General features: G+C 36.8%; 2 protein-coding genes across 2 annotated transcripts; one reads left to right on the top strand and one right to left on the bottom strand.

Annotated features, from left to right (window-relative positions):
- Positions 1-69,236: 69,236 nt before the first annotated feature.
- LOC129422459 (polycomb group RING finger protein 3) lies at positions 69,237-124,914 on the bottom strand. The gene is made up of 10 exons (XM_055178394.2): positions 124,770-124,914; positions 105,633-105,736; positions 99,346-99,463; positions 96,618-96,714; positions 92,239-92,294; positions 91,791-91,901; positions 85,431-85,519; positions 77,402-77,539; positions 76,088-76,168; positions 69,237-74,473 (listed from the first exon to the last, which is right to left on the bottom strand). Exons 2-10 carry the CDS (start codon positions 105,645-105,647, stop codon positions 74,426-74,428), a joined length of 753 nt encoding a protein of 250 aa, XP_055034369.1. The 5' UTR covers positions 105,648-105,736; positions 124,770-124,914; the 3' UTR covers positions 69,237-74,425.
- Positions 124,915-125,809: 895 nt separating this feature from the next.
- slc49a3 (solute carrier family 49 member 3) lies at positions 125,810-142,069 on the top strand. Its single transcript, XM_055177237.2, has 10 exons — positions 125,810-126,248; positions 130,681-130,839; positions 135,098-135,314; positions 135,393-135,469; positions 135,554-135,691; positions 135,835-135,951; positions 136,314-136,466; positions 138,843-139,000; positions 139,085-139,197; positions 139,730-142,069. The coding sequence occupies exons 1-10, from the start codon at positions 126,090-126,092 to the stop codon at positions 139,894-139,896; spliced, it is 1,458 nt and encodes a 485-aa protein (XP_055033212.2). The 5' UTR covers positions 125,810-126,089; the 3' UTR covers positions 139,897-142,069.
- Positions 142,070-144,179: the final 2,110 nt, after the last annotated feature.

Genomic DNA, 144,179 nt, shown 5'->3' with positions numbered 1-144,179 from the left:
TATTGCTTTTATAAAACAGTTACTTCATATGCATAGCAGGATTTCTTAAAATAAAACACAAATAAGTTGTAATTATACTAGTACAAATATCACTCTTCCGCCAAACAAAGTAGTTCCTCAGAATCAAGTGTGGCTGCAACAGAGCGCAGCAAAGAGACACAATGAAAAACTGTGTTATTTTCATAAATCAACATTCATCTAATTTATACATTAACATTAATATCGTGCAACTGTTGAAGTGATGATCAAATATGCTTGGAAGCATGCTTAACTCCTTATCTGTCAGCGTTTTTTTTTAAGTTGCCACCCAGTTTTAGTTTAATGCCTTACCGAAAAATGATCTTCGGAACAGACCCTCCGCTTTCAAAAAATAAAACTACCTTCATTTGTTCCCTTATCACACCTCAAATTTTCAGCTAAACGCTGATATAATTCCATTTTTGTGAAGAACTTTTCTAAGAGATTGGATTCAGAGCCACGATCAAACTTACATTGTGTTTTTAGTGTTGAGTGAATGCGTCAGTGTTTAAGTTGGGTAAGATCGCCACCCAGTGGATAGCGAAAATCTGAATTTGAGGTAGAAACTCCTCATGGACCGTTTTATTGATGAGATGACTCAACAATATTTATTGACATTTATCTGGATATCACCATTAATTGTGCAATTGTAGACAAATTAAAAGACCGTGGTGTTTATTTTCATAAATCAGTACGCAGCAACAGTGGCACAGTGATACTTATGTAATGCGGTCTGAACCGTGGGGATACCAGGGTATTTTATCACGGCTTACAACGCGTTTCAACCAATCAGAAGGAAAGAACCAGAACGGGCCGTTTTATAATATTCATTTTTACAAGATGTAAGTCTCTAGTGTAAGTCTCAGGTGTGCCCAAAATGTGTCTGAAAAGGTTCAGCTCAACATACCCCAGAGATCATTTTTATAGCATGTCTAAATTTGGGTGTGAGCAAAAGTGCACTATTTTTGTGTCTGTACCTTTAAATGCAAATGAGCTACTGCTTCTCACTCTCTTGCCTGTGCTTTCAGTGAAAATAGATCTGATTCCTGTGAATACACATTAAAGGCGGAGTCCACGATGTTTGAAAAACGGTTTGGAAAAGGACACGGGCCGACTACCAAAACACACTTATAGCCAATCAAATCAAATCAAATGCCGGGTTGCGTATGTGTGGGGCGGGTCTATCAACAGAAGGTCCAGATTCTATTGGGGTAGGGGCGTGTTTGTTTAGGTGATTTCAAATATCAACATTGGCTTTCAAACGTCATGGACTCCGCCTTTAAGGATATAGCTGACAGCATACAACTCACTGAGGGTGGAAACTATGGTAGTGCAGAACTGTTAGTCAGGGGCAGTGGGTGGGGCTTTATCAGTGTGACATCACATTAACAAGAGAATTGCTTTTTATTCTAGGGTTACAACACCATGTAATAGTAGATTTTGCAGAATAGGTGCCCAATGAATAAAATATTTATTTTATTTATTATGGGATGAAATTTGAGCTGGACACGCCTTTGACAATTTCCTGACATTTACCTAAAGATACATCTACCTCATTCAACATTGCTCTTGAATCTATCAGTGGTTAATGTGAAAATAATGAAGCTTTTTGAAGAACAGAACATCCCTAATTACAGTCCTGTCAGGTCATATTTTAAGATTAACGATATGGATAGCATCCAGGCTTGTCGCATGACATCCCGAAAACATCATAAATCTTCCTTTAAATGCAGAACTCAAGCTGCGAATGAATCACAAGCTCTCTGGACGACCAACGTCAACCACCGAAACCCACTAACTCAATCATTCGATATCCACTTCTTCCATGATCTGGCTGTCTGTTCTTAGTTTGACATCGCCTGACACTGTGTGGGCTGATGTTCTTATCGTTTGCAGTCAGCATTGACCCGTCGGCCACATCCTCTGTCTACGGCCTTTGAATATTAGACATCTGTCAACCATTTATTTCACTTAAAACCTCAGCGGAAGCTCATATCTCCAGCCCTTTGAGCGACAGGTCTCTGGTATAGTCACGAATTCCCCACATCAGTGCCGATCTCGATGAAAGCACTTTTCTGCAGTTTCCGTACAAAAATAGCAACGGGCGTGCAGCTGCTGAATAGCGGGAGGCGGAATTGTTTTGGCGGCAATGAAACGTGAGACTCGGCTGGGTGTGTTCCTCAGGGAGTCGCAGCCATATGTTTACTGAGGGGACTCAACCAATTAGGGTGTCACATAAGATTGTTCATCTAGACTGTCAAGGTTCTGAGATGGTCTTTCTTAAGAAAGGGTCCAACCACCTGCTGCGATCGTTAAGAGGAATAATGCACCATGAACGCGGTGGCGGTCGGTGAACATCAAGGTTTTCTGACGTTTTACCCTGGTTGGGTGTTAAAGCATTCAGGGAGCAGATCATGAAACAGCTGGTAATAGAAAAAGACGCTAATTGAATTGAAAGCTTATTTTTATCTGAAAACTTTTATCACAGAAATGATGTCAGCGTTACTATAATAAAAATTCCATCTTTATAAAATATTAATAAATTAAAGGCACAATGTGTAATATTCACAGCTAAAAGTCATACAAAAACAAAATAGCATTGAGCATGGAATGATGGGAGTTGTAGTCTACCTCCATAAAATGTAGTGCAAGACAAAACAAGATGGCCGACAATCAGGTAGACAACACTTTGATCATTTTTGATTAACACAAATGTTGTTAATATTAAAGTATGTGAACACATTTACATAGGCTATTTTATACAATTTTCAGCTATATTTAACAGTAAAAAAGTGTGAAATGACATCATGTTTTGCTCACAGAAAATGCCATAGATGTTATTTTGGCCAGCATAATTGCAACCTGACTTCCCATTAAAAGTGCACCTGTAAAAATCCATCTAGATAGATTTTGAGATACAGCCTCTATGTGCAGTGAATGTTGACATTTGAAATGGATCATCAGAGGTGGGTAGAGTACCGAAAATCTGTACTCAAGTAAAAGTACAAGTACTTATACAAAAATTTACTCAAGTAAAAGTAAAAGTAACAATCTAATTATTTACTTGAGTAAGAGTAAAAAAGTATTAGATGAAAAAACTACTCAAGTATTTAGTTACTCGTTACTTCCAATCTGATTGAAAAGAAGCATAAAATCCCTGAATTTCAGACTACTTGGAGGGCTTTCACAAACCTCTCCTTAAAAGTCTCATTGTTCTGCTTATATACTACTACCTAGGTTAAAGTAAAGCAGTCTATCTCAGTCCTCCAACACCACATAACGTGTCATTAAAAAAAATCTTAAACAAACACTGACTGTTTTCTGACAGTTAACTGTGTCTTTATTTTCACGTTCACAACAAAATTTGGCTGGATCTGCCTTTAGACAAGCTTACAGTAAGCAAAAAAGAATGTCTGTGCTGTTTGTTATCATGTTTTTATATGAATAGGTTATTTTCATTGTCATTAATGTGCAATTAATGAACATAAGGAGCTTGATAAAATGCTTATTTTAGAATTTCAAATGGAACTTTTCTGTTTTTGCAAATCAACTCTACATTTATTATAATATATAAAACATGTTTCTTTAAAAACATACTTTATTCTTTTATTTTTATTTTATTAATCCAGTTTTTATTCGTATGTATCTTCTACATTTAAGTAAGGTGTCCGGTTGTGTAGGGGAGAAATTTTTAATGATTTTTTTTTAAGTTTTTAAAATTTTTAAAGATAATGTTTCAGACAGAGATATATTTTTGCTGTGGTCAGTAACTCACAAGTATGGTCTATCAATACCAGGTGGAATTTGAACAAATGTAAAATGACTAGTATAATTTCACTTTGAACATAAGTGGTGAATTGTTACTTTTTTTAACACAACAAAACAATGTAGATTTTCGTGTTACACTTGTTTTTATTAACTATACATGACTATCACCTCTTTAATATGTAACTGCAAACATATTTTGTAATTTATCTTTGTAAAAAATAATGAAATTATATTTTCATTTTAAATTTCAGTTTTATCAAACGTTTCAAAAGCAACCAACAGTACAAACTTAAATTCAACAGTTTGAACACTATGAAAATTAAATTAAATAAAATTAGAATAATATAAATGGTACATAAGTAAGTGTTACTTTCGTCCTGACAGGATCTCCTCACATTTAAACCAGATTTACTTTTATTTTGAAAAACTCTTGAGAAGTCAAACTTCAGGATGTGTTTGTTAGTTAGAGCACTAAATAACCTGTAGATTGATGAAACGAGAAACATAACGCTTTATAAGAAAACAATGACCGCTTTTGGAATTTACTTATGGTTGAAAACACCTTTCTGGATCTACACCCGGAAAATGGTGAGTAAATAACGCGATATTTGTCAGCTCTGTCAAGGGTTGCAAAGATGCTGTCATGGTTTGGGATGCAAATGTTATCAGTCCTCTGAGAAAATCGCTTTGTTACTTTCGTCCAGTGTTACTTTTGCCCCGGTTCTCACGTATTATATTAATGCAAGACTTAACACTATGCTTTTCAATTTGTTTAGTTTTATGAGGAAATGATATGGAAATGTGCAGATGTGAACGTTTGTTGTTTGTAAGGTTAGAGTGATTTTCATTGCTTGCACAAGAGCGCATATGACAAAAACAGTGCATGAAATTATATTATAATAAGGCACTGCACAAAGTGACACGTACCGCCGTGTTGTTTCAGGTTGGAGCTTGAATTCCTGTACGCTGAGATGTCAGTTCGTTTTGGTGCACAAAGCATACATCGCATTATGAAACTATTCTTTTTGACCTTTTGTAGTGTAAACATAGACCAAACTTGAGCCCACGCGTGATCTGCCTCCGATAGCTTGCATAGGTCATCCTCCGCTTCAGTCATCTCCTTTCATCTATGTTTCATCTACGCGCGCGGCGCGCTAAAGGGTGATACGTAGCCACCCCTCGCAACGCACGCAGCCTCTCTAACGTCTCGCGAGACTTTCGAGCAAGCCATATAAACTAAAAAATAAAATATATTCATTAATTATTACCATTTGAAAGTAGCGTAGTAACGCCACCGAATGTAGCGAAGTAAAAGTACAGTTTTTTCATTAGAAATGTACTTGAGTAAGAGTAAAAAGTACCCATCCTTAAATTTACTCTAAAAGTACTAGTTACCCAAAAAATGTACTCAAGTAAATGTAACGAAGTAAATGTAACTCGTTACTACCCACCTCTGTGGATCATGGACTTATATTCTGACTTGCCTTCTTGCAGCAGACACCAATGGCATTTGGACTTCCCCTTCTCTCGTGGGAACCGGCCTGTCAGCCATTTACAGAACTGGAGAAGAATCCATCTATGGAATAAATCTCTCTTCCCTGTGAACAATATGAAGTTATCAGATGATACATATCTGTCTGGAAATATTAGGCACTAGAGACTCCAGGCATGTCTGCTGTTGTCTTTCTGTCAGTGCTGCCAAAGGGTTGTGTATCCTGCATTATATCAGCTGCTGGATTGGATTTATATCCCTGACAATATCCTGGACTTGGACAGAATCCACACAGATTATAGCTATATCACATTGGTTTCATTGTGCAGACCCCATTCAACCAAAACTATTCATCAGAGATGGGTTTAAAGATGAAGGCTTTAAGGCAACATTGTTACAGAGATAGATGCACATTAAAAGTGGATTTCGCTAATTCCAGCATGACTAGTATCACATATTATAATATTTGGCATTGGGTTAGCAGCACTAAAACCTGTGGGTTCAATTCCACAGGAACACCAGCCTGGTCTTACGAGAACCCATACATATTTTACGAGTTGGCTTATTCGTATCAGTTCATGGAAAATCGTACAATTCTAATTAAAAACAACAATAACACTGAACCACTAACCCCGCCCCTAACCCCGCACTTAACGGTATATTCACATGGGGTGTAAGCATTAACGCTTCCCATTCACTTTTAATGGGTGACGTCATGCTGGGTCACTGCCATTGCTCGCGGCAGTGAACATTTCTCAACTTTTCAACGCGTGCATCAGCCAATCAGATCGCCTTATGCAAATAACATAGGCAGAGCCAGCCAATTACATTATGGAAGACCAGAGCATGTGTAGCGGCCACTGTGATTGGCCACGCTTCAGACAAGCCGTCTGTCAAGCGTTAACGCTTTTGTCCCAAGTAAATGTACCATAACCCCAACATCACAGGAGTCAAGGCAAATCGTACCAAAACTTATGTATGTGATCGTATGAATTGATACAAATTAGCCAACTCTTAAAATATGTACGAATTCTCGTGAGATAGCGTTGGAAACACGCATACTAATAAAAAATGTATACCTTGAACGCATTGTAAGTTGCTTTGGTTTAAGTGTCTGCCAAATGCAGAAATGCAAAAATTAGAAACTTATATTTAACCAATTATAATCTTGTACTTAACCAATTAAAAAACTTGCATTTAACTAATCATAGACATGCAGGACAAAAATAGGACAAAGCCAGCCGCTGGGTTAAATTAACCCAGAAAATGTTAATTTTTGATTCAACAATAGGTTAAAACTTTTTCGGCGTGCGCCCCCCTTTGTGTAAGGTGCATCGCTTTGTTGCCCCCCCCAAAGAAAATGTATGGCATAAAACATTCTAAAACTTAAAACGTTAATAAAACAAAACATATTAAATCATAGAATTTGTAAAATGTCATTATAAAATGGTATAAAATGTCATTAAACTGGGCTCCCTTGGCACCATCTTGGGGCCCCAGTTTGAAAACCACTGGGTTAAAACATAGCATAGGTTAAATTACAACCCAATAGGTTGGGCTCTTTCCTTTTGGACCCAGCGATGGGTTGAAAATAACCCAGCATTTTTTTGAACCACACAAAAATGCTGTGTTTGTTTTTAACCCAAGGGTAAATTTCGGACAAAACACGTGTTGTGTTATAAACAATCCTGGGTTGTTGTTAGCCAACCACAGCCATGGGTTAAAACAAACCAGCATATGTTACTTATAACTGCTTGAACCTGATTTTTTCCCAACTGGTTCGTTCCGAACAGAAACAGTATTTAACGTTTCCGGTTTTCGATTCAACCCTAATATTGACATTCCTGAACCGGTTAGAACAAAAAAATTAAGTTCCCGAACCGGTTAATAACGTTCCATGTCAGCTGTGGGACATACAAATAAGTAGGCTGATCATAAGGACATTAAACTTAAATTATTAGTCTACATAATTTCCCTTAAGTCTCTATCTTGTCATCAAACATTAAAAAAGGCTACATGTAAGTGGCAACTGTAATTCTACCATGCCTACATTTGTCAGCATTATACATGAATTAAAACAAGGACAATATCTGCCACGTTGTTTATTGGCAAACAACTTAAACAAATATTTTTTATTAGAAAAAGAATACTGTGGTATTTCGAGATCATTTTGTTTGTATGTTTAACAGAAAGATTGTTTGCTTGCTTTTTGAAACGGGTCTCTCCGTGTATGCACTTTTGAGTGCACTTAAACACATACACACACACAGACGGAGGACGAATTTCAAACGGTGCTTTGGGAAGAAGATGCTGCATAAACAGTCGCTCCACATAAAGTGAAAATTACGAATTGGAACGGACACATTCAACTGCATGTGCAGTTCTCACTTTAGCCCTTTTTGTTTAAAAATTACTTAAAGGAACAGTATGTAAGAAATTTATATCAATTAATCATAAAATGGCCCTGATATGTCACTAGACATTAAGAAATCATTTTCATTTTAAATACTTATATCACTGACAGTGGTCTGGCCAGGATATTTTCATTTAAAAAGTGGAGTTGCAGCCCTCAACTGATGTTTATGTTGTCATTTTGTGTATTGGCCACCAGTTGTGTGATTGCAGTACCAGTTTTAGCCACAAGTTTTATGATTGCAATACCAGTTTTGGCCACAATCCTACATACTGTTCCTTTAAGTGTTAACATTTGCAAGCCTTTGAAACACGTGCAAATGATCAACTTTCACCCTATTTAATTTTGCGTATTAATCCGTGAATCGCATGCATGCCGAACCGTGGGTCGTGTTCTGTACGGATCACAGATCAACTGCGATCCGTTACACCACTAATAAGTAAAAAAAAAATTGAAATACTTGGTAGCCTACAATATTTACCTCTTATGATTAAGATTTAGAGACTTGGGCTTGAGTAGGCTCCTTGCTGGTGGCAAGCTCCTCATTTCTTCAATGAGTCAACGACTACTGGAAGTGAACTTCACCGAGTCATATTGCACAGAAATCTTGTCAAAGAATGAAAAAATAAGGTATTAACCGGTTACCATTATTGAAAGTTTCTGGTTTCGTTTCTGTTCCTTGCAAAACATCAAAAGTTTCTGCTTATCATTCCGTGAAACGGTTCAAAACCTTGCTTATAACCCAATATATATGTTCTGTCCAATATATACCCAGCCTTGGGTTAAAAACAACCCAGCATTTGAATTAATAAACCATATAAAGCTTTCATAATTCCAAAGTGTCAATTTTTCACCAAGCTAAAGTGAGATAAACAGCTTTATGGAGAAATTTCACATCTCCTTCAAGTAAACAAGTATTTGGGTAGTTTTTGTTCCCTGCCCTCCAGCAAAGTTAATATCCAACTTCAGTCGAATGACTTATATCTAACGAATAAAAGGATTTAAGATGCCGCATATATCACACCATCTTTCGTCTCAAATTAATTTGGTTTTTTATACTTCCAAAAACTAAAGGAAAGTTGGACATTGTGCCTGCTTAGGTGGTCAAGCTCTGTTTTGGTAAAGGTACAACAAACATCTTTATTTGTGTGGATGTAGGAGTAAGGAAACGTGTAAACATGTCGTAAATTGATGGTGATCACCGCTGGATGCTGGGGTTGGTCGCTGATTGCTTTCCTTCTTAAACTCCTGAATCAAAATGTCAGCCAGCGTGATCAGGGCGACCATGCTGTGTGTAATGATAATTAGGACAGCTCTGCTCTTTCTATCTCTCGCTCTCTCTAAACAAACACAAGCACACAACCTTGTCATGAACCAGAAGGTTTATGCCATGAGGTTAATAATACCACTGTCAAGAAGAGTATGGCGAGCAATGTTTTCCTAAATAAATAAATAAGTGTATTGTTATGTCTATAACACATCCCAAAGCAAAATGTATTCAGTTGAAGTGTGCAGAACCAGTGAGTGCCTTAATATTATAAAAATGTCAAAATAATATTTTCACAACAGTGAAAAATACAAGAAAAGGTATATATATATATATACTGTATATATGTGCACAAGCAGAAAACAATCTTTCCTGCACAGATTATCCTGGATGACAAAAACATGACATCATGTCAGGTATAAACATAAAAAGGTTTTCTCCAACAGCACTGATCTGTCCCAAAACCTGCAGGAAACCTTCAGGTGTGGAGCGACTTTATTTACACAGAGAGGGTGATGCATGCACATGGTCAACAAATAGGATCATCTGACATCTATGTGGTCTTCACAGCAGGGAATCACGCACGGTCAAAGACCGCATTTCTTAACTCAGCATCAGTGACTAAGAAGAAACCTGTAAGAAATCCAAAGCAGAACAAATCCGAAGTCTGACCGATGTGTCCAATGGCTTCTTATCTACTGTGATCTCCAGAATGTGGAAGCATCATACTGTATACCAGATAAAACTGCAGTATACAAAGTAAAGCTTCGGCTGACTGTGTGCCAATCATTTATCATCCATTCAACCATCACATGCAACATTTATCAGTTCAGATTGTGTCCCCTACACTTTACAAGGTCACAGCAGGGATCTTAGCAAGAATAAAGCAGGAGTTACATTTTTTCAGCAGTGGCCATCTTGAATGTCTTACTTTTAATGTTTTGCTGAGGGGGCTTGGCATTAGAGATGCATAACAGTAATCGCAATTAATATATTGCAGAATAAACGTTTTTGTTTACATCATATACCTTAAGGATTATTAGGGAGACGTGTTCAATTTCTCATTAATGCAATTATCTAATCCAACCAAATGGCAGTTGATTCAATGCATTTAGGGGTGTGGTCCTGGTCAAGACAATCTCCTGAACTCCAATCTGAATGTCAGAATCGGAAAGAAAGGTGATTTAAGCAATTTTGAGCGTGGCATGGTTGTTGGTACCAGACGGGCCGGTCTGAGTATTTCACAATCTGCTCAGTTACTGGGATTTTCATGCACAACCATTTCTAGGGTTTACAAAGAATGGTGTGAAAAGGAAAAAAACATCCAGTTTGTGGCAGTCCTGTGGGCGAAAATGCCTTGTTGATGCTAGAGGTCAGAGGAGAATGGTCTGACTGATTCAAGCTGATAGAAGAACAACTTTGACTGAAATAACCACTTGTTACAACCGAGGTATGCAGCAAAGCATTTGTGAAGCCACAACACGCACAACCTTGAGGTGGATGGGCTACAACAGCAGAAGACCCCACCGGGTACAACTCATCTCCACTACAAATAGAAAAAAAAGGCTACAATTTGCTCACCAAAATTGGACAGTTAAAGATTGAAAAAATGTTGCCTGGTCTGATGAGTCTCAATTTCTGTTGAGACATTCAGATGGTAGAGTCAGAATTTGGCGTAAACAGAATGAGAACATGGATCCATCATGCCTTGTTACCGCTGTGCAGGCTGGTGGTGTAATGGTGTGTGGGATGTTTTCTTGGCACACTTTAGGCCCCTTAGTGCCAATTGGGCGTCGTATAAATGCCACGGCCTACCTGAGAATTGTTTCTGACCATGTCCATCCCTTTATGACCACTATGTATCCTCTGATGGCTACTCCCAGCAGGATAATGCACCATGTCACAAAGCTCGAAATCATTTCAAATTGGTTTCTTGAACATGACAATAAGTTCACTGTACTAAAATGTCCCCCACAGTCACCAGATCTCAACCCAATAGAGCGTCTTTGGGATGTGGTGGAATGGGAGCTTCGTGCCCTGGATGTGCATCCCACAAATCTCCATCAACTGCAAGATGCTATCCTGTCAATATGGGCCAACATTTTTAAAGAATGCTTTCAGCACCTTGTTGAATCAATGCCATGTAGAATTAAGGCAGTTCTGAAGGTGAATAGGGGTCAAACACAGTATTCGTATGGTGTTCCTATAATCATTTAGGTGAGTGTACACATGTAAACATTTCTTAAATATATACATGCATGGGTTATATTATATTATATAAAGTTATATTACACACAGTTTACATACATATATGATGTAAACAAAAACTTTTATTCTGCAAAAGATTAATCGTGATTAATCGTTATGCATCCCAACTTGGCATCACATAATTTATTAAGTATCAAGACGATGAAAGATCAATATAAATTATTTCTGCATAACCTAATTTTTATTCATGATGTTTCCTGAAATCACTAATGTCAAAAACACCACCTCTCCAGGAACACACAAACTAACACTGATTAAATTGTATATGTAAGTCATTTTAGATATGATGCATACATGTTAATATTATAACACAGCATTGTAATCTTTTCAAAACATCACATACTTCCACCATACTGTAGGTTATTTTGCTACCAAACGTTGGATTGCTGAATGAATTCAGGCTCCTCCCCACTGTTCCTTTAAATGCACCTCACAGTTATCAGCTGCTGGAAGGCGAGCAAATGAAGCCCTAATTCAAACCCTCCGTTCAGAGGAGCGCTCACTATCTCTGACCGCATAAAAGGCATCAGGGCCATTAGAGCAGAATGGGACATACTGATGGGCTGTGATTGTACGTCTGCACTTGATACTGCTTAAGGTCAAGCTTAATAATGTTTTTGTGCAGAATTTTGAAATAGATTCTCCCAGGCAAAAAGAAAGAATGATTTACCATAGATTAAATTGACCTCTTTCTGAAACATCTCATAAAAATGAAAGTAGCACAGACAGTGCAAACCTAAGACACATCACGTTTTCATCAAAAAGGCATGGAAATGTATATTCATAAATAAATCACACATTTAGAAAGATGCATGTAAGTACAGAATGGTACAAAATGCACTCATGCTGCAGGTTTGCAATAACCCGCTATATGGAAAAATGCATTTTCAACTGCTAGTGTTCAAAAGGAAACAGTGCAGAACAGTTGCTCGTGTCTCAGTCACCAATGTAAAACCTGCGGGCAAACATTTTCACACAGAAATTGTGATTCATCAATTACGCACTTACACCTTTTAAATTAGAATACAATTTATAACCGCCTCAAACTGCATGTGTGCAAAAATGAGCGCTGGTGGCCTCAGAAAGATGTACTATTTAAAGGGGACATTTCACAAGACTTTTTTAAGATGCCAAATAAATCTTTGGTGTCTCCGGAGTACGTATGTGAAGTTTTAGCTCAAAATACCATATGAAGAGTTTTGTTGCAAAATGAGATAACTCCGTTTTTAACATTTTTGTTAAAACATGTTTATTATTATGTTATCATGTTATTATTTTGTTTTATGGTGCTACTTAGCTATATTTTTTAAGTTATGAAGGTTTAAATCAAAACAAACCAACTGTAGTTGAACTGTAATTAATTGGAATCAGGGGCGTAGCCATGAGGGGGCCTGGATGGGCCTTGGCCCCCTCATTTACATGTCCGCCCCCTCAGATTTCCAATTGCTTAAAATAAAATAAGAAAACATTGATTTCTTAGTCTGATTGACAGCTGTTTTTAAACTTGATTGGATTAGCTCATGTCACGTGTTGCTGTGCGTAACTTATGCTGTCATCTTTGCATGAGAGTTCATTAATATTTGGTGACAATGGCAGCTGGCGCGCAAAGTACAATATTACACTTTTTCAAAAAAGGTGTACAGTTGTATACAATAAATTCTAGCTAAGCCTCTGATTGAAATGCACAACCAAAAAACGAGATTTCTGGAAAAAAAAACGGAGTTATCTCATTTTGCAATGAAACTCTTCATAAAGATTTATTATAACATGCTAAAATTGCCACTTTGTAGGTGTGAGCAAAAATCTGCCGTTTAAGGGGGTGTCCTTTAAATGCAAATGAGCTGGATATGCAGATTAAGGGGTGGTATAATTCCTTTCTGACATCACAAGGGGAGCCAAATTTCAATGACCTATTTTTTCACATGCTTGCAGAGAATGGTTTACCAAAACTAAGTTACTGAGTTGATCTTTTTCACATTTTCCAGGTTGATAGAAGTACTGGGGACTCAATTATAGCACTTAAACATGGAAAAAAGTCAGATTTTCATGATATGTCCCCTTAATAAAAATAATTGACATTTTTTCCAACACAGTCTCATGGAGTTGGGTATAAATGGCACGAAGTGTGAAAATCGTGCAATACATACGCCAAATTCCCATTTAGTGTGCGTATGATACGCCAGTCCTTCCCATTAACTTAAATGGCACATCTTTTTTGTCGTTTTATTTATTGGTTTCTAAAAACAATTCTGTTTTTTTTTTAAATTTTCGCTTGAGTTTAGGCTAAGATTTGAGATTTGCTTAAGGAGGTGATTTAATATACAGGTTTTCGATGTTTTTGTCAATTTTTAAGCTATGGTCGCTTGAAGTTGGGGTTAGAATTGGGGTTTGGGTGTAATTTTTATGTAACAAAAAGTTGTCCTAACCCTAAACCCAAGCGACAAAGATTAAAAAATAGCAAAAAATTTGAGAAACCAATAAAAAAACGACAAAAAAAGATGCGCCATTTAAGTCAATGCTAAGGACTGGCGTAACATATGCATGCCAAATGGGAATTGATTTTCACACTTGTGCCATTTATACGCAACTCTGTGAGACTGGGCTCAATTTTTCAGCTTATACTACATATACCAAACTGTAACAGATGGTTGAGGTGTTTTATCTTAAGACATGTGGCAGGTTTTTTTTCCTAAATTGCTATTGTGAGTAGCTTCTCATCTAAAGCCTCTTTTGCTAATTTCAAAAGTCATTTTACAGCTTGGACTATAAATAAAATTACAGTATATATTAATTATTAATTTACTTTATTTTTTAAATATTTTATTTTTCATTTTGATTATTTCTTTCACTACTACACATTTATTTATGTTTTATTTGTTCAAATTAAATTCATCTGTTATTTCAGTTCAACTTAAGCAACGGTAATGCGGTCAACAGAACTGGAACTATTCCCATGAGTGCATTTACTGAAAAATAATGTACATACCTAAAACCAATCAATTATTAAGTGACCATTAAATTTTCTTAAATATTCTTCAAGCCTGACCTGGGAAGGATAATGTTAAGACTACTAGTAATAATAATAAAAAATCAACCAACCTAATCACATATATTCTAATGACATACAATAAAAGGCTTTACTCAAAGGTCTTGAGAAAGAGCAAAAACACTTTGTGTAGGAAATGGAATAGAGACAGAGCGCAGTTATGCAAATTTGAAAACCACGCCCACCGGGGGGGAAAGCGATCCAACAGTCTCCATTGACTTTGTATTGCGAGAAGCCGCCTCCTTGTCATTTCTGGCTTATAACAAAAAACTGAATAATGCCTAAAAGCTGCTGTGTGACAATATGTACAGCTAACAAGCCAAAGTACCCAGAAATAAGTTTTTATAAGCTGTCGAGCCGTAAAACCCAGTCTTTAAGGAGAATAAAGTGGATCGCCGACTACGTTTCCCCCTATTGGACGCAGTTCTACTAATAGTATTACTATGAAAAGTTGCCTGTGTCCATTTTTGTGTCTTTGAACGCTCGTTTTTTGGGGTCGACAGCTTATAAAAACTTATTTACAGATTAAACTTAAAAACAGATTAATACCTAAAAGCTGCTGTGTGACAAGGTGTACATCTAACAACCCAAAAAAACCAAATACGTTTTTATAAGCTTTCAACTTCAAAAGAACGGGCGTTTGGAGACACAGAAGTGGAGGCAGGCAACTTTTCATAGTGCTCCTGTTGGTAGGGCTGCGTCCAGTAGGGGGAGGCGTAGTCGGCGGTCCACTTTATTCTCCTTAAAAGCTGGGTTTTACGGCTCGACAGCTTATAAAAACTTATTTCTGGGTTCTTTGGCTTGTTAGCTGTACATATTGTCACACAGCAGCTTTTAGGCATTATTCAGTTTTTTGTTATAAGCCAGAAATGACAAGGAGGCGGCTTCTCGCAATACAATGTCAATGGAGACGGTTGGATTGCTTTCCCCCCCGGTGGGCGTGGTTTTCAGGTTATGACGCGCTGCGCTCTGTCTCTATGTGTCGAATGCCCATATATGGGTATGTACTGTACTTCCTCCATAATCCATTTATCAACAAAATGCATTCAAAAGAAACTTTCGTGTGCGTACAGGAGAACAGTAAGCACACAATTATTGATGAATGAGACTCATTATGTTATTACATTATGATTGATATACTGATCAACTAAACCTTGACATGATCGTTTTTATACTTGCAAATGATGTAAAGATCATAAAAAATGCCCAATTATCTTTTCGGGTAAAAACAAAACTTTAAGATTTTTATGTTAAGAGATCAACATAGCACCATCTGCACCATTAAACACAGTTTCACAGTAAGTCTCCTGACGGCTGAAACTGAATCATAAAGCAAACAGCAATTTCACAAGCCGCCTGCGACTTGGAACACAAGAAGCCGTTTGCATGCACGTCTGTCTTATATACTCTATATTTTTAGAGCTTCTTTTCATTGGTTTCCCAGACCCGTTTGGATAAGAGTGAAAGCCTGCCAATGCACATCTCGAAAAGAAACCGGATTACCAACACGCCTCTGCCATCTGTAACCCACGCAAACACATTCGATAGTTGGGGTGAAGGTTAATAAATGGAAAGCTCTCGTGCAAAATAACAAGCATGTGCATTAATCATTCGTTCTGAATTTAATAGCTTTTTTTAAACGCAATGTGCATGGCATTGGCATTTTGCCGATAACCTTAAGAGATGATAAACACATTGTGGATTGAATGTATTACCATTGTTCCCATTCAACGGCAAATCAGAAAGATTTGCACTAAAAGAGCACAGATGTGTGCTCTAATGTGGGATGAGCAATGAGGCGTCTGTAGGTTCAGATGCACCTGAGGTTTGGCCCTTATAGTTTCTGGATTGGAAGTAACTAAAGATAGAGAAGATGTGGCCCCTAAAAAATTATCTAGATACTTAAAAATGTATCAGCTGCATTAAATAACTAAATATGTATTAAGTGAGTTCCATGAAGTTCAGACAGATGTTATGGCAATCACGGGATCTTCACATGTCATCATGTTCAGACCCTGCATTCATTGGAATGGACATTATGCTTTGCTATTTAACATATTGTTTAGGTTTATATATTGCTATTATTTGCTATAACCAGTGCTTTAAGTGGGCCGGAACGCCCCGGTACTCAGTACCGCCACTTCTAAAAATAGCTCTTGAGCGTACCACCACCTCTCCGTGCGCCCAGAACGTGCTTTTAGCGTACCGGAACGCTCATTTGCACATCTGTTTAAAAATCAGAGGTTTAATTTAATCATTTGGTTGCGCTGCTGCTTTTCAGAGCGCCCTTAATGTACGCTTCCTAATTCGTCCCACTGAGAGCAGAGACTACATTACCCATACACCCTTGCGTTTACAAGTTAAAAGCGCATGCGTCCATCAGTCAGTGTCAACGTGCTCTGGAGAGGTGTGTGTTTGTGTGTGACGCGCAACCATAGCTGCTCGGTTAAAATGAAAATACAATGAACACGTAATATGCCCTCCTTGTTTTAGACTCTGAGTAGTAAAAGAACGCCGTCAGAATCAGAGGACTCGCTGACATCCCACCAAGCCAGAATGATAGCTGCAGGTCAGACGCAAGCCTTGTAGGTACGTTATAATCTCCGCTGTCGCGGCTGTCAGTTTGGTTCCCCTCGACGCAACTTCGGATTTCCTCAGGCGATGTGCAGAAAACATTCTTGAAATTATAATATACATTTAGTTTAATTGCTAAACTACAAGTAAACGAAATTTCAATGAATTTGAACGACGTGCACATTAGTTTTACCATCCGCAAAATGTAAAACAATGGGACAAAATAAATGACTTTAGAGTTTCAAATGGCCAGTATTTTGTTATTATTGACCCCATAGACATGGTTTTGGTGTCATTTTAAATTTTTTTTTTTCAAGCTCTTTCTATCTGAACAACTAGTTTTAGCATTTAACCATGCTGAAAATTTTACTCACATATCTACCTTTTGCACATTTTATTTATGTTCAAAAGCTCTTTCTACAGTAGCTCTTTCTAATGGTATTTTTTCAAAATCCTTTTGCACATTTTATTTATGTTCAGTAGCTATTTCTAGCTCAAGCAAATACACAAATTTAAAAAAGGATTTATTATTTTTTACATGGTCGTCTGTTGACTGCTGAATATAAAACCCCTTCAATATAGGAGTCGAGTCAGCAAAAAAAAAAATAAAAAAAAATAGAGTACCGGCACCTCTTTTGGGCCACTTAAAGCACTGGCTATAACTCTATAATTTGTTTGGCATGTATGGATAATATACATTGTTATGCTTCAGTTGTACTGGAAGTGAGAAAAAAGTTTGAACAAAAATTTGAAACAATCTTGGTATTACATTCGTTTCTATAGACGGTTTTATCGGATGCAGGTGCGGTGACGCAATTACACGTCTGAGCGGTCACTGTTTATTTAATGGTCTGACTAGTTGCTAAACTGAACTCTTGAACAAATACCTCGTTGAAAATAACAAATGTTTTGGTTTCCTAAAGACGAGGGAAGATGGCGATCATGGATTACCACTATTCAATGGGAGGTTTGGCATCAATCTTTAGTTAAGATTGTATACATTATATAGTACACATTTTACGTAACGTTAGCTACGTGTCGTTTTTGATACGCTTTAGCTATTATTTAAACTAAGGTAAGGTAACTGTTATCAAAAATAAACTACTCAAAGGACTTTGTTGTTATTGATTCTTTGCGAAGTTTACCGGAAAGTTATGTTAGTTCCACGAAAGCGGTTTGTTTATGTTGTTACTGCTGAAACCATTTATATTGGAAGAATTCATATAAACTGGGTAAATGTTTTCAAAAAATAATAAAAAAATTCAGTGGAACGCATGCGAATTAATATATTAATTTAACGTGTTAATTCTAATTTGTATGAATTCGTACATAGTAAATCATAGTAAAATGTATGATTATCTTAAAAAACAAAACAATAATGAAACCCAACCCCCAACGTCACGGGGCAAAAGCAAATTGCACAAAAACGTACGAATGTGGTCATACAAATAAATACGAATTAGCCAAGTTGCAAAATACTGTACATACAAATTCACATGAGATTGCATTGAAAAAAAATTGTATGTTAAAATACACAATTTTTATAGTCGCAATGAAATTGAAATGATAATTGTAATTTGTTTTGAATTATTGTGCTATTATTTTTTTTATAAATGACTTGTCTGTGAGCTTCATTATTTTTTAAAAATGAATGTGCAATGCAAATGTCCTCCCCTTCGCGAAACGATCTCTCTTTACTTCCGATCATACAGTTCAATTAAATTCAATTTCAATTCTTTGGCAGTATGGCAGGTGGATGGGGTCCGGGAAAAGATCGTATAATATAGCAACATGACCCAACTTCAAACAATCCAGTGAGTTCTCTATAGACAAATTTAAGTCCAGCCCCACATTTTTTTCATGTCAGAAGCCGTTTCACTCGAATATACATCACCACAGGGAAAAAAGATAATCGCTACTTTCATGGCGACTTTTAGGTGTCTTACATTTTTGTATGTGAAATAATTGAAAAAGTAAATGCATGAATACATAACACTTTAAATACATTCACTTAGTTTGATGTAGAGTATTGCGTTAACAGTGCAAAATATAATGGGTTCAAATCCAGAGAACACGCATACTTGTATACAATGTATACCTTGTAAGTGGCTTTGGATAAAAGCATCTCATGAATGTAAATGTATAACGCAAAGACATAAAAAAAATGTAATTAAATTGTTTAAAAATGTGTCTTCGTGTCTAAATATCTTGTTGTGGGCCACAAATTCACCTAAAAATCATCTCTCTGCTCTCATTATTTCTCCATGGCCACACTGAATCCACGCCAGATCTTATAAACAGAAATCTGGCCATCTGGAAAGGATGTGCATCGGTAATTCAGATGCTGGGTGTGAAAATTAACGTAGTCGAAAATCACAGCAGGATGCTGGACGGTAGCTGTGATAAACTCAAGTGTTGCAAAATCATACTTTGGGATGCAACTCCTTTGAGATGCAACTTTCTGCAGACAGGAAACCTGTGAGATTCTTTAATAACATCATATGGAACACCCACAGCCGTACCACTGACCTCAGGTCAGCCTCTGCAGTGGAATCTGCTGTCAGGTAATGATTCTAGCGTCCATTCTTGTGTTGTTAAGCAACGGTAACATCTCATTATGCTCATCAGTGAGCACTCCTGACAGAACATACAGAAGACAGCATATACATAATTAAGCATAAAGCACACAGATGAGCACTTAGTGTTCATGTCATGCATTCAAGTGCAGAAAAACATGCAGGTGCACAACTGTAATTATTGCATCTAATATTATAACACAAAACGTACAATTATCACAGAACATTATGGTAGAATAAGTCGTTGCATTCAGTTTGGATCTAAAAGTTTGCTTGTAAACTTTAATTTAGATGAATTTCTTATACGTACTTTGACTGGTCATTAATCCTCATTTCTGAACATCCTTATTTTTCTTAAACACAAAATTCAAGAAATGTTCAAGTAAAATTGGCTTAACCCATTGGCAGATTTTTTTGCTTGTTTATGCACAAAATAACTTAAATTTAATATTTTTGGTCTAAAACCCCAACTTTTTTCTTGTGTCGTTTTGCTCATCAAGAAAAACATCTTAATTTAAGAATTTTTAGATAATTTTTTACTGAAAATAAGACAAAAATACTAAGAATTTTTTTCTTGAAAATAATTTTTTGCATTGTAAAAACAGACTTGGGTTTTCACAAGCAGGATCACATCAGATTTCAATTATTATTATTATTATTATTATTTTAAAGGCATAATTACTTGTCTATTTTTCACATTTCACGTTTTGTGCTGTATGAGAAAGAGCTACACTGCAAAAAATGATTTTCAAGAAAAAAAATCTAAATATTTTTGTCTTGTTTTAAGTAAAAATATCAACAAAATCTTAAATTAAGATGCTTTTTTTGATGAGCAAAACGACCAAAGAAAATAAGTCTAGTCTTGTTTTATGCACAAAATCACTAAAATTTGATAGTTTGGGCCTAAAAACGCAACTTTTTTCTTGGGTCGTTTTGCTCATCAAGAAAAACATCTTAATTTAAGAATTTTTAGATAATTTTTTACTGAAAATAAGACAAAAATACTAAGAATTTTTTTCTTGAAAATAATTTTTTGCATTGTAAAAACAGACTTGGGTTTTCACAAGCAGGATCACATCAGATTTCAATTATTATTATTATTATTATTATTATTTTAAAGGCATAATTACTTGTCTATTTTTCACATTTCACGTTTTGTGCTGTATGAGAAAGAGCTACACTGCAAAAAATGATTTTCAAGAAAAAAAATCTAAATATTTTTGTCTTGTTTTAAGTAAAAATATCAAAAAATCTTAAATTAAGATGCTTTTTCTTGATGAGCAAAACGACCAAAGAAAATAAGTCTAGTCTTGTTTTATGCACAAAATCACTACAATTTGATAGTTTTGGCCTAAAAACGCAACTTTTTTCTTGGGTCGTTTTGCTCATCAAGAAAAACATCTTAATTTAAGAATTTTTAGATAATTTTTTACTGAAAATAAGACAAAAATACTAAGAATTTTTTTCTTGAAAATCATTTTTTGCATTTAAAAACAGACTTGGGTTTTCACAAGCAGGATCACATCAGATTTCAATTATTATTATTATTATTATTATTATTATTATTATTATTTTAAAGGCATAATTACTTGTCTATTTTTCACATTTCACGTTTTGTGCTGTACGAGAAAGAGCTACACTGCAAAAAATGATTTTCAAGAAAAAAATCTAAATATTTTTGTCTTGTTTTAAGTAAAAATATCAAAAAATTCTTAAATTAAGATGCTTTTTCTTGATGAGCAAAGCGACCAAAGAAAATAAGTCTAGTTTTTAGACCAAAAATATCAAATGTAAGTGATTTTGTGCATAAAACAAGCAAAAAAATCTGCTAATGCGGTAAGCAATTTTTTTTTATTTTTCTTGAATTTAGTGTTTAAATGGTAAATGTTCAAGATTTTTTTGCTTACTCCATTGGCTTGTTTTATGCACAAAATCACTTAAATTTGATCATTTGTTTTGGTCTAAAAACTAGACTTATTTTCTTGGGTCTTCATTTAAAAAAAATTTAGATATTTTTTCTTGAAAATTATTTTTGCATTGCACAACAGTAATAGAAATAATACATAAACAGTGATTTTATTCATAGTAATTCATATATTTTATATATTTTTATATATTTTAAATATTGCTCATTTTAATCACATTCTGGTTTCTAGGTGGGTTTTGAGCTTTAAGGGAAGATTTTTCTTGTTTATCTGCACTATCCACTGGCCTTTCTGCACAAAAGATGTTTTAGGGGGGTTGAACGTTCCCAAGAGATCTGCCCTTCAACACTTTCTGAACCTCTACTGAATCAGTATTCAAGCTGCGTACAGAAGAGACTCCACAACAAATGTCTGAGATTTCACCATTGTGGAAACTCTCCGCATGTGGCTTTCCAATGTGATTCAGCAGCAATTATACTTAAACAAAACAAAAATTAAAACCTCAAGACAAAAAGTCTGAATGAGAAGGAAAGAGCATCACAATCAGTCCTTATTGTTTTTGCCCAGTCAACACTTGACAGAAAACATGATTATAATAATAAAAAGACATCAGGAGTCTCGGGAGAAGGGGCAATTTGGCAGGTGGATAACATAAAAAAAAATACAAATAATTTATTTTATTTGAGTGGCATAAGTGATGTCAACAGTTACCTCCATCAGTGCTTTGCCAGTTAAAACAGTGGGTATTTACAGTGCACATGAAAATCTCTCTAGTCCTTTTTAAGTTACAAGGCGACCGAACTGTTAAAGTAACACGGGTGGGATCATTATTTGGTTTTTGCTTAAAAGGACCAGTGTTTTCCAACATGTAATGGCTCACAGGGTTGATCGGGACTATTTACTGAGAGTACCAATGTAATGCATGACTGCTGCTTTATTGAAGACATTAAACCTCAGTAGGTGATATAATGAGCATTGCTTGATGTCCTATTCTCATAAACATCACACTGGAATCAAACACACATTACTGCCAAAAAGAAGTCGAAGAAAATGAGAGCATTTGTTAATTATACAAATGTATTACAATCTAAAAATGGATCTGTAGTATTTTAAATGTTGATCAGCAGATTCCACGCAATTTATTTCTTATATTTAGTGAGAAACGTCACTATAGCAATCGTTATAATGTAAAAGATTAGCTTTACCTTGTGCAATACTATACTATTGTACACTATAGAGGGTATGCACGTGACGTCACCTTCGGTGAAAGTGACTGCGGTTATGCCCACACTGAGTGGCAAAAGACAGAGCTGCAGAATTTGTGTGCAGTGTGAAATCAGCGAAAACACGAGGAAAATGCGTCTAAATGGGAAAAAGCTGTTGTACGAAAGATTTAACAAGAATTCTGAGCTATCGTTTTACAGCCTGCCAAAAACCCTGAAAGAAGAAGTAAATTGATCATCCATGCCAATGTCCGCTGACCACAGGTGGGTTGACAAGTTGCTAGGGTCACTATCAAGTCCAACTAAATGTAATTTTTGCTGATAATTGTCAGTTATACTAACATTTTCGCGGCCGCAACTAGAACAGCCAGCCATTTTGGCTGAGCGACAGCATTAGCATAGCGTGAAAATGCATCTAAAATTTCCAGACTGCAAAAAACACTCAAAGGAGAAGTAAATCAGTAGCAGTAGCCATATTTCAGATATGTAAAAATTTTAGATAAAAAATCCTATAAAAATACACCAATGAATACTCTTATTCTGTGTAATTGCAAAGTTTTGTCAGTGAGGCTTCATTAAAAAAACATCCATTATGATGAGCCTTGTGTTCTACAAAGCTGCGATTGTTTAATAGTGTTAGGCAAGACTTATCAATTTAAGCTGATAATAGTCAGTTTTACTGGCATTTTCGCAGCAGTCGCTATGAAAACCAGCCATTTTGTAGAATGTTTGCCACTCAACAGGGCGTGCTCCGGCGTGGTCACGTGAAAAAGTGATGTCAATGCATACCCTCTATGCTATGCTATACAATGCTATACTACACTTACCTAAAGGATTATTAGGAACACCTGTTCAATTTCTCATTAATGCAATTATCTAACCAACCAATCATATCTCAGTTACTTTTATGCATTTACGGGTCTGGTCCTGGTCAAGACTGGTCATTTCCTGAACTCCAAACTGGGTGAAAATGCCTTGTTGATGCTAGAGTCAGAGGAGAATGGGCCGACTGATTCAAGCTAATAGAAGAGCAACTTTGACTGAAATAACCACTCGTTACAACCGAGGTATGCAGCAAAGCATTTGTGAAGCCACAACACGCACAACCTTGAGGCAGATGAGATACAACATCAGAAGACCCCACATGGTACCACTCATCTCCACTACAAATAGGAAAAAGAGGCTACAATTTGCACAAGCTCACCAAAATTGGACAGTTAAAGACTGAAAAAATGTTGCCTGGTATGATGAGTCTTGATTTCTTTTGAGACATTCAGATGGTAGAGTCCGAATTTGTCGTAAACAGAATGAGAACATGGATCCTTCATGCCTTGTTACCACTGTGCAGGCTGGTGGTGGTGGTGTAATGGTGTGGGGGATGTTTTCTTGGCACACTTTAGGCCCCTTAGTGCCAATTGGGCATCGTTTAAATGCCACGGCCTACCTGAGCATTGTTTCTGACCATGTCCATCCCTTTATGACCACCATGTACCCATCCTCTGATGGCTACTTCCAGCAGGATAATGCACCATGTCACAAACCTCAAATCATTTCAAATTGATTTCTTGAACATGACAATGAGTTCACTGTACTAAAATGGCCCCCACAGTCACCAGATCTCAACCCAATAGAGCATCTTTGGGATGTGGTGGAACGGGAGCTATGTGCCCTGAATGTGCATCCCACAAATGTGTAGAACCATATTGTGCTATATACAGTAAAACCATATATGGTGCTATAGCAGTGCTATATCACCCCCGTATGGTTCTTCATAAACGCTTTATAGGTGCTATATAGCACTAAAAATGGTTCCCCTATGAATACTATGATTTTAAATTTTTTTAGAGTGTACACCACACTATGATATGCCATGCCATGCATGCCATACTATTGTTTCCATACTAAATCAATAGTGGGGGTACTAGGACCTTTTCCCTATGTGACCAGGTTCAACTCTGCTAAGCTTTAGTAGGAAACCATCATCAAATTCTATTTAAAAAACATCACATACTTGACTATAAGCTGTTGTTCAAAGCAAATGCTGATTTTCTAAAGCACACACATACACATAGACATACTTAAACACTGGTCCTCTGGGATTTCCTGATTCAGCCTAATTCAGCTCCAGCACCAAAGTCTCTCATTAAAGCTAATCATATTCTCTAAGCAGCAGCAACACATCTTGCTGTTTTATGTTGTAACTCTTGATTTATTTGCTGCTTTGCGTTGTGCTCTTGTGGACCTTATTAATAAAGGCAACAGTGGGACCCAAAACAGATTTCTTAATCTCGGGGTATTTGGATTCAGTGGACTCTTGAAAATACTTTTTTGCTCCAGGGTTAGTAAACCCAGGCATCTTCTCTTACTCTATATACAGGAAAAAAAACATTAGACCTACACTTAAAAAACTAATGCCACAGAATGTAAATGACTGTATAGAAAACAAACAGTACCGTAAAAAAATAAATAGATGCATTAAAAACAAAATGATTTGCTCTTTTCGCAGAAGCCACGTAAAATCAGCAAACCAGATCATTGATTACTTATTCAAGTCTTTTGCATGTTATGCATCAGGTGTTACAGACTGTTCAACGTCTTTTTTTATAACAATCTGAGGCTTAGACTAAAGGTCACATAACAATACACTGATATCAGCCATTATGCCAAAACAACAATATGCGCTCTTGTTTGTGTTTGCATGAACAGACTTAGTGGCATCATGCCGAGTCAGTTACCTTCCATTAAGTGCTTGTAAACAAAGAGTACAAGGGTTTTCCCCACTTCAAAAGAAAAAGTGTTTAATTTCACACAGCGCACTTGATTAGATTCTGAGAATTTATAATAACTGGTGATAGAGTTTTAATGAGAACTATAAACATGGTTGTCTCCAGCTCATTTATTGTGACTTTGCAGTGCACGCTTGCATCATATGGGCCAAACCTCTCCTAAAAAGATGTTTACAAGGAAGAATAGTTTCTTCAAAACTATGTTAAAAAACAAACAAGAAATCTCTTTGTACATCACAACCAGTGTTGCGTAGCGCATTCCAATAAAATAAAGAGATCTAGTAATAACCATATTATATTAATAGATAGACAGAACTATGTATTGTATAACTGATGCACTGACAATGAAACAATCCAACTGAAATCAATCCTAAGTGGTGACTAAAATGTCTTCTTGTGTCACAGTTTTACTTAAGGCATTCCCCAGGGCTTAGTCCTCGGCCCATTACTTTTTTCACCCTATATGGCCACTTGGTGACATCATACGCAACTATGAACTGATATGCTAATAATATTCTGAAATGCCATATTTGCCTGACTCATTTACTGCATGCATTGCTTAAATCAAACAATGGATGTCCCTAAACTATCTAAAATTAAGTAGTATTAAAACTGAAATTGGTTCACACACACACAAATGGTTTATTTTTAAACATACTGCAGATGGGTCTCTCCTTAAACCTGCAATCTGGATGTTTTGATTGATACATTGCTTTCCTTTGGTTCTTTATGCTATATAATATGCTATATAAAATAAACTTACTACTTCCTGTTCAACCACTACTGAAATAGTAAGAAAAACTGCAATGCCAACAGTAACAGGACTCGACCTCTATACATACAATACACTGTAGGACTACAGATGATATATTATGTACTATGAACAACACTCATCTGAGAGGGTACATGACAGTACAGTAAAAGTAATAAGACATGATGAAAATAGCACCGCCTCAGGTGGAAGCTCTACGGGTCTTTTCATAAGTCTTACTGTAAATTAATACACATAAATGTGTCCTGCTGTTTATAATGGGAACGCCAGAGATGTGGAGTTTATTTGTAAGCACAAACCTTACTAGACAAATATCACTACTAATAATTGCAAAAAAACATATATCTTTCCATATACAGTCATTAAAAAATAGCAACAGCTAGATTTTTAGAGAATTTGTTTTTTGTACATTTTCTAGTTCCCAAACTCTTAGCACTGTATTTTTATAAAGCATTATTACGCCCGCAGTGTGAGAAACGTCACATCATCCCCCTTAAAAACAGAAATCAATAAGGTGTTTGGGTTCAGCACAGAGGTCAGCAGGTTGTGTGCAGGCTTCGTTAGCTGAACCAATCTCGGGTAATGAAAGCTTGATGTAAACAGTAATGGAAGAGAAAACAAACCATTAGCTAATGTTTATTGCATGCTCCTTAACTAGCATCCCGGGTCTTTCTGAAGGTCGGCAAGTCTGGTCTTGAATTGGAACCTTCATGGCTTTAACCCCGTACCTCACTACCCAATAATCCATCCACCGGTGGGATTAATTAGCGGTCAGTGTAAATTAGAGAGGGGTTGAGTCTTCATCAGCAATAGTCTGACGGATGGGCTTGATAAGGTTATTAACTGAAGTCACGGCTCATTATGCAGGCTGTAACACCCACAGACACACCGGGGCCTTTGGGTAATATGTGCATGGATTAATTTGATCTGTCTCATTGTGTATGTATTCCCTGGAGTGTGAGAGTAACCACATATAGAGATTATCATGAGTGTATAGATGTTAGTGAATTCTGAATGGCATAAATTACCAACGTTTCCGACATTAGCAATTGTGACTGAGTCTATTTGTAAAATGGTGTTTATTTCCTTTTTCAAAATTAAATGAACCGATACCATCTACCATAAAGGTTATTTATGCTTGATGTATTTATAAAATGCATAGGAAAATGTATACACGACTTCTTTATCTTAAAGTGCACCTGTTTCATTGCTAAAAAACAGTGTTATTTTGTGTATTTGGTAAAATGCAGTGTGTTTGCATGGTTAATGGTAGGGATGGGCAATATAAGCGATACAAAATTGGCATACGATAGAGATTTTAAATCTATTGCACTATCGCAATAATGCGTGTTGATGGCGCAATCTACCCGCGAACTTTAGAGCCACGAGCTGCAGCCGAATAAACATGGATGAAAGCGTCAGCGAAACAGAGGAGCTCTTGAAAAATCTATTATTTGGATTTAAGCCATCCAACAAGCAGCAGGAAAATATACTCTGTAGAGCAAGGGTGTCCAATACGGCAATGCTGGTAGATCGCACATAAGTTAACTGCTGCTCCACGTGCGAAATTGGCATTATGGTCTAGTAATTGTGAAACATGCAGTATATATATATATATAAAGGCCTATGCAGTATAGTCCTCACAAGCATTTAAAGTAGTGTTATAAAAATAATTAACTGTGTTTTTAGCAGATCTTGTCGGCTTTATCATTTTAAAAGTAGATCACTACACAAAAAAGTCTGGACACCCCTGCTGTAGAGTGTGTCAGGCAAAAGTTCCAGCTAAGAGAAGTAACAAGACTAATCTGGCCATAACGGTTTTCTTTTACTTACTTTTTTTAGCAGTTTGGCTTTTCTAAGGGTCTATGTAACCTGTTCTGAAATGAGTCTATTTAAATTATTATATCGCAATACATATCGCTATCGCAAGAGGCTGCAATGTATAACGCAATATGGATTTTAGGCCATATCGCCCATCCCTAGTTAATGGTTAAAGAAAAAAACATTATTTTCCACACACCGTACATTTTTGTAGCTTCAGATTTCACTCTCTTTCTAAAACGCACGGATTTGAAAAGCTCGGTGTCCCTAATCTCTACATTGTGATTGGCCTGAATACCATGTTTGAAAGATTCAGTCACAATGCAATGCTAACAGGAGTTAACGTACAGGCGGTGAGTCATAGCGGGAGGAATTATGATAATGTCGTCTTGTCTACATCACCAATCCCAGGAAGTGTTGCCTACAATCCATGTGTTTATTGTAGTCCAAGAAAAGAGATTTACATTTGAGACGACAACTCGCATCATTGTTTACTTTCGGGTATGTATCTTTTGCATAGTTAAAGGAACAGTATGTAGGATTGTGGCTAAAACTGGTACTGCAATCACCCAACTGTGGCCAATACACAAAATGACAACTCCACTTTTTAAATGACAATATCCTGGCCAGACCACTGTTGTCAGTGTTATAAGTATTTGAAATGAAAATGATTTCTTAATGTCTAGTGACATATCAGGGCCATTTTATGAATCATTTCTTACATACTGTTCCTTTAACATGTACTAATACACACTTACACACCAAAGGAAATGTAAAAACGTGAATCGGACAATAGGTGCTCTTTAATAAAAACAGCTGATGGGCTTTATCAGTCATTTAAAATTGATTATGAGAAATAAAGCTATTTTACAGTATAGGGCAAATGTAATGCTGTTGTATGCACACTGCAAAAAATGATTTAAGAAAAAAAATCTTATTTTTCAGTAAAAAATTCTTAAATTAAGATGCTTTTTCTTGATGAGCAAAATGACACAACAAAAACATTTTTCTTAAACACTAAATTCAAGAAAAATTCAAGAAAAAATTGCTTACCCCATTAGAATTGGATCTGTCTGGAACTTTAAAAATGTTGAAAGATTTTTCGAGGGGGGAACATGTTGGAGTAACATGACTGAGTAAGCACAGCACGATGAAAATTATGAAAAATACTTACAGCAAAGATGAGATATGGAGCTACACAAAAATGCTAAACAAATAAAAGATATCTGAAGCATGGCCGTAGCTACCATTGAGGACACCGAGGTCATGTCCTCGGTAGTTTTTTTTGAAGTTTCGTTTCATTTTGATGTGAAAATAGCCGACGAGACAATCCTTGCATCTACGGATCATCACGTGCAGTGATGGAAATAACGGCGTTATATATAAACGTCGTTTCCTTACAGCGTTACTGACATTAAAATGCTGCGCATTAGTATAATTAATCTCACTGAAGCGAGTAAACTCTCATCATTAGACAGGCAATGTTTTTCTCTTGCGTGTGTTGAGGGGTGGGAAACACATAACTGATTGGCCTGTGTATGTTAGAGGGGGTGGGACAACCACATAATCAATGATGATTGGCTGAATTTCCATCGTTAGCCAACCAGAAGCAGGATTAGCTCATACACTATATACATGCACAGTCCGAGCAGTGTCGTGTTGCCAACTTGTTGATGACTTTGTCGCTAGATTTAGCAACTTATAAAAAGCGAAAAAGGACAAATCTAGCGATCTTTTCTGTCGTGGTTGGAGACGGACGCGAGAGCATGTATCATTCTCTACACTCAACGAGCAGCAGGTGCTGCTAGACAATCACAAGCAGCCCGGTCCTCACGTGCAGTCCGCCCGAGTCCCACACACCCGCAACGACACAGCGATGGAAGTACAACAAGCTCAAAGGTAGCGGTCGCAAACACAAATAATAAGCACTGCTTCTATACAAGAATAGTATGCAAGAAAGGCAAGAATGTTTGTGTAACATGCAACGTAAAAAAGAGTCTCTCCACGTCTGTAATTCTAATCTAATAAAGCAAATGAAAATGAAAAGGCTGTAACAAACTTAACTATCATTTGGAAAGCCAGCAAAAGATGAGCAGAGAAGAAGGGAAGATGAGAAAGTTAAAGGTTATGCAGCAAATAGCCTACAATATGGGATGCAATACGGCTACCAATGAGATTAAAACCTACACTACTGCTCAAAAGTTTAAGGTCACTTAACTAAAATGTTAACTATGGTCTTAAAATCATTAAATCTGAAGGCTTATGGTTAAATGCTTGAAATTACTTTTGTAGACAAAATATAGCTGTGCCAAAAAGATTAATTTTTGTTATTAGAAACCAAAAAATATATTTTTTGAAATAGATGACTTACACTGAATATTGAAGAAAAAGCAGCCACTAAGAGCCCTTATTATATATAAACTCCTTTTATACTCTTAAAAATTCATCCTAAATTGAAAATTTAAGAAGCTTCTTGAAAAAATGACACAGTTTTGCAGTTTCTAGGCAAAGGGTGACTTGCACTTCAAATGATGAAATGTAACCATTGATTTATTTTGGATGCTTTTAGTCACCAACAAAATTCTCACAGACACAGTTACATTTGTGCTATGTCGTAGTTTGGACATGTTTATTATTATTCTGTAATATGGAAAAAATGTAAATAATAAAAAAAATGTCCTCGGTATTTGAAAAATCCTGGCTACGGCCTTGATCTGAAGGATCGTATGTTTAAGTAGGCTATAAGTATAGAGTTTTTATTGATGTTTTAAATGTTCTTTAAGAATAATGTCCAGGACATTTTGCTTAGTAATAAAATGTATTTTATTTCTTGCATTTTTATACATACAGTGTTTTGATGAAAGAAAAATCACCAATTTGGTGGAATGGCCCTCTATTTAAAATCTGAAACATCTGCTGCAATCTTCTTTTGAAGCTTATAACTCACAATCACATTTTTAATGTTGTGTGTGTGAGAAAAGAAACAAAACAAACCAAATTCCTATTAGCAATTTGCCTGAACATCTGTTCGGCTGTTTCTAGAATTTCAATATCCAACATTTTTTAATAAGTTGGGTTGATAAGCGTTTGATGTCATATTTATTTAATCTAATGAAAAATTGTTTACTGACAGATTTTTTAACTGCTTATGATGTTAAGTGATGCAGCAGATGTACTGGAAGCTGGAAAACACCTTTTAAGGTTCATTTAAAGCCACAATAATTCACGTTTGTTGTTTAATGATAATCAGCTAGTTTTTTCAGATGCGATTACGACGCTTAATTTTCAGATTATAAAGGTTCAAGCTGAACGAATGTGATGCTCTTGAAACTCGTTCTCCAGCATAAGTAGGTTATTTTTTCTTATTTATTTGAATGAGACTCACCACTGTCTCATTTAGTCTACGATGTTTCCTCTCTGATCAACACAACAGCTGCGTAAAGCAGGCACGGACTGTTCTGAGAGAATATGCAATGACATATTTGCATATTCCTGAACATCTTCAAAAATGAACTCTGGTGGAGGTTGTGAAAACATATCAAATAATCTGCATGCATTTTTCATCACACCCACAATGGTTTTGTGTAAAGGTGTTTACGGGCTGTTTTTGCTTGAACGTGCTCTCGTTCACTGATTTCTTGCGGCATGTTGTGCTTTTCGCAGGTGTGAATTTTTTATGAATATCTTTGCATATTTAACTGTGCATATTCAATTGTGACATCTTCAATGCTTTGAATATTTTGGTCTCCTTAAAGGGATAGTTCGCCCAAAAGTGATTTACTCACTCTCAAGCCATTCAAGATACGACTATCATCTTTCAGATGAACACAATCGAAATTATATCAAAAAATGTCCTGGTTCTTCTAAGCTTTATAATGGTGGTTAAAGTGCTACTGATTTTGAAGCCTAAAAGTCCATCCACAGATTCAAAGGGTTAATAAAGGCCTTTTAAGAGCAATTTTGTTATAAAAATATCGATATCCGTTTAAAACTTCATTGTAATATACACTCTTAGAAACCTTTAGAGTGTCTATTACAATTATAAGTACTGTATATTATTTGCAAAATATCTATGACCATTAAAAATGCATAAACACTTGAGGGAAAACTGGCATGTACGGTGCAAAAAATTCTGTTTTTAACCTTTGTGCATTGTTTAAATTCACTACCCTTTTGGGTTGTTAGTGGCCAAAAAAGGCCACAAAAATTAAACGTCTGTAAAAAAATTTATCAGATGAACACGCGCGCACACACAATATGCCGTTATACTCCATATAACTCAATGTACAAGCCAGAAATAAAGCTCTGTTTTTTTGCACAGGCCTACTAAAGGGTTAATTGTGCCACATGGTGATCAACAGTGAAAATGACCAATTTTACCTATTTGCAAAAGGAAAAACCACCAACAATCAAGAATCCTTGACTCTGCTAAGGCTGTCACAATTGTGAAATTTGGCTGACGGTTAATTGCCTAATAAATTGTGGCGGTTTTATTGCCTGTTTTATGGCTTTGGCTATTATGATGATTATTTGACTATTTTATTGCTTTGACATTTAATCTCATACATTTTTTCTTTGTTTATAAAAACATTTTCACATATTGTTGTGATTATTTAAATGACATCTTTTGCAAGGTTTACCTGGCAGTAAATATTAATACACATAACACATATTTAACTCTTTCACCGCCATTGATGAGATATCTCGTCAATTAAGAGAAAACGCTTTCCCGCCAATGACGAGATTTTCCGTCTTTCCGCAATACCGCTATTATTCCACAACTTTTTAAACCCGGAAGTATTGCCCTATGGCAAGCGGCTGCATGTCCGTGTCTGTTTTAAAGATCGCTCTGAATGAGATCTCTATGAAAAGTCAAAAATGGAATTATCTCTGCTTTTTGCTCAAAATGTGGTGTTTTTGCAGAAACCTACCCATATTCAAAAGCTGATTACAAAAGAACCACTTAGGATGAAACGTTTTTTTTTTTGTTTGAAAGCAGAGGGTCTGTTGTTTCATTTGGTATATTGTATGTTTATATATTTAAAGAAGAACATTTTCTGGAAGGCATTCAACTTTGGTGAAAATCATGAAAAACGCTGGCGCTGGCTGGCAACTTTTTTTAAAAACGCTGGCGGTGAAAGAGTTAAAAGCAATCTGATACGGTGCTGCAGCTCCCCTTTGTGTTTTTAGAGAGATGTGCAATCATTGTGGTGATCTGAAATCATCACGATGAGGTCAAACAATCGCGATGAGACGATTATTTAATCATTGTGACAGCCCTAGACTCTGCAATCAAAAAAATCTTGTTATAATGTAAGTCAATGGGGTAAAAATGGCCACAAACCATAAATGAGGGAGACAAAAATAAAATCTGATGCTGCACAAAAAATAAATATGCATCAAAACCCAATGTTTTTACTAATCTGTTACATGCCCAATAGGTAAAAAAAATCCAGTCCACACTTTTTATATTGAAAATCTGGCATTTTGTGTGTTTTTTCCCAAATCAGTGACACCACATATAATCTTGCAATTAAAGAGTTAAAATCGTGAGTTTTTTTTAAACATTTGGTAGTTTTGATCAGTACTAATGTTGATTAGCAGATTTATGCAAAAAATTGAAAAAGATATTCATCTGATACATTTTTACAGCAGTTTAATTTAACAACACAAGGCAGTACATTTGTCCGAGGTATATTGTTGAGTTTTTGAAAAATGTCAACGCATTTTCTTAAAATATGTGTAAATATAAGATTTGTTACCAAAAATCATTCTATTTGCTGAAACACAGAGAAAGTTGTGGCCAAATTAAGACTAAAAAAAATAATGGCCCCAACAACGCATAAGGGTTAATTACCTGCAGCACAAAATCGCTTTGCAAAACATTCACCCATTTGGTTCCTCTCTAGTGGATTGAGCTGCCAGACTTCACCTGAATTGCTGGGACCACCACAGTCATTAAAAAAAGCTGAACATGCATAAACACTCATACATAAACATAACCACTCACTATATCTCATCTATCTGCTTCTGGTCTACCTTGTCTGTTCATCTTTCTCATACTCTAAACTCAGCATTCTGTACTACCTTTATTGTAGTCTCTTATGACAAATTGCTAGAAATATTTCCTCATTTGTAAGGTGCTCGGGATAAAAAAGCATCCACCGCATGTAAAGCATGATAAACATATATACTGATATATGAGCACCTGTCCCGTCCCAACTCCCTCACACTGCGCACATTATGCAAATTTTCTATACAACCTACTTTGTTTTTGTCAAAATGTGCACTCTTTTTAGAAGATATTTAGTGCACAATATGCAGTAAGCACTTGGGTGGTATTCAATTCTGAATGATGTCTGTGCGTCTTGTTTACAGTTGCATCACATTCACGCATGAGATGTTTATCTCAGCCATACAAAATGAGCTTAAAATGTGTCTGAATGAAATAACATTTGTTTATGTCGCTCAGATCAACCACACAGGGGGTCAACATCAAAAACCTAATACATCACCACAGATCATTTTCATCACAAAATGTTTTTCTCGTTCATTTAATGACCAAATCTTTAGCTGTGCTTTATAGCAGCTCTGTTTGTTTCTCTTTTTTTCTCTGTTTGTTTAAAAAAAAAAAAAATACAGTAAATGCTGAAACAACTGCAATATTTTGTTTCTCATACATTACTGCATTAATGTGAGCTCAATATTCCCACAATAACAAATGTTATATCAATTATATTCCCTGATATGGATCTAGGCACTGGTCTTTAGCATGAACTGCAGTGATAATGCTTGATTCATGCATATTCCTTGAAAGACCAAAAAAATTGGTTTTTAAATATAATGAACAATCTTTCTTTTCCTAACTACTAATTCCATGCAAAACCATGCAGTGATCAAATTTTTATCCCATTTCAGATACATCACATTACGGTAAAGTCGTCAATTGTTCTTTTATGTTGACTTTACCATGTTTACCATTAAAGTCAGAGGAAAGGGCTCAGAGTTGTCTGAGTGCTTTTGATGTCCACTACATCATGCGCATCAACCCTCGTGCCTCCTCATGCACACGCAGCCTTTGATCTACACGAGCACCATAGATGAAAAATCAAGGAGGTATTAGAAAAGACACGGGGAACTGAATAGAGACAAACACATTAATATGTAGTTGAGAAAAAAGAACAGCTGAAGGAGCCATCTGCCCTACAAGTGGCTAAGAGTCCCAGAGAGCGAGAAAGTGGAAAGCTGGGAGAAAAAATGAAAGCTGTATGAAATTGGAGTAATTTCTCTGTGAGTTCTGGTGCAGCAATCCATGCGTCACAGTACTCGAATACAAACAGCTTTACCTGTATGTTCATCTTAAAGGCGGGGTGCATGATTTTGAAAAACACTTTGGAAAAGGGAGTCGGCCGAGTTCCAAAACACACTTGTAGCCAATCAGCAGTGTCTACTTAACGACATCGTTGCCTGGGTTGTGTATGTGTGGGGCGGGTCAATCAAAAAAGGTCCAGATTCTATTGGGGTAGGGGCGTGTTTGTTTTTCAAAAGGTGATTTCAAATGCCAACATTTGGCTTTCAGAGATCATGCACCCCGCCTTTAAATGTTGTTGGTATATTAAAGGAATAGGCTTTATGCCCAGCTGCACTACTTCCTGAACTTCAGCCAGCTCCTTGTTTCCTGTCTGCCATTATTGGACAAACTGATAAATCCAGGTGTGCCTGACCTCAGTAGTCACAACAACAATAATCAGACACACCTGGATTAATTTTTTTTGTAATCAGCTTTTGAACATGGGTAGGTTTCTGCAAAAACACCACATTTTGAGCAAAAAGCAGAGATAATTCCATTTTTGTGATAGACTTTTCATAGAGATCCCATTCAGAGTGATCTTTAAAACAGACACGGACATGCAGGTGCTTGCCATAGGGCAATACTTCCGGGTTTAAAAAGTTGCGGAAGGGCGCCACCTGGTGGATAATAACGGTATTGCGGAAATACGGAAATACTCGTCTTTGGCGGGGAAGCGTTTTCTCTTGATTGACGAGATATCTCGTCAATGGCGGGGAAAGAGTTAAAAAGTACTTAATTTTTATTTTGTTTTCGAAACTGATGATTTTTTTGCTAGATAAGACCCTTATGCCTTGTTTGGGATCATTTAGAGCCCTTTTAACCCTTATAAGCCCCGCTTTTCTTGTATACATTATAGTTCTTCCGGGGTAAAAATGACCCCAGAAATTAAAAGAGTTATTACAAAAAATATATAAATTTTTAATGATACAAATAATATATAATTTTTTTGTTTACTTCCCATCTATACATTAATGCTGTGGGAGATATGAAGTACTTTTGTAAATTCCTCAACTACATGTAAAATATCAAATGTTTATGAAAAATTGACATAAATTATTAACTACATTTGATGTAAATTGTTTTTAGATATTGATCTAGATCTTATGTGTTGAATTCGGCCATCAGACGTTTAGAAAAAAACATAAAAGAAATAAATCATTTTGACCAGCAGAGGCCCATAGAGACCCATTCATTTCACTGGATGTGGTCAACTGCTAACATCACTACTTTAGTGATACATTTTGTGAATTATGTTTATATAAAGAAAGGACATTAAAAATAAATATTATTTCAAATAGTAGAATAATTTGTTGCTTTTGGTGCATTTTGAAATGTTAGTTTTTACAAAATGCGCATCACAGGACCGGAGATAGAAGAGAAGTTGTTGTTTAAAAGTGTATTTTTTTTTCTTGTTAAAATGACAATAGTTTCGCTATATAAGACCCTTATGCCTTATTTGAGATCGTTTAGAGTCCTTTGAAACTGCAATTTTAAACTGCATTAAAACTGTTAAGTGTTGGGGCACATTAAAGTCCATTAAAATGAGAAAAATTCTAGAATGTTTTCCTCAAAAAACATTATTTCTTCTTGACTGAACAAAGAAAGACATCAACATTTTGGATGACATGGTGGTGAGCAAGTTATCTGGATTTTTTTTTTTTTAAGAAAATGGTCTAATCCTTTAACTAAAGAAACGTGGCTTGGGGGTAAGATTGACCCCAAGGGTCTTACTAGGGTTAAACTGCACTGAAACTGTAAATTCTTGAGGTCCACTAAAGTCCACTAGAGAAAAGTCCAGGAATATTTTCCTAAAAAAACGTAATTTCTTCTCGACTGAAGAAAGACATAAACATCTTGAATGACTTGGGGGTGAGTAAATTATCAGGATTTTTTATAAAAGTGGAATATTCCTTTAACCCAATTAATATTACAACCTTTCAAAGCACGTCTCTTGAAACTTTGACCAATTTCTGGAGAACTCTTGAGAGACTTCACTGAACACAAACATGAAGGGGACTTTATGAGACCAGCTTTAAAGGAACAAGTTCATCAAATATTTAGGCTGTAGATTGTAGAGGCTTGTGAAAAGCCAAAGCTGAGTTTTATGGTATTAAATGCACTGTGCTGGATTTCTTCAAGGCTGCCCTATTGAAAAGAATCCTTTAGTTGACCTCTGGGTAAACTTTAAGCTTGACACCAACACGGCTGAAGAAACCCCAGAAGGAAAAGCAATAAAAAATATATCAACGTTTTAAAAGATCTCATATTGCCTTGAACTTTTGTGGCTGATAGAAATTTCACGTAGTTGCTTTTGTGAGATTAAAACAGCCTGAAATGACGTTGCATAAAAGCGTGGTCTTTTTATGTGGTCCAGAGATTTAAAAACATTATCAAAATAAAATGTAGCCTTCAACCATCTAAGCTTTGTCACTTCACAAAAATTGTACCGAATAAAAGATTCACTTTTCTACATTTATTAATAATAATTTCTTGAACCTCTTGAGATATTGTGTTTGCACTCAGAAAAAAAACTAAGATAAAGGTGTGTCGGAGGGTTCTTGGAGGCAGAAAAAATTGAGCTTCAGGATCCAAACCCCCTACATAAAAAGAAAGTTTAATTACGAAGCTTCAATTTCAGATCAATAGACGCAGCCACCAATAAGGACATATGTATTCTCTGAGCTTAGATGTGCGGGGGAGAAGGGAATCTGCTTCCAGATTTCGGACATACCGTTTAATCCAGCTAAAAATTGTAGCCATGTTATTTCTAAGCGAGCATCTTTCTTAAGCATCTCTCCTCTCTTGATCCCCTGAAATGAGAGATTCATGCAGTACAAAACTGTTGCTGCTGTTTTAGCCGCTGTAATATCCCCACACCATTGTTTCTCAGTGAGAAGGGTCTAAACCAAATCCTCTCCGAGGTCATATAGATTCAGTTCAGCCAGCAAGTTATTTGAACTCAAAGCTATCACATCATGCATGGCATCTTATAAAGCTGGATTCATATAGACAGCTGTAATGGTGCTATTATGATAGTTCTCATTATTTTTAGACCTTGACAGCCTTCATTCTCATTCACTGACATTACATTGAAGTGATCTACTAAACCTCTCTTGTGTTGCAGAGAGAAAAGAGTCATGCAGGTTTGGGAAAAAAAGAAATATTCATTTTTATGTAAACCAGCACTCTACGGCTGGAAATACACTGCAAATCCTGATGCCCCATTCCGATTTGTTGCCTGTATGTGACCCGCTTACTGTACATCATCTTTTAAAGCGACTCGTATCCGATATCTGCATTTACACTTGGCAAAGGAAAAGCTTAAACCACAGAGGAATTAAATTGTCGCGATATGCAATGAACAAAGACAAAATGATTTAACAAGATTGAAAAATCCAGCTAAGACCAGCATAAGCTGGTGAGCTGGTTTAAGCTTGTCTCCAGCTTGGTTTTAGCTGGTTTTGCTGGTGTAGCAAGCTGGTCTAGCTGTGTTTTGGTCACATTTTAAGCTGGTCTAGCTGGACTTAGCTGGTCAGGCTGGAATTCCAGCTGGCCCACCAGCATGACCAGCTTTGTCAGGCTGGAAGGACCAGCGTAAACCACCTTAAACCAGCTAAAACCAGCTACCAGCTTATGCTGGTTTTAGCTGGATTTTTCAGTAGAGTATAGAGCTTCCCTGCTGAAAAAACAGCATCAAACCAGCATGGACCAGGATTGGAATTATGCTGGTCTATGCTGGTTTAGCTGGTGGTCACCAGCATACCAGCACCAAAACACAACATATGCTGGTATGACCAGCATGAGATGCTGGTGCTAATGCTGGTTTAGCTGGTGCTAATGCTGGTTTGATGCTGGTTTAGCTGGTGCTAATGCTGGTTTGATGCTGGTTTAGCTGGTGTTCACTAGCAAACCAGCACCAAAACACAACATATGCTGGTCTTGCTGTTTTTTTCATGAGGGTTTATTTCTGTAACAAGACATAAAACTTCATCATTACTCCACTAAGTGTGATTGCGGGTGGTGTCCACCTGGGTTAACGTCATTTGCCAGCATCGCATTTTTAATGATGCACAGCACATCTTGACATGGCATTATCAGATCTGTCCGCTTACATTGCGGACGTGAATTCATGTATCTGATTCATATTTGATTTATTTTCACATGAATGAGGCAGGGCCGGAGTGGGACTCATTTTCAGCCCTGGAGTTTTATGCCTTAGACGGGCCCATTTAGATTATTACTTACTAAAATAAAAATAATTAAATCTACAGTATATATAAGTCTGCAATAGTGCACTATTCTCTGCAGCCTCACAAGTCATTTTATTTTTCAAATTTCCAATTTAATGCAAATACATATTTCTATTTTTTTTTAAATGGTGGGTCTTGAGATTACCTTTTGTGTTAAAAAGGTTTGGAAATTCCATATATTTACAATACACAAGCAAGATGTATAAAGTATGTAGGGGAAACAGATGAAAAAAATCCTTATCTTAATTTTTTTAGCAGCCTACTTCGATCATATATACTGCCAAATAACCTAAGGTAGGCCTACCTTGTGTCAAAAAAGAACAAATATATAATGGACATTCAACATTTTGTTTTACTTGAGAACACGTCATATTCATAAAATTATTTTTTCCAATAATCTGATGAGTTTTGCATCAAATAAATTTGTGTTACTCTTGCAATAGATGATGAATAATGACTATTAGACGATTTATTGTTACATCTATGACCTAGATTTAAAATAAAAACTGTTTGTTCACCCTTTTTTTCTTTTAGAGGCCATTTCTATCAAGTCGCGCTCAAGTTTATTTTAAATAGACGGCACCCAAATATAACGCCTCTACAAAACTCGTGTTCACAGACGAGCACTTTGAAAAGCAGAAGAAAACAGCGTGTCCTGCATTTTCATGTGTTTTAGATGCGTTAATGGACCCTAATGCAACAATTATTCCAATAAGTATTTGGGACTCATGATTCAGGCGGACATCTCCCATCCACAAAAATTACGCGAGTGGGACTGCTGTATGTGCTGGTAGCCTATGGACAGCAACCTTCAACCCGTGGCATGATAACACCGGGCCTCCTGGCCAAAAAAACAGACCGGCCCACCGGGACTTTTCCCGGTCCTCCCTATTGCCAATCCGGGCCTGGAATGAGGCCTGAAACACGTTCATGCACTAAAAAAATGTATTAATTCAATTGATTTTGTTTAAGGTAAGTGGTTGCAATCAATTTATTTAAGCTACTTTTAAACAAAAGTTTATTTTTTCTAATTTTTTTGTCTAAATGTAGCTTAAATAAAATGATTGCAACCACTTACCTTAAAAAAATTGAGTAAATTGAAGGAATAATTTTTTCAGTGTGAGTTATTTCCGATCCGTGCAAATTGAAAAAGAAAAATCGGAATCGAGTCATTTTAAACAGGCAGTGCAAATGCGGCCTAGAAATGGACAGACCCAACAATTGGGTTATAAATAAACCTATGCTGGGTTATTTTAAACCAAATGCTGGGTTGTTTCAACCCATGCACTGAAAAAAATGATTCATTGAATTTAATAAATTTTTTAAGGGAAGTGGTCGCAATCAATTTATTTAAGCTACATAAGCTAAAACAAGTTTTATATTTTATTTTACGTTACTATTTTTTTTTGTTTAAATGTAGCTTAAATAAATTGATTGCAACCACTTACCTTAAAAAAAATTATTAAATTCAATGAATCATTTTTTTCAGTGTGGTAGGGTAATAACCCAACATGGGTTATTTATAACCCAACTGTTGAGTTTGTATTTGATTTAACAATGAGTTTTTTTACCCTCTAAAAATACTTGGGTTGAAATTTAATCTATACTGGGTTGTTTCAGCCCAAAATTCTGGGTTGTTTTAACCCATTATTGGGTCAAATATACTGTATTCATATTGTGGGTTAATTCAACCCAACAGCTGGGTTAATCGCTTTTTGACCCGACACTAGGTAAAACAGCATTTTTTTAGAAAGGAGTGAGCTGGTTCACCAAAAAAACTGGGTTATTTTCAATACAGCATTGGGTCAACTCATTGAGATTTAACCTATACTGAGTTGTTTTAACCCATTGTTGGGTCAAATATAAACATTTACTGGGTTCATTTAACCCAATGACTGGGTTGGTCCCTTTTTTGACCCAACACTGGATTAAAAATAACCAAGCATTTTTTTTAATGGTGGGGTGGGGTCCAAAATATATTAAAGCTCCAAATGCACAAACATCCATCATGAATATTCATTAATAGTCATGAATACCTAATGAACTATTATTAATAATAACTTTTATTCATTAACTATTATTAGTGAACTATTCCTTTAAACGAACAGCTAACTAAAATTTACTAAACAAACTATTAACAAATGCATTTACTTAAATTAGTCAGTTTTAATCCACAAGGCTGCAGATTATGTGTTTGGGGGCACTGCTATTTAGGATTTCAGTCTGTGTTTATTTGAATCCAGTACATCAAAGGAGTAAAGTATCACAGCATGACACAAAATCTCATCGCCTGCATACAAAACCTCCAGGGTGTGCCCTCAAAGAGCAGGCCAAAGGCAGATGGTTTTTTAATATGTGTGCAACATAGGCCCGGTCCCAAATGGCACACTCCGGACTTGTGGACTTCCTCAGAGTCCACACTTTGATGACATTATGTAGTGCAGACCTTAGGGACCCTTGACGCGAGTCCACGAGGGTGCACCGGACTCGTATTTTGGGACAGACTCGAGAGTCACACCGGAAATAGGAAGAGAAGTTGCCCATCAGCGTGAACTCCTACCATCTGTCATTTGATTGCTCTTTCGCAAGGACTTCTGGGTTAAGTGCGCCAAGCCTGCTACAGTGCGGGCTTTGCCGAAAACCGCATCAAGGGTGCAAAGAGGGCGCTGATGAGCACACTTCAGAGCGTAAAAATAACAGATGGGACACCCTACGGACTTGTAGACTAAGCAAGCACGCACAATGTAAGGCCATGAGGCCGAAAGTACACATGAGGTGCACCATTTGGGACAGGGCCATAAACTGCTAAGGCTATATTTACATTAATGCGTTTATCCTTTAAAACCCGTTACTTTTGCTACGTTTACGCCTTCCATTTACACTACACCACCGTTTTCGACCCTCATAAACGGATTCGTTCGCAAACGCTGCAGACCCTGTTTTAGTTTGAGAACTCAATGTAAATTAACGTGGACGGAGTCTTATGTAAACAAACGGCTGATGTGTCAACGTGACAGCGCATCATTTTCAAAGTTAAAATTTTTATTCAGGTAAATGGAGGTTTGCAACGGAGGTTTTGCCAAAAATAGTAAACATTTACCAACCAGCTATTATAAACGCTATATCAGATTGTTTTAACATGTGTCCTTATAGATAATGTCTGTTTTATATTTATGTTTGAGTATTGTTGGGTTTGAATATTGTTGTAATGTCGTTTATGTTTTGTTTAAATTTAGTTAGCTTATTACGAAAGATAGACTGTAATTTTAAACACCATATGGGGCGTTGTAAAGGCCTATATGAAGGGAGAATTGTAATGGGTCAGACGTTATTTTCGAGTTTAATTTAAGTTTTGTTTGCTACTTTAAAACGAATTTCGTTTCATATAATTTGTCTCTTAATTTTAATCGATGTTTTGTTGCTAAGTTGTGTGAATATAAATTAATAAAAACAATAAAATCAACGTCATATTAATATTTTATGCTCGTTTAGCCCGATTGCGCTTTTTGCTATTTCTCTGTTGCTAGCTGAGGACGTGCGGACCTCGCATACTTTAAAAAATTAACGTCATATTTATTTGTATTCAACCCAATATCACGCAAATACGTGACTATTTCACGTATGGACCAACGTGAAAATGTCACGTTTTGCCGCGTTTGAACGTGAGCATGTCACGTTTTCTGTTTGTGTCACTGTCACGTATTGGTTACTCAACTTTTTTGTCATAATTTCTTACCATTGTCGCTTCGGTTTAGGGCCAGATTTACATAAAATGACATCCTTACCTAAACAAACTCTAACCCCAACGTCAGGCGACAATTGGTTAAAGTTTAGAAAATATAAAAGAATAAGGCTTGTATCTTTTTTTTATAAACCAATACTTAGTGACAAATATTTAAAGTGACATATAACGCAAGCACCAAATCTAACCCTAAACCAAAGCGACAATGGTTTGAAAATAGGACAAAAAAGTTGAGCAACCAACACGCGACAGCGACACAAACAGAAAACGTGACATGCTCATGTTCAAACGCGGCAAAACGTGACATTTTCACGTTGGTCCAAACGTGAAATAGTCACGTATTTGCGTGATATAGGGTTGTTGTATTAAGTAATTGCACACTGAACAGCAAGTTATTTTGTGTTTACCTCTTATTATGTTTGATTAAAGTTTGCATTTGCTGAAATTTATTTTTGCTTCAAGTTCGCTACTGTTTAGTACTGTTCACTTGAATGCTTCCTTTTTAAATCATTTCTGTTTTGTTTATAACATCAACATTAACCTATTAATTATATTAATATGTTTAGGGGCAAATGCTCTAATGTAAACAGGGCCTAAGATGTTTCCAAAGCTTCCTATAGGAAAGTCCAATGTTTCAAGAGTCAGTCACCTTATTGGCAAGGACTAACATCATTAATCTGAAATGTGCATGTGCGTGTAAACTTTGCAGTTTAGGAGCACTGTTTCAACTTACTGTAGACTTAAATTACTGGCAACTATTTTTAAATGAACATTAAAGATTAACAAGACTTTATATTTACAGGAAAAAAATATAAAATAAAAGCACCATTCAAAGCATTTCTGGGAACCAAAAAAAGAAAAAAGGTTGATGAGGATTTCTGGTTTCCAGAATGCTTTGCATGAAGACAAAGACTTGTTAATGATAATGTTTATTTTTCTTTGAACAACTTGTTGCAAATAAATTAGATAAATATAAATCTACAGTAGATTACTGGCAAACTGCTGCATACAGCACATTTTTTTACAGTTAGATTTCAGCAGATAGAAACTCTATGTGCATGACTGGAAAAAACTAACAAGGGGCTTTACCTAAATGGCCCAACTGCATTGTTTACGTATGGTAATGTTTCATCCTTGCAGATTAATCAAAATGTCCATAAGGGGCTTTAAGGTTTTCTTAGACAATAATTTAATTTTCAATCAAAGCACAGCTTCACCTTGCCTGGATTTATTTCGCCGTAAACCCTCTGTGCCTCTGCGTATGGGTTTAATAAACATTCATTCATGGAGAAGCGAGCACGCCTGCTTTTAATGAAATGTGTGTAAACAGCACAACAAACAGAAAAGCCTTAAACCGCCCAAGTGACTTATTCTAGTTATGTGTTGGGTCATGTAAAGACACAATGGAAATCTTTCTGTAAAAATAAGGACAATTTGTTCAAATTAGACTGCAGGACAGTTAATGTGCCGTCTGGGCGATGTCAACTGCTGTACAGTTTGCTGTGCTTGCAATTTTATTCAATGTGATTTGTGTTTTGCTGACTGCTGCTATTTTACAAACAGCAATCCTATAAAGATCCTATTTTAAACCAATTTGAGCTTAATATCTTGCTATTAATCGCTAGTTACATTTCTCATACTTTTATTAATAACTTATTCCACACTGTTTGTGCAACAGACATAAATGATATTTTACATTGACATTAGCACCTAAAATTTTCCATTCATGACATTTCTTTATTACTCCCTTAAAATCTTTGAGCTTAAATCAAAGTCTAAAGCTCACTATAATAAAAATTTAAATATTGTCATTATTTATTCACCTTATTATTTTAACGGAAAGTAAATATGGGCTGCGAGCTGTCAAGCACCTAACAAAATATAAAGAAAATAGCAAGAATTTCAAAACAGCTGAAGATGCACTACAAACAAAAATGTACCTTTCTGTTAAGCTCTCTGTCAGCTGTCTCCTCATGGTACAAACTGTGCAGTATGCAGATTTTAAAATACGAGTTCTGGATAGCACTGAATATCTCCAAAAACAATTTAATTCTAAATTTGTACATATCTCTATTAGACATTTCCTACAGTGCAATGCATTTATTTATAAACCTTTTAAGTTTTTAAAAGATGTGGCGATTTTTGGCACACAGCTCAGACTTTGCTTACAGTGCTTACAAATCAGATGTTTGCAAATGTGTTTACTGTCTTATGGAAAAAGAAAAAATCTGTTTGATTAAATGCACTCTGTGTATTTTATTTAAAAGTAGTATCATGTCAGTGTTTCAGACACTCCATATGTTTTACTAATATACTTCATTAAACAGTGCCACTGTGATTTATAATCTCTTTGAATCATGTGATATCATAATTACAGTTCCATCAGTTAAGTATGGCGTGCATCTAATGAGACATGAGCTGCATGTCAGGTCGAGTCTGTGATCACTACAAAGTAGTGGGAAACTGCAAGGTAACTGTGCAAACCAGGGCATACTGGTCTTTGTAGCAAATATTTGTCAAGTATATGTGAAGAGCTCAGATGCAAAAGCCACATTAAGCTCTTAGCACGTATTATACATTTACCAAATACTTTCATTTCAAATCGGCTTAATCCTGGCCTCAGGCCATTCAGAAATAGCGGTTTGTTGGCAGAATCCATTAAACACCATGTTGATTTTTCAGCAAAGTATTTAAAGTGCACGGAAGATCAATGTGAAACCACCGGATCACATTCAAACTCGAGTCCCTTGTGAGTACTTGGACGTAAATACAACCTGAATGTGGCTGCCCAATGCATCACAGCGTCCCCTAATGTGTGCTTCAGTTTCTTTATTTTTCACATTCTGACTTTCATCATTTGCAATGTTTCTAGTTGCATCTTTAGTGGTTTTGCAAAGGTTTTTGCCAAAAAATTGCTTGAAAAACTGTGTTAAAGGAACAGTATGTAAGAAATTTATATCAATAATCATAAATGGCCCTGATATGTCACTAGACATTAAAGAGTAACTAAACCCTAAACTAACTTTTTTTAGTTAATGATCTGTAAGAATGATGCTTTATTAGTGCTGTTCATTGATTTTAGTAACTTTTTTGACATTTGGATATAAAGTGTTTTAATACTACAATATATGGTGTAAAAACGTCTTAGTGCTGCCCTCTTCAGGTTGAACGGTGGCTACTGCAGTTGAATTTTCCTATTGGATGTTGGGTCCAAAAAATAACTCGTGACGTAAGCAGGTTCAAGCTCACCACGTCCTTGTTACGATCTAACCACGCACTTTGTACAAGCTTAGTTCGTCCCCTCTAACTCCGTTGGGATCTGCCCACTTTTCTTGCATTTTTCAAATATTGCCAGTGGGTGGAGTCAGGCTCTGACCAGGGGTTTAGTTACACTTTAAGAAATCATTTTCATTTCAAATACTTATATCAGTGACAACAGTGGTCCGGCCAGGATATTGTCATTTAAAAAAGTGGAGTTGTTGCCCTCAACTTATGTTGTCATTTTGTGTATTGGCCACCAGTTGTGTGATTGCAGTACCAGTTTTGACCACAATCCTACATACTGTTTCTTTAAATATCGATGAATTGACATAAAGGGGCTGTAGAATGTAAAACTTTATTTACCTAGGCATTGATGAATAATAAGATTTCTGTACATGGTAATGACATATCGTGAGCCTTAAACGCGTTTGTTTCCTCCTCCTAATGTAAACCTTGTGCATGCAAAAGACCGCTGGAAAACAGGTCAATCTCAACATATTGTGACTTTACAGTCAAGATGTAGGCCCCCAACATTAAATTACACATTCAATAAAGTACAATGTTGCTACAATGCTAAAAACAAGTTGTGACTGACAATTTAGCGCTATATGCTAGTTAATGCTATATGCTAGCGTTTAGAAGTTTTGCTATTGACATTACAGTTACGTTTTGCAGATCCATACTGAAAAAACACAACCTTAGGGGTAGGCGAAGCAAAAAACAAACGCGAGGTTAGTTGTAACATGGACTGTTACCATTGTTGCACAAGGTTGAGTGTTTTGCTTTTCTGACTATTTTTTCACACTGCCAAAAGACGATCTCCTGCAAATTATTGGAAATGTATAATGTTTTTCTATAGAGTTATTGATGAACAAGTGTTTTGGTGACATGTAAGTAAATTTTTTCATCATGTGTTTTTTTTTCGGTTTCTAAGTTGGGTGTGTAAGATACCAAATCCAATGCTATGTCATATTAATCAGTGTCTTGTTGACTAAAACATAGCATCATTTTTAATATGTCTGCAGCTCTTAGCAACTTCTTTGGTGGGCTTGAAAATATTTTGACCCAGCGGGGTTAATTGTAACGCTGTGTTACAACTAACCCCTCAGCACTAACGATATGAAAACAGCTAACGTTAGCGTAATTCTTGATTTTGTTTTAAATAGGCTACACACGAATGATTGCTGGCTGCCAACAAAATAAATGTGCCTGTCTTTTTGTTCATATCTTTAATATTGATTGAATAAGGTCACGTCAAAGATTAAAATCATAATGAAATGAATGGCTAAAATCAGACTTTAATGCTCATTATCTCAGAATTTGATTTTGAAACTGTAGTATGGTTATTACAGACTGGATCACATATAAAAAAAAGTTTTGTCATAATTGTGCTGCTTTTTCTCACATATTTAGACATTTGTATCCATTTATAATTGAACTATTGTTAGAAAAGGGCTGGATGAATGAATACAGGGTAAATACCGGTCTATAATAGACAGATATATCCAATATCCACTTTAAGTATATAGAGAAAATAGTATTGAAATATTTGCCTGCAAACTTAAATTTTATCAAGTGTTACAACTAACCCCCTGCCTGTTACAATGAACCCCACCTATGATATAAGTTGTAATGTTTGCACTTCTGTCACGTTTGGTGTAATTGTCCAAGAAGTAATAGAAACAAACCTCAAATGTTCATTTGTAGCAGAGATGTGTGTGTTGCTTGTGTAAAAATATAATTCAATCAAACTCAAATATTTTTTAAATGATTGAGCCAAAACCAAAAAGTGTTTTCCCCTACCACTCAGAAACGTCCATTAACAATCTCCAAACAATTGATTATTCCTCAAAATCTGTATCTGCATGAGATATAGACTCAAACATTAGGTCTGTTTACACACACACAGAGCTACTGAAGGAGCTGCTCTTAGAAAAAGCAAATCAGAGCAGAGCTCAAAATTATTATTCATGACACTTTCAAATAAGTAATAAATAATAGGCTTTATGCCCAGCTGCACTACTTCCTGAACTTCAGCCAGCTCCTTGTTTCCTGTCTGCCATTATTGGACAAACTGATTAATCCAGGTGTGCCTGACCTCAGTAGTCACAACAACAATAATCAGACACACCTGGATTAAAGCCACAGATGTTCTATGTAGATATCAGATAACAATTTTAACAGATTATTTAAATCCGTTCTTTGGCACCTTTAAGTGACATTTGTAAAAACAAGGCATTTCAATTACTGACTAATAACCTTTTCATTGCCATTTAAGTGAAATTACTGAACATAAACATAAGAACATTACTGTTATTAATTGAGAGATAAATGCAAACTGATGCTCAGAACAGAAGAGGAGACAGACAGACAGACAAAGAGAAAACAGATGGACAACTGCACACTCAGCGTAATGCGTTTACGCCCGAGCAACCGCTTTCAACCTGTCATAATAATTCACTCTCTCAGTTGGAGCAGCCCGATGTGGGTGAACTGGATGAAGCGCGGGTGCCTGTACGACATCACCACCATCAATCAGATGATAGAGAATGTGCTGTAAATGGCAAGTGCTCCGGCGTTTCATCTCCGAGCGCAGAGAAACCTCAACTGCTGAATTCACCGGAGAATGGCTGCTATTCAGTTTCATCCATTTATTTTTAGATGTATACATTTAGCGGATGCTTTCATGAAAGTATGCATTTTAGCCATTCGCCTGCCCCGTGGGAATCAAACCTGTGACCTTGGTATTTCTATTACACAGCTGAGGCATTGGATCAACAACAATTATGAATTTGGTATAAAAAAAAAGGCAAGAGAAAATCCCAGCTGAGGGTTGGGAGGGCACAAAGTGATATTGAAAGAAGAAAGGGAGTTCAAAGCGAATACATAGCAATAAGCTTTTAGATGGCAGGCCTGCAGGAAGAGAGTACAGAAAAGAAAAATTAAACCGTGCGTATAGAAGGTTGTGACAAGATCTTCACTAAACCAGATTTGCACATCTAATGCGGCCGAGATGTTGAAAAGGTGTCGTGCATGCACAGCTTTATGGTTCACACTTAAAAGGGACATCTAAAAGAGAGATATTTCTCGTCAAGGGACTTTATAAATATATTTGTTTGTATCAGCACACTTTTGACTGCAATTTTGGATGTATAAAAACCACCTGAATGCCCAAAGCCTAAAGCTGGAAATGTCTCTACAGAGCAAGCACGCCATTCACTCCATATTTAGCAGCGAATACATCAATGACAGAGTAAACACCGTCAAGTACAGATTGTACACTATAGTTGTTTGTGTGAATTTCATCATAAAATCATAAGGCTGGATCATCCTCCCGCAGCAGAAATCTTTTTCGCTATGCGCTCTAAGTTTGATTTACTCGAAAGAAAATAGGCCAGATGCTTTCTGAGCAATAATTTGATAAGAATCTTAAATTGCTACACCACAGGCTAAGAAAAACTAGATAGTGGGAAACAACGGATAACAGAAGCACAAAAAATATCCTAGAGCATGATAAGATGATTTATTATAGGGCCACATGATCATATAAACTGACATAGAACCATTTTTGGTTCCCCAAAGAACCTTTCAGTTAAAGAACCATTCACTGTTAGACTTAACTTATTTCTACAGTTACTTACCACAAAATTCCCAGTAAAATACCATCATTTTATTTTCCAGTTCATTACTGTAATATGCATTGCATTATGGGTATTAACATTTAATTTACGGTGATTTACTGTATGTTTTGAATTAGCGGTAGACTGCTGTAAAACAACAGCAGTAGTGCTACTGTAGTTGAATAAAATAGTGTTATAAAAGCATATAAAATGGAAAAATAAAATATATCTATGAAATGAAATACATTTTATTTGTTATGCTTTTAGCAGTGAAGCAAATTTCAAAATGTGAATTGTTTTTCAGCAGTGTAAATAATTTATTGATTGTAGATAGAAACAAGAAAGGGATTGCACTGTAAAAATATTCCGTAGAAATTTGCAGCTGTGTTGCCAGTAACTTACCGTAGATTTAAATGTATGTTATTACTGGCAACATTTTACTCAAAGTTAAATGAACATTAAACATTTACAAGTCTTTGTCTTTACAGAATAAAACTAGAAAAACAGCATCAAGCAAAACATTCTGGGAAACAAAATCTAAAGCAAAAAACAGAATTTTTTTTATGATGATTTCTGGTTCCCAGAATGCTTGGCATGACGCTGTTATTGTATAGTTTTATTCTGTAAAGATAAAGACTTGTTAATATTTAAAATGTATTAAACTTTGAACAAACTAACATAAATAACAAATGTAAATCTGCGGTAATTTACCGGCAACCCAGCTGCAACACCATTGTAATCTCTACTGATTTTTTTTACAGTGTATGGATAAATGCTTGACCGTCAGATTTGAGTTTGAACACGTTGCCAGTGAGTTACCGCATATATACACAATAAAAAGTCTAAAAGTGTTTATTACTTACATTTTTATAATCTAAAGGATTTTTCACGAAAAAAAAAAACATTTTGTGAAACAGAAAGGTTCTTGGGATGTTGATGGTTCTTTATGGAACCATTCCACCCAAATTGTTTTTTCAATGGCATTGCGAAGCACCTTTATCTTTAATAGTGATAAAGCATAAAAGTATGTACCCAAAATTTGATCATTCCTCACATAAATTCATGGTCGTGGTTGACAGAGAAATTGACTTATAGCAGTAACGCTGATCACCTCTGACAGAAGGGAGGACGGAGTTTCAGAAGAGATACTGCTAAGATAAATAGCTTCATGAATAAATACGGGGTCAACAGATGGGGTCACAAACACAGAGATCAATAAAGAGTTGTTGAGATCTAAAAAATCGATAGCAGCAAACATAGAGGAACAGGGTCTTATAGGAACAGGGTCTCATAATGCTGATGTCTTCTCTTACAGAGGTCCTGCTTAAAATGCTGGCCTTGAGAAGATACACTAAAGAGTTTTTGCTCTTTGCTCCCCCTACAGGTTGGAAGCGGAATTGTCCATTACCAATGTCGTAAATAATTAAGCCTACTGCAGCAAAGCTGGCTCTGATTGGATTGTAGGTCTGCCGTAAAACAAGTTTTTGTAGTTTTCACTTGAACTACAGGACCGCTACCCAACGGTTGGAAATTTCGCCGATCGTGTGGTTTTGGCCGATAGAGGGCTGCAAAGCGAATGTGAAAGTGCCGTTCACCCTGTTTCCAGTGGATGAACGACTGAAACTTTTTTGGAAACGTTATTTTAAGGTAAAAATAACTCTTTAGTGTTGCTTTGAAGGGATAGTTCGGCCAAAAATTATGTTGGACCCGGGATTTTCTCACCCCGAAGCCGTCCGAGATGCATATGTCCATCATTTTTCAGACGATGCCATTTTCAGTTATTTTAGGAAATCTTTCAGTTAATCAAATGTGAAGTTATGGGGTCCACGACCTTCAAGTCCAAAAAATGTGCATCCATCCTTCACAAAATAAATCCAAACGGCTCCACGATGATAAACAAAGTCCTTCTGAGGGTAATCCGTGCAGTTTCGTTGAAATATCCACATTTAAAACTTTATAAACCAAAGGTTTATTATAAAAAGGGTTTATTATAAAAGAGCCGCTCACGTTTGCCAGCTACTCGCATAATCTCATGCGTAATCATAATTTACTGGTAAGGGAGTGTCTTACGTGTATTTTGTGAACATGAGCGTCTCTTTAATCATAAACGGTTTTGACGCGTGTGCAGCAGGCACTTACTTTGACAAAACATGTGATGCACATGGTTCACATGATGCACCAAACACATATTTTGAAAACATGAGCAACACACGACACTCCGAACACATATTTTGAATTTGCGAGCCGCCACTGATAATATCCATCATTTGATACAAAGGTTTAATTTTAAAAAGGGTACTGCCCCAGTGACAGCTTTTGCACTTTATTTTCTGAGAGTGGGATGTTTGAAAGAAATTGTTAAGTTAAAAAAAAATCTGATAATAAAAATATTGTTGCTCCATCTATACACTGTAAAAAAGTCCGTAAAAATTTCAATGTTATTGCAGCTGGGTTGCCGGTAATTTACCGTAGATTTACATTTATGTTATTTACAGGCAAGAGTTTGTTCAAAGTTAAATAAATGTTAAATATTAACAAGTCTTTATCTTTACAGAATAAAACTATACAATAACAGCCTCATGCAAAGCATTCTGGGAACCAGAAATCATCATCAACCTTTTTCTGTTTTTTGCTTCAGATTTTGTTTCCCAGAATGTTTTGCTTGATGCTGTTTTTTAGTTTTACTCTGTAAAGACAAAGACTTGTAAATGTTTAATGTTCATTTAACTTTGAACAAAATGTTGCCAGTAAATAACATAAATTTAAATCTACGGTAAATTACCGGCAACTCAGCTGCAATTTCTACGGATTTTTTTTACAGTGTATGCTTTTCTCTTTTGTGCAACACAGATTTTTTTATCTTTCCATGGAGGGTACATAGAGACATAATTTTATTTTTTGGTGTACTGTCTCTTTAAATTAATCTGGAGCTCGTATTTTCATGGCTTTATTTGGCGAATTGAAACCCTATTTTCAGTATGTCGCCTCAAGGACACGTATTTCAGGATGACTAATCACAGGCGGCTCTGATGTCCGCTGAGGTATAGATCACATCGGAAATCCATCAGCGTTGAGGGCTCTGTTCAATGTCTGCCTGATGCTGGTCTCAGGAAGAGCTGACAAAGTGTCCCGAGGGGCTTATCTACCCTCGTCTGTTGATGCATAAGGAGCTACAGAGCACTGCCCATTTTTTTAAGCTGAAGAACATTTTTTTCTATTCATTTCTTATATAGGCAATTCCAAAAATTCTTCAGATAAAATATTCAAAGAGACAAAAACGCTAGAGCCTTTGATTCAGCGGTTCCCTTTAAAACATTTAGGTACAGATAATGCATTGTGGTACCAATATTCCTCTGAGGCACTAATATAAACTCTTTAGGTGCAAATGTGTACTTGTTGAAGGGGTACAGGCCAGTGACAGCTAGATGCATTCCTAAACATAAAAAATACATATAAGTTGATTAAGAGTATGGAGAGAGTGATTCATTCACATCATTTTCTGTACTGTACGGTCACTGTTAAGTCAAATAGACCGGATTCCTGCTTCCATGGTAACGGCACATGCAGGATCTCACAATTTATAATTAAACACAATATTTAAGCTTCTACACAAAAGCATGGTAAAATGGGTTAAAGTGTTGCGCTGTATTGCACGGCTGCATTAAGATCAGCAGAACTCAATGCTGGTCACACATTTGCTAACTCACATTATGATAACATACCGTAGCCAGCAGGTGTTGGCTGACTAACCATTGTCATTTCTAATGACAAAGCTGCAGTTTTGGGTCTTACACCTAAGCACTATAGGTTATATATTACTGGATAGATACTAGCAAGGAACAGAACATTCGATTAAACAAGATGCTCAATGCAAGCACAAACAAACCTACTGAGATGTAACACTCCATTGCCTTTAGTAAACATGTCTTATTTATGCGTGATATGGAACATGGCACACAATTACTCATGCAGTCATCTATTATTGTAGTGTTATGCGGTTTCCGGTGGATTATGTAATATTTATAAGATATACAGAGAGGGATGGATAAAACAGTGTGCTTGCATTAAAACTGTGTCAGAGGGCTGCTACATATGCAAGGAAGGATTATGTTATATCAGCGCAGTAAAGTAGCGGTTAGGTATTGCATATATTTTAAAATATTACTCATAAATCAGAATACATTACCTATGATATCGGGTACATTGCAGTCGCAAAATTCTGGTCACTAAATTATCCCTGGTAGATCCTTTTCTTATAGCACCTAAGCTCTGGAATTATTTACCCAACAATATTTGAGAATCAGAGTTGATCAGTTTAAGTTTAAACTGAAGATATATCTCTTTAACAAGGCATTCACATAATCCGTCTAGTAAATACACTTATGCCGCAAAAGTTAGCTTGTCTGGATCCGAGCACACATTCATCCATTATGCTGTATGACACTTGCATTACTATGCTAATAAGATTTTGTTTCTCTTTCCCCGTCTCGTCCTCGGACCCGAGGAAACTGAGATTAACAGACTCAGTTCCTGTTGCTGTGAAGCTCAACACACATCTGATGTACTGGTCTTCCATCATCGTGATGCCAAGCAGATATCTGCTCAGCGACCACCGGCCGCTTCCCCTTTAAATTTTTAATTCTTATTAAATATTTCTATAGGATCAGCTAAGTCTGGCTCTCTCTCAAGGGAGAGGGTTTTTTTCTACCTAGGACTTTTTTCCAACAGGGTTTTTCCCCTAGGAGTTTTTCAACCCCTTGGAAGACTTTGCTTTCTTCTATACGTTACATTATTACTCCACTCACTAGTAGTTTAATCTTAGCCGCTGTACGTTTCTCTTGTTTTTATTAACGTAAAGCTGCTTTAGAACAATTGTGATAACATTTTATTGAATTAAAAAGCACATTTGGTCCGATTCACAATTTTACATTTCCTTTGGTGTGTAAGTGTGTATTAGTACATGTTAACGATATGCAAAAGGTACAAACCACAAAGTAAACGATGACGGCAGTTATCATCTCCAACGTAAATCTCTTTTCTTGGACTACAACAAACACACGGATTGTAGGCAACAGACTTCCTGGGATTGATGATGTGGACAAGACCGACATTATCATAATTCCTCCCGCTTCAGACTCACAGCTTGTAAGTTAACTCCTGTTAGCATTGCGAGCTAATCTTCAAAACATGGTAAGGAGCATCACATTTCCAGCTGATGTCAGAGGTATTCAGGCCAATCACAACATACCGGTAAACTGAGCAATCGGAGGACACAGTGCTTTTCGAAACAATGAGCTTTGTAACAAAATCCGAGCGTTTGAGAAAGCGGACAACAATAATGTACGGTATGTGGAAAATAATGTGTTACACAAACACATTGTATTATACCAAATACACAAAATAATGTTGTTTTAAGCAATGAAATAGGTGCTCTTTAAACACAAAGAGGCGGTTTCCCGCCGGACAGGGATTAGACTAGTCCTGGACTAAAACATTTTTAAGAGCTGTCCAAATTAAAAACAACATGCACTGGCATACCTTAAAAACATCAGTGCCCTTTGCTTTGCCTCAAAATACACACAGGTAATGTTTTTAGTAAGGCATGTTTGTTAAAACTAGTTATATTTCCTAATTAAACTAAGGCCTAGTCCTGGATTAAGGTAATCCCTGTCCGGGAAACCACTCCAAAAAGTTATAATTAATGTACAAAAAACAGTCTTTAGTACTTTAGAACTTAGGATAAAGGACATCTAAGTGTACTCAACTGTGCCATTTTTATTTCAATACACACGCACAAAAAAAATGTAAGCATTACTGGTATTAAGTCACTTTTTCGTTATACTTTTAATACAAGTATATTTGTATGTATAACATTACACTTTTAATTAACACAAAAATAACAATGTACTAGAAACGTTGCTGGTATTTATGTACATTTTTTTCCTTTGTATAGTTTTTCTTGTGGCCCTTCAGCTTTGTCAGGTTTTTTTTATTGAGTAATTATGACAAACAAAATTTCTTAAAAAGAACTAAAATGACTCATAAAGCCTTTAGACACTTATTGCCTACACAGCCAAATATTATTCATCCCAAGCACACAAAATTCAATGCCAAAAATTTAAAAACGAGTCATTTTCATTTGCTATTGAATATTGTGTAATAAATTGAAGTCTTTCCAGTTTTCCAATCTACACTCCGGGAAACTGCAAACGGAACTGACTTTAACAGTCACAGATTCTCAACGAATGCATAATCACTTTGACTTTGTGAGTTAATAAAAACATATACTGTAGCAAGCTGACACAACCAGTAACTGTCAGAACTGGCACTTCAAAGTCATGTTCGGCTTCTGGTGTCAGTCCACTGAAGATCAGTCTTGGTGTCCTAGAACAATCTGTACGTACCAACGACAGCTACGGCTTTACTCACATGAATCAACCTGAAACCCTTATTAGACTCCTGCACAATGTCATGGGGATTTGTAAATATTTGATAAGGTGGCTAATTCACTTAAATTCATTTACATTTATGCAAATGGTCAAAAAATTATTCCAAGCTGTCACTTGGGTAGTACCCTTTACCATTTAGGTACATCCATGTATACCTTTAAGGTAATATACATTATTTGGTATCAAATATGACCATTTTTTCTGACTGTGGTTATGGGTAAGGAAATTGTTACGTTTGGTGAAAGACTGCATAGAGAAAAGCTTTTTCCTATAAAGAATATGCATTAATAAATCAAGCACAGCATAACCTTAAATGAGATTTAGTAGAGAGAATTGGATGAATTTTAATGTTGCACTGCAAAATTTTTCGTTGTGAATTCACAATAAATAAATGGATAAATTTTGCATGACTTTCACAGCAAGCATTACAGAAATATACTGTGAAAATACTCACAGCAATTTACTGTGATGTTATATCTGTAATATTACAATGCATTGATGTAAAAGCACAACTGTATACTGTAACTTCACAGCTTTAATGGCAAAGCAATTACTGTGATATTACAATACATTACTGGGGAATTACAATCTTTTGCTGTTCATCATTACAACAAGGCCATGTACTATTACAGTGTGTACTGTGAAAGTACATGTTGACAATAATTTACTGTGAAAAGAAACGTTTGATTAGTAAATGAATTAGGTGATGATTTTTTACCATTATGTACCAACCACCACCGAATTACAATATTAACTTTACGTTAATGTTCATAACAAATGTGGTGTATTAACACAAAGTTAACACAACCAGGGAAAAACTAGCAAGCAAAGAGTCAAGGGTCAAGAGTCCAACTAAAACAAACACTAATCACAATAATGGTGACTTAAAATGAAACAAAACATCAACATCTAAACCTAATAAGTGAATTGTGTTTTCTACAGCAATATATTTACTGAACATTTATGTTTTATAAAATAATAAAATGCAATGTTTCTCTATCATTTACATAACAATCAAACAATTCGTAAGGAATAATTGACGACGGGCCATTGAATTATACAACCCAGTCTCACCCCATGGCGTCAATATTTGACGACACTTGACCATGCGTCAATATGTTGACGCGGAGGGTATACCTTTCGCGTCATTTTTTGACGAACTGGGGACTTCAATACTATTAAGTCCGTTGCATTCTCTTTCCTATTTTCTTACCATTTTCTACCATTTTCGCGTCGGTTTAGGGTTAGATTTACATAATGACATCCTTACCCAAACCTTTCCCTAACCCCAATTCCAGGCGACAACTGTTTAATTTCGCGTACCTAATAGTATTGAAGTCCCCAGTTCGTCAAAAAATGACGCGAAAGGTATACCCTCCGCGTCAACATATTGACGCATGGTCAAGTGTCGTCCAATATTGACGCCATGGGTGTGAGACCGTGTTAAATTATAAGAAAATAATGCACACCAAGGTGGTAATGCGGCACGACGCGAAGCGGAGTGCCGTTACACCGCAGGTGTGCATTATTTTCAAATAATTCAAAGGACCGGAGTCAATTATTCCGCTTATACCACGGTTACCACAAACATTGCTCTGGTGCCTATTTTTAAGACATTTGAAAAATTAGGTGTGCGGTTTACAGAAAAATAATCAACACCCATAGAACATTTCTCAGCCAATCAGAATGCAGCATTCAACAGACCCGTGGTATAAAATATAATAAACAGCTGTTGTTTTAAACATTGTGTGAACATTAAAACATGACATTGTCATAACATTTAAAAATGGTAAAATGTAACATTCCTCTAACGTTCAGACAACACAAAAATGTTCTTAGAACGTAAAGAAAACTAACACTTTTTACGTTGGCAAAACGTTTTTGGGAACTTTCAGGGAACGTTCTTCGAACTTTTTTCTATTAGCTGGGTTCATCTACATCAACGTGCCATATTTTTTAAAATAAATTTATATTTTTCTGATTCCATATTTATTTAAATAAGTCAGACTACGTCCATGTTTTTATACAGTCTATGGTTCAAAACAGTTCGGTTATGTCATGTAACTTCCCAGGGCATATATCAATAAAATATTTCACTGAAATAATACAGTTTAATGATGTGAAATCCTTAATTTTTTTACTGTGTTGCTGTGATATTACAGACATTTTTGTGATATAACAGCAGTTTTTAGATTGCAAGATTTTACTGTAAAATAAGAGTTAAATGCTGTAAAATCCAAGGATACTATAGTTTTTTTCACAGGTATTCATTGGGATATTAGAGGGAAACTTAATTACAACAAGTTATGGTAAAATAACACTGTTAATGATTGTAAAATGCTGGTAATTTCTAACAGTGTGACTGTACAGCTTTAAAGGAAAACACCACCATTTTTAAATATTTTACTATTTTCTTACCTCATTAGACAAATGAATACATACCTATCTTTTTTCAATGCGTGCACTTAATCTTTGTACAGCGCCTCATAAATGTGTTAGCATTTAGCTTAGCACCATTCATTCATTAGGATCCAAACAGGAATGAATTTATAAGCCACTAAACACTTCCATGTTTTCTCTATTTAAAGACTGTTACATGAGTAGTTACACGAGTAAGTATGGTGACACAAAATAAAACGTGGTGATTTTTTTAAACGGATAAAAAACGAGGACTATATTGTATGGCTGAAGAGCACTTCAAGTTCAAATGTTTTAACTCGGGCGTCAAACGCAAAATGCACAAAAAGCACCATTTGCGTGTACCACACCAGACGCTCAATTCGCTATTCGCATGAACTAGACGCGCGAATCAGACCGCGGTGCGCTAAACGCATTATTCACACCGCGAGACCTCCAGACACGCATCTTCACATTGACTTAACATTGAAATCACTCGCGCTTGACCTCTCTACTGCACATGTTGTAAACGCAGCATAAGGAATGAATGGGGCTAGGCTAAATGCTAACACATTCACGACGCGCTGTACAAAGATTAAGTGTATGCATTGAATAAAGATAGGTATGTATTAACTCGTCTAAGTTGAGGTTAGAGCATAGTAAAATATTGAAAAACTATGGTGTTTTCCTTTAAGTATAATATTGTATTTGCTCTATCCTTCACCTCTTTCTTAACTGAGATACAACAACATGAAGACTCTGCACAGCCTGTTCCTCATTTCCATATTCAGTATAGCAATTTCACAGAATTATCCATTTCCTGACAATCAATGTGTAATTAACATTAATTATTCTCATATTTACATACTCCCTCACAGTTGAAATTTTGCATTAGATTAAACTTTGTGTCAATTTGCTTTGAATACAAGTAAAGCAAAAGAAATCAAAATCACCCTCTTCCGTTCCTGGAATTTTGTTAGACTGTGGATTCTGATGGTCAAAATTGAAATGAGAAGGAATGAGGACATCACTACCCCTTCTCTGTGCTGAAAACACTGTCTTACCAAATCTGTGGTGCTCAGTCTGTGCCAAGGCAGTAGTGTTGGTCTCACCAGAGTTTCTTTAACACACTGAAAAGGCCTCATTTCAAGAGCACTCGCATGGGAATTTACAAACAATGAGAAAAGCAAAGGAATTATGTCTGGCTGTACTTTTGGGATTTCTTAAAGGAAAACACCATCGTTTTTCAACATTTTACTATGTTCTTACCTCAGCTTAGACGAATGAATACATACCTATCTTTTTTCAAAGCGTGCACTTTAAATCTTTGTACAGCGCCTCGTGAATGTGTTAGCATTTAGCTTAGCACCATTCATTCCTTAGGATCCAAAAAGGGTTGAATTTAGAAGCCACCAAACACTTTCATATTTTCCCTATTTAAAGACTGTTACATGAGTAAGTATGGTGGCACAAAATAAAACTTTTGTTTGGAACCATAGGAATGAATGGGGCTAGGCTAAATGCTAACACATTCAAGAAGCGCTGTACAAAGATTAAAATTGCACGCATTGAAAAATTATAAGTAAAATATTGATAAACGGTGGTGTTTTATGGAAAGAAATCAGACTCAATATTATTAACAAATACATGCACAGTTATCTGTGAACTGGATGCATGTTACAAATGTATTTTACTATCCACGAACAAATGTCTTTAGATTTGAATATGTGAAATTCAGAATTTGAATGAACGTGTATCGATTTGTACAAATGTACAAATACACATGTTTTATTGTGTATTCAAATATCATAATTCGCGCGTGCAAAAAGGGAGATGTGCATTTGTGGATCAGGTGACACGCGTGCATTAATCCCGTTCTGTTCATTTGTATATTGAGACTTTCATTTCGCAGTTTAAAGCATTTTATGAGCCAAATACAAACAACTATCAATGAATGAACTAAAAAGATGTCTTTGATTTTGTGTCTGCGAATTTTAATATTTACGTGAATGTGCATCGATTTGTACAAACAGAGACATATTTGTGAATTCAGTTGGCATATTTCGTATCATTATTTCACAATTTGTGCACGCAAAAAAGAGGATGCGCATTTGTGGATCAGGCGACGCGCGTGCATTAATCCTGTTCTGTTCATACGAGTTTTGAGACTTAAGTTGCGTGGTTTGCATTGAAAGATCCACGAGCACAGATGTGCTATGAAAACAGTCACCACTAGGTGTCAGTCTAACAGGGTTTCACACATGGCGGTGAATTCTGTTTTCTGTGTTTCCCTTTAGTCTGGTGTTTTTATAGCATTACGTTTATTATCTATATATATTAAATGTTTTAATGGCTTGGCTACTGAGATGTGTTTGTGTGTGCATGTATGTAATGTATCTTTATTGTCCTTTAATGGTAAGTCAATTATTTTTACAGTATAATTCACTTCATTTTAAAAAGTAATACTTTCATGTATTAAACTATACCATTTATTAAATATTTCATAATTTTCCTATTTTCTATTATTTCTTTTTACCTTATATATATAGCCTACGTGTTTGTTCTACAATTATTGTGTTACATGCATAAAAATTAATATGCCCCAGCCTGTTTATATATAAATAACACTTCACATCATGGGTTTGTGCTATATTTATTAAGAATGTCCACATAATAATTATTAAAACAATTTTATTAAAACAGGTTATAAATAATACCAAAATAGAAAACTGGGGAAAGTATGAAATATTTAATAAACTGTATTATATAATACGTTAAATTATTATTATTTTTTTTGTATAAACCATTCAAATCTTTAGTCTTTATAAATATATAAAAACATACCGTGATAAAAACGCTACACTAAAGGGAAGGGAACAGACTTTGACAGAACACCAGAAATCAGTTGCTTTGCTTAGGACCTACAGTATGCTGTTATCCCCAACGCCAAACAATGTATAATCTGATATAGGAGTCTAAATTTAATTAAGATCCTAAATCAGATTATACGTTATTTAAGGTTATGTGAATAATAGCCTATATTTAAGCACTTATAGAATATTGTATTAACAAAGTAGCCTACTTATACACACTTTGAAGTGCTGAACTGCTGATCGGTTCATAAATTATGAACGAAAACATGATTTATAAACGTACATAATTAGTATGATATAAATTGTAAAAAGTCTGTTGCCTGTTGTTAAAAGCGCTCCTCAGGCTTCGTCTTTGGGTCGTCAGAGGGATTACTCGCCCGAATATTAACATTTACTAAATTTCCCATCTGCCCGTACCTGAGACTGATTGCGCGCATCGCCTGTTCTTCATTTGGTGGACTTTATTTATTTCATTTAGATCTTCATTTAGATCTCACCAAACCTGTTCGGTGCGAAGTCTTGCTTTGCCATACGTTGCTGAGCGTTTCTTTGCCTATCTTTACTTGGATTTATATATCCCGACTGTTTATTGGATTAGTATAATCTAATAAAAATGTAATGTACTGTCACCCAGATCAGGAAAGGCAGTAAGGATCCTGATCTGAGTGACAGTACATTACACACACGGTAACGTTTTTTTATTAAGCTCCTAAATCAAATTACTGATTAAATTACAAATAATGTCACTGAACTAGTTTTGTAGCGGTGTCGGACTTTCCCTTGCGGTGATTTTGCGTGGCGCTGTATGCAATTTTACGGCCTTTATTTACTAAAAATATAATTTAAATCCAGAACAACGAGGTACACTAGAAGTTGGGTGCTATGCCTTAACCCTTATGAGAAGAAACATCATCAACACAAGCTACTACAGCTACATTTAAACAAAAATACATAAATAAATTAAAGAACATGGTTTAGGCTTGTTAAGTGCAAATTTTCAGAGCATCGGTATACAGAACACTGCGCTGTAAATGTACAAAACGAATGCAATACACAAGCACTGTATATTAAATTAGGCCATTTTCAATAATATATTAGTATTCTCATGAAATGCGTACAAATAACACGCAGTTTGACTATCGTGCAACACATAGGCCACATAAAATTACAACCTTGAGCGAATATGTTACGCAAGTCCTTCCCGTTCCCCCATGGCTCATCTATTCGTGTTTTTTAATAATTGGTTTCTCATTTGTTTTTTACCATTGTCTCTTGGGTTTGGGGTTAGAGTAAGTTTTTGTAAAATAAAATGATATCTAAACCCAATCGGCAATGGTTTAAAAAACAGACAAAAAAACAACGACACCAAACGATGCGCCATTTAAGTGAACGGGAAGGACTAGCATATGCACGCAAAATGGAATTTGGCGTAGGCTATGTATTGCACGATAATCACACTGATTGCCATTCATACGCATTTGATGATAATAGGTTGATTAGATAAATTAATGTTTATCTATAAAGTATGAAAACGAATGAATCAGTATTTTGGCTAAATTAAGATGGATCATTTCAAGATCATTTTCAGTCATTTAGATTTTGTCATCATTTCAGAACAAGCTTATTCTATCTATAACAACTTACATTATATCATGTGTGTTTCTTGAATATATGTTGAAAATATATATAAAAAAGTACAAAATAAAATCGTTCAGCTCATGGGGAGTGAACAAAAAGACGTTAAAGTCTCTCCGCAAGGACGTGCTGAAACTGTCGAGTCGACAGATGATCATCATGCTTAAAATGTTTCACCCAGAAATTAATAATGAAAACTTGAATATCTAAATGCCCAGGTAAGAGTCAAGTGTTCAGTCAGTTCACTATAAAGAAAAAAGCCAACGACATTGGCTGCAGCTTCCTCATCCACGGGCGGATGTTGCAGATACACAAAGAAAAAACTATAAAGGTTTAAATGCTGGTAAAAAACGTCAATTATATTATGGCATTTTATATTTGTGTTGATCAGTTAAAGTTATTTTAATCTTTAATACTGCATCTGCAGACAATCTGCAGACGACGCTATCATTCTATTATCTCAGTTTCACTTTCTCACGCATTCACTGTAGCCAGGCCCGGATTAACACAGTGAAGTGCCCCCCCCCAATATATTTTATTTATTTATTTATTATTTTAAACTAGTCATTCAGGGCTCCAGACTAACGTTTTTGTTATTAGGAGCAATGTAGCCCCTGACTTAAAATTTTAGGAGCGCTAGCAGAAAATTTAGGGCACACCTTAAATAAGCCTACAATGCAATATTTTGACATTTTCCCAAAATAACTGCATTACTGAAAAATACTAAATAGACTTAACTATGCAGTTGCTGCACATGTCATCATTATGCACAATTAATGAAACTTTCAGAATAGGAAGTTATGAATCAAAGATTCATACAACCCCCTTAACTAGGCATAAGATAGGCTACATATAGGCTACAATAAGTTATATCTAGATAGCATACTTTAATGAGATGAGTGGCAGGGCAGCAGTTTACATGCTTGTATCCTTTACACGTTTCTCATCTTTTATCTAGTTTTCCTTGGGCACTGATGTAGACCTTTATTCTCGTCTATAATGTTTTTAGTGTTAATGTAGGCTAAAAGTTGTCCGGCTCTCTTTATCTCTCATCGCTGTAATGTTTAACCGGCGCGGTTCTGAGTGCGATGTGTTAACTTTACCAGGGCTGCGTAGATCCATCGGTAAAATCAACCGAGCGCATGGTGACATAAAACGATATACGCGATTACGCGTCATGCAATTGAGCGGTTAAAACCCGATCGTGCATTCCGTAGTGCCCGCACATGCTCGAGTACTTGTAAAAACGTTTTGGCCGCAGTCTGGAGACCTTGGTGACCCCCTATTGCCTGGGGCACTCGCCCAATATTGACAATCCAGCCCTGGCTGTAGCCTGTGATTTAACGAAATGACGTCTTACCAATTTATTTGGCCTTCATTATACATGTATGATGTGAAAAACAAGAAGGTCATAGCTAGTTTCATTAATTCAATGTAAAAAGCGCCGTGGTTGCATTCATGCGGTTGGCTTGTCAGTGCGGTAATACAGGATTGCGTTAATTAGTAGGTCCAAGGCGGCTGATTTCGGGTGTTCTGTCGGGGTCTGTTCCCTTCCCTTTGGTGTGGCGTTTTTGTCACGGTATGTTTTTGTATATTTGTGGAGACTAGGGATTTGAATGGTTTATACTAAAGGAAACCCAATAATTTAATGTATTCTATAATACAGTTTATTAAATATTTCATACTTTCCCCAGTTTTCTATTGTGGTATTTTTATAACCTGTTTTAATAAAATTGTTTTAATAATTATTATGTGGACATTCTTGATAGATACATAAATGTAGCGCGGGCCCATGATGTGAAGTGTTATTTGTATATAAACAGGCTGGGGCATATTGGTTTGTGTGCATGTAGCAGAATAATTGTGGAACAAACTCGTAGGCTATATATATAAGGTAAAAAGAAATAATAGAAAATAGGTAAATTATGAAATATTTTAATAAATGGTATAGTTTAATACATGAAAGTATTACTTTTTAAAATGTTTTAAATTGTAAAAATAATTGACTTACCATTAAAGGACAATAAAGATACATTACATACATGCACACAAACACATCCCAGCAGCCAAGCCACCAAAACACCCAATACACTATAGATAATAAACGCAATGCTACAAAAACACCAGACCAAAGGGAAACACAGAAAACAGAATTCACCGCCATGTGTGAAACCCTGTTAGACTGACACCTAGTGGTGACTGTTTTCATAGCACATCTGTGCTCGTGGATCTTTCAATGCAAACCACGCAACTTAAGTCTCAAAACTCGTATGAACAGAACAGGATTAATGCACGCGCGTCGCCTGATCCACAAATGCGCATCCTCTTTTTTGCGTGCACAAATTGTGAAATAATGATACGAAATATGCCAACTGAATTCACAAATATGTCTCTGTTTGTACAAATCGATGCACATTCACGTAAATATTAAAATTCGCAGACACAAAATCAAAGACATCTGTTTAGTTCATTTATTGATAGTTGTTTGTATTTGGCTCATAAAATGCTTTAAACTGCGAAATGAAAGTCTCAATATACAAATGAACAGAACGGGATTAATGCACGCGTGTCACCTGATCCACAAATGCACATCTCCCTTTTTGCACGCGCGAATTGTGATGTTTGAATACACAGTAAAACATGTGTATTTGTACATTTGTACAAATCGATACACGTTCATTCTGAATTTCACATATTCAGGTCTGGGGACATTTGTTCGTGGATAGTAAATACATTTGTAACATGCATCCAGTTCACAGATAACTGTGCATGTATTTGTTAATAATATTGAGTCTGATTTCTTTCCATAGTGTTTTCCTTTAACCTGATAAGGAACACTGTGCCGTACACGGTACACCCCCTCCCTTGCACGTGAGGCTGCATTACGTCATTGTAACTTTAAAGCATTAAATCTTCCAAATATACGGTCATGCGGCACATCGATTGAACGCTTAGACTTTTGGGATTCCATTAAGCGCACACACAAAGCATAATATGATTTATAGCAGTCATAAAACTGTAATCTAGTTGTTAGTTACCTGAACCGGGCGGCGCCGATTTAGGATATTTACTTACCTTCAAAATCTTCCCTTTATCCGCTTCGGTGAAATTGTCCAAAACAAATTGTTCATAAATCCCCAAAAGTCCAAAGAAATTAGATATCCAAGCCTTTAAATCCAAAACAATGTGTTCATCTCACAATCTTGACGTTTCGGACTGAATTACAATATAAATAGTGTATACAATTAGTTCACTAACGGACATTCGTTCGAATCTCACTTTTCATTCACAATTTATAATGAATATATTTGGATGTCACGTTTATTGTGCAAAGTCTGAGGAACAAATACGCCCCCTTGTGGAATTTCATAGTATAATAATTAATAATTCTAGTTTCTTGTCTCTTTTTTGAATCCCATTAAACATTCAGAGTGCTGGAGGAAAAAGTGAACCCTTGGATTTAATATAGCTTGTTGAAGCTCCTTTGGCAGCAATTACTTCAAGCAAGCGCTTTCAGTAGTTCTGAATCAGACCTTCACATCGCTCAGAAGAAATTTTTACCCATTCCCCTTTACTAAACCCCTTAAACTCAGACACATTTGTAGGATGTCGGGTGTGAACCGCTCTCTTGAGGTAATTCTACAACATCTCTATAATGATGTTAAGGTCTGGGCTTTGACTAGGCCACTCCAAATGGCACATTTAGTCAGCCTGGGAAAAAGCGGACAACTTTCGGCAAATTTAAATTTGGTCTGCAAGTAGTCTGGCAAAGAGGCCATTCAAGCCCATTTCGAATGCTGAGAAATCACGGCACCAATCAGAAATCCGGCAAAAGTCTGATATAGCTTTGCATCTCCTTCATTGCTCTGATTGGTTTTAGGTCTATCCAATTGGACACAGAGGAATTTGAGAGACGTCCGTTGGCGACGCCCCTTTGAAAATGTTTTTACTATGAAGCTTAACCAGGCTAACATTTTGTTTTTCTTAAGCCAGTCTATGGTGGATTTATTTCAATGCTTAAGGTCATTGTCCTGCTGCGTCAACCAACTTTTACTGAGCCACCCTGACATTATCCTGTAGGATTTTTTGTTAAACTTGGAAATTCATTTTCCCCTTGATGATGGCAAGTGGTCCAGGCCCTGAGGCATGCCCAAATCACGATGTTCCCTCTTCACTGTTGGGATGATGTTTTTGATGTTGCCAAGGTGCTCTTTTGCAAACTTCAGGCTCACAGCAATGTTTTTCAGGAGAGCAGCAGAGATGTGTGCACGTTCCAGTGATCTCTTTAAGCCTTCAGCTGATACTCGTGGGTTATTCTTACTTCAATGAGTATTCTGCATTGTGCCGTACCATGGGTTCACACCAGCCGCATTAAAGGCGTCAAAATCGCATCTACCCCATCTAGTTTGTCGCTTGAACATTTTGAGTTTACTTGCTTTATTCGCGCCTAAAAGCCACGCATGAAATGACTGTCATTGAGACATTCACGCTGAAATTCACGTCATGGGAGGGGCTTCTGTGATTCCGCTCGCTTTCTGTAATCACATCACAACTACAGAAAGCTCCTGATTGGTTAACGCGGTGTGTTTTTCCCCCAAAGTTCAAATTTTTTAACTCGCGCATTTGCCGCGCCAATGCTCAATTTGCGCAAATGAGGCAGAATCACATCTACCGCGCCGCACTAAAAGCCTCATTTGCACCGTAAGACCTCCAGACGCACGTCAACGGGTCTTCACATTGACTTAACATTGAAATCACTCGCGCTTAACACCTTTACTGTGGCTGGTCTGAATGAAGCATTATGCTACGTACACATCAAACGCGGGGCATCGCGTTACTTGCTCTAGATTACTTGGGGGATTTAAAAGAATAGTCTACTCATTTTCAATATTAAAATATGTTATTACCTTAACTAAGAACTGTTGATACATCCCTCTATCATCTGTGTGCGTGCACGTAAGCGCTGGAGCGCCCTGCGATGCTTCGATAGCATTTAGCTTAGCCCCTATTCATTCAATTGTACCATTTAGAGATAAAGTTAGAAGTGACCAAACACATCAACGTTTTTCCTATTTAAGACGAGTAGTTATACGAGCAAGTTTGGTGGTACAAAATAAAACGTAGCGCTTTTCTAAGCAGATTTAAAAGAGGAACTATATTTTATGGCGTAATAGCACTTTTGGGAGTACTTCGACTCGGCGCAGTAACACCCTCCCTCTCCCATTATGAGAGTGAGAAGGGGAGCGGACTTTTCAGGCGAGTCGAAGTACTCCCAAAAGTGCTATTACGCCATAAAATATAGTTCCTCTTTTATATCCGCTTAGAAAAGCGATACGTTTTATTTTGTACCACCAAACTTGCTCGTATAACTATATATAACAGTTTTCAAAAAAGACACAAGAAACTAGATATATTTGTGTGTTGTCAGCTTATGCACATTGTGTTTGTCTATTGTTGTGACCTAGATGAGGATCAGATCACATTTGATGGCAAATCACTGTAGAAAACCAGTTTATTCATAGGGGTTCACATACTTTTTCTTGCCACTGTATGTATAGTAAACACCAAAAAATGACTTTAGCTGGATTTTCACAGACCGAGTCACAAATACAAACTTAAAGGCATTCAAAATTGAATTTTGAATGATGCACAATGCAGATATTAATGAGAAGATCCTAATTAACAGATTTGAAACAGGCAGCAGACAGGTTTATTTTATAAGGCATTTATTCATGAAATACACACTTTCAAAATTTCAACAAAAGCTTCCATAAAATCGTAAGAAACTCGAGCCCAGTTTAAACAAAACACCTTTGTGTAACAATGGAAACCATGTGCAATAAATAATCATTATCCCAGAAAAAAAGAGACAAGAAAAAGGACACCATTAAACGACTTAAAGAATAAAAGTCGTTAAAGAAAAGAAATAAAAGTTAGGAAAACTATGTGTTGGGAATGGAACATTAGTGTGAAATGAGCCAAGCAGGCACCCGTACAATCAGAAGAATGAGAACTGTATGGACTCTATCTGTGACCTGAGCACCTAACCGACAGATATAATCGAATGAAGCTTCCAGAACCATCTGAGAGACAAATATTGCACATTTTTCCTTGGAAACATAATGATCGGTCCACACGACCTAATCGGGAAATAGTTTTCCCAGTCCCTAAACTGGAATTACAGCTCGTTTTATACACAAAGCGTATTAGTGGGAAGGATTATATACGGTGAAAGACAAAGGAGAAGGGTTATAATGCTTACGTGATACATTTTCATCATGTTTGAGTCATGTCATATATCAAAGCATGTACAGACGAACACATCGAGGAAGCGGCAAATCTCAATATTTCATATTATGGCATGTGGTGGAACACAAACCTTTAGTACAGTATAAATAAATAACATTGAAGGGGACAATAAGAGAAGCTTGATGGAAAGAAGTTTGCTTCCTTAAAGTAATTTTTTAAACAAAAAAAAAAAACATTTTGTGGATGCACAAAAAAAAACAGTAAATATCTGCAGTCTTTCAAAGCTCCCGCTGTCTAATACAATACATTTCTTATAAGGATGATACAACTGACAGCAAACAATACATACAGTAAGATGCTCTGGCCAACACAAAACTGATCATTCATAACGGCCGCCATCAATTAAACTCAAAACTGACCAATCAGAATGTGAGGATTCTTCCCTATTAGTTTCTTGTCTTGTAGGTCATCATTACAGTGTCTCGCACAAAGCAGATCAGAGTCAGGTCACTTTTGTCTAAAGATAAAATGATGATTCGGAGATGGCTACAGAAGGATGAAAACGCATGGAGCAAAAAACAGAAGAGGCGCCTTAAAGGGCCAGCGTATGCTTTTCTAAAGACAATAAATAAGAAGTGCTTTCCAGCTCAGCTGAAACATCACGTGATGGTATATGGGAAGGTATGTATGAAAGATTTTCAAATTGGATAAATCACGGACACATGTTCGATCACATTTCACACCAAAATTAAAGGAAAAAATAAGAAATTTGATTTTGAATAAAGAAAATTAAGCATCAGCATCCTAAAGATTCTTATTCGTATTGTAATATAATGTTTTTTTTCTATATTGCAGTGGAAAAAATACTGCAGTACAATGATTTTATTAAAAACCATTCATTAAAAGCAGTACAAAACTACCATATTGTATACATAATTTACATTTTAATAAAATATAATCATTTAATTATTACAGTAGTCAGAATAAGCTTTTTTATTACAATTATAACAACAACTGTGTTTGTCAAACATGTTTAGAAAAAACTTGATAACACTTCACAACAGGGTTGTATGCGTTATAATTAGTAAATGCATTAGCTAACATTAACTAATATAGTTTATCAGCTTATATTAAAGGGAAACTCCACTTTTTGAAAATATTTTCCAGCTCCCCTATTTGATTTTAACTATTTTGGAATCCATTCCAGGAATCCGATCTCCGGGTCTAGCGCTAGCACCCCCAGCATAGCTTAGCACAATCCACCGAACCCGACCAGACCATCAGCACCGCGCCAAAAAAACCAAAGAGTTTGATATTTTTCCTATTTAAAACTTGACTCTTCTGTAGTTAAATCGCAACTTTTAATTTTCTGTCAGTCTTAGTACACGATGTAAGTTTTAAACAGAAAATATAACCAAACTCTTTGGATATTTTTCAGCGCGATGCCAATGGTCCAATCAGACTCAATGGACCGTGCCAAGCCATGCCAAAAGTGGTAGCGCCAGACCCGGAGATCAGCTGAATGGATTCCAAAACGGCAAGAATCAAATATTTTACTCTATAGGGGAGTTAGAAAATTTGCATATTTAAAAAAAAAGTGGACTGTCTTTGTTAATGTTAGTTAATGCCAATACAGTTGTTCATGTTAGTTCATTGTGCATTAACTAATGTTAACAGCTACAACTTTACAAATGGTAAAAATGTATTCAAAAATGCTGAAATTACATCACTATCTTCATGGCAATTCGTACATATTTTACAAGATGGCTAACATTTATTCATTTTTGTAAGACTTGCCCCGTGACGTTTTTATCATAATCGTAAGTTTTGCACAATTAACTTCATATGAATTAGTCAACTCGTAAAATATGTATGCACTCTTGGCTGGAAATCAACATGAACTAAAATTAATAAATTCTGTATTGTTTCATTGTTAGTTCATGTGCTAATGCATCAACGTTAACAAATACAACCTTATTGTAAATTGTAACCAAAACTTTTTATAAGCATTTAATATAATTTCTAATTTCTTCCTTTTGATTTTGGGGTAAAATAAGCCGGACATGTTTTTGAGATTCACCCACTGATGCCATCTCTACATGCCCAAATGTTTTCCTCAGTTTCAATTATTAAAGCCAGTCATGAGTGCACCATTGTCACAGAACCAAAGGCTGCCAAAAAATCCAGCAAATGGAAATGGAGACAAATCTCCAATCTTGGCAACTCCACAGTCCACAGCTTTTAAAGCAGGTCTCTCCAGTAAGCTCCTTATAGCATGCCTGTCAAGTGAAGTAGGACTGATGTCTCAATGCAAGCCCGATAACATGGCCAGGGCATTGATCTGTTGCAATACTACCGAGAATCTGAACGTTAACACACCTCTCATGCGCAACGGTGATTTAAAACAATACGAGTGGAAACTCCTGGCTCAGGAAAAACAACCTTTATAACCTACACCGAAAGAGAAACATCCTCAAAGAGATTCGGGAGAGAGGTTTAACAACACATACCGCGTCGTTTTGTTCAAATCCAATACTGAGCGACACATGCGCCCCAAGCACCCAAAACTTAACAGTGATGCAAGACAGAACTTTCCTCTAACCGCCAGTGTTGTTTATGGTGAACGAAGACAATGATGGCCTTGTTTGCTCCTACATTTCAGAGTTTCCCAGGATGGCAGTAAACAAAACTCAGTGAATCACCAAACCAGCTTCCCTCCTATTTTTTTTTAAGTCGGGCTGTACGAACAAATTTACACAAAACCCAAGAGCACCAAACACGTCAAAGAAGCAAGTAGGGTTATGATGAAATATTTTAAGACTCGCCCCGCGGTCTGCACCATGTTGAGTTTTTATTTTTAAAAGGTACAAAACATTAGCACCATGTTTTTGGCTCAAATTAAATCGAACACCAGCGTTCAAGCCCCGACATAGACATCCATGCCCAATTCTGGAGAATATACAAGACAGAGGCATTAAATAAAAATATGCATTTGCATTGGTATGTAAAAGACCTGCAGTCGGCAATTTGCAGCTTTAAAAAAGTTGAAGCTGGGATGCACGCTGAAATAATTCACATTATAAGACACCGAGGAAGAAGATGAAACATTTCAAAGGTGAGCGATTCTATGAAATAATATAAAAGGTTGATATTTCTGGAATAACTTTGAAGTGAACCAGAAAGACCTGGTCAAGCTGGTTTGGCATTTACCCGTGTAAAAGTTGCCCGCTACAGCGAGCAGAACTGTTTTTATAAAACGTCATCTCTTCATAAAACTCGAAATAATGCATTGTTGTTACAAATCTGGTGAGAGCCCTTAAAAATTTGATCAACTGGAAAGAGTTTGAATAGGTGGACGGCTACAAAGGACCCAAAATATTACAAACTTCAATAAGGGCTCATAAAGACAAAACAAAATCAATTAAAAAGGCCAATTATCACCAAATCATTTCGATCGCTATATTCATCTGTATCAAATTCAGGTTAATCGTTATTCATTTATGCATTCTGCCATACGCACAGCTTGCCATATACAGAAATAAAGTGTAATAAAGTCAGGAATGAGCCTTTGGCACTAAAGACAGCAATAAAACAGAAAGCTATACATTATGGACGGTTATATGTGGGATACATTCGTACTGCAGAGGAATGGAGATCTGACAGTCTGATACATTGCATATATGACATTGAGGCGGGATTTCAATCAAAGGATGCACATACATATTTATATATATAGAAGATATCAGGGATGCATCATTACACAATTTTGGGCGTAAATTAAGGATTCAGATAGCACTTTGGCTTTCCAAATCCTTTTTAATTTATAATCACATGAGATGTCTAAATTAAGGAAAAGATGAAATCTGGCTTGAATTCATGTTTAACGCTGCCCAAAATATAGCACTTTTGGAAAAACCAAGTCTCTATTTCTCTCTAACCTTTAATCTTTTACATACTTTTTCATCACACCTCTTATTCCTTCTCTCTGTTAACAACTTTTATATACAATATTGGTAAATAGAACATAAATACTACACATAAATTTGCCTATTCACAATTCCACTTGTAGCGACGCTGAAAGTAAAGAATGAGATAATACACAACTCATATATAAGCATAAAAAGGCTCTGCGCTCCCGAGAAGTGTTGGTTGAGACCTGAGAGAGAGAACGGTCCGTTTGAAACGCGGCATCTCCTCTGGTTAGCAGTGTAAGACGACACTTCCACGGAGAATGACAGATCCCGAGCACCATCGTTTTGCCCGTAGTTGAGTTCGAAACGAAGTCCAAATGGTAGAAAAAAAATGTTAAACCATTTTCTTTACCCCCTATTTTTTTGTATTTTTGTTTTAATGTGTAAACAGCGCACCAATAGGGTCTTGGTTCCACTTCGCTCGTCTATACAAAAGTATAAATATATGCTTTCTCTTAATTTTTCACATATCTAGGACATATAGCGGACACAACGGACCAAAGCGGTTGTTCCCATAGGCCGCCAGTGTCACGGTAGCCGTGATCCTTGTTGTTTTGCTGGCTCGTATCTGCGTTGGGCTTTTGTTTGGTGTGGACGTTGATGGTCTCTGCATATATAGTGTGAAGCACAGTCCCGGGCCACCGGGCCAGAAACAACCAACCTTTTTTTTTTGTCCGACTACAGCAAATCCATTTTGGGTCTGTAATGCAGGAGGAGGGGGGATTTCTGGAACGCAGACAGAACACAAATGCAATCAAAACGACTAAAAGCCATGAAAGGCACAGAAATTCAAGAGCATCAATTTTTTGCAAATGCCATATCAGGTGTGCATTAGTTATGCAACCTTTCAAAAGCATACCGTATAAAATTGTAACAAAATGTCAATTTTTGACTTTTTGCAGTATGAATATTGATCATGGTGAATAAATAAATCGTAAATATGCTACATGGCTAAGAGTGGACTAGCAATAGCAATATTTTGTGCAAAATACAGGAAAAAAAACACATCTACTATGCAAAATCCACTTTTACAAAGTGTTTGGATATAATGTGTGTTGGCAGTGTGTGAACAAAACTACCCTACGATGAACAAAATCCACCCGCTCCTTGTTTTTTAATGCTCATTAAACCAAAGCAGTCTCATTAGGCATGCCGTTTTGATTATTTTATCAATGTGAGGTCACACTGATAAAGCCCCGCCCACTTACAGTCCTACATTTCCATAGATTCCACCCTCAGTGAGTTATATTCTGTCCACTAGATGCAGGGTTCCCACACCTTAGTTAACTTCAAATTCAAGAACCTTTTAAGGACTTTCCAGGTCCAATACCCTCAAATTCAAGGACTAAATGATGGGGGACACATTTGTGTTATCTAGCAAAACGATTGTCATTTTTGACGAGAAAAATAACAAATATACACTTTTAAAGCACAACATTCTCGTCTAGATCCGGTCGTGATGCGCCAGCATGACCCGACGCAATACGTCATGACGTCAAGAGGTCACAGAGGACGAATGCGAAACTCTGCCCCAGTGTTTACAAGTGTTGAGAAAGAGGACCGTTCCGACGTTTTTGTATGTCAACTGATACTAATTAATGTCTTTGTGTCAGTTTATTGTTTTAAATGGTCCGCAAATGTGCGTTTTATATATGTAACACGTGACCTCCCTACGTCACTACGCATTTACGTTAGGTCGCACTGGACCGGACCTAAACGAAAAGTTGTGCTCTAAAAGTGTACATTTGCCATTCCTATTGTCAAAAATGACAACCGTTTTGCTAGATAAGACCCTTATGCCTCGTTTGGGATTGTTTAGAGTCCTTTTAAACTCCGTTGAAAAAAACTGTTACGTGTTGAGTTAAGTGTTAATTGTTGGTGTCTATTAAAGCCCATTAAAATGAGAAAAATCCTGCAATGTTTTCCTCAAAAAACATAATTTCTTCTCGACTGAACAAAGAAAGACATCAATATTTTGGATGACATGGTGGTGAGTAAATTATCTGGATTTTTCTTTTAAGAAAATGGGTTTTAAAAAAGTGTAAACAAATTGTTAAAAAAAGTTTAAGGTTCATGCATTTTCCCCCTTACTGTACCGAAAATGAACCGAACCGTGGCGTCAAAACCGAGGTATGCACCGAACCATGATTTTTGCGTACCGTTACACGTGTAAATGCAATGCATGCTTGGGAGAAATGCAAGTATTTGTGCATATGAGAAATACAATTTGTAAAATTATACAGTGAATACGGATTGCAATGCGAACCACAAACAATACACCAAACTTGCATTTCAACATTTGCAACACAGTTGTCTTTATAATTATTCATGATAAATTACCTTAAACCTCCATCTTGTTACCACAACAAATTTCAGTGTATGGTCCTTGCCCAATATTTCTTCATTGCATAAGATGTCCAGCTGAAAAAAGAAACAAACAAACAAGATTATGCCATGAACAACCAAGCCACCCTTTCCACGATCTCACAGCACCAAAAACCCTGACAGGGTGACGTTATCACACTTATTACACAGCTCCTTACCAAAAGAAATAAAAGAATTAACACGAATATTGATTTAAGCTGAAATAGTATGAGAAGACATAAATCAAGCACAGCCTGAGAAAACAATCAATAATACAACTTTTGATGCAAATATTGGACAGCAGGATCAAAAATAATGCCCTATAACAGACATTGTGTAAAAATGGCTTAATAAAAAATGAGTCTTTCAGTGAACCAAAACTGAATGTTACGCTTATTGTTAAACTCAAACAACAGACACAAAGCATTCAATGCACAAGAGAAGCCACAACCGCCCGAAGCTTTATTTTCATCAGTATAAGATGCAGCTCTCCCTGGACTAGCGTTTTGGCTCGCAAACACAACATTACCACAGCGCCACCTGCTGGAGGCTTGGCTAAACATCTCCAGCTTAACATTTTTAATGGCAAGTCTGTGATGTTCAAAAAACAAACGTCTGACAGATAAAACCCTGAACTGTTTGAAGCCTATTAAAATCGACTTCTTCAAAGATTTAGCTTTTCTTTTACACTCGTAAGTACAACAACTACAAAAACACCGCCAATTTAACAATGTCTTTAGGTCTCCTGCTTCAAGCGGCACTGCGGAGCCGTGGCAGCAATAACTCTCCGTATGTGCGCAGAACAACAGGCGCCTGACAGCTATATTGTGGGGGAAGTTTTTGATGGATGCGTGCGACGGAAAGCCCACGCGTTTTTAACAACAAAAGGGAACAAAATTTGCGACGGAACACCAATAATTAGTCTGGTTTTGTCTTAAATTGCACCACGAGGCAGCGAGATACATGACAAAATGCTAATGATATTACAGGCTATTATTTATCTCTGACAATGTGAGGCTTGCTGAAAGCATCGTGGGGTACAGTGACAGCACGGAGGAGCTTTGATATCCTCTGCACTGAGTCACACAAGACATTGTTATGAAGGGAAATAATGAGAAGAAATGGTCAACAGTGTCTCAAATAAGTTGGTGGTCAGAAATATGTTGTTTCTAGTCTTGTATGACTGACATAACTGCCCAGTGGCATTACAAAAATGGTTCCCTTCCCTTGCTTTTAATCTCTGTCGTGAGGGTCTAAAGAGCTTTTGATTTGGCGGTGGGTTTTACACACCTCATTAAAGGACGTCAGGTTGAGCTTCTTTGCGATGAACTTCTTGAGATGGAGAACCGTGGCCTGGGCTGAACATCGTATCCATTTCCGCTTGAGTCCTCGGAGTTTACTGCTGTTACACTCCAGACAGATACTCACCTGAACACACAAAAGTAAAAGTCTTATTTAATGGATACAATTATCATCGATACAAGATGTCATGTAAGCAAAGTCGACAGTGATTACAAAGTATTTGGTTTAATTTATTTATCATTTATTTTGGGGCTATGGTTAAATTTTCACTGACAGCCCAAATTGTGCCTTCTTTTAGCCTAGACGTCTGGGCTGTGCTTGGATGGCTATAAAGTCTTTTAAAGGGGACTTTTTCATGTTTAAGTGCTATAATTGTGTCTCCAGTGCTTCTGTCATCCTAGAAAATATGTAAAAGAAAAACCCAATAACTTAGTTTTGGTAAGCCATTCTCTGCATGCATGTGAAAAATAGGTCATTGAAATTTGGCACCCCTTGTGATGTCAGAAGGGGATAATGCCACCCCTTAATCTGCACTATCCAACCACAGCACTGCCATTTAGTAGAGAGATCAGCTCATTTGCATTTTAAAGGACACAACCAAAAACAGCACATTTTTGATCACACCTACAATGTGTGGCAATTTTAACATGTTATAATAAATTATCTGTGTGGAATTTTGAGCTAAAACTTCACATGTACTCTGGGGACATGTATAATTTATTTGACATCTTAAAGTCTTGTGTGTCTTAAGTTTTAATGTCCCCTTTAAACACAAAAATTGCTGATGTAAAAAATAAGTGTGAACATCAAGAGCAAGTCGAATCAAAACTAACACATCTTATTTTTTTACGTAATTTAGCAGTGTTTATTATAAACAATTTATCTATGCAAGTCATTATATTTTGAAAAATTCATGTTCCCTTATAAACGTCAATCAAAATCTGGAAATGTAATTCCGCCCTCTTATGGCACTCATTCTCTGATGACATCAGCTAGACGTCTTGGGCGGAGCATCTTTTAACTCCAGCCCCTCCAACTTTCAGTCACCTGCTAGCAGTGTTGGCGGTAACGCATTACAAGTAACATGCATTACGTTGTAATATTACTTTTCTGTAGTAACGAGTAAAGTTACACAATACTTTTTAAATGTTCACATTAATATTTGAGTTACTTTTTCAAAAAAAGTAATGCAAGTTACTTTTTTAGTTTAATTAATTTCATAAAAAAATTATGTACTGAATTAAACTAAACGTAGTTACATTATGCACTCTATGCGTACACGCCTGTGTGGGAACAGTTTGAGTCAGAAACTGAGATGGCAGGCCAGAGCTTGACATTTTTGTAAAGAAATATGCAATTTCTGAATGCAGAACTTTTCAGTCATAAACACCTGCAAGGCCTGAAAGAGATCAAGCCTCAGCCAAAAAAAGTAATGCAAAAGTAACTAAAAAGTAAAGTAAGCATTACTTTCCATGAAAAGTAACGAAGTAACGCAATTAGTAACTTTTTTTGGAAGTAACTTAATATTGTAATGCATTACTTTTAAAAGTAACTTTCGGTGCACGATGACGCGTGGCCAAGATGTCGACGGCAGGCACCGCCAACTATTGGCTTTGAAAACGATCTTCAGAAAACTATGGGTGACGTCACGGATACTACGTACGTCCATATATTTTTACAATCTATGCTCACAACCGAGGGGCAACCTTCTGATCTCTGATGAAGCCGATACGGAAGTGACTTAAACTGCAATTCATCGACTGGCCACTAGGGGTCCAAAAATAAGTCAATTCTCATAGACCCCCATGTTAAAATGCCCAACTTTACAGTAGAAAATAATATGTTTACAGACTGGTACAAAAGGTGTTTTTAGCCTTCATAGCTAATTTTGACCAGTTGAGGGGGGTAAATTGTTTTGTAACTCATCCGTTTAAATGATATTTAGCTTAAATTTCTGTATAATTAAGGGCGCGGCCACTTAAGTGACAGGTGAACTGCCACTGCAGTCACTAGAGTCGTGCTAAATGGGTATGGTTTCAGCAACAAGCCACCTCAGCTTCACCCACGTCCTGCCTCTTTACCCATTTCTGGTTATCCGCAAGTGATTAGCAGTGACACACATCGAAGATGGCGACGGCAGGCTCCGCCTACTATTGGCTTCAAAAAGCTCTTAACTAATCTATTGGTGAAGTCACGGACACTACCCCCATATTTTTTACAGTCTAAGGTCGATCGAAACTCTACCAAAGTCCTTCAATCTCCATGAACTCTTCAGCAAGCTTAATCCACTGCAATGACGCAACTTGGTTGGGTCAATCTACCAAAAGTCCATTTGGGACCAATAAGATTACACGGCTTCATTAGATTGATTTACATAATGCTTTGTCATGTTTGAGGGCCACAGATATCCATACAGGGCGACAGCAAGTCATGTCAGTGAGTCAAGGTTATTCTACTACCTACACCTGCATTTACACACACACACTCCAGTCAACACAATTTTCACAACACACAAGCAGATGCCAGCAAGCAGTCCACCATCATTCGACACGGTGACGAGCGTCAAGTCAAGCGCGGTCGCCTCGGGCTGCCCGGCAGGTGCAGCGGGCTTTAGAGAGTCAGGACACATTACGGTTTTCATACCTCTTGCTCTCTCTCTCTCTCTCTCTCTCTCTCTCTCTCTCTCTCTCTCTCTCTCTCTCTCTCTCTCGATAAATGACTGAAGAGTTCACAGTGGCACCGCAGTTGATTTGGACGAGCCCTCTCCGAGAACACAGTAATAGGGAAAGATAAAGACAACAGCTGCGCCCACTGGCTAAACGCCGGTCCATTTCAAGGGCAAAAGGTGCCAGGAGAGTATAAAGTCAGCGAGGGCCGGGTTCTGCCACTTTACTTACAAAAACATTGGGCAGTCTATGTGGGTTTACGAAGTTACAGAGAAATGTTTCACACACATTGTGCTGCTTAACACAGGAGAAGTAATAAAGACGTGGAGACCTTCTTCAGGATTTTCTCTATTAGCTGTGTCTGTCTGTGATTACAGAGTCATTACGGCACGGCCGACACAACGCAAACAGTCACAGAAATGACTAATGGAGAATTCACAACCAATTAGACCTTCATATCCCAGAGCAACTATAAGTGGGTCTTTATTTGCATCTGCCGCCACAGAATAGCTGTCCTTACTGAGATGCCACAAGCTGTTGATTATTGTGATTTAAAACCTAATTTTACAACCAAAGAGTTGGGGATTACCGCAAGCTGGTATCTATCACAGATCTGCTTTATAATTGCCTTGGTTTGGGACATGTGACCAAATGAAAGTGATGTGACCAAATGAGTCTATTATTTATTTTCCAGGACCTGTATTCCACAAAATAGGATTCTTTTCCCTTAAGTATGAGGTTTTTGCTCTAAAAGTAATCATAATTTAAGTTTATGGTTGTTTTTAGAGCAATAAATCTTGAAAATGGGAGCGCAGAGAGTTAAGCTCGTCTGATTGGCCGTATTGTTCACTTATATACTGCAATCGATTACAAACACCCTATTAGCAACCAATAGCACAGTGGCTTTTCAAATTCCAGCCTTTTAATTGGTGTCAGTCGCCTTATTTAATAAAATAGGCCAGTGGTCTTCATTATTTTTTTCATGAGAGCCACACTTATAGGTCAGAGTCAATGTCTTTACCGCAAAGTATCAAAAGTCATAAAGAGCATGTCTGCTTATCAATCTGTTGCAATCAAGCGTGCCGCACAAGCCCTGAAAAGTGAAGCCAAAATTTCTCGATCGCCCCCCAGTGACTGGTCCTAGTATAGGTCATAAACCCCGCCTCCACCATGTTGTTCAATGGGACTTAAGACCAACTAAACAATTTAATTACACTTCAATTATCTTTTTCCCGAAGCTGTCGATTACTGTACACTGTAAATAATTTCTGTAAAAATTACAGTATTAATGGGTATTACTGGCAACTAGCTGCCAGTAACTTACTGTAGATTGTATATTTATGTTCTTACTGGCAATAGTTTGTTCAAAGTTAATTAAACATGAAACATTTTCAGTCTTTATCTTCTACAGTAAGTTACTGGCAACCAGCTGCAAAATTACAGCAAATTTTTTACAGTGTAGTTTTTATCACGCTGATGTAAATTTAAGTGGTTGTTTTCAAAATAAGTTTGTTTTAGATAGTTATTTAATGCTATAAAACGGTGGTGTCACGTTATGATTGACAGCTGTGATATGCGCATTCTGTGAGAGCGAGGGCGGAGCCTTGATTTCGCAGCTTTACTTCCTGCTCACTACTGCGCAGGACTGGTCCCGAAATCGTTACAGCGCAGACTCAAGACCACAGATGTCAGCGCCATATCGGGACACTGGCGGCTTTACTGTTCACCAATGGAAGAGAGCGAACGGGCGTCGTCCATCTTTTTTTACAGTCTATGGTTGCAATGCAATAAATACGAGTGAATCATTCTTTATTATTTACCAGTCAAATTTTAGCTGAGACAAGATGATTTCCCTTAATGACAAAAACAGGATTTAAATGGTAAGCATTAATGTACGTATGCAGTGCCCCCCGAACCACTAGGGGGCCACCTTTCCCTTAATTTTATGTAGCGCTGCACAGAAGGATTGGCGAGTGACATTACTGTGCCGCCAAAGCAATAACTGTGAAAGCATAACTGTGGGTTCACACCAGACGCATTTGAGGCGTCTTTGATCATTTTGAGTGTACTCGATTCTGTTGCGCGCAAAAGCCGCGCCAGAAATTTTAGTCAGAGACATTCAAGTGGAAATTCGCGTCATGGGAGGGGCTTCTGCGACTCTACTCACTTCCTGTAATCACGTCACTACTAGAGCAAGCTCCTGATTGGTTAACGTGGCACACTTTCTGCCAAAGTTCAGATTTTTCAACTTGCGCGTTTCTTAACTAGAGTTAGCGCAAATGAGGCGGAGTCACGCGTACCGCGCTAAATGCCTCATTCGCGCTGCGAGACCTCCAGACGTGCGTCAACGCGTCTTTACATTGACTTAACATTGATACGCCTCTACTGCGGCTGGTGTGAACGCAGCATAACAAGCGGGTACTTTGATGTCAAATGACAATCACTTCATGCGCTGCATACGATTGAACACGCTTATTGACGTGCGTCTTGATATAACGGGTATGGTTTTCTATCAAAGTAAACGTCCGGAGCAGAAAAGACAGAAAAAGCGCATGCCTGCATGATCGTATCACCGTATTATTTACTGCCATGCGAGCCACAAATTAAAGTTTGCACGCAATGAGTAACACTGAAATAGGCGCTACTTTACCTTTAAAACGCAACAGTCTTTTATGAATGGTTAACTTTCATGTTCCATTAAATTTACAATGTCATACATCAATATGGCTTGAATATTACAGCGCCTAAATGATGCTGAGAAACAGAGATGCTTTGAAAAATGTTTTGGAATTGGAACTCAGTAAATACAAATCAAACGTAACTGAGGTGCTTAAGATTATACCATAATAGTAGGTTTAGACTGTCAAAGCCACAGTGTTTTAACTGGAGCCAGCGTGTAACCTCATTAATTCACTTCCGATTCCCCCTGGTTTCTGCACATGCAGTATTGGCTGGCTTGCTTTGGCTTCATTTCACCAACCAAGGTACATCTGGATTGGTTCCAACAACAGATAAATTTGCCAAACTGTTCCACGGTCATCCAAGCAAAAACTGCTAAAAAATTTTATTCACTTTTTACATTATATATGAGGTCTCAACTTTACCACAGATGACCACACAAAGAATTGCTCCTCGCTCCCTTGCAGGCCAATTGGTATATGACCACACTACACACATATGGTGAAATCTTCACTAATTCATTAAAGACACACTTTTCAAGCACTTTTAAAACTATCAAATTTGTATTTTTTTTTAATTAGGGTATATCACAATATTCTTGCATTTACATTTATGCATTTGGCAGACGTGTCTTACAGTGCATTAGTATAAGTATAATTTTTTATCGGATGTTTATTCCCTGGGTTCAAATCCTTGACGGTTTGTGCTGTTAACGCAAACCTTTACCACTGAGCTATTCAGGAACTAAGAATATTATGACAAGTGGTTTGAACATTTAATATGGGTGGCAATGCCAATTTCGAATCACTCAGTAAATTAAATGCTTTTACTTTTTATTTTGTACTTGCATACAAACCAAATTCTAGTTGGATGAAGCACATTTGAAAATGTTGTACAAGTCAATAATCATAGACTGTAAAAATATGAACGTAGTGTATGTGATGTCACCCATAGGTTTGTAAAGAGCTTTTTTACAGCCAATAGTTGGCGAAGCCTGTCGGCGCCATCTTGGCCGCATGTCACCGCGCATCACTTACGGATAACCAAAAATGGGTAAAGAGGTGGGACTTGGGTGGAGCTGAGGTGGCTGGTCGCCGAAACCACACCCACCTAGCTCAATGGCAGTGACAGCAGTGGCAGTTCACCCGTCACTCAAGTGGCCACGCCCTTAATTATGCAGAACTTTAAGGGTTAATATAATTTAAATGGATGAATTACAAAAAAATTTAACCACATCACAATTGTCATGAAGGGTAAAATTAGCTATATAGAACAAAAACACGTTTTGTACCAGGCTGTAAAGATATTATTTTCTGCCGTAAAGTTGGACATTTTAACATGGAGGTCTATGGGAGGACTTCCTTTTGGAGCCTGCCTCTATCTTCCATATTTTTTACAGTCTATGATATTGACTTGTACAACACTTTTAAACGTGCTTCATCCAACCAGAATTTGGTTTGCATGCAAGTACAAAATAAAAAGTGAAAGTATTTAATCTACTTGATGAATTGCAGTTGAAGTCACTTCTGTATTGGCTTCATCAGAGAGATCGGAGGGTTCCCATGGGTCAACATACAATGTGAGCGCACAAAGACATTTTCGATTACTACCAACAGCAGCAATGTTGCCTGACAACAAAATAACCAAAGTGTCCTTTACATTGTAGGGTTTTTCCCTCCTAGGACTTTTTTTATTTCCTCGGCTAAAAGCCCGGGTTTTTTTTCTCCTAGGGTTTTTCTTAACACGGGAAGGCAGCCTTCTTGGGCTTAACTTAACTTCCTCTTCTAGACGTTACATTAGTAATACGCTCGCTTATAATGTTGAGTCATAGCCGCAGCAAATTTAACTGCTTATGCTATCGTGTATTATGTTGTGCTATCTGTCGTTTTTTCTGTGCTTTTCACTGTTTCTATTAATGTAAAGCTGCTTTGAAACAATTTACTATTGAGAAAAGCGCTATATAAATAAAATTGAATTGAATTGAGCCTAATATCACCAAACAAGCTGCTTAACATTATTTCTTTATCTCTTACTGTATGTGTAAATAATACATCATCAACGCAACAAGACAACTGTGTTTCATGCATGCTGTTATAAATATTGTTTAGATTCTCGCACACACCGGTCGTTTTGCTTAGTCAATATATCGCATATATCATAGGCAGCCGCAGGTATTCATTTTGTATTCATCTGCTTTTCTGACTCTGAAAGACGTCAACACAGCCCAAAACTTCATTGGAATCAGATTCTCTTTAATGAAGTAAATCTGTATTCCAAACACACACAAGCACTGAAATACTGCAAGACATAACAACGGCCCTACAACTTTCTGTTGAATTATTAAGAGGACAAAAGGAATACAATATCTACTATTTATACCGCGGGGCTGTTAAATGCTTTATTTTGATTAGTTGAGAAATGTTTCATGGGTATGCATTATTTTTCTGTAAACGCACACCTGACCTGTCAAATGTCTTAAAATAATCACCCGAGCAATGTCTTAGCCCTAATGCACGTTGCCCTTTGTGTCACATTACCACCTTGGGTGTGAATTATTTTCAAATAATTCAATGGCCTGTCGTCAAATATGAAACTATAATTACATTTCTAATACAGACATTCCTCAAAGCATACCATGTACATTTATTTTAAGGGAAGTTTAGTTAGTTTACCTGCTCATCACTCCGATGGTAATCATTGTCCTCTTCCGCCTTCTCCTCTGCTGCATCCTTATTGGACGGATCATCTGGTTTCTGGTCACCTGGCAAAATAAAATAATAACTGTTTAGTTTAGATGCACACTGCAACGATTTAAAACAACACCTTTTATTTTAATCAATGCTTCATTGAAATTACACTAAGATTGCATGCATTAATAAATTATTGCTTCTTAAAGATTGAATTATGTTGTGCGTTCGAGAGTTCCCTCATGTACACAGAAACATCCATCAGATGTTTCCAAAAAAAGCAATTATCTCGACCCGCTCCCCCACACAAACAAGCTCGCACCTCATCAATGAAACCAGATTAATTTGATTCTCATCTTCTAACAAGAACACTCTGCACCTGAGATGAGCAAACCAGGGATCTCATTACAAATTTATATACGGCTAAAAATACTCCTCTAATATTAACAGGGATCCGTACGTTGGCATTAGTCTGAAAGCAGAGGTAGATTTAAGATGGGAATGTTTAGGAATATTCTAGATTAAATTCAGCGTAACCTCTACAGACAATATCTGCGGCGTACTATGGTAAGAAATTCTTTTACACCTTTCTCATGCTAGCAAAGTTTGGAGATGTGCGTTGGGCTTTCACTGCAAGCTAATATTACTGTCAAATACACTCTTCATTAAATTTAACAAAATTAAATTGTCTTTGGTGATCAATCTAAAATCACAGATGGACAACTGCCAACAATATTACAAAGCGAGGCAAATTGCAAAGAAACCGTGTATTCACATGTTCGCCTTGAGTTATTCACACCTGGCTGTTCTTCAACGTGATGCCCAGCTGATGCCTGACCAATGACCAATGACCAACCCGCTTTATCTCCTTATCCGTTTTAATGTATATGTATATGTATGTATATATATAACTACTGTAGAAACATGGTGGCACAAAACGGCGACTTCCATCTAAGGGGACCCCCACACCTAATTCTATGGTAATAAATACAAAACAGTTCATTATGTAGGGTCTTTATACACCACTAGTAATATAGTTATGTATATGATATTGCATTTCTGACAAGAGATTCTTCTAAAAGTTACACACTGCACCTTTAAAAAGTAGTTCACCCAGAACGCTCTTTTAAATCTTTATAAAACTTTCTTTCACAAAAACTCCAGCCCAACAGTGGCATTTAGTTACACCCTTGTACTTTTGTGTAAGTATGACATTGTTATTGCATCACAAAAGGGCTTCCAACAGTAATAGAAAGTTCTGACGTTTCTCAGTTGTTATGGTCTTTGGCCGTTCGCCGGACCCTCTCAGAACATGTCTTACGATGGTAAAAATGTTCCCTGTCTGGAAATAAGTTGACAGAGTCTGAGCTAATCCGAGGCAAGCAGACTGTGAAGGTGCAAAAAAGTGGAATTTCCAGCTTTCGTTTGGGTGGTGATAGACAGGGTCTCTTGTCAGGTGGCAACAGGGACAAGCTTAGGTAACAATTTTACCATACTTTCCAGATGAGTACCTTTCTTTTTAGTCTGGCAACAGTCAAAGTGATTTCAAGAAGAACCCTCAGGGGTCCTGGGATAGATATGTATATAAAGGCTAGATGGCTCAAGGCGGAGTCCCTAACGGCATCACCTGGCGGCCATCTTACGACAGGGCGCTCGCTCACTCGTAGCATTGAGTTTAATGGTGCAGGTAGTTTTAAATGACCATAACTTGCTCAATTTTCTACCGATTTTCAAACGGTTTGGGTTTTTACAAACGTTATTAACGTGGCTATAATTCTGGATGCTTTAACATGTTTCATGAATTTATTTTTTATTTTTAGTATAGGTATGCAGTGTCATAGGTACATCTTTGACGTTTATAACAAACCAAACCGTTTGAAAATCGGTAAAAAATTAAGCAAGTTATGGTCATTTAAAAGTACCTGCATCATTAAAACTCAATGCTACGAGTGAGCGAGCGCCCTGTCGTAAGATGGCCGCCAAAATGCGGACGTTGCACTCAATTGGCCAGCAGCGCGGACGAGCCATCTAGCCTTTATATACATATCTATGGGTCCTGGCATCATTTCTATACTTGTTATTAGCTCTGCTATCAATAAGAGAATTCACAGCCTGATCTCACAGGAATTCATGAATATTTTAAATATACTTACAAAGTGAATAGTACAAAAATGTATGATTATTAGAAAAAAACATCAATAATGAAGCTGCACCCCTAACCCCAATGGCACAAGAGCGAAAATGTATGAATGTGGTCATACAAATTAGCCACCTCGTAAAATGTGTATGGAGCGGTTCACATATCGCGTTTTTTTGCACGCTCAAGTTCGTTATTTCAAAGGTAGGTGCGCGGTATGCGCGGTCATAGCAGAAGCGGAAATGTGAACCACCCCTATGAATTGCAATGCGAGTTCACTAAACTGTCCCCAAAATCAGCACATGAAATGTCAAGTCTGTGGATTTCTGGGATTCTTAACTCTTTCCCTGCCAATGACGAGTTTTTACGGCAATCTATATTTTCGCTATTATCCACTAGGTGGCACTCAACTTATAAAACACTGAAACATCCACTGATCCAAAAACAGTAATGTGTATGATTTGATCGCTAACAAAAGTCATTTACAAAAATGCAATTATCTCAGCTTTTTGCACATAATTTGGTATTTTTAAAAAAACCTACTCATTTTGAGAGGTGATAAAAAGAGAATAACTTAAGATGGGATAAAACTTTTTTTGTTGTCGTTTAAAAGCAGAGGGTCTGTTATTTCATTTGATGTATTGCATGTTTATAAATTTAACCTCCTAAGACCTGGTGTGTGCACATACGTAGACATTACATTTTTATTGTTTGCACCATAATATTTAATTCTGTGTAACTGGAACTTCATGTTCAAAGAAAAATATTTGTTTATTATATTTATTTATTGGTTCTTCTTAACCTTACATAGCTGGAAGAAATCTAAAATGCAAGACAAACCAAAACTCGGGTCTTAGGAGGTTAAAGACATTATCCTTGGACATGTTTCCGAAGTCAGTTTTCAAACTTACAGCGTGCGTCTCTCTCAAACTGTAAACTCGTGCGCACAAAAAAAAAAGCTGGGGCGCACCAAATAACACGTCAGCCACGTCGTGCGTCACTGCAGTCACGTGACTTCGGTCTCCTGCAAAGTGGTTCACAACAGAAACGAAAGGGAAGACAATGCTGAATAAAGTGGTAATTTTTGTTATTTTTGGACCAAAATGTATTTTCGATGCTTCAACACATTCTTACTGACCCACTGATGTCACATGGACTACTTTGATGATGTTTTTATTACCTTTCTGGAGATGGACAGTATATCGTACGTAGATTTTCAATGAAGGGTCAAAGCTCTCGGACTAAATTTAAAACATCTTAAACTGTGATCGGAAGATGAACGGAGGTCTTACGAGTTTGGAACGACATGAGGGGGAGTCATTAATGACAATATTTTCATTTTTGGGTGAACTGTCCTTTTAAAGAAGAACATTTTCTGGACGGCATTAAACGGCGCTGGCTGGCAACTTTTATTAAAAACGCTGGCGAGGAAAGAGTTAATAAACCTGGACTCTTTATGTCTGACAAAAAGGGGAGAGGGGCCAAAACACAAAGAATCTGCCAAGAAATATGAGATCATAACAGTTATTTAAGTATATTCCACAAACAAAATAATATCAGAATTTATAACACATTTTTTGGTTTATATCATGTGACAACTTCTGGAGCATCAATGAGTCACTGCAACCTGTTGAGACGGTGAGCAAATCCTTCAATTTTCTTTCAGCTCTATGAATAAGAATCCACAGAGCATGCACAGACACCAAAATTCACAGGACATGAATTTCAAACAGATTTACCATCCACAAATAAGCCAGGGATTCATTGCAACTTTTACAAAAATAGCTCAAAATCACTTTTGTAAGGGACATAATACAGCACATAAGTTACTTCTTGTGGAGTAGAAAACATGTACGTTTAGATCTCTATTACATAAAAAAACAAATGCAATCATTACCAATCTTATACAACAACTTGCAAATTCAGTAAAGCATTCAAGCTAAACTGTTTGTCTCAAACATGCACTGTTCACATTTATGCTCTGAATTTATTTCTACAGTCTAAAAAACAAATCTATGAGCCACTTATCAAACGCGCGCAGCCTTCATGCAGAAACAGATGATTGACAGCTCCATTCAAAAGACCAACAAGCAGCAGAGCACAGATTCTGTGTGTGTGCCTTAAACATCAAGTGGTCAACCACGATTTAAAGCTTTTCTTGTGTCACTTCCTGTCTCAGCGTTCTGCTTCCCGTTTTCCTTGCCTCTACTGGTTTTCCTCTAATCTGTCTAGGAACATGCTTTCCTCTCATGTTTACGTCTGTCTAATGGGTTTGTGATGTGCTTGACCTGACACATTGTGAAACAAGAGACACAAAGACGGCGTTACAGGGACGCAGGGAGTATGGCAAGGGAGACGCAGCGTCTCGTTCCCTTCTCAGGGAACAACAGTTACATACGTAACCCGAGACGTTTTCATGTGTCAAACACAACTATGCAAAAAAGCATTTTGGTATGAATCAACATTCGTATACAGAAGATATAAGCACTTAAAGCGAACAGTTTAGCAAGCGTGTTTAAAAGGTCTAGAATTTTTATGCCATTATCCTACACTACACAGGGAATAATATAGATTTTTCCCCCAGAAAACTTCTTGCATAAAATAGATTTAAGCACTTTCAATGACCTGAATCTATCTATGTATATTTTCAAAAACTTTCCAGGGCCTTGAATTTTTCCCCCCATATGCACAAACTTTTAAGGATTTACGGTTCAATTAGATTACTGTGTTGATATTTAAAAAAAACATGAACATTTATTAAACTCTTTGAAAATGGCACAATCTCTTTCCCAATTGGAACATTTACAAACAACAAACTAACAAAAAATTCACTTTCTTAAAGAAAGAAAAATGAGTAATGAGGGGCAAAATGTCACATAAAATCAAGCTTATGATGGCAAAAGTCAAAGTCTTTTAGTATTTTGTGCCAAAATGTGCAATAGTGACAACCACTTAGGTAGTTCTAAATTGAAAAATAAACTAATATAAAAAAATAAAGCTGTAAACTTAAGCATTTGATCTGTCACACAACATCAGATCTAACAATCAAACAAGTGCTGCGGTGGTCTCTTTTTAGACTGCTTTGTTGCTGCATCGCATTCACTTGCTGACGCTAGCAGATGAAAATAAACAAAAATGGCGGAAATACGTAATTGGACGTTACGTCAAAGAATGAGGACACGAAGAGTCTCAAAATCAAGATACCTCCAATCGATTTTTTATGAGTTGCATCGAATCTTTAGAAATAAAATCGATGTATCGATCCATATCAATGTATTGTTACAACCCTAATATTATATTGCGTTTCTCACATTGCACTTTTAACAATAAACTGTAGGTGCTTCAATGTGTGCTGCCACAGTACGTGATTTCGGATGCAGGGATTTTCTTGGGTGCAGGGGTCATAGCTGTTTTTTAACGTAAATAAAACACAGCTATGGACCAATCAGAATCAAGCACTGGAAACGTTTTATAAATAAATAAAAGTTAAAACAAATTTAAATGTCTGTCTTCTAGTGATAGAACGATATATTGGCCGATGCTTGCTATTTTTATGTGTATCGGCATCAGCCAACATGTGGCTGCTGTTTTTTTCCAGCATTATTTACAGACAGAGTGTTGGAAGCTGCAAGCGATTGCAGGTCATGTGACTACAAACAACCAACCTTTCCATGAAAACAGCGAAAGTCTAACAGCTGATCACAGCTGGACAAAGCAGGTTTTTATTTCTCATCTCTATATATATTTGTAGTAGTAAAGTGCTAGAAATCAGTATCCTTTGCTGATAGTTCCTCGTCATTGTTTAGTTCATGGTTCCATAGCACCCTCACCTGTTTATACTATTTGTTAAATATAGTTTTTTAAGTTCAATAAATGTTACTTTTTTAAATTGAGACTTGTAACATTTGGCATGATCATCGTGTCATTTTTGTGATGCAAATCGAGTGAGCAAAAGCAGTATCGGCTCCAAATATCGGCTCAAGAAAATCGGCAGCCTGTATCGGTCATCGACTAAGGCTGATGAAACAAAAATCCATATCGGTCGATCACAATTGTCTTCAACTGAAGTACGGAAGTCATACCAATACGTGATCTAATGATTGTGAGTAATTTAGGAGAAAATTCATATTTTGCTGAATTAATAAACCTCCCCATCCACTGTGATACTACATGTATTTCCCCACATGGTAAAGAAATCGTAGACGTACCATTCCGCTGTGCGTCAGGAAGGGTTTTTGTGTTGCACAGTTCTCCTTTAATGTCTCCAGGCACCTCCATGCCTAATTTCTGATAAAACTCTCTCTGTTTCTTCATCTCGGCTGCACATGAAAAAACAATTCGAGTGAATTAGAGACTGAAGGTCAAAAAAATACAACAGCAAAATAACCTGCTTATAGAATTACATATTTGGTCAGATTAAGTGAAATTAAGATTCACCAACAAATATCAGTGTTACATTTAAAAAAAAAAATACTTTATGCAAGACAAATGTTGTAGTATACTAGATTTTTATTGTTAGATTATTGGTATAATATTAAGAAAATAAATGGGGTTTTATGCTATTCTGCATTAAATGCTATTCTAACATCATTATCATCCATCTGCATACATCTTACTAATGAAGAATATGGCAGGAGCGACATCAAAAATACAAACCTTCTTGCAAACCTGGCACCAATTTATACACGATATCCTGCATTGTTCGGTCATGTCTGAAAGAGAGAAAGACACAATACACATGATTATAGCAAGAAACATTTGAAGGAAAAGAGATACCCTAAAAATACACCAGGACAATTGCACTATTTGCATTCGGTAGTAATGTTTCCTCATAACTGTGATGGATAATGATCACACACGTCTCTATGAGCGGTGATATTTTATTCTCTTGTGACTGGCGGTCCTCTCAAGCTGTTGATGAGAGCTCGGAGGTAAAACCTATTAAGCGTGTGTTGACATGTTCATCTGAGAGCCCGTTTCCATGCCACAAAACACGCAAGTGAAGGCCCCAAGCAGCCAACACAGACACCAGTGTTGAGATTAACACATCTTTTATGATAGTTCTACTTACAAGGACAAATCTAAATAAAATATAGCTGTGAGCAGCAATTATGGGGTCAAACCCAATGAAGGGCAAAAGGTGAGTTTGGGAGAGCAATTTAAAAAAAAGGAAAAACCTTATGATTTTGAGCTGAAGGTTTTCAAAGATATGCAAAATATGCATTTGTGAATCTAATATACAAAGTTTATGCAAAGATAGAACCTCATGTCCAATTTGTTGTTGTGTTATATGAGAACGAATTGGTCTATCAAAAAGCTTTTGATAACTTTTTGTCAGGGGTGTCTCTAGATGCTACACACCAAATTTTATACCAATCAAACAAACACTATAGTAGGAGCTCAAAAAAGTACTTTTCTTGGAAAATGAAAAATGAGGGATACATTTTCTTGACTATATGATATCATATGATGGCTTCAAATTGTCATGAGCCAAAGATTCAGAGAATAAAATATATTTGTTTCTAGGACTTATGGCGGTTGCATAGCACACACGTGAACAGCGCGTAGGCTGTAGGCGTAGCGTGAACAGCGCATAGGTGTAGCAAGAACAGTGGGCAGCGTGAACGTGTAGCGTGAACAGCGCGCAGCGTGAACAGCGCGCAGCGTGAACAGCGCGCAGCGTGAACAGCGCGCAGCGTGAACAGCGCGCAGCGTGAACAGCGCGCAGCGTGAACAGCGCGCAGCGTGAACAGCGCGCAGGCATAGTGTGAAGAGTGTGTAGGCGTAGCATAAAATCTCACTTTTTTGCGCCATTCCACAAGCATTTAAACCATAAACAATGCATTGTCAGTTTAATTGCGTAGCATGAACAGTGCGAAGGCATAGCTTGAACAGCACGTAGGGTTTAGCATGAACATCGCGTAGCGGGGACAGTGAACATCGCGTAGCGGGGACAGTGAACATCGCGTAGCGGGGACAGTGAACATCGCGTAGCGGGGACAGTGGACATCGCGTAGCGGGGACAGTGGACATCGCGTAGCGGGGACAGTGGACATCGCGTAGCGGGGACAGTGGACATCGCGTAGCGGGGACAGTGGACATCGCGTAGCGGGGACAGTGGACATCGCGTAGCGGGGACAGTGGACATCGCGTAGCGGGGACAGTGAACATCGCGTAGCGGGGACAGTGAACATCGCGTAGCGGGGACAGTGAACATCGCGTAGCGGGGACAGTGAACATCGCGTAGCGGGGACAGTGAACATCGCGTAGCGGGGACAGTGAACATCGCGTAGCGGGGACAGTGAACATCGCGTAGCGGGGACAGTGAACATCGCGTAGCGGGGACAGTGAACATCGCGTAGCGGGGACAGTGAACATCGCGTAGCGGGGACAGTGAACATCGCGTAGCGGGGACAGTGAACATCGCGTAGCGGGGACAGTGAACATCGCGTAACGTGAACAGTGAACAGCGCGTAACGTGAACAGTAAACAGCGCGTAACGTGAACAGTAAACAGCGCTAAGCGTGAACAGTGGGTAGCGAGAACTGCGCGTAGCGAGAACAGCGCGTAGGTGTAGCGTGAACAGCATGCAGCGTGAACAGTGCGTAGGCACAGCGTGAACAGGGCATTGGCGTAGCGTGAACAGTGCGTGGCATTAGCGTGAACAACGCGTAGTGTGAACAGCGCGTAGCGTTGACAGCGTGCAGCGTGAACAGCACGAAGTGGAAACAGTGAACAGCGCGTAGCGAGAACAATGAACAGCGCGTAGCGGGAACAGTGAACAGCGCGTAGCGCGAACTGCAAGTAACGCGAACAGCGCGTAGCAAGAACAGCGCATAGCGAGAACAACGCGTAGCGTGAGCAGCGCTGTAAAAATAGAGCCGATGCCAAAATGATCGCAGCACTGCTTCTTTAGCGCCGTTCCTGCTATGCAAGCATGCGCTGCTCACGCGTGCGGTGCGAAACTGGCGTTACAGATCAGTAGTTCAGAGCATTAGTGGAATTGTTTGAACTGTTGGTGGCACTAGAAAGTTTATATTAGAGACTCTTAGAGACTAATGTTGCAAAAGTGACAGTTGAGATATTTAGGCTTTTGCAAAAAACTAAGTTAAATAAGATCTGGACACGTTTTCATACAATTTAATTAAATACACCTCTGACTTCAGTACAGGTCAGTACTCTTTAATAGCCCATAATGAAACTGATCTTAAATCCGCACTCGTGCCACTTTGAGAATCAAGGCCACGATCAGTGTCCAGCCCTCCATTAGCTGATCCACTCTCTGAGGGCGCAATGATGAGAGAGCTCATGGCCGGAAGGCAGCGCGGCACCTGTGTCCCTGGTGCTCAGCCAGAACCACCACCTGTTCCCAAATCCCTGCAGCCCGCCGGGGACAGTAGAGGTCCAATTAACCGCCACTGAGCTTCCGCAGGGGGGAGCAGAAGGCCTGGTGCTGATGGGGTGACTGGCATTTAGGTAGCTTATCCACAAAAGATTTGTTTTGTGCGTGTGGGGTGGGTGTATGTTTCTGAGACAGATCGATGATCTGCCACTATAATACAGATAAATTAGGTTTTTATTCGCTGGCCTCATAAATACTGTGGTGTTTAACTAAGGACAGATTGATCATGCAGTGGTATGACAGCCACACGCTGTAACACAACTGACCCCACACCTATATCACGTGATCCTCTTGTACCCTTATCTCCTCTCAGGGCTGTAGCTTCTCTACCGTTTAAAATGTGAGGAAGCACAGGGACCACGGTGAATATTTAATGCGTCTGGAAATTGTTTCTCATCAGAGCGCAACTTCAAGCTTCCATGCAGCTAAATGACAATTACGAAAGAGTTGGCATCCGGCCCGGCGCGCCAGTGAATCTATCAGATCCAGGAAAGCGGGGTTGCTCCAAGGTTTACTCGCCTACTTATGTACTAAGTAATACGTAGCAAAATGTTCTCCACTTTTGTAATTGTGAAGTATACATTTTATGTGTGGTTTCACTACACTACAGCAGATGTGACGCGGCTTAATTTGGTTTTTGAAGAGCCTCTTTTTCTACTCCTTTAACCTCATGCACCTGCAAAATCGCAGCTGAAAAAAGAGCAGGGACTGCTCAAGATGCTTTGGTGCCATCTAGGGTTGCAAAATTCTGGGAATTTTCAAGGCTGGAACTTTGCATGGGAATTAACAGGAATATGGGAATTAATGGGAATAAACGTTGAATTTGAAGCTATTGCAGAGTTGCCTATAACGGGGAACTTAAATCTCGCAGCACAATTTTGTTTAAAACAACAAGATTTAATGCAATTTTGGTTGAATTTATTCCTCAGTCACATGCACACTGCTTACAGAAGGGCGAATCCCCTGCACGTACATGCATTCTTCCATAACATGCACAGATCATTTCTTGAAGCCAGTAAATAAGATATATCTAATTGTAAGCTAGCACTATTTATCGAAAATGCACGAGGCTAGCTATCATTCAGCTAACTCAAGCTGTGATGCTCTTTCTTCTACATTTTTTTTTATCAAATAAATCCATGAGCTTAAGTACTGATTGAGCATTTGTATAGCGATTGATAGAAGACAATGCAATGCTCAATATGGCCGAATCAATCATGTTACACATTAACCCCTCCTTGATCTCAATCTGCAGTAAAGCTCTCTTTTATGCACCAAATGACAGTGGTTTAGCATAACAGACACACATTGTCCTCCACAAAATGAGGATTATGGCTTTCAGGTCACACTAGATGTTTGATTAGGATGTGTGCACCTCCGACAATCCAACCAGAGAGGATCGCTCCACCCTGGACATCAATAATTCACCCTCAAACAAAGAGAGATGGAGGAAGTCAATCTGCCATCAAATACCCAGAGGGATGCACAACATGCTATCACACACACAGACACACATGCACACACAGCAGCAAGCAGTCAGGATATTATCATTCATCAGTGTGCGCTGGTGGACCCCTGCTGGGCCGAATTGGGATTTTTTATTGACTGAGATGTGCATGCGTGTGCGTCTAACCCGATGTACTGCAGTGGATGGCTCTGATGAATGACAATCCGACACGTGGGACATGTGTTGTTTTCCTCCAGGTATTTCACCAAACAGCTCCTGCAAACTACACAGACGAACACACAAATGCGGAAAAGCTTTAGTTAGGGGTCCATTTAATATGTATGGCATCACAACAAGTATGATGATTTGTGTGACACTCAAATTAGAGGCTGAACACAAAATGTATACAAAAAATGATAATAAAAATAATAAATTATGTTAAATTATGTTTGTTTAATAACAATTCTGAGGTATTTGATCAAGGCAAGTCAAAAGTGACACAAGTCTGCCATCTAGTGTTCATTTCAGTCACTGCCACACTGCAGTAAAACACGTGACACGCTTCAAAACTTTGATGTTGTATTATACAAGAGTCAAAATTTGAGTCAAAAAGTCCTACACTGCAAAAAAAGGACTTTTTTACCTAGCATTTTTGTCTAGTTTTCAGTAAAAATATAAAAAAATTCTTTGAAAAAATAAGTCTAGTTTTAAGACCAAAAATATAAAATTTAAGTGATTTGTGCATAAAACAAGCAAAAAAAAAAAATCTGCCAATGGGGTAAGCAAAAAATCTTAAACATTTTTCTTAAACACTAAATTCAAGAAAAATTAGCTTATCCCATTGGCAGATTTTTTTTTTGCTTGTTTTATGCACAAAATCACTTAAATTTGATATTTTTGGTCTAAAAACTAGACTTATTTTCTTGTGTCATTTTGTTCATCAAGAAAAAGGATCTTAATTTAAGAATTTTTAGATATTTTTACTGAACACAAGATAAAAATACTAAGAATTTTGCATGCACTGGAAAAAAATATTTTCAAGAAAAAATGTCTTAGTATTTTTGTCTTGTTTCCGGTAAAAATTCTTAAATTAAGATGATTTTTTTAAAAAAATTCTTGAATTTAGTGTTTAAGAAAAATGTTCAAGATTTTTTTGCTTACCCCATTGGCAGATTTTTTCCTTGTTTTATGCACAAAATCACTTTCATTTTATATTTTTGGTCTAAAAACGAGACTTAAAAAGCATCTTAATTTAATTTTTTTTTTATATTTTTACAGAAAACAAGACAAAAATACTAAAGATTTTTTTTTCTTTAAAATCATTATTTTGCAGTGTAAGAATATACGTAGGTTTTATACATAAAAAATATATACAATTTAAGTGAATTTGTGTTTAAAACAAGCAAAAAAAAAAACTGCCAATGGGGTGAGAAAAAAATCTTGAAATAATCGTACCCCATTGGCAAATTTTTTGCTTGTTTTAAGCACAAATTCACTTAAATTAATTTTTTGTCTTAAAATTATACTTATTTTCTTAGGTTATTTTGCTTAAAAAGAAAATGCATCTTTATTTAATCATTTTTATATATTTAAAAACAAGACAAAAATACTATGTGAGAAAGTCTTATATATGTCTTGTTTTCAGTAGAAATATCTACAAAAAATTTAATAAAGATGCATTTTCTTGATAAGCAAAATGACCTAAGAAAATAATAGTAGTTTTTAGAAAAAAAATATACAATTTAAGTGAATGTGTGCTTAAAACAAGCAAAAATATCTGCCAAGTGCCAATGGGATGAGAAAAAAATTCTTGAATTTGGTGTCAAGTAAAAAGAGTAAACTTATTTCAAGTTTTTTTTTCTCACCCAATTGGCAGATATATTTTTGCTATTTTTGTTTTAAGCACACATTCACTTAAATTATATATTTTTGTCCAAAAACTAGACTTATTTTCTTGGATCGTTTTGCTAATCAAGAAAAAGCATCTTAATTTAACAATTTTTAGGGTTTTGATCCACTTCAAATGCACTGCAAAAAAATACTTTCTTACGTAGTATTTTTGTCTTGTTTTCAGTAGAAATATCTACACATTCTTAAATCAAGATGCTTTTTCTTGATGAGCAAAATGACCTAAGAAAATAAGTTAGTTTTTAGACAAAAAATATAAACTTTAAGTAAATTAGTTCCTAAAACAAGCAAAAAAAAAATCTGCCAATGGAATAAGAAACATTTTCTTGAAATAATTTTACTTTTTTCATAAACACTTAATTCAAGAAAAAAAAGTTCTTGCTCCATTTTTTTTTTTTTTTTTTTTGCTTGTTTTAAGCACCAATTTAATTTATTTTTCATCTAAAAACTAGACTTATTTTCCTAGGTCATTTTGTTCATCAAGAAAATGTATCTTAATATAATAATTTATAAATATTTTTCCTGAAATCAAGACAAAAATACCAAGTAGAAAGTCATTTTTTGCAGTGTGTTGACTTTTTGCAAAAATATGTCCATTGTTTCTTGCATTTGGGACAAAAAAAATCTCATGTGGTTCTTGACTATAACACTTGATTTTGATCGATCAATCTGCATTATGCAGTGAAATAATTGCATATAATACCTGCTAAACTGTATGTTTTGTCTTTGGGAAGCAGTCTGGTTTCATGGCACTTTGTGCTTTCTTTCCTCTCACATAAAATTAATTCAACTTAAAGTAATATTATATGCCCATTTATGTATTTATTTAGTAAGTAACCCCATAATAGGCTGGATAATGTACAGTCAGCCTGTCATTATCGCACATTATACCCCTTCCTGGTGAAACGAGATCCTGATGGCCCTTTATTGATGGACGAACTGTACATTAATGCCTACATATGCAGTGGTGTGAAAATTGTGCTGGTGGGTTTATAATGACACTCACAGGTGTGTAAGCACTCGGTGACCGTTGTGGCGTCGATCAGGTACCCCTCACACAGACGGCAGGTTATGTGGGCATTGATGTCCCACAGTTTAATCTTTCGGGTTAACATCTCGGGGTTCTGGATGATAAAAAACAAAGAGACATTAAGATGCTTTATCTCAAATTAAGCTAATGAATTGCATGGAAAGTCACACATGGGTCATAAAACGTAGTCAATTGTTATCTCATACAAGCCTGTTATTTTAGCTTAAAAAAACTTTTTAACACAAATGATTTAAAAATGAATTACATTTACGCATTTCACATATGGGTCAATAGACAAAACGATTTGGAAAGGTGAAAAATTCAAAATCTTTTTTAAAAACTTGTTTTTAAAGCATGCATCAGGTTTATTTCAATGCACATAGTGTATTTATGTTAATTTTATGCAATAAAAAAAATTACATTTGCACAATTTTTATGGAAGTTAAGACTGAATGGACCTGAAAATGTCAAATGGTGTAACCGCCAATTGTGTCAAAAAAATGAGAAATATTTTATCTACCTTGATGGCATGAAAGTGTAATTTAAAATATCATTTTATTAGTTATTTCTAAATGTAAATTTTAATGCGTTTTTGTAAATTTGTCCTGACATATGCTAAAAACAGATATGTTTTCTAAATAATCTTTGACGAATGATGTAAAACTTTATATAAAAAATCATATTACACTAAACTAGATGATTATATTTTATTCCATATTTTTTATTAATATATTTATATTCTGATAAAAAAAACTAGTTACACCAACTGACACGGACCGGTTACACCACATTGACATTTTATCCCCCAAATATTCTTTAATATCCAGAAATTTTAGAATTGGTCCCCAAAAAAGTGAATCAATGTATGCAAGTAATCTCCAAATTTATTTGAAATTTTAATGCTTTTACATTTCATTGAACCTATACGGACACAAAATAATTAACGTCACGTCATTGACCCATATGCATTTAACTAACGTGAGTTAACTGTATACATTTTTTTAGCATGTAATAAAAACTAATCGGTCTTATTGTTAACTCTTGTCCCAGAATTAGGTCACTTGGTTAGACCTTGAAATTTTAAAAGGTGTCACCAGCTCAGCAGTAAGCCTCCACCCACTAAATCAAAACAACCCTGTAAGTGTTGTTAAAAATAGTGTGAAATTAAAGAACGGGTGGATGGTTATCTTAACTCTGTGTTAAGACTTTGTTTTGTTTAACTAGGACCGCAGGTCTGTTTGTCTTAAGACTAGGAGTGTTGTTTATTTTGGGATACGCCCGTGTAAAGCAGTCAGACTGTATTGACCAAACAGTTGTATCCACCAAAACATTAACCCTATGCTTATTTTCAATACCGATAAAACAGATTATTCACAACACACCAGCAGCCCACTGCTGAAAGAATAATTACATCTGCTAGAGCTGGGCGATACTGACCGAAATTCATTTCTTGGTCATGAAAAACATGTTAGAAATATTGCATTGTGATGCAAAAAAAGAACGTTTTTAAACCGGTACACCGAGCAAATAGGGCAGCGCCACCACTCCCAAAACGCGCATTACACGCTGTCTGTAGGGCACCAAGTGCTGAGGGGGCACTAAAAATTATAATGCTGATATTATTTCATTAGCCTATGGAAATATTATTAGGCACTTTTTAGCCATGTATATGTAACAAAAAAGGGGGAACAAGATAATTTAATTGCTCTAGTCTACAAACTATGCCACCCTCGCCTTGGATGGTCTCCGCCAGTTGATCGCGCGGGCACTTGACAAAGTTTGACAGACAGTAGGCAACTTTTATGGAAATGGCCCCGAAAAGACAGCAGGAGTCGAGATCTGAAAAAAGGAAACAAGAAACTGCAAGATGATGCCCGTGCATCACTTCCAGGTAAGTCCCTGTTTAATCATGAAATGTGCATGTGCTGCTGCTAATCGTAATGCGCAATAATGCGCCTCGAACTTGCTGACGTTAATGTTAACAAACTATGTTGTTATAACTTTGGTGCAAGCTAAATTGAGATTTTACTGTTAAACATTACTATGCATTTTGCAAATAACTGACGCCAGCTAGCTGTTGCTTTCTTTACTAACTTTCTTTAGATATTGAGCAGTAGTTTATGGTTTATTTTGACGTGACGGTGGTTAATACTTTCTCAGTAACAGTTAGCAGTCAGTGCAGTGCACATGGTAGGCTAACAATTCCTGTTCAATATATTGTTTTTCCCAAATGAAATGTCACTTTGAATAAATTAATAATCATCAATAATTACAAACAAGAATAGAAAATCTTCTTAACCCTCAGAAACCTAATCAATCGTCGACGATTGAAAACGGCACCTCTGATTCATATTTAAATAACTTAATTACCGTAAAACGTAGCTTCTTACCGGTTTTTTCTACTAATAGCTGAGGAGTTAGCCATCACGGGGATATATTTGGTGTCTTTCTAGCTTTTACAGAAAGTTTTTTATCCAGCCTGAAACTTGTCCCTCTTTTCGGAGTTGTTCAGCAATGCATCCAAACTCTTACATCCTAGATGTATCCACTTGATGTCCATAATTTATCGATTTTTCTATCGGGTTTACTGCTAGCTAAATGCTACAATGTCCACTGATGCTTTCTGTTTGTGTACGTCATCACGCATGTGTGCGTCATCACGCATGTGGCTTGAGGCTTTGCATCAATAAATGTAATGAAAGCGCCTGGACTTTTTTTGTAAAAATGTAAATCATTTTTGATCTGTATAATTTATAATGTTCATTTCTGTGCTCAAGGACTCCAAAGACATGAGACAACTGTTTTACAGAGGAAAAATGCTTAGCTTTTATTATTTTGTGTGTGATTACAATAAATATATAATTGATTCAATTTCTGTTTTATTTTTTTATTTGTCTTTATGGTCCCATAACTTATTTTACATTCATGTGACATCAATACAACACACATATTCTGACAGTCCAACTTGTCCTGAAAAAAAAGATGTTTGTAGATTGTCTGTGCACTACAGGGTTGATGTTTTACAAGCTTTTTAAGAAAATAAAACCAGACGGACAATACATTGTAAAAATGACCTTAGGGCTCTTAGGGTTAAATAAAACAAAGATTTAGATTGTTAAAAGTTACAAATTGACTTACTTTGTAAACACAGTAGGCTATGTAGAACAGCCAAAACATCTAAAAAATCTAATCTAATATAAAAGCATAATAAAATGAGGTGCAATAATGCACAGAATTAGGGCTGCAAAATGGTTAATCGCGACTAATCGTTTGCAGAATAAAAGTTTTTGTTTACATTATATAATTGTGTGTACTGTGTATAATAATTATGTATATATAAAAATACACACAATTGCATGTATATATTTAAGAAATATTTACATGTGTGTATACATTTTTATATTTATATATAATTCATATTATATATAAATATAAATACCTTACACATAAATATATATTTTTCTTAAAGTTATAAATAAATGTGTGTGTGTTTATATATACACATAATTATTATACACAGTACACACACGTATATAACGTAAACAAAAACTTTTATTCTGCAAACGATTAGTCGTGATTAATCGTTATGCAGCCCTACACCGAATTCAACAGTAATGTTTGCTTTATAGACGGTTTCATCGGACGCACGTGATACACGTCTGGATCCGAACTTTACTTCCGGTTTCGTATTTTTAATGGTCTGACTAGTTGCTAAACTGATCTCTTGAACAAATGCCTTGTCGAAAATAACACATGTTTTGGTTTCCTAGGTAATCTGTGTGTTGTTTTTTGTTTGTTATATAAATAAACTACGTTTAAAGTACTTTGTTGTTATTTATTATTAGCGGAGTTTACCAGAAGTTACGCGCGGACCGCGACAGCCGCTTGTTTATGTTGTTACTGCTGAAACCGTCTATAGAATGCATAATGACATTTTATATTTATTTATTATTTTATTTTTCTATTTACTGAAGAAAAGTTTGCACTTTCAAATGTGTAGTGTGTGTTGGCTATTTTACATGTTTGCTAAGTAAGCAAAGCCGTGAAGATTTTACTTTCTCTTTTTACTGCTCTTAAGTTTTTTAGGCTACTGTGATGCTGCTATTGTGTTATTGGTATCGAGTTATATGTTTAGCAAAAAGTTAATCTGGCAAAAAAGTTTTTTTCCTCTGGGTCCGGGTGCGGGCATTATAAAGGAATTATGCTTAGGGCACCAAAATGGCTAGCAGCGGCACTGGAATAGGGGAATCTTCCAATCCCTAACAGATGGTACGGTCTCATCCCTTATCCCGGTTTTACTAATACTGGTTATTGGTAAAATTCTGGTTATTCGAAAACCAAATAGATAGATATACGGCTAACTTTTTATTAATAAATCATGTAACCTGGCTAGAAAGACCAAATCACAATTTTAGTATACAAACATTTCAATGATGTCATTTTAGAAAACAGATACTGTATATACGGACATATTGTTTGAATGGGGAAGAGGTAGACCAACACTATTTCAGATGCAGGGATTCTATATACTATTTTTACATTTTATTTGTAAATTTGCAAAAAAAAAAAATAATAATATGAGCAAATAAAGCAAAATAGCATGTACTATAGGGACTCGGGATTATAATAAAGCTCAATATGTTCTCATCAGGGAATTAAAACAGGTGTATGCCATGGTATTTTCCAAAACTAGATTTCCAAACCTTCAGCCATGATTTCACCCATAATATGCAATAAAACAATCAATGCTGTACAGTGTGTAATGAAGGCGGAGGAAACTGCCATGGGCTGCAATGAATATTACACTATTACATCAGTTGTGTTCAATAAAACCCGGTGCTTCAAAGCCATTCATTTAGACATGAGACTAATCCATTAATCTGTGAAAAATTGCTAAAAATATTAAGACTGAGAGCTTTGCATATTGCACAAGCATGTAGACTGTACACGATTTCTATCAGCAATGCATCTTACTAAAAAGTGCCGCAGGGATGACGTATTTTTGTAGGCTAACCCGTAACCAGTGGGAAATGGGTTTCTTTGCAATAAAGCCCATCCATTTTTCCCAAAGACTTTTGGGTTATCAAAAAAAACTCTGTGTTTAACAAAAGACACACTTATACATTTTGTCCAACTTTTATGAATTTTGAAGTCAAAATTTGGCTTTTCTGTTTCTAGTAAACGCATTTAGATTCCAATATTTATCACATTTGTATTGATCTTACAAAAATACATCATCCCTGTGGCCCTCTATCGATATTTAGCACAAACAAGCTGCTACACACTGCAAAAAAAGACTTTCTTACATAGTATTTTGTTTTTAGTAGAAATATCTAAACATTCTTAAATCAGGATGCATTTTCTTAATGAGCAAAATGACCTAAAAAAATAAGTCTAGCTTTTAAATGATAAATATAAAATGTTAGTGAATTTGTGCTTAAAACAAGCAAAAATATCTTCCAATGGGGTGAGAATTAAGTGTTCAAGAAAAAAGTAAACTTATTTCAAGATTTTTTTTCTCACCCCATTGGCAGATATTTTTGCTTGTTTTATCATTTAAAAGCTAGACTTATTTTTTAGGTCATTTTGCTCATCAAGAAAATAGATCTTAAGATTTTTAAATATTTGTACTGAAAACAAGACAAAAATACTAAATAAGAAAGTCATTTTTTGCAGTTTTGAGATTTGCACATTTGGTTAAGTCTTGAAATGGGCTTTGTGACATCTGCACTGCAAAAAAATGATTTTCAAGAAAAAATTATTAGTATTTTTGCCTTGTTTTCAGTAAAAATATCCAAAAATTCTTAAATTAAGATGCTTTTTCTTGATGAGCAAAACGACCCAAGAAAATAAATCTAGTTTTAGACCAAAAATTTCAAATTTAAGTGATTTTGTGCATAAAACAAGCAAAAAAATCTGCCATTGGGGTAAGCAAAAAAATCTTGAACATTTTTCTTAAACACTAAATTCAAGAAAAATTCAAGAAAAAAATCGCTTACCCCATTGGCAGATTTTTTGCTTGTTTTATGCACAAAACCACTTAAATTTGATATTTTTGGCCTAAAAACTAGATTTATTTTCTTGGGTCATTTGGCTCATCAAGAAAAAGCATCTTAATTTAAGAATTTTTAGATATTTTTACTGAAAACAGGAAAAAAATACTAAGAACATTTTTTCTTGAAAATCATTTTTTGCAGTGCTGAATGTGGAGTGGTCTGTTCCTCAAGTCAGATTAACCATCAAACAGGAAGTGATGCGCTTACCCCTAATGCCGCCATGTGTCTACTTTTGAGGATCCGGCAGCCAGGATTCTTCTGGGAGACACAGGGTGGCGTTAACTCTGCATCCTGTGCTCCACCTCACACAGCTGCAACAAAACACAAGCATTTATTTACTTTTATGTATACACAAAATACATGCAGGGAAAGATAATATTTCCCATTTGTTTTCGGTAAACACCATTTTCCAATAAAAGCCATACACTCTAAAAAAACAAACGGTGCTATATAGCACCAAAACTGTTGATTTGAATCGTAACCATAGAAGAACCGTTTTTAGTGCCATATAGCACCGGTGAAGCACCTGTGTAGAACCATATAGGTGCCATTTAGCACCACATTTGGTTCTACATAGCACTATATGGTTCTACACAGGTGCTTCACCGGTGCTATATGGCACTAAAAACGGTTCTTCTTTGATTACGAGCAAAGAACCACTTTAGGAGCGATATTCTCTGATTGGTTTCTGGGCTCATTCATATGTGGAAATAAATCAGATATGAATTATGGCTGGGACGATTAATCGTGCAAATGTGTGTTTTCTCAATGAATTAATTTTAATGAATAATGGTGAAATGCTGCCACATCCAAAAGCCAGAGGGCGCTCTCATGCAGAAACTCCATTTGTGCCACAGAAAAAGTACAATTACAAACGGTATTCCCTGTCGAAGCATATTCTTCAAATTGTTTCCGGTATTTTCCTGATAATAAAGAATATTTTTAATGATTATGTATGATATTGATAAGGACTTCCTACTAATTAAAGAGCCGTAGGACACACACAAGCTGTGCATAAAACACAGAATCGGAATCCTTGCGATTCAGAATCGATTTCAGACAGGGAAACACGATGCATTGTCTTTACAAGCCTATGAATCAGATACGCAATGTAAGCGGACAGATTGGAAATTAACATATCAAGACGTGTCACGCGTCATTGAAAATGCGACACTGGCAAATGACATCAACTTAGGTTGACACCATCTGCAATGACATGACTCTTCCTAGCAGCACAACGGAGGATGACGGCTTCGCTTTGTGGAGTAATGTTGAAGTTTTATTTAAGAAATAAAGCTCTTGTATAATCATTTTGTCTGTGCCCATTGCATGTCGTGACTTTTTGCTTACTCTGTGGTTTAAGCTGTTCCAGGTCAGTATGTCTACCTTGAATTGTTTTGAGTGCGTTTAGTGTCAACGCACATATCGGATATGAGTTTTTGGAATTGGGAAACGAACAATTAGAATTGGGCATCAAGATCTGCAGTGTAAATCCATTTTTAATAATAATAAGTGTAAATCTTACATACACTTCCATTTTTTTTGTGAATAGTGGGAAAAGCAAGCATCAATCTACATAACATTTTTAGATATTAACATCATTAGTTATTAGGGCTGTAACGATTACCCGTGAAATGCGCGTTTCTCAATGAATGAATTTTTTATGAATTACGCTAAAATCCCGGCACATCCAAAAGCCAGGGGGCGCTCTTGTGTAGAAGCTCCCTTTGTGCCACAGAAGTAGCATTACAAACGCTATTCCAGTAAATGTCTAGGGGCATATTTATATCGCTGTTCTTCAAATTGTATCAGGTATTTTTATGATAATAAATAATATTTTGAATGATTATGTTTGACTTGTGTTGCTTTTTTAAATGCACGTTATAAACAACTCCGACTCATAATGATTTTAAATTGATAAGGACTTCCTAATGACCAAATACTGTAGTACACGCACACAGCCTTGCGATTCAGAATCGATTTCAGAAAGGCATTTTAATGGGACACACGATTAATTGTTACAGCTCTATTAGTGATAGGAAACCATTGTGATATACATATTGCTGTGTGTACATATTAGGGGTGCGCCGATAAATGCCGATATACACTAATAATACGTGGCCGATAACTATTCTGAATTGCACGGCCGATATTATTCACAGCCATTTCATGTACTACAGCTTCTGATCAGTAAGTCCTTATCGCTCTGAAAGCACTGTTAGTTTAAGTCATTTAAATCATGCATTTAAAAAAGGAACACTCGTCAAACATAAAGAATATGTTTAATGATTATTATCATGAAAATACCTGAAAAGGTTTGAAGAATAGCAATATAAATATATCCTTATGCCATTTCCTGGAGCTGCGCGTGTATGGTTTCTGCACGAGAGCGCCCTCTGGCTTTTGGATGTTGCTGCATTTTACCGCAATTTATTGAGAAGCATAGCAAGTAGTGATGCGCGGGTCGGCGTTTTTTCCAACCCGCGGGTCCGGCTTTTATGAAATATTTGGCCCGCCCCAACCCGCACCGCAACACTGTATCTATTTTTACACCCCGCACTGCCCCGCGCCCGCAACCATTAAAATAGACATACTAGGCATTTGTAATGTAAATAAAAAGTGGCTTTATTTCAGCCTAAGAGTGCTTGGAAACAGCCATTAGATTACATCGCCCTGTAAACTGGCAACAACATACACCAATGAGCCATAGAAACCATGTTCATATTAATATAGAGATAGGATAATGATAAACCAGGGGTGTCCAATACATCGATCGCAAAGGCAATGCTGGTAGATCGCACATAAGTGCGATAAGAGTTGCTGTGCCTTTCTTCTCATATGTGTTTTTATCAATCTTATGCCTGCCCACTGCAGCTCAGTCGTGTAAACTTCCGAAATTTACGAATGCTTCTGATACTATTGTAATTTTCTTTCAAGTTTGTTTCACTAAATCTCCGCTCAGTACTCGACATGTGCTCCAGGATTTTTTTTAACTCCTCAAGAAAATAGAGTAATGGTGACATCCCTAAATCCAATGTAGAGATATATGCAGTATAGTCCACGCATTTAAAGTGTTTTTAACATGTAGAACTTGTCGGCTTTATCATTTTAAAAGTAGATCACCACACAAAAAAGCAGCATTTGTATTATCTATTCACAAATTCCCTACCTTAATTTCTCCTGAAGATCGTCTTTCATCTTTTAATTCTCTGTTTGTTTTGTTGTTGTGGCTGCAGCCAGCGGGAGCTACTTGGCGCTTCCGTGACGTCAAAGGTTTGGGGATATCAAGTTACGTTGCGCAAGTTACGTTGCGGAAGTTACGTTGCCACATAGGCCTACGTAATTTAACCTTATCAAAGAACGTAATTAAATGTAAAAATATATATCCCCAAATATTTAATATATATGCTACAGGGAATTAGACGCAACATATCAGTTTTTTAATTTTGTTTTTAATGACCCGCCCCAACCCGCCCGCATTAAAGTTACAATTTCTTTACCCGACCCGCGGGTTACCCGCGGGTTACGAGACGACCCGCGCATCACTAATAGCAAGCATCATCGGACGATTGATCGGAGCATCCCTAGTACATATGCAATTTTTTCTTGCAACCCAAAAACAGAAAAAATTTGATTAATCACTACATAAAATTGGACAGCTCTTGACGGCACCTCTGCAGGTGCCAACACATGCATTTCTGTGTCTGCTTGAGTCCAGAGAGAGACGACTACAGGTAGCATGGGAGTTTCTGTCTGTTCACTCGTCTGTGAAATGAGTACACTTACAGACACTTCTTCACCACAGATACCAATATAGGTCACGTAAGTATATATAAATAAGAAAGTGTGCCATCAGAATTACAGCAGCCATTGTATAACAGATAACTAGTCAACTAGACTAGTTCTAAGCTGGCTTGACTCACACTTGTAAAATACCGTATAAGCACCAGGGCTCGAGGTGTTGTAGGAGCTCTACATTCTCACAACAGTACATGATAAAATCAATCTAAATGCGGTTTTATGTTAACATGAGACACATAAATGCTAGATGTGAATATTTCTTATGGACCATTTTGCAAAATGTTAACAACACTGGTCCAGAAGCACTTCCTGTTGTTTTTAAGTTTTTAGTTCACATTTACAGTAGTTTACATTTTGATTCTGTTCTAAATTTTCTGTTGGTTGTATTTTGTTCTAATATTAATTAATATTAATATTTTGTTCAGCGTTGAAAAACTGAAACAGGAATTGCTTCTGGACCAGTGTTGTTTACATCTTGCAAAATGGTCTATACACTCCAGACCTCTCACATTCCTTTAGCGTATACAATATTTTAGTTGCAGAACAAAACTTCTTGAACAAATCAACAACTCAGTCTTCCATCGATATGGGGGCTTTTTTTGTCTTTTTTGTGGTATTTTAGTGGCATGAAAGCAGACAGAAATCACTTCACAAAACAGGAAACAGTCGCCTATCTCACCCACAGACTGGAGCCGAGTACAATCTCAAAGGGTTATAAAATAACCAATAGATGTTGCCACACAGACGGCATGTCTTTTTGACCAACACTGAACTAATATTTGATTACACCATCAAACTGGCAATTTTTTCTTAAACTGGTGGTCTTTTTGCACAGCTTAGTATTTTAGTTTACAACTTCTGCCATCTAAATAGGGAATCGGCATGGCACAAGTGCAACTGGCTTTTAAAGGGGATTGGAGAGGAGACTTTTATTGGTTTATTCCACGTTATGCCCAAAACACCCATTACTCATTACGAGAATAGGAACAACCCTTTAAGACTGTGCACTATTTTTCCCGTTGCTAAATTAGGGTGGATTCTTACACACCCTTTTTAGACGTGCGCTTTAGCCAATGCACTTAGATAGTTAAAATAGGGCCCTATGAGTGCAGTATAATTTAACTAGCCATCATGTGCAGTGCTGGTGTGATTATGCTTTTTGCGCCACAAAAAGCAAAATGTTTCAGGCATTTAAGGCATTCGAAGTGAGGCACCGAAATCTGTGTTCTATTTTGGTCCGGTAGATACCGGCTATATAGGCACCGGGTTTAGGTACCCAACCCTAAGGAGACCCGTGGTGTATGTTGATAAAAACGGCTCATTTCAAGGTAATAAAAACAATACAGTTTATTATGTAAGGTCTTTATACACCACTGACAATATACACTCACCTAAAGGATTATTAGGAACACCTGATCAATTGCTCATTAATGCAATTATCAAATCAACCAAATCACACGGCAGTTGCTTCAATGCATTTAGGGGTGTGGTCCTGGTCAAGACTCCTGAACTCCAAACTGAATGTCAGAATGGGAAAGGAAAGGTGATTTAAGCAATTTTGAGCATGGGATGGTTGTTGGTGCCAGACGGGCCGGTCTGAGTGTTTTACAATCTGCTCAGTTACTGGGATTTTCACGCACAACCATTTCTAGGGTTTACAAAGAATGGTGTGAAAAGGGAAAAACATCCAGTATGTGAATGCCTTGTTGATGCTAGAGGTCAGAGGAGAATGGGCCGACTGATTCAAGCTAATAGAAGTCAACTTTGACTGAAATAACCATTCGTTACAACTGAGGTATGCAGCAAAGCATTTGTGAAGCCACAACACGCACAACCTTGAGGCGGATGGGCTACAACAGCAGAAGACCCCACCGGGTACCACTTATCTCCACTACAAATAGGAAAAAGAGGCTACAATTTGCACAAGCTCACCAAAATTGGACAGTTGAAGACTGGAAACATGTTGCCTGGTCTGATGAGTCTCGATTTCTGTTTAGACATTCAGATGGTAGAGTCAGAATTTGACGTAAACAGAATGAGAACATAGATCCATCATGTGGTGGTGGTGGTGTAAAAATGTGGGGGATGTTTTCTTGGCACACTTTATGCCCCTTAGTGCCAATTGGGCATTGATTAAATGCCACAACCAACCTGAGCATTGTTTCTGACCATGTCCATTCATTTATGACCACCATGTACAGGATTGGTTTCTTGAACATGCCAATGAGTTCATTTTACTAATGAATGGCCCCCACAATTCGATATGTTGTAAAGCCAATCGATTGGCTTTACAAGACGTCAATGTCACCAATATGTCACCAGGAGTCATGATGATTACTTTTGTGTTGGATTTATCTGCTTTTTAAACTCTCAAAGTGCCGTTTACTTGCATTATATGAATCACAGAGCACTGCGGTTTCTGCTAAATATCTTTATTGGTCTACTAAATGTCACAAACATTTGGATGAGTAAATAAACAGCAAATTTTCATATTTGGGCGAACTATCCCTTTAACAACAAGCACGTTCCCGAAACATCACATTCTTATGTCAGACAGAGGCAAGAGGTCACAGACGATGTACTTCCCTCATCCTCAAGAAAGGGCATCTGATACTGCAGAGGTGTATATGGTTTTATTACAGGGCATGTTAGACTTTATCATAGAAAAACAGTAATACTTTTCTGCCAGTTTCTTGCACATTTGCTGCTCTATAAAGGACTTGCTGTTATCCGCCAGTGCCTATTGAAGTGCTCTGGTAGACAGCCGGGAACACAGACACTAGCAGCTGTATAAAGCTCTCTGTGAGGACCTAATGAGAGGCTGCACTATAACAGATTTACTAAGCTGAGCAGTTTTGTCTCTGGAAAATGGGTTTGTGTGAGACGCCAATGCTTAAATGAACACGGGCCGGCACTCTGCCAAAAATAGTGGTTTACACTTGTTACAAATGGTCTTTCATGGTGTGGCACACAAAAAAACATCAGTTAAGGAAAGAAAGGTCTATTTGAGGAGCTGGGAGTGACCAGAGCTCCAACGCTGGACTTTTAGATGGCTGAACAATTGAGATTTACTGATGTCATTCAGCAACCTGATAATACTGGTTACTGCTTTTCAAAGTGCAAGCGCACCTGGCCTAATGAATTATTAAATGACACGATTCAATAAACCTCTACAACAGAAAGATAGCATGGTACAGATGGTACCATAATCAGAAAAGATGTACTTACATCAATGCTATTACCATGGTACATGTCCAAAAAGCATAGTATTGCCATGAAGAAAAAAACTCTGGATAATATTAATAGCACAATACTATTTTTGTTAGAAAAGTACAAACCTAGTACAACAATGCTTGCCCACTACACAAATGTCACCATACAGTCCCCCCCCCATAAAAAACTGGAAAACAAGTTATATCTCCACTGTCATTTTCAGCTGACATCAAAAAAACCTTTTTTTACGCAATAGACAAATTTCAACACCATTTTTTACAAACCAATACACGCCTGATAACCAAAATGAAATCCCACTACTTCCTCTCTTTGGATGCCCATCCTGAGGTAACTAGAGACACTGCATCATGCTCCAGTTGTAGTGCTTTTCTATTGCGTGGTACGACTACACTCGGCACGACATGGCTCACTTTACTTGGTCTCCATTTGCTTGTCCAACTGATTTTAGTTTGGCTTCAAAACTATTGGGATTATAGACACGCCTCTACAGCTGTGACATCATCGTAAACGTGACACAAACACGCAACACAGCCGCAATGGAGCAACGGAATGGTGGTTTCTCTGACCAATCAGTGAGCTGCATAGTTTATACATCACATTCAACCAAGGTGGTACTAAAAGTACCTGGTACTAGGTACTGTCCCGGGCATCATTCACGTTTTCCCCGGGCCATCGGGCTATCCTTGCGAGCCCTGCCTGAAGTAAACCATGCACATTAAGAATCGATTTAAGGATTTTTTTGAATAAAATGTTTAAATAGAATGGGAATGGCCCCTACGCTAATAGAACTCTGTTTTTGTCTCCCTGTCTCGTCCTCGACCCCGATGACAATGAGACAAACAGACCCAGTTCCTGTTGCTGTGAAGGTCATCGCACCACTGATCTACTGGCTGTCCTTCAACGTGATGACCAGCCGATGCCCGACCAACGACCACCGGCTAAACCAGTTTAATCCGCTTACCCGCCTCCTATCCCTACCGTATCTATCTATCTATCTATCTATCTATCTATCTATCTATCTATCTATCTATCTATCTATCTATCTATCTATCTATCTATCTATCTATCTATCTATCTATCTATCTATCTATCTATCTATCTATCTATCTATCTATCTATCTATCTATCTATCTATCTATCTATCTATCTATATATATATATATATATATATATATATATATATAAATAAATGTATATTAATTCCTCCCAAGGGTTTTTGTCCTTCTAGGAGTTTTTCCCATTGGGTTTTTTTCGTCCCAGGGAGAGTCAGCCAACTTTGGCTTAACTTAGCACTTTACTGTATACGTTACATTATTAATATGCTCGCTTGTACGGTTTAACCTTAGCCGCTATCTCTACTTCTTATATTATCTATTGATTTTCTGTGTTCTCCTCTACATCTTCTCATGTAAAGCTGCTTTGCAACAATTAACACTTGTGAAAAGCGCTATATAAATAAAATTGAAATTGAAGATCGATTCAAATCCCAGCCCTACTAGGTACTGTACAGTAGTACAGTGGTAAACCCCCAACATTGAGCTGTACCAAGCCATACTATGCTGTAAAAAAACAGTATTGGATCCAACGTCTTGTGAAGACTACAGAAGACCCAACATCTATCAAGAAATGACTCCCTACCCCCACCAAGGACTGATTATCATAAAAAAACTTCCAAATATTACATATATAATAATAATACACTATATAATATAATCTGTGTATCATTTGTTCATTCGTTTTTCCAATTGAAAACAAAAAATGACTTGTTTTCTCTCAATATTCGTTTCCAAAACAAAAATGAAAGAATGGATAACGACTTGTTTTCCCAATTTCAAAATTTGGGCTCAAATCAAAAACAGATAAGCACTAAGCACTCACATTTCATTTTATTTTTAAGGATGGACGCAGCGCGTTTCTGAAAATGTTTAGGACATCTTATAGCCTGCACCGGGTTAGAACTCTGCGTGGGACTTCTGCCCGGCTCCCATCTGCAAGGATCTATTCCAGCTCCCACTTAAAATTCAGTCTATGCTCACTAGCTATAAGGGATGCACCGAATGTTCGGTAACCCAAATTATTCGTCCGAATATGGGAAAAAAAAACGAATTTTCGGTGTTCGGCTGAAGAAGTGAAAAGGCAGAATAAATGTTACCAAACAATGAGGTGTTTGATGACGCAATCAAATAATATCACCTGATGGCTATTTTTCTCATCCGCAGTTCAATATGTGTTGCATTACACCTCCCGCTCTCGCCACTGGAAGATGTGACTTGGCGTGAACTAGCGAAACCCAGCCGCATAGGGCTGGGTATTGGCAAGGGCCTCACGATACGATACGTATATACGATACAATACATTGCGTGTTGCAATACTTTTTCCTTTTTTTTTATCAAAAATGTAAAAAAGTAGAGCTGAATTTTTTTACTTTTTTTAAGCCAAAATGCTTCCACGTGTCGGCTTTGAAAGCTGCAGGTGTTTTTACATTTTCTGCAATTTTCTCACTCCCGCTAACTGGCCATATATAACAGAAAACTGGACAGCGACAACTACAGCTGTGGCAGAGGAGGTCTTTTGACGCACACAGAGGGATTTGATGTTTTTTTTTAAATATCGATAGTAGAGATTGAAATATACACTATCATGGAAAAATGTATCACGATAGTTAGCTCTATCGATATTTTTGCACAGCCCTACCGCCGCAGCTCTTCTCTGAGGAACAGATCTTCTCTGGATGAAAGTTCCGACCAGATTAACTGATAGCATGGTGACAATGATATGATTGACACAAGGTGCAGATGATCAATTAAAATCCAATCAAGCATTCCGTTATCCTCTCCATCACGGAGAGCACGGCTCATGGTTGTGTAGAAACGGTTGACGTCTCCACGAGTCCACGCCATGGAGCAGAACCTCCTAAGCACTTTGGAACGTAAGAAACACCTTGACTATACTTTAACATGCGTTGTTAAATGCTACACATAAATGGACCAGTTTAAATCATAAATCAAACAAATATGAAACAAAATCAATAAAAATCTTTCTGCAAGACAGATTATGATATATTTCGAATTTTGTATGCGCCATAAGAATCATATCGGAGCTGCGGGATTGCAGAGCTCTACAAAGGGTCACGTCACTGGGATCCATAGAAAAAAAGAAACACGTGTGCATCATGCTTGTTATCCGTTTTTTACATTTTTGATTTAAGCACAAAAAACATATGAAAAACATGTTGCTTTCTTGATTTGGAAATAAATATTAAACAAACAACACATTTTTACTTATTTGTTTGTTTGTTTCAATTGCTTTGTCAAAAAGACTCTGAATTTAAAATCGCCATAAAACGGAAGTAGCGATTCTGTTATTTTCCCTGGGGTAACGTATATCTGAGTGAAACCGGCTTATGATATGAAATACGGCAGGGCTGGATTTGAATTTGTCCATCGAGATCTGATTGGATCGTTTGAAGTTGGGTCGTGTTGCTAATCGCTGCGATCCTCTCCCGGACCCCGCCCACCTGCCATACTTTTGACCGGAAGTGAAGAGAGATCGTTTTGAGGAGGGGAGGAGATTTACATTTTTGATTAAAGATTATGAGCACACACGAATTTTTAAAAAATAATAAAGCTCACAGATAAGTCATTTGTTAATAATCCCACAATATTAAAAATTTATATATAGTTTTTCATTTCAATTTCATTGCGACTTTAAATAAAAATGTTACAATCATGTATTTTTGCATGGAATTTCAAAGAAAGTATGGTAAAGTACAGTTCATCCAAGTAAGCAGGCAAATGATACCGGTCAAAAAAATGTCAAATCAATCAACAAACTCATTTTAAAAATTGTTATTTGAAATTCATTTGAATATCTATAGAAACCACAGCAATACAATTTCAACATAATTATTGAAAATGAATGCACATACCCATTGCGAGTTGTGGCTACAATACCACAAAATGTGCATAAGTGACTAAACCTTTGCTTGCCAAGAAGAAACAGTCTCACCCAAGGTGATTTGATATTGCTGAACGGTGACCTTTGGATTACTGACCCAGATCTTTAATCCATACAATACCATCACACTAAAAATGAAGGTTGATCAAGCGAAAAGGCACGAGTTTTCAGATCCAATCACTTCTACCAGCTGTTAATCAAATAAACAGCAGCTTAATCGCTACTAATCTGAGTTTATCGGCTTATTGAGTGGAAGCTTTTGACAAGGCATACACTGTTAAGATCTTCAAGACCCTCTGCAGTCTTTTGGGATACAAGATGAGGCTTTATATAGACTTTGGTTACTGAATTCCCAATCTGCATGTTTGTGTTCCAAGATCTGTAATCATACCAGACGCAGTAACTCTGTGTTTGAAGGTTGTCTTCTTGAGATAACATACACAAAAACTAACCCAGTGAAGTGTTGACTTGTGTCAATCACAGGCGGTAGTCTATATTCTAAAAGGACGATAACATCAAATACTCAACTTTAAGCCAATACTGTGATTCACTTCCTCTCAACCAAGCATAGTTCAGTGCAGTAAATCTCAAATAAGAACGGTAGGAAGAAAAAAGATTTTATCAGAAAATAATTGCTTAGGTCTTAACAAATGACATGAACTACAAAAGTATTACAAAAAAACACGTTCATAATGCTGGTTGGTTACTTTTTGACCATCACAAGCACCCATACTGATTGACTTCTGAACATAAAAAATTTTTTGTGATGCACTGTAGAAAGGTTTAAAATCACATAAATGGTGAGAACAAAATGACCATAATTCTGCTAATAATAGAAACTATATTATTGAAATTGATTCCACTATATTACAACTGACTAGTCTTTACTTTTTAATGAATCTGTCAGAAACACCTAGCACTCTAGAAGCTATAAACGGTACATCACAAATTCTGACATGACCCAAATATACGCAAGTAGCTCACAGCAAAGTGAATAAGTAAAATTCAGTCACTAAACCATGCATGCTTACATAAGAACAAAAAAAATGCAGAACATGCAACAACTACAGATTTTTAGACAAGCATACACATATTGAGGGTAACCAATGCAACCCATGCAGCATCTCTCTTAACTATTAATAACGGTGTGTGGTAGACCACATATTTTGTTAAAGGGGATTTTGTCATGAAATCAAACCAATTGGGTTATATTTCACCTAAATTATGCAAAACACATTTTATATTTACATTTATGCGTCTTGCAGAAACCTTTATCCAAGTGACTTAGAGTGCATTACAAGGTATCATTTTTAATCAGTATGTGTGAATTTAAACCACTAATCTATATAAATGACTGGATTGTGCATGACGTCACAATTGTGAAGCCACATATTGGTATGGCCAAACATTCTATTAAATTAATAGGCTGTTATCAGATTTACTTTATCAGTCTCCATTTTTATATCTGAAATCTCCCTGTACATTATTACAACGCAAATGTCATGAGCATTTACACAGATTAATTTAAAGTTGTACATTTTACTTTTTAAACAGCTATATGGGTTTTTTATGGCCAGTGCCGATACCAATATTACAAAAGATGTATGGCCGATGTGAGGTTGATATAACACAAATGTTAACGTAAATAAGAGACAAACAGAAAATTGGTGAAAGTAAAAATACATTTGTTATGCATAACATTTATAAAAGAGTACTAAAAACATATTAACAAGAGATAATTAATGTGGTGGACCTGACATCTCACGGTACTGTTTGAATAAGTGTCTCGCTTACATTGAGTGACACAGAGTGTCTTTTTATTACAAACATCAAATTTAAGTAATAGAGAAATTTACTAGCCAATTGAAAAAAATGAATCAGCCAATGCAATGATTAAAAGTTTAAATATCGGCCGATATATCAGCCTCTGCAATATACCTTCCTAATAGGGGAATAACTGACTAGGGGTTGAATGACTTCAAATTATTTAAAGTCGACTGTTATGACATCAAAGTCGAGTTGACGTCAACTAGTCGTTGATGTCAATCATACAAAACACAAGAGATGGGACTGCTTTGCAACATGCCACAATTTATTGTCAGAACATTAATACAGATGCTGATTATACAGCTTATGTTGCAACTTAAATTAAAAAAATTATACAGCTCATATGTTGCAACCAAGGCTTTGAACCGGTTCACGGAACGAAAACCAGAAACTTTTGATGTTTTGCAAGGAACAGAAACGAAACCAGAAACTTTCCAAAAATATATGTTCCGGAACAGAACCGTTAATAGAAAATAATGGTAACCGGTAAATAACGTTATTTTTTCAGTTCTTTGACAAGATTTCTGTGCAATTTGACTCTGTGAAGTTCACTTCCGGTCGTCGTTGACTCAGAGAAATGAGAAGCTTGCCGCCAGCAGGTAGCCTACTCAAGCCCAAGTCTCTAATGCTCAATCATAAGATGTAAATATTGTAGGCTACCAAGTATCTCAAGATGTTTTTTTTATTTTTCTTATACTAATTAGTGGTGTAACGGATCGCAGTTGGTCAGTGATCTGTACAGATCACGACCCACAGTTCGGCTCGCATGCGATTTGCGGATTAATATGCAAATTTAAATAGGGTGAAAGTTGATCATTTGCACGTGTTTCAAAGGCTTGCAAATGTTAACACTTAAGTGATTTTAAACAATTTAACCGCAAAAAGGCGCTAAAATAAAAAAAATTCTGTACACACAGACGCACATGCATTTGAATGTGTCCGGCCCAACTCCAATCAAACATGATTATCCCTATGCCCTTCAAAGATCAGAACTCTTGATGTATAAAATACATTTGGTGAATAAAGCACTGAAAAACATCGTAATTTTCACTTTATGTGGAGCGACTGTTTATGCAGCATCTTCTTCCCGAAGCGCCTTTTGGAATTCGTCCTCCGTCTGCGTGTGTGAGCTTGTGTTTAAGTGCACTCAACAAATGTAGGCATGTCAGTTATGCTGCTTACATAATTTAGCCTTTTTAATGTTCGATGACAAGATAGAGACTTAACTTATTAGTCTACATAATTTTTCTTAAGTTTAATGTCCTAATGATCAGCCTACCAGGGCTCCAGACTAACTTTTTTCACTAGGAGCACAGTGGCCCGCAACTGAAAATTTTAGGGGCGCAACCAGAAAATGTAGGGGCACACACCGTAAATCAACATGCTTACCAAATATTCACATTTCTACTAATTTCCACTGTATTACTAATAAATACTTTGATGGTAGATGCAGAAAGTACAATGTGCTGTTTCAAATTCAGTGTCACATCACAATAAATGGTCAAATTTACTGGTCGCACATGTGCGACTTGATGTAAAATTCAGTGGCACACTTTCAAATTTTGGTGGCAAAATGCCCCCATTTGGTGGCAGTCTGGAGCCCGGCCTGCTTATTTTTATGTCCCACAGCTGACATGGAACGTTATTAACCAGTTCGGGAACTTTATTTTTTTGTTCTAACCGGTTCAGGAACGTCAACTTTAGGGTTGAACCAAAAACCGGAAACGTTAAAATACTGTTTCTGTTCGGAACGAACCAATTGGGAAAAAATTTAGGTTCAAAGCCCTGGTTGCAACTTAACGTAACAATTAGGAGTGTCAACAATAATCGATTCGGCGATGCATCGCAATGCACACATGCACGATTCAGCATCGATGCAGCAAAGTGCCATAATCGATTATGTCACCGTTTATTTTCTGGCCTCGAGTGGACAATAAACTTGTGAAGTTTCAATTACTTCCGGGGCTTAACAACAACAATCAAGATGGCTGAGGTGGAGAGAGATGACCGTGAAAGACGGGTAAATAAAAACGCACCCTTTTCCATGGAAAGTGGACATATGGGCACATTTCGGATTCTGTGAAGTTAATGGGAAACTAGACAAGACATACGCTGTGTGTAAAATTCTCATCTTAGGTATATAATTGTCATTGTCTTAAAGCTGATAAGCTTCCGTTTTTGTTGAGGATAGTTGCACTTGACTTTACTACTTGACAGATAAAAAATTTGCCTTGTTGTGTACAGTAGCATTCTGATGCATCGCAATGCATCATAGAATCGAATTGAATTGAATCGTTACCTGGTGAATCGTAAATGAATTGAATTGTGAGGGCAGTGCCAATACTCACAATGCAACAATAACTCCTGCTTTAGAGCTTTTTTTATCGATGCATGTCGGCATAACAATGCTACAATTATACAATAAATCAAAACAGTATAGTGATGAACACGACTAGTCGACGCCACGCTTAAACATTGCATTGAAGTCGACTAGTTGGTTCAGCCCCTACTTCCTATCACTAGTAAATATATTAGTAATGAAATTGTCTGTCAACAATCTATGATTTAACGGATAGCAATAAATACAAAACACTGCACTGCACATTTGGTTTGTAACAAACCTTTTTGACACAGAAAGCAGCAGGCTCCTGTCCTGACACTTAAGACCCAAGACAGCTTTAAGACTGCACACTGTTTAAATATACCAATAAACATCAAGCTGTTTATGTTCACTTAAGCAAGAAAACTTTTTTCGATGATCACGCGCAGCGTGTGTGGATGGACGCTGGTACACGATGGTAAATAAAAGTGCTTTTCTTCATCTTTCCTGAATTTGTGAATGTCCTGTATATACCTTCAAAGCTGTGCGGACGTGTGTACAGTAAATTCCATTTTTATGCTTGGATTCCGTGATTCCATCCGCGTTTTGCAAATTACGGAAATTATAGGGCTCTAATAAAGGCAACTTAAATGACATAAAACATTTCTTAACATATATTAGTCAACATTAGAAGTGGATCAAAACTTTTATAAAAGTTGTCTCAAGGCCAATACCCAATTCCCATTCTTGTCTTAGGACAACTTGGATAATCCTTTTTGATCCACTTCAAATGTTGACTAGTTTATATCAGTGCCATTGTTGTTTTAGTCTCAAGACACACACCAGTATTGTTTTTGGTGAGGTTTGTTGTTTGTAAAAACTACTTAAATGTCCTAATATATAACTTAAGCCCGGAATACTGCACGATTTTTGACCTCTTATAAGATCATTACCTTATCACACTGTGCGACATGTATCGTTTAAACTCGGGTACGAGAGGCATGTAGACTGTACGATGATGACACGGAAGCTTCAGCGGCTGCGTCACACGTTGCGCAACGTCACCAGCATGCGCTCGTGGTAAACAAATACCGGCGCGCAGGTCGTAGCAGCAAACACACTGTGCGGTGATCATGCCGAATTTCTGACACTGCCAGAAAACTATCGTAGGCTATCTTTGGACGCAAGACCGGGAAAACGGCCGTCTTTGAACCTCTCTCACTGTACGACATAGGACCACCGATGGAGAGCCACGATCACAGAAATCGCGACAATAGTTTCACGATGGCAATCTTTCGTCTGGGACAGCCAATTATCGTGCAGTGTATCCCGGGCTTAAGGCCTAGTCCTGAATTAATCTATACCCTGTCCAAGAAACAGACCCTAAATCTCTTAAATCTCAAGGCATTTGATTCACTTGAGCACATCTTCATAGTTTTAAACCTGATCTGCAGTTAAACTGGGGTCACATGTCAGTGGCTTAGCTTTATGAGACAACTTTCCATGATCAGGAATAACTGCCTACATTGCTTAATGCTAGGCCGGAGGATTGACCCGTTTCACAACTCGCTTTTCTGGGTTTGCACTAAAAACATGGACAGACTAAGCAGCATTATTTACACTGAAAACCACGATAGCTGGACTGTGCGGTTGCCAAAGAACACATGTTTAAGCCACAAATACAAAAGACATTGTTTTTAAACGTAACACTACAAACAAGCAAGTAGCCCCAGGCGGTAATGAACCAAATTCATATGCAAGTAATTGTGTGACGGGTGGCGATAAACTACAAACATCTTGATAAAAAGTGGAATGATTGTTTACATGTTAGTCAAAGCCTCATGTGAGATGTCCCAATCACCTATATTAAAACAGCAAATGATGAAAATAAAATTCAGGGTTTCCTCCCTTTTTGAAAATATACAGCTGCACAACATACGAGCCAGTTGGAACGCTTACGTCTGACATCAGTCTACATTTCTAACAGAGCTTCTGTTGCAAAGATGGTCGTATCACCGTAAAAAATGAAGCATTTTTGTCAAATCAGCATAACCATTTAAACTTGTTTTATAAGTTATGTCAACTTATCCCAAGCCAAAACTTAAAATAGTAGGTTGAATCGACTTGCAAAACCAATTGTTTTAACTTCATGCCTTTTTTCATTAATAGTGTACCAATATAGACGCTATCATCCCACATCACGCTGAGAAAAATACTGGTATTACCAAAACTCAATATACCGCTCAGCCCAAACAAGTAACGTTCTGATTAAAGCCACGGAGCAGACGTGTCATGATGATATGAACAGGCCTTCAAACAGTTCAGTGCACATTTTGACAAAAGGCATGACACTGACTAAGCTATTAATCATGTATTAATGAAATACCATCTGAATGTTTGACTCACGAGTTATGCATCTGACTATGATTGGTCGGAGCATCTAAAACTTTCTAAAGTCACATTTCAGGCAAAAATCTAAATGATAAAAACATGAAGCTTAGTTTAAAGACCACAAAGATTTGATTTGTATTACTTAAAGCACATTTTACTTAAACTTTTATAACCTGTTCATTTTGTTTTTGCCATTCATTTAATACAGCAATTTTATATGATGTTTAAAGGTGCAGTGTGTAAATTTTAGCGGCATCTAGTGGTGAGGTTGCGAATTGCAACCAACGGCTCAGTCCACTGCTCTTCCCTCGCTTTTGAAACACATAGAGAAGCTACAGTAGCCACCACAAAAAAGTCATCGACGGAGACAACTTAGTAAAAAAAGTTTATCCATTAAGGGTTTCTGTAGAAACATGGCGGCACAAAATGTTGACTTCCATTTAAGGGGACCCTCGGTGTATGTAAATAAAAACGTCTCATTCTTAGGTTATAAAAACATAACGGGTCATTATAAAAAGGTCTTTTTACACCCCTGATAATTGTATATTATTTGTATATTATTTTGCATTTCTGTCAAGAGATCCTTTTAAAAATTACACACTGCACCTTTACATCCATTTTTCCCCATTTGTGATTTAAAAGGAAGGAGGTTATGCGATTACTCGTCATAAAAAGTCATATTCACTCACGTTGTTCACTTGACGTAATTTGTCACCATGCAATACTGTAAACATTTAATCATTTTTATTCAAAGTGACTTGCAAATTAGAGAGACATTTAACATTCACCCTTCATGACATTATGAAGTTCGTATTAACCAAACTCATTCCATCACATAAGAAATTTGAAATAACCATAAGATTTTTACTTGACCAAAAGATGTTAACCATCAACATGCTAGCCACGACATGTTGCTGCAATTTCAACATTTATTCTGGTAACTTCCTTGCAGGATGTTTCAGCATAGATCTGATCAAAGTGGACGCCAACCAATGTTCAGACATGTCAACTTAATATTTACACATCATGTAAAGGCAACAATCCCAGAGGGACAAGGTGGCACATCCTTCTTCAACTTTAAATGATCAAACATCACCCAAAATCTGATTTATACTGTCAAACAATTCCTGTCAGACCCCACAAGTTTCAAAATTCGGGGCCCTGCTATTACCCCTCCAAACAACAACCCAACACGGTGCTGCCAAGTATTTAATACATTCTTATTAACCCATTACTGTATTTGAGTCTAATGAAGATATTCATATGCAGGACTTGTTGGCTTCTTTTGCTCCATTAGTCTGGGGTGCAGGTTTGCACATGCAAGACACCCAATAACCCTCTGGGCTTTAACTTTTTCTCTGGCCCTGGTTTCAATTTAGACTACATACAAGCCTTTAAAACCATTTAACTACAACTTTGTAAACGCAGATGAGCTGATGATGATGATGATGATGATGAGGGTGGGCAGCAAGCCTTCATGAACATTCCAGGCAAGATGAACAGCGCTGACCAACACAGACACAGGCGTGCATGTTTATAAAGCTCGAGCTACACTAAATTAACACTTTTTGTTTTCTTGGTACAAAGATGACCCGGGTTAAGAGCTGCAGGGCTCAGCGTCGCCATACACACACTTACACACATACACACGACCGCACATTTAACAGCACGTATAGCCATGCAGAGCTGCCATCAAGCGGAAAAAAACACACCGAAAATAAATGAAAACTCCCTGCTCTTCGCCCGAAACAGGGGTCGGAGGACGGGTAAATGTAATGTTTTGCAGGAAAGGGTTGAAGTTTAAAGCAACAAACCTGTTTATTGCCACAGCGGTCCGCTGGATATTGGATTGAATCCGAGTTAAATCCACTATCAGTAAAACAAAGAGGCGAAAATGTCCGGCTAGTGCCGAAACAGGCCGAAACATCACAGCGAGGCAGCCTGATGCGCACGCGCACATCGTCTGGCTGGGAGGAGGGGTTAATGGAACGGAGATTAAAGACATTGCATTGTGAAGTTTTTTTTATTTCCCGCGTTTCGTTTATTTCGGAAAAGTTACATCGATCATGAGTGCGTAGATGCTATAGAGAAATTATTTGTTTCGATCGAGTTGCAATAAAAATGCAATTAAAGCAAATGTAAGTTGTTTTGGATATATTTATTTTAATTAAATATTCTCCATGTTTTTGGAACCATAGCTTTTATTTTGTAGTTGAAATGGTTAATTTTTATATTTAAATAAACCCTACGTAATACTTAATATTATTATTAACCATATTTAATTACAAATTGAAGGAATCTCATTAGATTTTCATTTGGCTTTCTTGCATCGTGTGCTAATAAAATCTAACTCATAGACATTCCTGAAAAATTGGGGCATTCAGTTTATTTACTATTGGTCATGCAGATATGGAGATAAAATCTGTTTTTATCTATTTAATGCACACAGTTGCTCAAAAAGTCCCCATTAATGATCCAAAATGCAGCAGTGACTATTCATTAGATTATATACATATTATCATTTTGCAAAGGAAAGCACAATAGGCATTTAACTTCATTAAAAAATATTGTTTCACTGTCATTATTGCTTCACACTGTATACAGAGATTGCATATACAGACAATGTATGCAAACGTATAGTCCAATGGATCAATAGTCTGACCTTTTAATATAGTGACATATATGTAACCTAATGTTTTTTTTTTACATTAATCGAAAAGAATGGATTTGATTGTAAACTTACCACCAACGTACCTAATAGTGGCAGGACTTCAAACTGATAATTGAATGGTACAAGAATCCGACTGGCGCTATGACACTGCAGTCACGGGTTCAAGGGGCGTGGTTATGTGATCATTGATGGATGAATGTTGTTCACCCAGACCAACAATTCTCATTCACCGGCAAACCTGAAACTAAAACCGAACTCTTTTAGGTTAACCAGCTCTTACCTAACATTTCACTGGTTGGGAAGTTTTTACATAGAAAAGGAAAAATATTTTCTAAACTGAAGTGACTGTTCTTCAACAAATGGATACAGAATTCAGGACTTTCTAAATTTTCGTGAGTTTTTTCAAACTCGTTTATAATGCGATCTTGTGACGCTCGCCTGGTCCCGGCTCGGTTTCGGCATTATGGATGAAAAAGATACAGAAGCGCTCATCGGGAGCAGGACTGAAAGTGATCGGTCTCCCCTGAGCGACGGAGAAAACATTGCTGCTAAATTCACACTTTACAAAAGGAGATGGTTCATCTTATTTGTACTCTGCCTACTAAATTGTTCCAACGCAGTGGTATGTTATCAATTAATTTACACAGAACTTTGTTTGTTAAAAAAGTTGAATGAAAACAATGTTAATAGAATGTCGTCACTTGATACGTCTCTATTTTTCATTCAGCATACATTGCAGTCTGACAGACAATAACAATCATCGGCAATAATAACAAAATTCTTTCATTTGCTGTGTATTATTTTTCCATGCAGATATGTGCGTCATGTCTGAGAAACACAATAGAAACAATAGGATTTCAGCACGTAAATAAATTTCCAAAACAAGGAGGCGGATGGCGCGAGTTTGGGGCGAGGTTAGCGAGCAATGACAAGTTGTGCAAGACATGCAAACGGGTGTTTGGTATATCTATTCTTTTTTATAGACGGTTTCAGCAGTAACAACATAAACGAACGGCTTTCGTGGAATAAACGTAACTTCCGGTAAACTTTGCAAAGAATCAATAACAACATAGGAATGCGCGGTATATCGCATGTATTGTCATTGCGCATCTCGTCAATGAAACCGGTTCCGTGATTAGAAGTAAATGGCCATCACCTGCTATTCAAATGGAGAAGCATTTACAACACAAAGGCGTAGTTTACTAACAATAATGGGCAATTTCTCATTAATTACCGTGGACGTATCGCCTGCGTATCGGGATGCGAGATAAGTCGTATGCGATATAATGCAAATCTCGTCAGTGACAAGCTGGGCCATATCTCATACGACTTATGTCGCATCCCTAAAGCAGAGCCACGGCCGTTTCACACGGTATGTGACAAAATCGCTGCGTGGCTTCAGCTTTTCTCTTGTATTGGAAGCATTTTGTGCAGCATTTAGTGCAAATGTGTTTATCTTTAACAGCGCCTGCCATGTTCCAACTTCGCTTCACCGCCGTTTTGCCGCTTTCCGCACGTCTTCTATTAAAAAGAACGAAACACTTGCGGTTGTCGCTTACCGTGTGAAACGCCCTTTAGAGTAGTTTATTTCTGATAAGTGTTTACATTATTGTTTATGTTATAATGTTAACTACATCCCTTATAGCGCTGATGATCGCTGTCTCCCCTCGTCTTCAGGAAACCAAAACTTGTTATTTTCCATGAAGTATTTGTTCTAGAGTTTAGTTTAGCCACTGATCAGACCATTAAACAAACAGAGACCGGAAGTTAAGTTTAGCGCAGATGCGTAACCGTGAAAATGCATGTGCGTCGGATGAAACCGTCTATATTTATTTTCTTATTCCGTTTGACAATTTCGACTTAAAGTGTAACAAGAAAATTGCCATGTTTTTATTACCATGATTTTATATCGCATAAGAAAGAAGAAAAATCCCTTAATGCTCAAAAAAGTTTTTATGCTCACTTGAGGTGGTTTTTAACTTATTCGAAAAAGATTAAATGCAAATAATAGTAAAGATGTAAACGCATTTGCCAAATTAATTTTGACGTAGCGAACATAAAACCCACAACACACAAGCAAATCAATATACATTTAAAAATATACATTGAGTGCACCAATTCATTTTAGATAAAAACATCTGACATATGCAAAAAAAAAAAAACGATGCAGGTGTAAACAAATGCTGTAATTGACAATTATAAAAAGTTATAAACTATAATATCCTACAAAAGTGAAGACACGCTCTTTTTATTAAATTAACCATGTTTTTTTTGTGGTAAAAGTCTAGTAACCATTGTATTTTGGTGTATTGATTACTATTATAAAAACCATGGTTTCACTACAGTAACAATGATTTAACTATATGTTTTGAAAACCATGTTTTTTTGGTTTTAACTGTAGCATGGTTAATTTTCGTAAGGGTGAAACAGATTTGTCACATAAAGACAAATTGACTTGTAAACATACATAGTTTAATTATATTAAAATAGTTATTATTAATCAATTACACTGGTAGTCCCCTCAGTTTGCCTCATTTGTCTAATTCTGAAACTACATGGGATTTCATGGGAAATGTTCACATTAGCCACAGTGATTTTCAGTCCATTAGGACCACCAGTCCACCGGGTTATATCGGGGTTGTCCTAATAGGCCAGCTGTAGAAGGCCATAGATACATCCCCCTGAGGCTATTATCTCTGAAGAGGGCGTGTGCCAAAGGAGCATGTCAATCTAAATTACACCCAGTGATTCCCAAGGGAGATGTCATTTCCACGGGCACCATTGTATGAGTGTCACAGGACCGAGATGTCCAAGGCTGTTCATCTGAAATATGAGATTTGAACATCATGTCTTGGCACACTTTGGTAAAGCTTAGCAGATGGTCTCTTTAAGGCAGTGATTCGAAGTTCATTTAAAGATTACAATACTGAGGAAATCTGATAATGCCCTAAACCTGCAAATGTGATTTGGGATTCTAGGGGGTTTTTTGGACTAGAAAAGATGTTTCGCACAAAACCATCCCAACTTTATTTATTCTCAGAAAAGAAATTCTCAGATGTTGCTATTTTATAGCTCAGCAATATCTAAAACAAAAAAGAAGACGAGTAAATGTCTTCAGGACACTTGTCGAGTGGAGTTATTTTATTTAACCCGTTTGAGTCATTTTGAAGCTTGAAGGGTTTTCTAGTTATTATGGGAGTGGTTGGTGACTGAGGTGCTCACCATCCACTCCCATAGTAACCAGAAAACGCCTAAAAACACTTGGCATTTCATTTGGGTACAAAAGAACAACATGTGATAACTAGTCTTACACTGTTAGACTTTTTATTGTATATATGCGATAACAGTTACTGTAACTGCCCCATTACAGTACCATAACTGTACATGTTTTTTTACAGTATGATGCCTTTACCGCAGTTCCATTTTACAGTATATTACCCTTACTGTAACCTAGTTTTAAAAAACATATTGCCACAATGCCACAGAGTGACTTGATAAAAGTTACTCGTTACACTCCCTAAGTAGCCTCTTCTGTCACTCTCCCGACACTCCGAGGAGTGAAATCTTGGCGTCACTAGTGTTTTGAAGTCTTGAGGTCAAATTCAAATCTGACGGTCAAGCATTTATATATAATACCTTTTTTGTTTCTATCTACAATTCTCAATAAATTATTTACACTGCTGAAAAACAATTCACATTTTGAAATTAGCTTCACTGCTAAAAGGATAACAAATAAAATGTATTTCATTTCATAAATATATTTTATTTTTCCATTTTATATGCTTTTATAACAACTACATTATTCAACTACAGTAGCACTACTGCTGTTGTTTTACAGCAGTCTACCGCAATTTCAAAACATACAGTAAATGACTGTAAATTAAATGTTAAAATCCATAATGCATTGCATATTAATGAATTGGAAAAGAAATTGATGGTATTTTACTGGGTAAGTTTTGTGGTAAGTAACTGTAGAAATTACAGTTAAGTCAAACAGTGTAAATGTTTCTCCTAAAAGTGTTTAGACAAAATAAAAACATTTACAAATGCATTAAGAGCTGTAAAGTTAATGCAGATTGTATAGGTAAAACAAAATTTAGTTTTTAAGTAAATTTGATGAGAAAATGTTATATTTTAATCTTCAATAATATTGACTTGTCATTACAGACTTGGCAAATCTGAACTCAGTTTGTGAAATTTTGAGATCTTTTCTGAAATGATTTCCCCTGGAAAAATATATGAGATGTAAAAGACTTAAGGAAAAGTTGCTCTGCTTTTAATCTTTGATGTCTCTGAGAAATATCCAAGATATAGAAGAGATCTCATCTGGGAATATGGGTATAACATAAATGTGATTAACATCTTATGTTACACAAAGTGCTCGAACGATTTTGCAGCCGCAGGATCTATGCAACTGAATGAATCCACATACAAGTAACTTATGCAGTGGTGCATGAAACGACTGTATTGTGTTCAGGATCCGCTGCTTGTTTTCTGCCACGCCGCTGCATACATCTAACGTGCTTGACTGCAAACAAATAAATGCTTTTGTGCGGCACTACACACTCACTGATTATTCATTGTTGTCTTTGAGTCATTGTTTTCATGTTAAAATACTTCCTCCTCTTTTAGTTTAACATGCAGAGGCAACATAAATAATTCAAAAACAGATTTCCTATAAAAGTGGGGTATAGTAGAAACGTTTAGCATCCAAATCAGCCTGACACAGGAACGTTGGCTCAACCAATCTGTTTATGGCATGTTCGGGAAAAGTTTTTAAGCACATCATCTTTAAGTGCTTTAAAATGAATCTTATTTACTTTCACTTAAGTATGTTTATGGCTATATACTTTTAATAAGTAAATTTAAGGCACACTAGTGTTTGTCAGATCTAGTTCATGAGCTCGCCCACGTGATTTCTGTTTATGCGAGATCAGCAGTTAAACGTAAGGAACTGAAACTTTGACCTTGTCACATGAGTAAGCTGCTCCAGTGTCATGCACTTTATCTGTTTCATGAAATGGCTGATGTTGATTGGTCTGATGTGTCCACAGCTCTGGCTGACCTTTGCACCGGTGGCCGATCAGACGGCAGAGTACCTGAAAGTCTCTTTGGATCTGGTCAACTGGCTGTCCCTCGTCTATATGGTGGTGGCCATTTTCTTCAGCTTCATTACTACATGGATGTTGGACTCATTAGGTCTGCGCTTCTCGGTACGCAGCGAAACATCACTGTCTAGCATGAGAAACTTACACTGATCGAAACTTTAAGGGACGGTTTCCAGACAGGGTTTAGATTAATCCAGGACTAGATCTTAGTTATATTAGGACAAGAAAACAATTCCATAGTACAAAAAGTTACATTTTCAATATGCTGTTCAGCATTAGATTCTATGATATAATGAGGCAGTTTTCAGGACAAGGCTTATCCTAGTCCCAGAATAAAATTTATATTTTAACTGCCTTAATTGAAAAATATCTTGCATTGACGTATCTTAACATATATCAGGAGTGTTGGGGGTAATGCATTACAAGTAACGTGCATTACGTAATAATATTACTTTTCTGAAGTAACGAGTAAAGTAACGCATACATTTATAGATGTACACATTAATATTTGAATTACTTTTTTAAAAAGTAATGTGAGTTACCTTTCAATTTAATTAATTTAATTTAAAAATAAAATAATGTACTGAATTAAAGGAATAGTCTACTCATTTTCAATATTAAAATATGTTATTACCTTAACTAAGAATTGTTGATACATCCCTCTATCATCTGTGTGCGTGCACGTAAGCGCTGGAGCGCGCTGCGACGCTTCGATAGCATTTAGCTTAGCCCCATTCATTCAATGCTACCATTTAGAGATAAAGTTAGAAGTGACCAAACACATCGGCGTTTTCCCTATTTGGGACGAGTAATACGAGCAAGTTTGGTGGTACAAAATAAAACTTAGCGCTTTTCTAAGCGGATTTAAAAGAGGAACTATATTTTATGGCGTAATAGCACTTTTGGGAGAACTTCGACTCGCCTGAAAAGTCCGCTCCCCTTCTCACTCTCATAATGGGAGAGGGAGGGTGTTACTGCGCCGAGTCGAAGTACTCCCAAAAGTGCTATTACGCCATAAAATATAGTTCCTCTTTTAAATCCGCTTAGAAAAGCGCTACGTTTTATTTTGTACCACCAAACTTGCTCGTATAGCTACTCGTCTTAAATAGGAAAAACGTTGATGTGTTTGGTCACTTCTAACTTTATCTCTAAATGGTACCATTGAATGAATGGGGCTAAGCTAAATGCTATCGAAGCGTCGCAGCCGCTCCAGCGCTTACGTGCACGCACACAGATGATAGAGGGATGTATCAACAATTCTTAGTTAAGGTAATAACATATTTTAATATTGAAAATGAGTAGACTATGCCTTTAAACTGAACACATTAACGTTAAATTGAGCGGCAACAGTTTAAGTCAGAAACGGAGATGGCAGGCCAGAGCTTGGCATTTTTGCGATCATAAAAAACGCCTGAAAGAGATCAAGCCTCAGCCAAGTAAGAAAAGTAACGCAAAAGTAATTTAAAAGTAATGTAACATTACTTTCCATGAAAAGTAACTAAGTAACGCAATTAGTTACTTTTTTGGGGAGTAGCTTAATATTATAATGCATTACCCTGTCCGGAAAACTGCCCCATTATGTAAATTAAAGCAAGATTAGTGTAGATCTGTTTGTAACATGGACAAGGAATCAGTATCACACAAAACATCAGTATTATATTTATTATTTTTTGAATAATTGGTACATAAATTCTTCAGATTCACAACTTCTTTAACATGATTGTCAACTGAGAACAAATAAGCTGTGGAGTAACATGTGCAAGTTAAAGCGATAGTTCTAAATCTGTATGATTACTTTTTTCTGATGAACTTTTTTCTAATATTTAAAAAAAATGATGGTAAGCACAGCTGATTGTAACCATACTGTAAAAAATGTGGACGTAGTGTCCGTGACGTCACCCATAGGTTTGTGAACAGCTTTTTTGAAGCCAATAATAAGCAGGGTTTGCCGTCGCCATCTTGGCATCACTTCACTGTGCATCACTCGCAGAAAACCAAAAATGGGTAAAGAGGCGGGACGTGGGTGACGCTGAGGTGGTTAGTTGCTGAAACCACGCCTGCCTACCTCGACGGTAGTGACAGCAGCGGCAGTTCACCTGTCACTCAAGTGGCCACGCCCTTAATTATGCAGAACTTTAAGACTTAATATAATTTAAACAGAGGAGTTACAAAAAACATTCACCCCCCACACAGTTGTCATAAACGGCAAAATTAGCTATATAGACAAAAAACACTTTTTGTACCAGGCTGTAAACATATTATTTTCTGCTGTAAAGTTGGGCATTTTTAACATGGGGGTCTATGGTAATTGACTCCCTTTTTGAGCCAGTCGAATTGCAGTTTAAGTCACTTCCGTATTGACTTAATCAGAGAGATCGAGGATGCCTCTCAATTGTAAACACTGACTTTCATAGAAAAACAAATATTATGGAAGTATTGTGATAAATGAGGAAGAGGATATTTTGACAAATGATGGTAAGCACACAGTTGACCGTATCCATTAAAGGGGTCATAGCGTGAAAATTAGATTTTTTTCATGTTTAAGTGCTATAATTGGGTCCCCAGTGCTTCTATCAACCTAGAAAATGTGATAAAGAACAACCTAGTAACTTAATTTGAGTAAGCCATTTTCTGCAAGCATGTAAAAAATTAGGTTGTTCAGATTTCGCCTGTTTTGGGAGGTAGGTAGCAAGGCAATTACAACAAACCACCATCATTGTGATCAGTGTTTCCATTTCATTGGCTCATTTGCATTTTAAAAAACGGCACACTTTTGCTCAGGCCTACAAATGTCCAATTTTAACATGCTATAATAAATTATCTGTGGAGTATTTGTGAAACTTCACATACACACTCTGGGGACACCAAAGATTTATTTTACATCTAAAAAATATCTCATAATATGACCCCTTTAAAGGGGCCATGGGATGAAAATGTTAGCATTGCCACTTTGTAGGTTTGAGCAAAAATGTGTTCGTTGTTCATTTGGCCTTATGATGTCATAAGGAGATCTTATTATAATAATACCACCCCTAATCTGCACTATCCAACCAGCAATGCCATTAAGAAAGAGAGAGAGAAAACATTATTGACAGCACAATTGAGTTTGAATTGCCTCAAACCACCATCATTGTGATCAGTGTTTGCACTTAATCCGCTAATTTGCATGTTAAAGGACACACCCAAAAATACACATTTTTGCTCACACCTACGGGGTGGCAATGCTGGCATTTTCATGCCATGGCCCCGTTAAATTCCATTGTGTTTTTCCTATGGAAGTCAATCAGCTGTGTGCTTACCATCATTTATCAAAATATCTTCTTTTGTGTTAATCGGAAACAAGAAATTCCTACAGATTTTGAACAAAATGAGGATAACAAAATTGTGACAGAATTTTCATTTTTGGATGAACTATCCCACAGTTTTCAGTATTTTACTATGTTCTTACCTCAGCTTAGACAAATTTATACTTACCTTTCTTTTTCAATGCGTGCACTTAATCTTTGTACAGCGCGTCATGAATGTGTTAGCATTAAGCCTAGCCCCATTCATTCCTTAGGATCCAAACAGTGATGAATTTAGAAGCCACCAAACACTTCCATGTTTTCTCTATTTAAAGACTGTTACATGAGTAGTTACACGAGTAAGTATGGTGGCATACAACAAAACGTGGCGATTTTTTTAAGCGGATAAAAATGAGAACTATATTGTATAGCGGAAGTGCATTTAGTTTGCAGCACTTCGACCTCGGGTGCAGTAATCTTGACCGAAGTTTGAGCGAGAGGGGGAGTAGTCAGGAGTGATGATGTTACTGCGCACCAAGGTGGAAGTGCTGCAAACTAAGTGTCCTTCCGCCATACAATATAGTTCTCTTTTTTTTTTTACTTTTATCCGCTTAAAAAATCGCCACGTTTTATTTTGTGCCAGCAAACTTACTCGTGTAACTACTCATGTAACAGCCTTTAAATAGGGAAAACATGGTGGCTTCTAAATTCATCCCTGTTTGGATCCTAAGGAATGAATGGGGCTAGGCTAAATGCTAACACATTCACAACGCGCTGTACAAAGATTAAGTGTACGCATTGGAAAAAAGAAAGGTATGTATTAATTCATCTAAGTTGAGGTAAGAACATAGTAAAATATTGAAAAACTGTGGTGTTTTCCTTTAACGTGTACTTCTGTATAGCTGTATTAGTAATGGAAAAGGTCTTGGGTTTGAACCTATGAAGGTCCCAAAGTTAAATTTGCATTTACTTTTTTACACAAAAAGTGAGTAAAAAATTACAAAATTTTCATTTTTGGATGAACTATCCCTTTAAGAAGACATGAAGTTTATATTCGCTCTCTCTCTCCTGAAACAAAGCTCATCCTGGGCTCTTGGCTTAACATGTTGGGCAGCGTTCTGCGCGTTGTTGGTGTGTTGACCTGGATCCCTCAGTGGGCCGTGTTCCCAATGGTGATGGGTGGCCAGACCCTGTGTGCCCTCGCCCAGCCTCTGGTTATTTTTGCCCCCACCAAACTGGCAGCACTATGGTTTCCAGATGACCAGAGGGCCACGGCGAACACGATTGCCTCAATGGGTAACATATTTACAATGAGCTCAAATTTGCAGTGTGAAAGGATGTTCACAGTAATATTTCTCTCTTTTGTTTTTCCAGCGAATCCTCTCGGAATGCTTTTTGCGAATATCTTCTCTCCCATGATAATTCACTACACCAATAATCTTCTTATGCTGGTAAGAACGCTTTAGACAGAAGTTGGTCACAAAAGAATTTCGGCTAAGTCTGACTATTGTGCCGTCTCTCTCTCTCACTTGTAGCTTATTATATATGCCATACCTGCCACCATTGCCTGTTTCCTAGCAACAGTGGGAATTCGTGAACGTGTCCCCCCGACACCCCCCTCCGCCAGCGTGGTGACCTCCAGCACTGAACCTTTTCTTCAGGGTGTAAAACTGGTATTACACGCACGTTACAAAGCATTGCCATGTCAGGAAATCTGTTTCTTGTTTTAAAAACTTATATAGCGCTTAAAGAATTTTGGCTTCTTGTTTGTCGATTTGATTTTTCTCAGTGTTTTGTCTCACTCATTCATCTACAGCTACTGAAGAACAAAGCATACATGATCCTGCTGGTGTGTTTCGGGTCGGGGATAGGGGTTTTCACTTGCTTTTACACGTTACTCGAGCAGATTCTTTGCATTAACGGCTACTCAAATGTAAGACCCAAACACATCCCACAGAATTATTACAAACACAAACCAACATGGTTTCCTTAAAATATTAAACTCTTAAAAATAAAGGTGCTTAAAAGGTTCTCCACAACGATGCCACAGAACCATTTTGGTTCCTCAAGTAACCATACAGTCAAAAATGGTTCTTCTATGGCACCATGAAGCACCTTTATTTATAAGAGTGAACCCTTGTCATTTTTATTAACTTGAACGACAAACTTTTACAGCTTTACCTGAAAGTGTCAAACATTTTAAGGTCATGCAGAAATAGGAATAGATCGAAGACACACACGTTTACTTTTAAACATGTTTTATAAAAAATCATTTTTATTTCTTTAATGTGACAGGACTTTGCAGGAATATGCGGTGCTTGTTCTATTGTATTTGGCGTTGCGGGCGCTGGCGTTCTTGGCCTGTATGTGGACGAGACGAAACATTTTACAGAAGTCACTAAAATCAGCATGTGCCTGACGTCGCTGGGCTGCACCGCATTTGCTGTGGTGAGTAAATATTACTGTGATTTATGACCCTGGACCAAAAAAACAGGCATAATTTTTTGAAAATTTGATTTATACATCATCTGAAAGTTGAATAAATAATGTGTGGTTTGTTACGATAGGACAATATTTGGTCGAGCAGGGCCATTATGATGCCCTAGGCGAAACCCCTATTGGCACCCCACCAAACTAGATAATAAATTTTTCCATGCAATAATATATACAAAAAACACAAATCATGAAAATATCATGTAACACTCAAATCTTAAATGCATTAAATTTAACAAGGCAGTTAAATAAAAAAAATAATTGTTGATTAAAGTTTTATGTTGGAAAAATCACTTTGTGTGCTTTACTAAACCAATTTTGAAATTGACTTTTGAACACTTCGATCTAATGGTGGTGTTGAGTGCTTTACATGTAGTTAATAAACAGGAAGTAACTGATAGCCCTCTAGTCCATGCATTGTTTAAATTGAGGGGGGGCTGGGGGTGGCCCAGACCTCCTATAAGCATTAAGGGAGTCCCTTGTTGTTGTTTTTTTTTTTTTTTCAAATTAAGATACTACATAAATTTAAAATGAGCATGCTGTGCTGCCACAAAGCGATACTATCCATTATTTGTCCCAATTTTGCAATAAATCAATAAAAAAGATTTCTGTCTGAAATAAATGTAAACTCTCAAGTGTGCCTCACGCGGTTTTCTGGAGGAATTGACAGATTGTTAGACTTAGAATTGGGTTAGGGGCTTTTAATTAATTCTTAAACTATTATTTGAGGGGTATAAAATGGATATCCATACGCCAAAAATATTTTTTAAATATGCTAAGTACATTTTGCAGAAAGTAAAGCTTAATTAAATGTATTTTTTAACATTCATATATCAGCATATATTTCAAAATGTATTTCAGGGCAATTAATACATTTCTAATTTTACAACCCAAAATATTCCTGGCCAAAATATAGAAGTTTATTTTTACAGTTGAATATACTTTTAACCTCTTCAAATCATTTACGTTTACAAGTTTGTAACATAAACAAAGTTTTATTCCAGTACGATGTGAATATAAATGCTTTAAAATACACTCACCTAAAGGATTATTAGGAACACCTGTTCAATTTCTCATTAATGCAATGGTGTAATGGTGTGGGTGATGTTTTCTTGGCACACTTTGGGCCCCTTAGTGCCAATTGGGCATTGTTTAAATGCCACGGCCTAGCTGAGCATTGTTTCTGACCATGTCTATCCCTTTATGACCACCATGTATGGTCATCCTCTGATGGCTACTTCCAGCAGGATAATGCACCATGTTACAAAGCTCGAATCATTTCAAATTGGTTTCTTGAACATGACAATGAGTTCACTGTACTAAAATGGCAGTCACCAGATCTCAACCCAATAGAGCATCTTTGGGATGTGGTGGAACGAGAGCTTCGTGCCCTGGATGTGCATCCCACAAATCTCCATCAACTGCAAGATGCTATCCTATCAATATAGGCCAACATTTCTAAAAAAAAATGCTTTCAGCACCTTGTTGAATCAATGCCACGTAGAATTAAGGCAGTTCTGAAGGCGAAAGGGGGTCAAACACAATATTAGTATGGTGTTCCTAATAATCCTTTAGGTGATTGTATATTAGCTAGGGGACCCCCATAATCTTTTACAAAATGAAAACATTGAATCCATTGGCATACGGACATCATATTTTGCATCTTTTTTTGCATTGCTTATTTTTCACTCATTCGAGTCAATATGTATATGCGCTTATTGGTGCCCCCTGCAGCTGGTGGTGCCCTAGGCGACCGCCTAGTTCGCCTATACCTAGAAACGGTCCTGTGGATGAGATAAAACTATTTGAAAATCTGTGGGTTCACACTACATGCAAGTTCAACGATTTGCGCGAGTAAATTACATACAAAGTCAATGCAAAGATGTCCTCGCGTGGGGTGATGTGAATGACCCGATATGGGTGGCGCGTTTGCCGCAAAAACAAGTGCTATTCGCCTCAAACGCGTCTTCGCCCCAGTTAAAAATATTCAACTCGAGCGAAAAATTTGCACAACAGGAAGTTAAATCCCGCAATCTAGAGCGAGTAGTTGAATAAGGGTGCAAAAAATCTAAATATTGAGAAAAGTTGTCCTAATGGCGTCCTTCACACTGCATCCACTTTGATTTATTAATGGTAGGAAATTTACTAAATATCTTCATAGAACGTGACCTAATATCCTAATGATTTTTGGCATAAAAGAAAAATCAATAATGTTGACCTATACAATATTTTGACTACTGCTACAAATATAACTTTGCAATTTATGCATTATTTGGTTTCTCCCTGCTTAAGATCTGCTCCAGAAGTTAAGGTCTTGTTTTTGTCTCTCAGGTTTCCCAGCTCAGGGACATGAAAGTTGCCGTCGGTACTGCATGCGCGTGGTTTGGCCTGTTTGGGTGCTCCGTGTATCCCATCGCCATGGAGCTTGGAGTTGAGTGTTCGTACCCTGTGGGTGAAGCAACATCATCTGGATTGATCTTCATTTCTGGGTATCTTAAGTGTTTATTAATATACGTTTTTACAATTTAGATATTCAAATATGACGTACATCATAATTTCTTTTGTTTAATCAGACAGATTCAGTCAGTCATCTATATGGTGCTTCTTCAAGCTCTGACCAAACCTCTGACAGATTCGACAATATCTGTATGCGTTACTGGAGGGGACGCCAATCTGAACTGGACAGGTGAGTGTTATACAGTTACTGCTGGATTATGTCACTTGAATTAAGCATGCACGACCATTTGTCATAAAGCAAAAATGTGTGTTTGACTTATTGCGTTAACCGCGCACACCACCATACAACTTTGATGTCTTGCGCCTGTTGATTCTTGTTTCGCAGCATAAAGTGGAAACACCTACAAACATATTGATGTCACATGAGTGAAATACTGTTTAAAATGTTGCACATTGCTTAGTTTCGTATTGTTTCTTAAGAATAGCATGCTAGTTTTCCTGCTTAGATTTATTATGCCATGCTTTGCACATTGACATGATCAGGCAAGTGTGTGGCCAGTATTTTTACTTCCTCTTACCGGTTAAACGGAATCTCGGGTAAGGAAATGAAGTGAAATGGGAACGCATCCAAATTATTCCAGCCTTTGAAAAGATGTGCCTTGATGAAATAATGATGGAACTGGGCCGAGCTCCAAGTATTCATTGTATCTCTCTCATTTCATTCTGTCCGTGTCTATCTCTTTCTCAAAACACGTTTACAGTGCCAGCGCTGGTGATGGCAGGCCTGTGTACTGTGGGCACCTGCTGCTTTGTGCTCTTTTTCCACACGGATTACCGGAGACTGAGAGCAGAAGCTGCGGCGTCACCAAAGAATGTGACAGACCGGACAAGAGAAGGAGACACCTGCGCAAACAGCACAGGTGCCTGAAGAGATCCACCAGGCCGTGCTTTGAATTGTTTACACGAAAGTTAATAACGAGAACCTCATTAAGCACTGAAATGTGTGCCTTTAATGGTAATGTTTTTGTATTATTAATACTCTAAATAATTTAAGCTTGAAAGCAGGACCATCATGATCCCATGGGTTTGTTACATACAAATGAATTTTGCACAAGTTTCTGACATTTCAGTTAAAGGTAGGGGTGAGCGGGGCATATATTAATGCAGGGTTAAAGCAACACCAAAGAGTTTTTTTTACCTTAAAATAACATTTCCAAAAAAGTTTCAGTGGTTCATTCACTCGAAACGGGACTTTCACATTCGCTTTGCAGCCCTCCATCGGCCAAAACCGCACTAAAGAAGTTTCCAACCGTCGGGTAGTGGTCCTGTAGTTCGAGTGAAAACTACAAAAACTTGCTTTACGGCAGACCTACAATCCAATCAGAGCCAGCTATGCTGCAGTATTTACGACAGTGGTAATGAACAATTACGCTTTTAACATGTAGGGGGAGCAAAGAGCAATAAGTCTTTAGTGTTGCTTTAATTGTAACGCGGTTACTTTACATATTTCTACAGGGTCGAGCAATCTGTGCTTTTAGGATTTTTCTCTTACTGTCAGAAGATGGTCTCTGATGATCCCTTTGATAGCTGGGACTAAAAACATTTTTACAATGCAAAAATGACTTTCAAGAAAAAAATTTGGGCATAAAACAAGCAAAAAAAAAAAAACTGTCAATGGGGTAAGCAAATTTTTCTTGAATTTAGTGTTTAAGAAAAAATTTCAAGATTTTTTGCTTACTCCATTGCCAGATTTTTTTGCTTGTATTATGCACAAAATCACTTATAGACGGTTTCATCGGACGCACATGATACACGTCTGGATCCGAACTTTACTTCCGGTTTCATTTTTTTTAATGGTCTGACTAGTTGCTAAACTGATCTCTTGAACAAATGCCTCGTCGAAAATAACAAATGTTTTGGTTTCCTAGGTAATCTATGTGTTGTTGTTTTTTGCTTGTTATATAAATAAACTACGTTTAAAGTACTTTTTGTTATTTATTATTAGCGAAGTTTACCGAAAGATACGTGCGGACCGTGACAGCCGCTTGTTTATGTTGTTACTGCTGAAACCGTCTATATATTTTTGGTCTAAAAATTAGACTTATTTTCTTGGTTCGTTTTGCTTATCAAGAAAAAGCATCTTAATTTAAGAATTTTTAGATATTTTTACTGAAAACAAGACAATGTTTTTCTTGAAAATATTTTTTTGCAGTGTAAACAGTGGGGTTAGTTGTCACACAGTGTTACAATTAAGCCTCAGGTATACAATGATAAAGAAATGAAAACAATGTAAATACTATTCATCAAAATGATATGGGGATAATTATTGACACTTATGATTTTTTTGTCTTAAAAATATATTAATATGCATTGATGTATAATACAAGGATGGTTAGATGAAGGATCATGGATGGATGAATGTGTGGATATCTATCTATTATAGGCAGATATATAAACAATATCCACCTTTAGTATATAGACAGAATTTTATTGAATTATTTGTGTTTAAACAAATTTTTTTTAGCAGGTGTTACAACAAACCCCACCTACACGGCAAAAAATTATTACTTGGTATTTTTGTCTTGTTTTCAGTCAAAATATCAAAAAATTCTTAAATTAAGATGCTTTTTCTTGATGAGCAAAACGACCCAGAAGGTAGGTCTAGTTTTTGGACAAAAAGTATCAAATGTAAGTGATTTTGTGCAAAAAACTAGCAAAAAAATACGCCGCATTTTTTTCTTGAATTTAGTGTTTAAAGAAAAATGTTCAAGATTTTTTTGCTTACCCCATTGGCAGATTTTTCTGCTTGTTTTATGCACAAAATCACTTACATTTGATTTTTGGGTCTGGGGACTGGACTTGTTTTCTTGGGTCGTTTTGCTCGTCAAGAAAAAGCATCTTGATTTGGGAATTTTTTGATATTTTTACTGAAAACAAGACAAAAATACTAAGAAATGTTTTTTCTTGAAAATTATTATTTTTTTGCTGTGTATAGGGTAACGTTTGCACTCCTACCACTTTTGGTGCATTTGTACGATTACGGTAGATCCCACAACCAAACTTTTAAGTGTTCATTTGTAGCAGAGATGTGTGTGTTGATTGTTTAAAAAATTGTTAATCTAACTTAAATATTTTTTGCATTATGAAGCCAAATCCAAAAAGCGTTACTTTGTGCCCGCTCTCCCCTACATAATGTTTTATACCAGAGCATTTACACCAAAAGGTACAAACTTTTAACCAAGTCCAACTTGTTGTATGCCTTTTATAAATAGTATCTTTCTTGCTTTTAAAAATGACAATTGATTGTGGTTTTGTTACCTGTTCAGGGTTCCCACTCTTTTCTTGAAAAGATTTTCCAGGACGTTTCCAGGACATTTTCAGCTGCTACAGTGTGAGTCGAGGTTATCACAACTTAGGCTGGGTAGTAGTGATAGTATCATATCATCATTGCTGATATCAGTTTAAAAATCCAAACTCTCACAGTCAAGCTGTATTCGCAATCAGTCACTAACGTTAGAAATTATTAACTATTATCGGACTTCTAAATTAATTGCTTCTGCTCGCACCAAGGCACATTACGCATCTGGTATAGCATAAACTGATGAGTTATGTGTTTTTGACTCTAAATTATTTCGATTTATCCTATCTTTGTAACTGTTTTGTCAATTATATTGCTGAAATGGATAGACCTTTTGTAAAGCTAAATGTGTTTAAATGCAAAATCCATTTAGCCTACTGGTGTATGAAATGGATCTGAAGTATATCATATATCCCAAGCTTTGGAGAAGCTTTGCTATTTTCTACAATTGTACCTTATATTTTGTACATTTAACCAGATTGCTTAAAATGTTTATTCATTTTATTCATAGACACTTTTTCTAGCCATTCCCTGAACTGGGGGTTTTCCTTCCACTCAGTTTTGAATTTGCTCTGTCTTCCTGACATCGTCACTAACTCCTGCCTATAAAGGACAACAGAAATTTGAAAGTCTAAAACTACTTATATTGAATGATTACTGAAATTAGGCCTACTTTTCATACCTTAGCATTTTCATATCTTTCATATTCTATTAGGGGTGTGACGAGGCACTTAATCCACGAGACGAGACACGAGATTGGGTTCACGAGAACGAGACGAGATTTTTATTTTATTTTTAAGAAATTCTCGATGATAAAATAAATGAATGGGAAACTGAAATCACATTATTTTGAAATGTTTTAACTAATCTAGGACTGTCCCTAACAATTATTTTGCTAATTGATAATGAAGTAATTTGATATTTTTGGTAATAAAATAATAACCTTTAACATTACATAATAATGACAATGCAATAATAATTCGTCCAAATAAAGTATCAAAACTAGTAAACACATTTATATAGCCTAAAAAACACTATAACAAATGCCTACAGGGGGCGGTAAATGACCCACTTCAGTTACTTTAATTTTAAATGGATGCTTTTAGCCAAACAACGTTTAAATCCATTTAAATCTTTAATATTTGTCCAATTCTTTACAGTAGAAATGATACAGTCACTGTTATTATTGAGCAAGATTTAAAAAGCAAACGCAGTAAAAGACAGAATATAATGCATTTAATTTATGACGTATGCAGTCTACAAATGCAACCTCTGGATGCAGCATTTTGTATAAGAAACGGCCAGCATTTGACCTCCCCGAGAAATCTCGTGACATAATTAATTTCGCGATACATATTTAATCGCACGAGATCTCGTCACACCCCTATATTTTATATATTATACTTACTGTACACAACACATTATTTTTTCACTTAGACTTCGACTCGAATGCTTTCACAGTGAATCCTTACGTGTAACGGTACCAAAAGCTGGCAGGTACACACACACGTACACGTACACACACACGTACACACACACGTACACACACACGTACACACACACACACACACACACACACACACTACCTTTTTAAGCCCAACTGCAGCAAATGGGGAATGGGGTACAGAGAGTGAGGCAGAGCAGTGCCATTGAGTAGAGCGGTGCTGAGGCAGAGGGGAGGAGGAGAGGGACGGGAATGTTACGTTGTAGGTTCAGTAGACTTGTTATTCTCTGCTTTTCTACAATGATTAGCTGAAACTGCTTCACCACGCTGCTGAATCGTGTTGTCAGACAGGAGTACCGCACGTGCATATTTGCCACAGAACTCACATGTCCGTAGTTTAGAGGGGCAA

The sequence above is a fragment of the Misgurnus anguillicaudatus genome, chromosome 16 (assembly GCF_027580225.2).
Source record: "Misgurnus anguillicaudatus chromosome 16, ASM2758022v2, whole genome shotgun sequence".
NCBI lineage: Eukaryota > Metazoa > Chordata > Actinopteri > Cypriniformes > Cobitidae > Misgurnus > Misgurnus anguillicaudatus.
The sequence above is the reverse complement of the archived record's forward strand: the minus strand, read 5'-3'. Positions and strand labels throughout refer to the sequence as shown.

What these genes read in the sequence shown, in the direction of transcription:
- LOC129422459 (XM_055178394.2), bottom strand. An exon ending in ACCTGACGTCCTTTAATGAG is followed by an intron (nt 76,169 to 77,401) that starts GTGTGTAAAACC and finishes TTCTTTTTTCAG; the next exon opens with CTGGACATCTTATGCAATGA. An exon ending in TAACAAGATGGAGGTTTAAG is followed by an intron (nt 74,474 to 76,087) that starts GTAATTTATCAT and finishes TCTGCGTTCCAG; the next exon opens with AAATCCCCCCTCCTCCTGCA.
- slc49a3 (XM_055177237.2), top strand. Translation starts at nt 126,090, where the DNA reads ATGGATGAAAAAGATACAGAAGCGCTCATCGGGAGCAGGACTGAAAGT. An exon ending in TTCTTCAGGGTGTAAAACTG is followed by an intron (nt 135,692 to 135,834) that starts GTATTACACGCA and finishes ATTCATCTACAG; the next exon opens with CTACTGAAGAACAAAGCATA. An exon ending in CGCCAATCTGAACTGGACAG is followed by an intron (nt 139,198 to 139,729) that starts GTGAGTGTTATA and finishes ACACGTTTACAG; the next exon opens with TGCCAGCGCTGGTGATGGCA.